The sequence below is a fragment of the Solea solea genome, chromosome 11 (genome assembly GCF_958295425.1).
Source record: "Solea solea chromosome 11, fSolSol10.1, whole genome shotgun sequence".
Taxonomy (NCBI): Eukaryota; Metazoa; Chordata; class Actinopteri; order Pleuronectiformes; family Soleidae; genus Solea; species Solea solea.
This window is the reverse complement of record NC_081144.1, coordinates 25963384-26087826: the sequence shown is the minus strand read 5'-3', so window position 1 is coordinate 26087826 and position 124443 is coordinate 25963384. Positions and strand designations below refer to the sequence as shown.

General features: G+C 42.5%; 1 protein-coding gene across 1 annotated transcript; it reads right to left on the bottom strand.

Moving 5' to 3' along the window:
• Nucleotides 1–2933: 2933 nt before the first annotated feature.
• Nucleotides 2934–91770, bottom strand: kcnd3 (potassium voltage-gated channel, Shal-related subfamily, member 3). The gene is made up of 8 exons (XM_058642661.1): nucleotides 91406–91770; nucleotides 88590–89769; nucleotides 13992–14160; nucleotides 10416–10517; nucleotides 6773–6805; nucleotides 6568–6660; nucleotides 5671–5924; nucleotides 2934–5335 (listed from the first exon to the last, which is right to left on the bottom strand). The coding sequence occupies exons 2-8, from the start codon at nucleotides 89690–89692 to the stop codon at nucleotides 5161–5163; spliced, it is 1929 nt and encodes a 642-aa protein (XP_058498644.1). The 5' UTR covers nucleotides 89693–89769; nucleotides 91406–91770; the 3' UTR covers nucleotides 2934–5160.
• Nucleotides 91771–124443: the final 32673 nt, after the last annotated feature.

Genomic DNA, 124443 nt, shown 5'->3' with positions numbered 1-124443 from the left:
ACGTTCACGTTCTGTGGAATGAGAGCAGCTCTCACGGTGGCGACGCCCACACAGACGCGTTCTTCCTCTTCTTCAACAGCGTCGTCCTGAGCTTGACTCTGGTTCTGGGTTTTCCCGGAAACCTGTGGGTGTGCTGGGTCGTCTTCAGGACCAAGAGCCTGCAGACGTCCAACAACGCGCTCCTGCTCAGTCTGGCCACCAGTGACCTCCTGAAGTGCACCGTGGATACGCCCCTGCTGCTCTTCTCCCTCCTGCACTATGGCAGGAAGCAGAGTCCGGTCCGTGATCTGATGCCGGTTCCTCTGTGCACCGTGCAGCAGTTCACTTACGCCCTGTGCAGCTGCGTCCAGCTGCTCACACTGGTCGGCATCAGCGTGGAACGTTTCCAAGCCATTGCTTTTCCTTTCCAAACCGAAAGGAGGAGAGCTCGCGTCCAGGTCTGGATCCTCTCCATCTGGGCCTGTGGTCTGGTTCTGGCTGTAACCTCTCTGACCTTATCAGAGGACGCTCTTCTCTACTTGCTCTGTCACTCACACGTCCTGCCCTACGAGAGGCCACTTCATTCGGATCCTTTTGGAGCGTTCGTGCTGGTGCCGGTGTGGCTGCTCTGCATCAGCCTCATCGTCGTCCACTACGTCCGGATTTTTAAAATCGTGAGGCAGCACCGTAAGAAAGTGATAAACCACGGAGTTCACCTGAGACCGACCGTGACGGAGCACGTGTGGGCGTGGATGAGTGTTCCGCCGCACGCCGCCGCACCACGCACACGCTTCAAATCTCTGCCGTCTGCGTGCTATAGCAGCGGCTGCGTGCTGCCGCGACACACCGTCCTCCTGGTGGCAGAGGCCGGTACTGCCATTGCTGGAGGAGGAAGAGGAGGTGGAAGAGGAGGAGGGAGAGGAGGAAGAGGAGGAGGAAGAGGAGGATGTGCCGTGCAGAGACCTTCAGAGATCGTGGGGGCCGTTTGCCTCATGACGCCCGGGGCCAGGGAGCGAGGGAAGAAGCACCTGGAGGGGAAAATGTCGCTGAGGTTCGGTTACATCATCGTGGCGTTCACACTCTTCTGGCTCCCCCTGGTGGTCGTTCTGCTGGTGAACGTCAGCGTGCGGCGCGACTCAGACAGAGTGAGTACAAACTGCACTTATGATTGATTTAAATGTTTATTTATTAATCTGAAAAAATATGATGTTAATTTCACTTCAATACTGACAAAATGTATACATACTACATACAGTATACACATATATGTATATACACATATATACACATACACACATATATATGTGTATGTACAGAAGACTGAGGGCCACATGTAAAAAAATCTTTTGAGAGAAAGAAAAATATAAAACATCATGAATTCTGTGTGCGTATGTGTGTGTGTGCGTGTGCATGTGCATGTGTGTATGTGTGTGTGTGTGCGTGTGTGTGTGCATGTGTGTATGTGTGTATGTGTGTGTGTGTGTGTGTGTTCCCCTCAGTTACTGCTGCAGCTGGAGACCTCAGGCCTGGTTCTGACTTGCATGCAGGCGGCGGTGGATCCTCTCATCTACACTCTGGTCACCAGACAGTTTCGCTCTGAGCTCAGTAAAATCCTCTCGTCTTTCTCAGGATGTCCACGGAACCAAACAACCTGAGTCAAAACCACACACTCATATGTACGTTTCCTGTCCTCGTGTCCTTGTGCCCTTGTGCCCTTGTGTCCTTGTGTCCTCATGCTCCCCCTTATCTCATAATTTCAACTTTTTATACCTTCTTCTTCTTTTCTGTTCTGGTGGAAAAGGGCTTCCATCAGATGTTTATTACCTGCCCCACTGTAATATTTGACTTTTGTGACACAGTAGATTCTATACTATGTGATGTATGTAATATTTTCAACGCCTTGGTTTAATAAAGGTCAAAAAATTTCTTTGTGTTATTTGTCTTTGTGTTGTATGTTTCAAGACCACTTTAACATGGTCTTGGTCTTGTGTTGGTCTCTGTTTAGGCAGTCTAGACTACAAGACATGTTTGTCCTCTCGTGTGTTTAAATAAATTGTTAGTATTATTATTAATTCAAAATGTGACAAAAAAGTCATACTTTAGTACGTCGTCCAAAATGAGAAAAAAAAGTCACAGTTTAGTGTCGTCCAAAATGAGACAAAAAAGTCATACTTTAGTATGTCGTCCAAAATGAGACAAGAAAGTCACAGTTTAGTGTCGTCCAAAATGAGACAAAAAAGTCATACTTTAGTATGTTGTCCAAAATGAGAAAAAAAAGTCATACTTTAGTATGTCGTCCAAAATGAGACAAGAAAGTCACAGTTTAGTGTCGTCCAAAATGTGACAAAAAAGTCATACTTTAGTATGTCGTCCAAAATTAGACAAAAAAGTCACAGTTTAGTGTCGTCCAAAATGTGACAAAAAAGTCATACTTTAGTATGTCGTCCAAAATTAGACAAAAAAGTCACAGTTTAGTGTCGTCCAAAATGAGACAAAAAAGTCATACTTTAGTATCGTCCAAAATGTGACAAAAAAGTCATACTGGCTGTGAGAGAGTTTGTCGTCCAAAATGAGAAACATTTGTGCTGACTCAGCAGATCAGAATCAGAATCATTGATTAAAGGTATAATGTCGTGTTTTCAGTGTCTGTGAAGTGATTCAGACTCAGGTAAAGAAGAGAACACAGACTTCAGTGTTTGTGGCAGATATACTGTAGATGTTTTATCAGGTGTTTCACAGTCGGGACACAAGACAAGGTCATACAGAATATCCAGCACCTGACAAGATACACACAGCAGTAGTCTGAACAACGACAGGTGGCATAGGAGGGCAAAGCAAAGAGACAGAGAGAAGGAAAGAAAGGGGGAATAAAGAAGTGAGAGCCCAGAAAAAGAGAAGTAAAGTTAACACAAGAGACAAACACAATCAAAGACAAAGAGCTCTGTGTTCACTTGGTGCAGAAACATCAAACCACCTATATGTATATATACATACATATATACGTACATATATATGTATATATATATATGTATGTATATATACATATATATATATGTATGTTGTCAAGTCATGATAAGAACCCGAACTCCTGTTGTGACGCCTTCAGAGTTTTGACGTCCAGCCAGGCTCCTACTGGACGACACCAGCTGTCACTTACACTGGCGTCCGCTCATATTTGTGACATATTATGGTCTATTTACTCGACATGGGAACATCATTTTCAGAATAGCATTCACACCTCACATTAAGTGAGAAGTAGAAGCTTATTCGCCCCCTAGTGGCTATACAGTATATTTCGACTGACTCCTTGACCTTGTCCATTTTATCCTCGATAGTCCATGATCTCGTCTACTGAAAACCTGGACTGGACTCTGTGGAGCTGCTGGACTGGAGGAATCGACATCAAAGGTCAACGTCCACACTTACAAAGGTCAACTTTGATACTAAATACTAACAGGCCGATGCCCCGCCCCCCAGCGCCTTGTGTCTCTATGGTCACCATGACAACAGCCATCCCTCCATAAAAGTTCTCAAGAAGACAAAGTGAAGAGAATCTCTTTTTTTTAAGGGAAAAAACATCAAGAAAGACAAAAAGTACAAACATCAAGTTTCCTATTACCACAAAGAGTACACACACACACACACACGCACACACACACACACACGCACACACGCTATCAGGGGCATTTAATGCCAACACACTATACTAAAAACGCGTGTACAGTGTCTTTGTGATGACATCAAACCTCTAATGTGTGCGTGTACATTCATTCACTTTCAATGGACAGACGGGCGTCACGTAGGCGTCACGCAGGCGTCACGTAGGCGTCACGTAGGCGTCACGCAGACGCTGCAAAGGTGTGCACGTGTGACTGAAATAGCCTCAACTGTCACAACTGTCTCTCTTGGTAACACATGGACTGCTTGAATTGTGAAGTGAAATTCGTCATCATAAAGTAAATCATTATTTGTACACTGAGACGAGCGTGCGCACAGGCGTCCGCTGCGTTCTCACGTGACCTGACCCTTATCACCCGTCACCCTTCATTATTTGGTGTACTCACAATACACATGCCTGTACGCACGTGTATCGCACGCCTGTTTTTCAGTCTTTATACAGCGTAGGCGACGTTTTAGTATAGTGTGCTGGCATAAAAGGCCCCTGATACACACACACACACACACGCACACACACACGCACACACACTTACCCAACAGTTTGGAAAAAGGCGCTGAGTGTGAGGAAGAAAAAACACTGACGACTATAAAGACTGAAAGCAGAGTGTTGTTCACACAGGAGGGCGAGAGACAACAGGACAACACTGAGAGAGAGAGAGAGAGAGAGAGAGAGAGAGACAGTGGGAGAGAGAGACAGCTTCACTGGTTCTGCCAAACAATGTCAAATATTACAAAATATTCTATGAACAATATTCACAAATAGTTCACGGGAAACGTTTGTGTCAGAAACTCTCGGCGAACGCCGTGTGCTTTCAGCTGCGGTGATTATGGGATGTTTTCTTCTTGTTGAGAATTGAAGTTACGTAACGCGAGGTCCGTCTGAAAACTACGAAAACAAATGAATCTTTAAACTCAGGCACATGTCGTGTAAAAGGCTCCGAGCCGAGGGTTTCTGACAGGAAACACTTTCACACACGGAGACTTCCCCAACATTTAAAATCCACTGAGACACACTCACACACTCACACACACGCACACACACACACACACACACACACACACACACACACACACACACACATAGCACACACATTTATCACCGACAAACACATGGAAAACTGAGAGGAGGAAAGATTTGGTTCCTTCTGCTGAAAAAACACCAGACAGGGGAGAGTCCAAAACCCGGGGGGGGGGAGGGGGGGCACGGTGACACACTCGTCTCAGACACACACACGCACACACACGCACACACACACACACTCGCGCTCACATGCAGGCCGACCACTAACATGAAGACACTGTTTCTGAAAGCCGTCCTCTGTCTGCACAGAGAGTCCATGCCATCGCAGCGCTCGACCAGCAGAGGGCAGGCTCCACCACAGCTAAGACTAGGAACCATCATCATCATCATCGTCCTCAGTCCTCCTCAGTCCTCCTCTGTCCCTCAGTCTGTCCCTCAGTCTGTCTCCGGGAGTCTTTTCTCTCCTTAAATTCTTCATGTCTTCACAGCGCAGACACCTTCACAACGTTCTGGTGGGCGGGGCCCACGGGCAGGTGGGCGTCGCCCTCGGGGGTGGTTACTGGCGGCGTGGGAATGCTGATGATCGCCGTGGTGATCTTGCTGCTCTGGCAGTTCAGCTGCGCCGCGTCGTCCACGCGCATGTTCAGACTGGAGCGACTGCAGGGGTCAAAGGTCAAAGGTCAGAGCTTCATCTGAAGCTGCAGTCTGTATTTACATGAAACATCACGAACCTCCCGCGTAATCTGGAACAAATGTAATTTAATCTGTTTAATTTACGCAGCTAATGAAAAACTCATCTTAAATACACAACTACAAAGAAATTACAACCAAATGACTTTAGATTTATTAATCTCACTCCCTCTTTGTAATCTCCTACCTAATCCCCCCCGCACCCTGTGTGACATTAAATCACAAATGTGTTTTTATAAACTAAACTAAACCTAAAAACTAATGCTAAATGCAGACAGACAGACACACACACACACACACACCTGGTGCTGAGTGGTTGGATGTGTATGGTGCTGAGCTCCTGCAGACCACGTGGGTGGGCGTGTCTCAGCGGTGGCATGTGGGCGGGGCCGCTGGCGTTTGGTAAGGGGGTGTGGTGCTTCTTGCTTCGGCGGGTGCAGCACGTGCCCGTCACGCCATCCTGGCTGGAGAGGGAGGGGCTTTGCGAGGAGTAGTTCTGGAGCCCCGCCTCCAGGTAGCTCTGCTGGTAATACTGCTCGTCCACAAACTCGTGGTTCTGACGAGAAGACGGCGAGACATTAAAGAGCTGGACACGTGTGTCCAAGCACACAGAGAACATGTTACAGCAGAGATTCTTTTTTTGATCTCTTATCAAATGTTAAAGTCTATAATGACGTAAAGATCTCTGCCTTTTTCTATGGTGTTTCCAGTCACATGTAAAGATATAGATCAATATAAAGGTCAAACAATGTTGATTATCAATTCCATCAGTTTAAGTCCTTTTTTTTTTATGTTTTTTGTTTTTTTTTAAACAAAATAACTGTGACAAGATTTCTGTGTTTTCAGCTTCTAAAATGTGAAAATTCTCTGGTTTCTTTGCTCCATATAACATTTGAAAACATCATCAGTACAAAGTTTATATTTTCCAACATTTTGTTGAGTAAACAAGAACCAGATTCATCTACAATGTATATACATTTTTCCCCCCGGCCCCCCCAACCTCCTCCTGACCAGACTAGAAGTTCACTGAATCCTCAGGTCATTTTGACTTTGAGGCCCCGCACATAAAAATATTGTCTCGTGGACTGAATATAATAGTATGGCGGGCTGGATATGGGCCGAGAGCCTTGAGTTTGACACATGAACATGGTTTTAAACTACTTAAATATATGTGTGGGTGTGTGTGTGTGTTCACTCACAGTGGTTTTCTCCAGACAGTGCAGCAGGTGGTGATGTTGGCTCTCTAACAGAGACGTCGACTTACTCAACTGCTGCTCCTCCTCAGTGGAACTCTGTGACACACACACACACACACACACACACAGGAGAAAGTGAGAGGTCTGCTGTCAGGGTGACAGTAATCAGGGGTGGGAGGTGGGCGGCGGCCTGCGGTCGTGTCACTACCTGATCTGAGAGGTTCATCTTGTACGGAAGGTGCTTGAGTTGGAAAAGGAAGACAAAAGCAGAAGAGACAGGTTCAGGTTTTAATGGTGTTTGAGAACATGAGTGGATCTGGACTTTAACACAACTCACACTCACTGTATTTCACAGATATTTCAGTTCAGATACATGTGTGTATCTATATATATGTATGTATATTATATACTTATATATCTAGATATATATATATGTACAGATTTTGCTTTAAAACACTGTAACACTTATTATTATTATTATTATTATTAATAATAATAATAATAATAATAATAATAATGATAATAATAATAATAATAACAATAATAATAGTATTATAATATATATATTATTATAATATAATATAATAATAATAACATAAGAGTCATACATTCAGGATTAACGTGGGGTTAGGGTTCTGTGACTAGTGGAACGATATTGTAATATAACATTTAAAAAATGTCTTTGTTGTAACAATAAGAATAATAATAGCAATAATGCTAATAATAATAATAATAATAATAAAAATAATAATAATTAGTTAAGGGCACAATGTTCAGGATTACATGGATTTATAAAGTTACCTGACCAGTAACCAATGATGTTAGAATCTTAACTTGTATAAGACAAGTTGATTCTGTCATCTACAGTTTTTTTTTGTGTTTCTCAGCACAAAACATCGCACACACACACACACACACACACACAGATATGAACTGATCCTGGTCTAATCTGCACTCAAACATTGAAAATTGGTTAGAAAGTTTGTTGTTTTTTTGAATCCTGGCTGTTTTCACAGAATCTTGTGAATATTTAGGCGATGACTGTTAAATATTGTGGCATGAATCACATGGTCCACAGTTGACTTGACTGCAGAATGTCACAGTGTTTTCACAAACACATTTCAGCGTGTTGCATCAGTCTCCCTCAGCAGAATCAGCTGTTTATGAAAGAAAAACAACAAGAGAAACAGCGTCCTGATCGTGTATGCACCACAGCAACGTCCAAAGGCAGCTGAAATGCCCTGTTTGGAGGATTTGTAGAGGCAATTTTGTGTTTGTTAAGCGTGCGGCTGGTGTTTAAAGGAAAACACTGTGAGTGCGTGTCCTCGTCAGGGTCGATCTCCTGAGCTCACACGGTTTATCTGCTCAAAAACAAAGATCACAGTGTTTTCTTCACAGCTGTCCTGATGATGTCCTGACGTGTGGTCTGTGGACATTTCACTCTGCAGAAAAACACAGATGTTTTTGTCTCAAAGTGGTTTTTAAACTGTGGTGTGTGGACGTCCCACTGGTGTCTCTCCCTCTCTGTCTCTGCAAAAACACTGTCAGACAGTCTGAGCTTTGGTCTGTGAACGTTTCATGGTCGTGTTTCTCTCTAGAACAGAACTTTGAACTGTGGCCTGTGGACATCTCCTGTGGACACCTCCTGTGGACATCTCCTGTGGACATCTCCTGTGGACACCTCCTGTGGACATCTAGAGGACGTCTTTCTCGCTGACCCCCCCCACACAACTCATCTTCCACAATAAGAATCAGACGTTTGTGTGTTTTGGAACTTGAGTGAACATTTCATGGTCGTTTTGCGCTTCAATAAAACACCAAACATCTGACATGTGACCTTTGACCTGAGTTCAATGATATTTTGTGGATGATTTTCTCTCTGGTTGAACTTGGACAATAGTGCATGTTTTTTCTAATTAACATTTTAAACTCTTTTCGAGTGTCTTTTCTTCTGCAGATGTGTTTTTTTTGGTTTGACTCAAACTCTTATTTTACTTGAGTTATTTTTGAGTCATTTCTGTGCAAATAAAATGAAAATAAAAGTGGTGAACAAATCAACACATGAACTAAAGCGACTCGTCGTTCAGTATCAGTCTTTGTGGAGGCGATGGCGATAACTCAGCACCCGGGCGGCTGCCATACTGTGAGAGTGGAAACAGCTTGACACAGTGTCGCCCTGCGTGATGCCGTGGACGCTGCTAGTAAATAACAGCCTTGATATTTACTAGACCACACTTTACCTTCCTGTCTGACACTTCCTGTGACACTGTTTGTGTTCTCAGTGAAACAAAAAACCTTTTCAAACCAGTTAAATCACAACTTTGTCTGGTCGCTTTTTCACACTTTTTCTCTACAGAGCTCCCCCTACAGTTTTACAGGAGTACACCACCATAAATTGTTCTCAACGTGTCTGTGTCTTTGCTGGTGGGCATCAATGCATCAATGCGTCCTTTCTTTGCTTGGTCCTTTTCCTCGCTCTGTCCTTTCCTCAATCCGTCAATTTCCTCGCTCGGTCCTTTCCTCGCTCGGTCATTTCCTTGCTCGGTCCTTTCCTTGCTCGGTCCTTTCCTCGCTCTGTCCTTTCCTCGCTCGGTCCTTTCCTCAATCGGTCATTTCCTTGCTCGGTCATTTCCTCGCTCTGTCCTTCCCTCGCTCTGTCGCTCTGTCCTTTCCTCGCTCGGTCCTTTCCTCGCTCTGTCCTTTCCTCAATTGGTCATTTCCTCGCTCTCTCCTTTCTTTGCTCTGTCCTTTCCTCGCTCTGTTCTTTCCTCACTCGGTCCTTTCCTCAATCGGTCATTTCCTCGCTCTGTCCTTTCTTCGCTCTGTCATTTCCTCGCTCGGTCATTTCCTTGCTCTGTTCTTTCCTCGCTCAGTCCTTTTTTGGCTCTGTCATTTCCTCGCTCTGTCCTTTCCTCCTTGGTCATTTCCTCGCTCTGTCATTTCCTCGCTCAGTCCGTTTTTTGCTCGGTCATTTCCTCGCTCTGTCATTTCCTCGGTCGGTCTTTTCCTCGCTCTGTCCTTTCCTTGCTCGGTCCTTTCCTCGCTCGGTCCTTTCCTCACTCGGTCATTTCCTCGCTCTGTCCTTTCTTTGCTTGGTCCTTTTCCTCGCTCTGTCCTTTCCTCAATCCGTCAATTTCCTCGCTCGTCCCTTTCCTCGCTCGGTCATTTCCTCGCTCGGTCCTTTCCTTGCTCGGTCCTTTCCTCGCTCTGTCCTTTCCTCGCTCGGTCCTTTCCTCAATCGGTCATTTCCTCGCTCTGTCCTTCCCTCGCTCTGTCGCTCTGTCCTTTCCTCGCTCAGTTCTTTCCTCGCTCTGTCCTTTCCTCAATTGGTCATTTCCTCGCTCTCTCCTTTCTTTGCTCTGTCCTTTCCTCGCTCTGTTCTTTCCTCACTCGGTCATTTCCTCGCTCTGTCCTTTCCTCACTCGGTCATTTCCTCGCTCTGTCATTTCCTCGCTCAGTCCGTTTTTTGCTCGGTCATTTCCTCGCTCTGTCATTTCCTCGGTCGGTCTTTTCCTCGCTCTGTCCTTTCTTTGCTCGGTCCTTTCCTCACTCTGTCCTTTCCTCGCAATGTCATTTCCTCTTCCTCGGTTCCTCCCACAACAGTTTTCTCTGCTCCTTTTTTTCCGGCTCAGTCTCGATTATCGTCCAAACTAAAGCTATCACTGCCTTGATCTTATAGCCGGTATCTGTCAATGAGGTTTAGGAAGCAGTCGTCAGCCACCAGGGGGCGACTCAGTTTGAATGACGCAGGTAAAAACTGACTTCAGTCAAATCAGCAGACAACTTTATACATTCTATTATTATTGAAATACAAAAAGCTTGTGTGGTTTGAAGCAGGATGTTTTTCTTACCGTCAGCTCCAGAACTTCGTTGAAGAGTCCGTTGCGTTTGCTGTGCAGGAAGGCGGTGGAGCTTCCCTTCTTTGATAATCGTATCCTGGCCAGACGAGCTTTCTGCAGAGAGAGAGAGCAGGAGACACATGTTAGTCATCGCACACACACACACACACAAGTCCAGTTTAAAACACCGGTTAATGATGAGATGAAGTGATGACCAGTTACAGTAATGTCAAGTAACTCTCACGTTATAAACTCTGTGTGTAAAGTCAGGCTGAACTTTCTCTGTACCCTGTGTCTCCGCGTCCTCACACTCTTTATCACTTTATGGACATTTGTGCTGACACAGCGCTCCCGCGGGCCTCTGGGATCAAAGCCTGACTTTGTGCTCAGCCAATAGCGCCGTCTCTCCGGGGTCGCCGTACAAACAGGAGTGTGTGGCCGTGGCGACGTTGCCGGGCAACGCCCATGCTTAATGGAGGGGACGCTAAGAACATGTCCTTCTAGACTGAATCATGTTGTATGATTCTATGCGATGACATCAAACTTGTAACGTGCGCGTGTAAATTCATTCACTTTCAAATACGTGACATGAAGACCACGCGTGACTGTTAATGAGTGTACGGACACACACTGTGTAGTGTTTGTGGAAATCAAACAGCGAGGGGTCATTCGTGCCGTGCCACGTGCAAACGCAGCGGACTCTTGTGCGCACGCTCGTCTCAATGTACAAATAATTATTTACTTTATGATGAGGCATTTTGAATTTAACAGCTGCTTCACAATTCAAGCAGTCCATGTATTACCAAGAGAGAGCGATGTCACAGTTTAGGCTATTTCAGTCACACATGCACACGTTAAGGTGCCTGAAGCGTTGGCTGCAGTACAATAGTGACACACGCGTTAACGCCTATTTACGCATGAGGTACACTGGATCATCAGGACCGGACAGTCAGACCCGTCGCCAGACCTCAGTCTTAAGGGGGGCATATGAAATGCATGGGGGGGGCACAATTATTAACCTACAATACGTATATTTTTTATTATCATATACTCTTTTCATGCAGCATGTAATCATCATGTTAAACATAATCAACAACAATATGACCAGGTATAGCCTACAACCAGCACGTCATTTGTAAATCATAAGGTGCCAGAACACAAAGTTTACATATGACAGCGCAGGGATGACGAGACGGACACAGGTCACAGGTCACAGGTCCAGGAACGCATACAGAACACGGTGCTGAACAACAACACACACATGCCCACTTACAACAAACCTCTGTTTAAAATAATTTCCATGGTATAAATGTTATGACCATAATTTACAATTATTAAATGCCCACGTCACCACATGTGGGACCATAGGCGTCAGATACGTCCTCAGCACTATTTATGATCAACAATTTTCACCCCATCAATTTTTTTAGAAATTGCCGTTCCTGTCGCGGTTCACACTCCATGACGCTCATGTGGACTGAACGCAGTAAACACTGGTCATCTGCATGTGTTTGTCCTGGTAGACAGTGAGTGATGTGTTGTCACTTTTCAGCACCTGTGTGATGAACAGCGGCATTCGCGTCTTTATACACGGGGGAAGCTCTCTTCTGACAGCCAGGCCCATATTTTTTATGTTTTAATGACAAAGAATGCAACATTAGTATTTATCAAGTATTTTATTAAGCTAATATGATAATATAAAATACAAATTAAAGTCATTTTTTTGAGAGCTCTGTGCCTCAAGTGGGGGGGCACAAGCACTCTTGGGGATGGGCCTAGCGACAGGTGTGCTGACAGTTATTCATTTTCTATCGACACAGATCAGCTGTTACACACAGTCTCAGGTTCATACGGGATTGTTTAGAAGAAAGCAGAACTTATAGAAGAATGCCCCATCAGAGCTTATTTTAATTTTGAAGTCGCTGAAATTATTCCGTAAATAAATAAATAATTAAAATAATTAAAAAATAAAAAATAATAATTAATTAAATATTTATTTAAAATAAAAACATTTATTTTAATAAAAATAAATAATTAATAATATTAAATTAAACTAAATACTAAATAATTCCATGTACATTGAGACGAGCGTAGGCGACGCGGTTAAGGCGTTTTAGTATAGCACGCGCACACACACACACACACACACTCTCTCCTTCTATGCTATCAGCATACCCAGAACGCCTTGTTAGAAGTTAGACTTTTATTTATTTATTTTCTTTAAAGTTGAAAGTAAAAGTTTAAAAATCCACAGACTCCTCTGCAGAATGTGGCTCAGTGAAAAAAACGAGCTATGAGACCAGATGAGGTTCTGCCTTTGAACCACACACACACACACACACACACACACACACACACACACACACACACACACACACACACACACACACACCTGCAGCTCATCTTAAAGGTTGCCTTTATACACGCTGACGTTTCTGCCACAAGGAAATGAAGTCAGTAACTTCCTCTGAGGCATGTTGCTCTGCGATAACACACACACACACACACACACACACGAACCATGACACAAACCAGTGAAGAGCCTCGGAGGAAAAAGAGAAGAAAGCACAAGAGAAATTGGTGAGAATTTGACTCTGAAATAAAATCCAGAGGCAGGAAACTGAACCAAGGCGAGAATTGATTGTGAGGAAATCACGTCGTCCTCCCGACACCTCGGGCCGCAGATATCTGCTTCTGCAGCTTAACCTCAGACTAACACCACTCACACACTAAAGACTTTTGTTAGAACTGGATTACAGAGGCAGGTGCAACAGCTGCTGTGATATTGAGTTTACTGGATCGCCGCCGCCGGGGACGACAGAGAAAAACTGATTTTAGCCTCTTAACCAAAGGCTCACCTCATAAAATCTGAGCCAGTTTAGGTCTACGATATGTTTAGAATACGTTCAGCACGTAATCTCACAGTGAGACGAGAACATCACAGAAAACCTCACAGAAAACCAGGGATTTTAACATCACACACACACACACACACACACAGACTAAACTAAAAAAAAACTTTATTGATCGTCTTGCACGAGACAAACACTCCAGAAGTCATCACCACCTTTAGACTTTAACCTTCTGAGGAAGAGGAGGAGGAGGAGGAGCATGTGGATTTTGCTTTTCAAGGATCATTTAGCTTGAATTAGACCATGGAAACTTTCAATAGAAAAAACATGTATAGAAAATTTTAAATAACTGGCTGATGTTTTTGTTAAAAGAAGAAACAAATAAATAAATTAAAGAAGATTTATTTAAGTGTCTGGTTTTGCAAATATTGTAAAAATGTCTTTGCTGTGACTTTATTTTAATGTAATTTAATGTAATTAATCTTAACATAACCCTAACATTAACACTTTTCTTTACTATTGTAAAGTTGTACATAAATAAGTGTTTAATTTGTGTGTGTGTGTGTGTGTTCATTTATATTAACCACAGGTCATTTACAGACCATAATAAGTGGTGTGGATGTCAGGTGATATGAATATGGATGTTCATCATCATCATCATCGTCGTTGTTGTCTGAGGGACACACAGCTCAGCGCTGCCCTCTGGTGTCCAGGTGAAGGTAAAGAACACGCTCACCTGTACTTTCTGTGCCCGCCTCTTGTCTGCTCTCTGGTTCTGGTGATAAATGCGGCTGAAGTTGGACACGATGACGGGGACGGGCAGAGCGATGACCAGCACTCCACTCAGAGAGCAGATCGAGCCGAAGATCTTTCCCGCGATCGTCTTAGGAACCATGTCTCCATACCTGAGCCACAGAGAGAGAGACAGAGAGAGAGACAGAGAGAGAGACATGTTAATTCAATCTGACTGTAACACACATAACGGTGCCGTGAGCGCCCCCTCTGCCTAAAACCAGCATCAAACCGTCAACAACACTCTCACTTAAACCACGGCTGCAGGTAGGACTCAAGAAAAAAACCCCTCAAAAAGACTCACTCTTTCACACACACACACGTTCGACATTCATGACTTCATGGCGTGTGTCAGGTCAGCTGACGAAATGACGAGAGACAAACCAACGTAGCTAAAATCATAACGACACACTTTGAAGGATGTTCTTAACTGCATTATGAAGTAGTTAGTTAGTACGTGGTGGACAAACACCGATCACAAACATGTTCTCGTGGGTCTTCTTCACTGCAGCTGTTTCTCATGCTACAGTAACTTCAGAGCCAGAAGCTCCTCCCAAACCTTCACGGCGGCTGAATAAGACAATAAAAGCCAGCGCCTCGTTCTCCGAGAGGAGATAATATTAACCTTTCCAGAGGAGGACACGGTAAATGCCAGAGACATTTCCCAAAAGTCATTTAGTCCAATTCAATCTGAAACATTTGCAAGTCAAAAACAATCCCGTCTGCAGCTCAAAGACAGACAACGCAATTACAGTAACTGTGTTACCGTAACACGAGCAGGAGACAGAGGAGCTGAAGGAGCAAAAGCAACTTTTCTATGGAACAGAGCTGGTTTCTAATTCATAAACACAAAGAAGAGAAGCTCCTCAAACTAAATCCTCCAAAATAAAATGTGTTCAATCATTTCCAGGAGATGTTCAGTCCTTTAAATAAAACTTTGGGAACATTCTGCAATGACCCATCTGTGGGTTATAATCTGATTAAACACTAAAGTCACAGTCTGATGAAAAGAGTAAAACCCAAAAGCTTACAGAGCACCACCCACACATGGCGAGGTACCGCCCACACATGGCAAGGCACCACCCACACAGGGTGAGGTACCGCCCACACACGGCGAGGCACGACCGACACATGGTGAGGTACCACACACACATGACAAGGGACCGCCCACACGGCGAGGCACCGCCCACACAGCGCTCCGTGACCACAACATCCGCAGTCTTTAATGGCTCTTCTGCCCTAATGAGGCAATAAGAATGGTATCAGTGGCGCAGAGAAGATTTCATCTCCTCCTCTCTTCACATGAGCGTTTCCATTAGCACGAATGAAAAGCTAATCCTATTCATCTGCAGACTTCCTTTAATAGGAGTCGCTCAGACTGCCAGATAGAAACTCCTTCTCCTCTAATTTAGTCTGCGCTGATACAATCTGTACCTGGCACAGAGCTGAAGCTCCGCCCCCTCACACACAGTTAAAGCTCAGTCTCAGTGAAAACAAAGATAAACAACTAAAAACTGTGTGTGATATTTGTTGTGTTCTCTCAGCGTTGTTCTTTTGTGACTGGAAAGTTAAAGTTTGTGTTGTTTTGTCAACAAACCAAACCAGTGATTTTAAAATCACACACACACAGGAGTTGTTGATCCACTGCTGCCTCCATCACTAAGTTCAACTATTTCAGGTGATTTTTTTAACTTTCAAGGATTTCAAGGACCCCTTCCTTTTAAACACGCCACTGTTCATCACACAGCTGCACTGCTACACCACTCAGCTCTCAGCCCACTTCTTGGCATTTTCATCAGTCAGTGGGCGGATGAAAATGACTCCGCCCACTGACTAACAGCAGCAGCAATGTTCAGGATCATTTCACTTGCACATAAATGGGAGAATAAAGAAAGTCATCGTTGATGAAGCCGAGCTCTTTAGGACCCAGCGGCGCGAAAGACGGTCTCTCTCTGGTCCTCTGACGGTGTCTCTCTGGTCCTCTGAGCCTCCGCCGCTCATCCATCTGCTCTCTCACCTGACATTTCATGGCCACTCACTCAGACGGAAGAAACTCTGGTGACACGTCGCTCTTCAGGGACGAGGACAAACATCACCTCAAATGTCAACGCAGGAAAGCAAGGAGATGAGGGGGGAGGGACGACGGGGACGACAGACGAGCAGAGGACACGAGAAAAATCTGCCTCGAAATATGGATCGCATTAGATAATCCCCCAAACTCAGACATGAATCCTGATTTGCTGAGCTTGATCCAGAACCGGCGTCTCAAACTGGAATGACCTTGAGGGTCACTGATCATCTAATCTGACCAGCAGGGGGCAGTCAAGTGAAAATCATTTATATCAGCTGAAAACAAAATCAATCATGATGTCACAGCGATAGATGTTTCACAGAATTTCAAAATAAAAGTGTCTGTGTTGACATGGAACGATAAACATTAATTAAAATGAATCATGATGCAAAAGTGAAGGCCCACCTGCAGTACCTCTACAGTCCACCAGAGGCTGGCTGTGGCCCAAACTGTGCAAGTGGAGGAACATGAAAATATAAACAGGAAACAATTCTAGAAGGTAATCATTAAAATGGATTATATTTTTACTCGAAATAATTAGAAATAACCATTAAAATTAAAATCAAAATTTTCAAAAAGCTAAGAAGAGGAAAAAGAAGAAGAAGAAGTCCAATCAGGACTAATCACATCTGTGCAGAAAATCCATTTCAGCACAGATGAAATGTTAATACACCAGAATGACGTTATAATAAAAATCTCTCCTTTCATCCAACACACAAACATGTTATTGCCTAAATGATGAAATCCACGTCCAGAACGAGAGACAAGAAGGTTTAATCCTCATTTACATTTGTGGACGGGGAAAAAGAAACACAGAGAGAAGTTGATGAAGTGAAGGTCGTTCCGCTCACACAGAGGAAAGGTCATCATCATCACTCTCCTCCCTGAACCAATCACGCCGCGAATCACGCTGACGAATTGCTGCCATTTGACCAGAACGCACATTATGACCTGAAATGGACCCGCTGATGTACCGCGCTCCACTCTTCAGTCCTGACACGGACACAGACGGCCGGGAATCACAGCCCAGCGCTCCTCAGATAAACTGTAACCCTGTAACTGCAGAAGCTGATGAAGAAAAGCCTGGACCTGAGCGATCCTGGTCCTGAGCAATCCTGGTCCTGCACCAAATCAAATGGGCTGAAATATGTGCCACCAGAAACTGAATCTGAATCATTAATATTTCAATTCTGAATCATTAATGCTTTCAGTTCTCAAAATTAGCAAGACCAATCGAGCGCAGATACACAGGTCTCCTCTTCATGTTTTTGAGTAACATAGCGGTCGTGGCTCGATTGCTCTTCCTTTGCTAGAACCCAGAAGTCTGTCACAGTCAATGCAATGATTCAAATGAAACAATACAAATTCAAATATCTGCCACCAACGCCTACAACACACAATCCTAACCCAACAACATGATTGTGAATACCTTATTCAAACTACATTGATTGGGTTAAATAGAATTACATGACTAAAAATAGAGTAAAATACAATTTTCATAAAACTAAAATCAAAACAGGCAGCCAAAAACAACACTAGTGCCAGGACCTGAACCAGCAGTGGTTCTCCTCTGAGTCCCTCCCTCAGATCTCTATCACAGATGTTGGTTCACTCAGGGCTCGGTGGTTCTCTACAGCAGTGGTCCCCAACTACCGGGCCGCGGACCGGTGGTTGGGGACCACTGCTCTACAGTACAGTTTGTCAGCTGACTTTACTGAAGAGAAGCCGCACCAGTGTGACCTGAGGAGGAGACGCTTCCACAGGCGTCTCATTAGCTGCCGTGATGACACTTAGTTGCCCGGTGTCATTAAATAATAGTCAGGGACGGTTATACGAGCAATTATGTGTGTGTGTGTGTGTGTGCGTGTGTGTGTGTCTGTGTATGTGTAATGTGCCTGTCTTTGTAATTAGCGATTAGCAGACTGCTATCAACAGAGCGCCTCAGTGACTCCACTTCTAAGAGTCGACAGGAAGTGCAAACACAATTATGACGCACACATTTATGAACATACACACACACACACATATAAACATACACACATGCACAGATTTAAAAACATACACACACACACACATATAAACATACACACACGCACAGATTTATAAACATACACACACACACACATATAAACATACACACATGCACACATTTATAAACATACACACACACACATAAACATACACAGATTTAAAAACATACACACACACACACACATATAAACATACACACACGCACAGATTTAAAAACATACACACACACACATTTATAAACATACACACACATACATATAAATATAAACATACGCACACACACATTTGTAAACATACACACATTTATAAAAATACACACACACATATAAACATACACACACGCACACATTTGTAAACATACACACACATTTATAAACATATACACACATTTATAAACATACACACACATTCATAAACATACACAGACATTTATAAACATACACACACACATATATACATACACACACGCACACATTTGTAAACATACACACACATTTGTAAACATACACACACATTTATAAACATACACACACATTCATAAACATACACACACATTTATAAACACACACACACACACACATGCACACATTTATAAACATACACACACACACATAAATATAAACATACACACACACATTTGTAAACATACACACACGCACATACATATAAATATAAACACACACACACACACATAAATATAAACATACACACACACATTTGTAAACATACACACATTTATAAACATATACACACACACATAAACATACACACACGCACACATTTGTAAACATACACACATTTATAAACATACACACACATACACACACACATTCATAAACATACACACACATGCATATAAATATAAACATACACACACACACACATAAACATACACACGCACATACATATAAATATAAACACACACACACACACACATATAAATATAAACATACACACACATATAAATATAAACATACACATACATATAAATATAAACACACACACACACACACACGTGTACAGACTGATTCACAGGAAAAAGCAGCAGCATTTACACAATTTTGTGCCTCTGTGCCCACACACACACATGCACACACACACACACACACTGTGCGTCTTTAAAGGCCCTCAGGGTTGATGTATGGATAAAAAAGCAGTAATGGCTGTTGGTAATTGAAATTGGAACTCATCTATCTCTGTGAGCTGAGGGGGAGGGGGAGGTTAAAGGAGGCGGGGCACAGTTGCCTTTATGTGCGTTTTAATTAAATCACTAAAGAGAACGAGAGCATTTAAATTCAGACTATTTTCGTTCAGTGAAACGAGAGAAGCAGCGACAGTCGAGCGACGCGTGACACTTCAGTCTGAGAACAGAGACGAACCTTCAGTGTAAACGTTAAATGTTTATCAACTCACATCCATGATTTACAGCTTCAAGGTCGATATTACTACGACTCCGACGACTGGATCCTCACAAGAACCTCTGCCATGGTTATTGAAACGTTTGTAAAACTTTTCTTAAAGCTGAGGAACCACATGTCCCACATCACAGTCTGTCCTTAAACCAAGAACAGAATCACAATTTCTTTTAGCTCCGAAGTCGACAAGAAATACTGGATACATAAAAGTTCATAGTCTCCACAAGATGGAATCAACTGTCCACTCTGAATGTTTGGAAAACAAGAACAAAACTTTCACTATGATGACGCACATTTTAAATTCAATTTTTATTAAAGCTGCAGAACCTCTAGAGGAGAACAAAGAAGAAGAAGAAGAAGAAGAAGAGAACAAAGGAACGATCAGGCTTTAATGACAGATCATGACGCTGCATTAATGTTGGCAGCAGAGCTAAATCACATGATTTACAGCTCACATTTTTACCATCAAGGTCGACAAGAACGACCGAATACTTTGCCATAAAAGTTCATGATCTCCACGAGTCGGAATCCACTGTCGAATTTTTGTTACAGTTACTTGAAATATTTGGAAAAACCATTTCCTACGAAAGTTGAATTGAATTTGTGGAGGTTTTCTTAACCTGTTTTTTGACTGTTTTGAGTGGATCTACACAGTACGGGTCAAAATGACCCACAACATAATCAATGTAATTTTTTTTCAACATAATACAAGGGTTAAAGCAGCAAGAGCAGTTTCATGAAGACGACGAAGAAGAAGAAGAATGATAGTTAATTGTGGAGTTCCACAAGGCTCAGTGCTGGGGTCTATACTTTTTTACCTTATATATGCTTCCTTTAGGGAACATTATTAGAAAGCACAACATACACTTTCATTGTTATGCAGATGACACACAGCTATATTTATTATTGTTATTTTTATTATTATCAGTATTATTATTATTATTGTTATTATCATTATTATTGTTGTTGTTGTTGTTGTAATTATCATCATTATCATTATTACTATTATTGTTATTATCATTATCATTATTACTATTATTGTTATTATTATTATCATTATTACTATTATTGTTATTATTATTATTATTATTATGATGAAATAAATCAGGTTGTTTCAGAGACATTAAGTCCTGGGTGAACTGTAACTTTCTACTTTTAAACTTTTATACTCGTCTCTCGTTCCAGGAGGACATGTCTCAGGTTACAGGAGGACATGTCTCAGATTACAGGAGGACGTGTCTCTCGTTACAGGAAGACATGTCTCAGGTTACAGGAGGACATGTCTCAGGTGACATCAGGACATGTCTCACCATCAAAGATCAGGATCGATGGTTTGATGAAGAAGAAAAATCAATCGACAGAAGAAGAAAAATCAATAATGAACTAATAATAGACATGTTTTTTTTATTGCGTCTCATAAACAGAAGACAAATGTCTCGCTGCAGCTTCCAGGTCAATCCTGAAGAGACCAGATCTAACACGTCTGTTTGTCCCAGTTCATGCATGTCCTCGCCCTGTCCTCTACTGCCTTCCACAGATGACAGACACAGACACGGACAGAGACACAGATGTCTCTGTGCAGGTTTCACAGACGGATCAAAGAGGAGAAGACGCTAAAGAAGTGAGGGAACGAGTGAGATGAGACATTTTAGTGAGAGAACAAGAACAGTGATCTTAAGCCCCGCCCACACGAGAGGATAATTGGCAGGTTTTTGGTCCAGATCTTGAGTGTCTCTCCTGAGCATCATGATGACGATGGAATTGTCAGTAAATGTTCAGTGAGTCAGTTCGCAGATTAAAAAGGGCGTGGCCACGGCAGTTTTAGCGAATTTCAGTGATTCGCCATTAACAGGAAGTGTGCTATAACTTCGCCATGCATTGGCCAATCAGCACAAAACTTCATACGTGACACGAGAGACCGCCCCTGAACACGTCTACGAGTGCGAACTTGACACAAATGCGATGTCGACCATATTTAATTCGCCGCCATTTCGCCCGCCAAACAGGAAGTGCCCTGTAATGTATCCGTACATTGACCGATCGGCTCGAAACTTGATATGTGAGCCCAATAGGCAGCGGCTGCGAGGGCAGCTTTCATTTTGTTTATGTTTGTGTCAAATAAAGTGAATATTTTATGAAATGATTGTAGATTTTTCGTTTTTGTCCAAACTTTTAATAAAAGTGTGGCTGTGAAAACTATACTTACAACTAAATTAAAATATACAACAAATTAAAGTGTTATATTGAAGTTGAAATAAAAAATTATATATTGGCAGAACAGTTGAGTCCCCGTTAATAACAACATTTTTCTGAACCTGCATGTTTATATTTTCCATTTCTGTGCTGTATATGAATCTAACACAATAACAGGAAACTCAATTATGTTTCTCTCCTGGTTCAGCTCTGCACTGACTGGCTGCTGCAGCAGCTCCACAGTCACTGACTCCACCACAATAACCAACCATTCAACTTTCTCCCACATGGAGATGAAAATGAATGAAGCTGCGGTCCAGCGCCGCGTGAATCCTCAGGTGAAGCCACGTTAGAACATCCTGCAGCGTAAGAGTCTGCTGATTCAAGAGAGAACAGAACTGCAGTGTGAGAGCAAAGTGTTTCTCCCACATGTCCCAATAAAATGACACGTTAGACACTTAATAATAACATTTTACAATCCAAATGGCCTGGATTCATATTATTGCAGCAGCTAATGCTGATTTTAATTGTCAGTTATTTTCTTGATGACTCATTTGGTTCATGAAACCAAAAAGAAAATCTCATAAAAAATGAAGACGTGCTTTGTTTTGACCAAAAAACCAATCGATTTAGTTTGAAGTCACAGACGAGGCTAATTATCACAAATGTGCCGCGTCAGCAAAGACTCAGCTGATAAAAGTCCACGTTGTCTTCAGAACATGGTCTTCCCCTCTAACTGGAAACCACTCACTCTCCCACAACAAAGTCCTCGTGTGGTCACTTCAATGTGAACGTTGGATTTCAAACAGTGACGAGACAAAGTCAGACATTTGGACTTATTGATGGAGACAACACCAGTTTGTCTTTCAGTGTCTTGCTCAAAGACACTTCAGCACACAGACCAAAACAAACCCCCGGAGAGCGCCCACTGTCACTTGGGTGTGTGTGAGTGCAGAGCGAGCGCCGTGTCACTGCGGTTAAAAGGGTTACATTAGAGTGGCTTACATTAGCCATTAGCAGCAGGGATCAGAGCGGCTAGCATTGAGTGCTCAGTGGTTGGAGTGTAATGCACTTTTCCTCTGGCTGTTGTTAGCTAAAGTTAAAGCTGTCGTATGAAACTTTCAAACATAAACAAAGGACATGGGCAAAAAAATGGCTTTTTAGAACTTGAAAAGTTGGTTCGTAGCAGGAAAAATAAGCACTGTCACGCCTCCTCCTGTCTCCTCCCACCACGGCTCTACTGCTGTATACACAAAAAAGCTCCCAAGCACGGAGACTGAACAACAACTGCAGTGCCTACAATGACCATGGTGTGGCTCTCCACCGACAATGAGAACGCAAATGTTGAGCACGCCATGAACGCTTCATGTCAATAAAACCACGTGGGTCACTGAAGTCGCACTTCCTGTTGGCAGTAGGTGGCGCCGGTGAGTGTCTGGCTTTACAGGTTATCACTGTGGAACGATGGGAACTAAAGAAGATGATGAAAACCTCTACCATGGTTGCTGCGGTAACCCGCATACAGATCAAAGTAAGGTGAGGGCGGAGTCTGTGTGGGCGGAGTTTGTGTGGGGGAAAGCCGGATCTGTGGCTAGTGGGAACACAAAAATGTGAAAACGTGCTTTTAACAACAATTTGTGCAAAATACATCAAAAAGACGGCGATTTAAATAATCAGAGCTGCAACTTATTTCTTAAGTCATAAATAATTAAAACAAGTTTCTCAAGATTTTTCAGCTGAATATTTTCACAGAAATCATTCAATCATTTCCAGGTTTGATAAACATTTTTCAGCATTTTCTTTGACGTTTTATGAACCAACAAGTTTTCGATTTGATGAGAAAAGAATCGGCGCCGTGACCTGAAGTTACATACTACAGCTTTAAAATGAAGTGAAACATGTTTCTCATGTTTAGGGTGAATTTCACTGTGGATTCACCCTCTCATTCACCGCTCCTGTCAGGTTGTTAATGACAATATTGGCTGGAGCGTATCACACTCTGTTTTTCCGCTGCATGACTTATCGAACAGTCAGTCATAGATCCTGAGCTGATCTATGACTGAGTCTGATGGAGCTCAACGTTCTGTGTTCTGTCCGCTCACTGTCCTGTGTTCTGTTCACTCACTGTTCTCTGTTCTGTCCGCTCACTGTTCTCTGTTCTGTTCACTCACTGTTCTGTGTTCTGTCCACTTACGCTCACTGTTCTGTGTTCTGTCCGCTCACTGTTCTCTGTTCTGTCCACTCACTGTTCTCTGTTCTGTCCGCTAACTGTTCTGTGTTCTGTCCGCTCACTGTTCTCTGTTCTGTCCGCTCACTGTTCTGTGTTCTGTCCGCTCACTGTTCTGTGTTCTGTCCACTCACTGTTCTCTGTTCTGTCCGCTCGCTGTTCTGTGTTCTGTCCGCTCGCTGTTCTGTGTTCTGTCCGCTCGCTGTTCTGTGTTCTGTCCGCTCACTGTTCTGTGTTCTGTCCGCTCGCTGTTCTGTGTTCTGTCCGCTCACTGTTCTGTGTTCTGTCCGCTAACTGTTCTGTGTTCTGTCCGCTCACTGTTCTGTGTTCTGTCCACTCGCTGTTCTCTGTTCTGTCCGCTCGCTGTTCTGTGTTCTGTCCGCTAACTGTTCTGTGTTCTGTCCGCTCACTGTTCTGTGTTCTGTCCGCTAACTGTTCTGTGTTCTGTCCGCTCACTGTTCTGTGTTCTGTCCACTCACTGTTCTCTGTTCTGTCCGCTAACTGTTCTGTGTTCTGTCCGCTCACTGTTCTGTGTTCTGTCCGCTCGCTGTTCTCTGTTCTGTCCACTCACTGTTCTCTGTTCTGTCCGCTCGCTGTTCTGTGTTCTGTCCGCTCACTGTTCTGTGTTCTGTCCGCTCACTGTTCTGTGTTCTGTCCACTCACTGTTCTGTGTTCTGTCCACTCGCTGTTCTGTGTTCTGTCCGCTAACTGTTCTGTGTTCTGTCCGCTCACTGTTCTGTGTTCTGTCCGCTAACTGTTCTGTGTTCTGTCCGCTCACTGTTCTGTGTTCTGTCCGCTAACTGTTCTGTGTTCTGTCCGCTCACTGTTCTGTGTTCTGTCCGCTAACTGTTCTGTGTTCTGTCCGCTCACTGTTCTGTGTTCTGTCCACTCACTGTTCTCTGTTCTGTCCGCTCGCTGTTCTGTGTTCTGTCCGCTAACTGTTCTGTGTTCTGTCCGCTCACTGTTCTGTGTTCTGTCCGCTAACTGTTCTGTGTTCTGTCCGCTCACTGTTCTGTGTTCTGTCCGCTCACTGTTCTGTGTTCTGTCCACTCACTGTTCTCTGTTCTGTCCGCTCGCTGTTCTGTGTTCTGTCCGCTAACTGTTCTGTGTTCTGTCCGCTCACTGTTCTGTGTTCTGTCCGCTAACTGTTCTCTGTTCTGTCCGCTCACTGTTCTGTGTTCTGTCCGCTAACTGTTCTCTGTTCTGTCCGCTCACTGTTCTCTGTTCTCTGTTCTGTCCGCTCACTGTTCTGTGTTCTGTCCGCTCACTGTTCTGTGTTCTGTCCGCTAACTGTTCTCTGTTCTGTCCGCTCACTGTTCTCTGTTCTGTCCGCTCACTGTTCTCTGTTCTGTCCGCTCACTGTTCTGTGTTCTGTCCACTCACTGTTCTCTGTTCTGTCCGCTCACTGTTCTGTGTTCTGTCCGCTCACTGTTCTCTGTTCTGTCCGCTCACTGTTCTGTGTTCTGTCCGCTCACTGTTCTCTGTTCTGTCCGCTCACTGTTCTGTGTTCTGTCCACTCACTGTTCTCTGTTCTGTCCGCTAACTGTTCTGTGTTCTGTCCGCTCACTGTTCTGTGTTCTGTCCGCTAACTGTTCTGTGTTCTGTCCGCTCACTGTTCTGTGTTCTGTCCGCTCACTGTTCTGTGTTCTGTCCGCTCACTGTTCTCTGTTCTGTCCGCTCACTGTTCTCTGTTCTGTCCGCTCACAGCAACGAGACATAACAACAACACTGACAGGTCTGTCTGTGACCAGAGAAAAAACAGCAGGAAAATCACTATGATAAATCCACAATGTGTGTGTGTGTGTGTAGGTGTGTGTGTGCGTGCGTGTGTAGGTGTGTGCGTGCGTGTGTGTGTGTGTAGGTGTGTGCGTGCATGTGTGTGTGTGTGAAATAAAGTAGGCTGCAGAAGAAACTGGGCCATCACTGAGACTCAGGAGAGAGGGAGAGAGAGAGAGAGAGAGAGAGAGGTGTCTCCAGCTCAGCCTCTGTCCTATTTCACTGCCTGCAGATGAGAGTGGCATGTGTTAGGTGTGTGTGTGTGTGTGTGTGCGCGCATATATGAGTGAGTGAATCAACAGAGGCTACATCCACCATCATGGTGGAGATACTCCAGGCTGAGGAGACAGAGACAACAGGTGTGAGCACCTGTGAGGGGAGGACAGACACTCAGACACAGACAGAGACTAACCATTAATCCTAAAACAAGGTCTTAACCCTGAAAAAGCTGGACACTCAAACACAAAATGTCCCCACAAAGACAGGTTTTTACTTTTGTTTTGGACCCCACAGAGATATAAATGCAAACACACACACAGACACACACACACATTCTTGCAAATCAGTCTTAGTGATCACTTAGAGCGACCTTTGAACCCTCATGTCGGCCCTTTACCTGCTGTAAACTTAAACCCACCCTGGAACCCGACCCTGACAATGACTCCGCCCCTTGTTATCAAACATATGGACATGTAGGTCAGTGTGTGAACTTGTGTGTGATCGTCCACTAGGAGGAGTGTGTGTGTGTGTGTGTGTGTGTGTGTGGGCGTGGTGTCGGGTTGCCAGGTTGGGTTTTAACGTGAGAATGGTCATGTATCCTGACGTGTAATGAGGTCTGGGTTTGAGTTACAGTGTCTGTGCAGCGGCAACATTTCAAACACACACAAAGTTGTTTTTATATCTTAGTGAGGACACATAATGCATTCCCTTATCCTTACCCTTACCTTAACCATCACAACTAAGTGTCTAAGTGTCTTTATCCACACCACAGAGAATTTATGTCACTGTGTAAACCACTCACTCTTCCACACCAAACCTCATAGAGAAAATCAGTGACTTTAACATCACACACACACACACACACACTGCTGCCTCCATCATGAAGTTCAAATGTCTTATTTTGTCACTTCACTGTTTGAAATCCAACGTTCAGATTGACCTCAGTGACACAAAGTGACCACACGAGGCAGCAGAGCACCAGCAGCTAAAATCACTGATTTTCTCTCCGAGGTTTGGTGTGAGAGAAATTAAAAAGCAGTGAAATAAAGTGTCTTTTTTTAGATGATATCAGGTGAGCCTTGACAGGTCTACTGATGTACAACAACTCAGTTTTAATTTATTTATTGTGATTTTTGTAACTTTGGACATTTGATGAACATTAATATGGAATAGTTTATTAGACAATTGTAAGGGTGAGGTTTTGTGACGTGCAGAGAGAGAAGCTGTTTGTGCTGAACTACTCTCACATGTCATCTATCGATTCTGTCTGATAGAGTGTGTGTGTGTGTGTGTGTGTGTGTGTGAGAGAGAGAGAACAGTGGGAGGGTGGAGGTGAAGAAAAGAGGGCAGGCTACAGCGAGGCAACATGAAATTTTAATTTGAAAGAGGTCACTTTTTCCCTCAAGGTCAAACATGAAAAAAACCCCACAACCTTCAAAGGGAAAATGACTGCAGGGGATTAGAATATTCCAGATTGGGAGCACAGGCCAACGCAGACAGGACAGTGTGTGTGTGTGTGAGCACCGGCCAATTAGTAACCATGGCAACGAGAGGAAGGGGAGGAAGGAAACATGTCGTCTTTAACACAAATAAGCTTTCAGAGAGTTACACCCACTCATTCATTAGCCTCACAGCCTGAGGATGAAGGAAGGAAGGAAGGAAGGAAGGAAGGAAGGAAGGAAGGAAGGAAGGAAGGATGGATGGAAGGAGGGAAGGAAAGAAGGAAGGAAGGAAGGAAGGAAGGAAGGAAGGAAGGAAGGAAGGAAGGAAGGAAGGAAGGAAGGAAGGAAGGAAGAAAGGAAGGAAGGATCCAGGCCTCACTCATCACAGTTCAACCCACAAATTCTAATCCATCAAACAGATAATCTGTCACTCATGTTAGCTCTTAGAGGAGGGGCCACATGTGGGCTGAGCAACAGTGAACGATCATTTAATGATATATAAGTTTGTTTTAGTTATTTTCACATTTAAAATGTGTTTTTGACAAACTTGTACTTTGAAATGTTCTTTAATAAAATCCTGAATATTTGTAAAGAAAACATCGTGATGGATTATCATCCTGTTCTTTTGTCCACTTCACTCCTGAGGCACGGGTACCCAACAAAACCCGGACCGGATGGATTAGGATGGATGAAAAATGCAGTTATGGTGTAAACTGGATATTATCGGTATCAACAGACATTGGCTTTGAAATGACAGGAGCTGCTGGTCCTCTGCTGCCTCGTGTGGTCACTTTGTGTCACTGAGGTCAATCGGAACGATGGATTTCAAACACTGAAGTGACAAAATAAGACATTTGTGTGTGTGGGGGGGTTTTCTCTCTGGACCTTGGTGTGGGAGAGTGAGCGACACAAAATGATTTGTTGTTTATTGTTTTGTCCTAAACCTTATGTCTGCTGACATGTGTCTTTTCAAGGTTAAACTCAGAACACACACACACACACACACACACTCGTCTGTTTAGTTCCACACAATTACACTCACAATAACCCAAAGCCCCTCAGGTCCCGCGCAGCCAAACAAAAAAAACCACACAAGCCCACTTTCCAAAAACACCCATAATTGGCTAAAATGTAATTAAGTCAGTGACACAGTTTAAATGTGTTTTAAATGAGCAGCTCCATCAGCGAGTGGTGCAAAGTGAAGCAGTCTCAGAGCAGCGGTGGTGAGAAGAAAGAGAGTGAGAGAGAGGAAGAAAGTGGGGAGTAAAGATGGAGACGACATGTCCTATGTCCTCCGCCTGGAGAAGAGACCTTGGACTTTTCACACCCTGACAAACACAATTAATTGGGGCAGAACGCGTGGCCCTCAGGGCTGGATCCTCTCAGCGTCACTTTAGGCACTGACTGACTCGAGTGACCCGAGGCCACAGCGGCCAAACCTGAGAGGACACAATAACGAGAGAACGTTACGTCACGCTCACACACACGATTTCTGAGTTTGGTCTCCATGAATTTACAATCAAGACGGAAACAGGGAAACTACAGAGAGGAGACGACACAACAGGAGGTCATCAATAAGATTTAAATAAAAACAAACAAACAAACAAACAACACGAGGCTCGAGTCATCAATAAGATTTAAATAAAAACAAACAAGCAAACAACACCAGGCTCGAGTCATCAATAAGATTTAAATAAAAACAAACAAACAAACAACACGAGGCTCGAGTCATCAATAAGATTTAAATAAAAACAATCAAACAAACAACACCAGGCTCGAGTCATCAATAAGATTTAAATAAAAACAATCAAACAAACAACACCAGGCTCGAGTCATCAATAAGATTTAAATAAAAACAAACAAACAAACAACACGAGGCTGGAGTCATCAATAAGATTTAAATAAAAACAAACAAACAAACAACGACACAAAAGGAGGTTGACACAGCAAGAAAAAAAGCACAACACAACAAAGTAAAGGAGCAGGAACACAAGAGAACTTGAGTGAGCTTTAGACCACATGAAACCACACAAGACCACATGAAACCACATAAGACCACAAAAGACCATATGAAACCACATGAGACCACATGAGACCACATGGAACCACATGAGACCACATGAAACCGTTATCTGGGATCAATTATCTTCCCTGATTTCTATAAAATCATCCTCATAGTTCGTCCGCCTGACTGCAGTGGTGTGTGGGTCGTCTGCACGGAGGCACACACACACACACACACACAGAAATGAAGTGGGCGGGGACACAGAAAGATCAAAGAGGCTCAGCTGCAGCACACAGATACAAACACAGTGACAAATGAAAACAAAGAAGCCTGTTACATAACAACGTGTTCACACGGAGACCGCGAGCTAACAAGCTAACGACGCTCAGTTTGAACAGAAAGTCAGGAATAAAAAATTAGTGTGTGTGTGTGTGTGTGTGTGTCAGTGTGTGTCTGTGCGTGCGTGTGTGTGTGTCAGTACGTCTGTGTGTGTGTCTGTGCGTGCGTGTGTGTGTGTTCTCTATACAGTCGCAGAAGAACAAACTAAGGAAGCCCTGGATCCTGGATGTCACATGACTCAGTTTGTTTACGCCGCCATGTTGGCAGGAAAAGCTTCAGCTCGTTTCACTGAGAGTTAGACGACACATGAAGAAACAATGTTTTATAATATAGACGTTTACAATCAAAGTATGGACAATACCAAAGAAATACAAATAGTAAATGCTAAAACAAACAAAACTCATACACTCTCTATAATTATAATATTAATTATTATTGTGTTATGAATGTTTGAATGTGCGTCGTCTTCACATCTTCAGTTAAATGATTATTGATGAAATCTACATGATGGTAAAATGGAATCTTAATCTGATCTTTGCCTTCTTTCTCAAAGTCAGAGGTCATTTCAGCACCACTGACATTAAACAGCTCCTGACCGAGCGCTGTCCATGGTTCTATAAACAGCTGCAGTCAAATCTGCACGGTTGGTTTCATGAAAACTGTAAAACTGTGTCACTTTAAGTTTTGACACTTTTCTATATAAAGACAAAAATGTCATAATTCACAGGCTACAATAAATACATTTGTAGAAATCCTTTAGATATCGTTCTCACAAGAATCAAACCTCCAACCACCAGGTGTCGCCACCTGTGGCAGCGGAGACACCATGAACACAGTCCAGTCACATTTGAACCTTTACATGAGATAAGTGAACACATGAATCTGTGTTTCAATCTGCTGCCAGATAAAGTAAATATGTTGCTTTTCCTGTTCCTTGTTTGGGCCAAATGCAGCAGGAGAAGTGCCTGCTCTGCACTGTTCTGTTCTCACACAAAATTACATGTTGTAGTATTGATAAGTATCGGTACCGATAAAGAGTATCGGTATTGATAAAATCCTCGTGTACAGGGTGATGTTGGTTCGGTTTGTTCATTTAAAGCAGAGGTCACTAACAGGTGGACCACGGTCAGACACTGTCCTATATAGACCTGGACCTACAGTCAATAAATTATTTAAGCATTTAAAATTTTGACGGGGCGCTTCTATTTTGACTGGCGCAGCTTCTCTAGACTTTACGGTACTGGTTTAGCGAATTAGGAAATCAACTGACCAACTGCTTTCGAGTTAAGTCATCCCACGTGATGCCACTAAAAGCTAATCAAATCTGTGCATCCCACTAAATATTGCAACCCTGAATACGGACAGATGAAGGAAGTGCGAATCGTGTGACAGACAAAGGGAGAGACAAGTGAGCGACACAGGGAGAGAAGAGTGAGCGACACAGGGAGAGACGAGTGAGCGACACAGCGAGAGACGAGTGAGCGACACAGCGAGAGACGAGTGAGCGACAGAGGGAGAGAAGAGTGAGCGACACAGGGAGAGACGAGTGAGCGACACAGGGAGAGAAGTGTGAGCGACACAGGGAGAGAAGTGTGAGTGACACAGGGAGAGACGAGTGAGCGACACAGGGAGAGAAGAGTGAGCGACACAGGGAGAGAAGTGTGAGCGACACGGAGAGACGAGTGAGCGACACAGGGACAGAAGAGTGAGCGACACAGCGAGAGACGAGTGAGCGACACAGCGAGAGACGAGTGAGCGACACAGGGAGAGACGAGTGAGCGACACAGGGAGAGACGAGTGAGCGACACAGCGAGAGACGAGTGAGCGACACAGGGAGAGAAGTGTGAGCGACACGGAGAGACGAGTGAGCGACACAGGGACAGAAGAGTGAGCGACACAGCGAGAGACGAGTGAGCGACACAGCGAGAGACGAGTGAGCGACACAGGGAGAGACGAGTGAGCGACACAGGGAGAGACGAGTGAGCGACACAGCGAGAGACGAGTGAGCGACACAGGGAGAGACGAGTGAGCGACACAGGGAGAGACGAGTGAGCGACACAGGGACAGAAGAGTGAGCGACACAGCGAGAGACGAGTGAGCGACACAGGGACAGAAGAGCGAGCGACACAGGGACAGAAGAGTGAGCGACACAGCGAGAGACGAGTGAGCGACACAGGGAGAGACGAGTGAGCGACACAGGGACAGTAGAGTGAGCGACACAGCGAGAGACGAGTGAGCGACACAGGGAGAGAAGAGTGAGCGACACAGCGAGAGAGACCGTGACACTCTGAGACAAAGCACAAAGTTTTTGACTAAACCCACTCAAGTCGGAATGTTTGATTAGATGTTAAAAAAAGCATCAAAATAAGGCTTTCATGAAAACACAGATTCAAAAACTGCTGACAACACAAAGCATTCAGAAATGTATAGAAGAGATGAGTAAAGAGAAGAGCCGAGCAAAGAGATCGGAATCTTTGAAAAGAGCCAAACTCCCCATCATTACTGGGGGACCTCAGGGCTCCATGCTGGGACCCATCTTATTTTTCCTGTGTATTCTCCCTCAACAAGTTCAACAAGGTATCGTAACATCTCTATGCTGAAGAAATTAGATATGGTAAGGTAAGGTAAGGTAAGGTAAGGTAAGGTAGTCGCGCTTTTCACACAAAGATCCTTGATTGTTTGATGGATTCGATCGTTCCTCCTCCTTCATCGACTGCTGGATGAGCATCAAACTGTGGTGATGAAGCTTTTCTGATGTTTTTTTCTTTCCGTTCACATCGTCACTCGATGCTGAAGCGGCGCTTGTTGCACACGACGACGCTCAGGCCGGGAAAGGTGCAAACACACTGACCTGTTTTCAGAAGCTCTTTGAGCTCCCAGCTATTTTTGTCCTCTCTGTCCTCAGACAGTTAACTCATAATGAATGTCCTTACATCTAACAAAGTGTGCGTCTCCTGTGGGACCTTTTAAGTGATTCATCTCAGGTTACACACACACACACACACTGGTGTTTTGCTCTGCAGGGTTAGCGGTCCAGCGAGGACAAAAACACATCTCTTAACTCTTCGGTCATCATGTGATCATCTCATTACCGTAACTCTTAGACCGTTTGTGATATCTGTCCAGGGTGTGACTCCGCCTCTCACCCTATGTCAGCCAACACTTCATGTGAAGTATAAAAAGTAGAAAATGGATGGAAATAGAGCTTTGCCTCTATTCCATTCAGTCGTTGCTTCCATTTTAAGTCGTTATCACCAAAATCATTGCTCTCATTGGTTTATGAGTCAGTCACGCCTCTTGGAAGTCTGAGGTGACTCCACCCTCCACATGTTAGACAATAACATACTTGTCTATTGTCTTAGTTACTGTTGTCCAAATATAAACGTTAGAATAAAAGTTATTGTGATATGATGATGATGACTTGTATCATTTTAAGCTCATATTGCTAACCCCATTCTGAGTTGTTCTTCTCTAGACTCCGCCCCCTCTTAATACCAAATGCCAGCTTCTCCACAAACAGATGATTTCAGAATCTCCATAAATAAACTGAAAGATTCCACCATCCGTTCTATTATAGTGTTTTTTTCAGGTGTAAATCAGTGAATATTTGCATCTAGTTCAAGTTATTTGTTGCGATGAAAATCTGCTGCCCTCTCTGGTCAAACAGCAGCTACTGCAGTCACATGTTGCCACTGATGTTCTCGTTCTGTGACTTCAGTACAAGTTCTAACGCAGAGATCAGGGATTAAAGCAAGAAAAAAAAGGCCAAATCCCTTTCCCCGCTCATCTACCAACTGCCTAACTGATCAGTTTTTCAGTGGGCGTGGCCTTGTGTTGACAGTCAGTCACCGGCTACAAGGTCGAGATAAACCAGCGTTTACCAGCGCGGGACCAGGTTTTACTAAGCCCAGAGACACGGGTCAGACCGCAGACCCGCCCTGCTTTAATTCTGATAGGTACCAGGTCTCTGCCTTTAAATCTTCACTCAGGCAGAAGAAGAGATCTATGAATACTCTTGTTCATGTGTCTGTGGTTCATATTTGGACGCCAGGAGAAGCTGTGGAGTAAAAATAGAACAGTGTGTGTGTGTGTGTGAGATCTTCCTCTGGCCAATTAAAGCCTTGTTGCAGAAGCGGCGCTACATCACAGCGGAGGATTGTAAATCACACACTCGTGAGTTTCCACGCCGTCGCCTTGGCTCTGACACAGAGGCCTTTTCTCCACTTACCACTCACCACTTCTACTTCTTCTTCTGTTTGCCTTTTTTGCCTTTTTCTGCGAGCACATTATGAAACGTTGTGAAATGAAATGTTCTTTAATAGAACTGCTGACAAATACTTCAATTGGCCCAGTCCAGAGGGAGCAGCAGCAGCAGTAACAGCAGCAGTTGCAGCAGCAGTAACAACAGTAGCAGTTACAGCAGCAGCAGTTGCAACAGCAGTTACAGCAGCAGCAGCAGTTACAGCAGCAACAGTTGCAGCAGCAGTTACAGCAGCAGCAGTTACAGCAGCAGCAGCAGTTACAGCAGCAGCAGCAGCAGCAGTTACAGCAGTTACAGCAGCAGCAGCAGCAGTTACAGCAGCAGCAGCAGCAGCAGTTACAGCAGCAGCAGCAGCAGCAGTTACAGCAGTTACAGCAGCAGCAGCAGCAGTTACAGCAGCAGCAGCAGCAGCAGTTACAGCAGCAGCAGCAGTTACAGCAGTAACAGCAGCAGCAGCAGTAACAGCAGCAGCATTTACAGCAGTTACAGCAGCAGCAGCAGCAGTAACAGCAGCAGCAGCAGCAGTTACAGCAGCAGCAGCAGCAGTTACAGCAGTAACAGCAGCAGCATTTACAGCAGTTACAGCAGCAGCAGCAGCAGTAACAGCAGTAGCAGTTACAGCAGCAGCAGCAGCAGTTACAGCAGCAGCAGCAGCAGTTACAGCAGCAGCAGCAGTAACAGCAGCAGCATTTACAGCAGTTATAGCAGCAGCAGCAGCAGTAACAGCAGTAGCAGTTACAGCAGCAGCAGCAGCAGTTACAGCAGCAGCAGCAGCAGTTACAGCAGTAACAGCAGCAGCATTTACAGCAGTTACAGCAGCAGCAGCAGCAGTTACAGCAGCAGCAGCAGCAGCAGTTACAGCAGTAACAGCAGCAGCATTTACAGCAGTTACAGCAGCAGCAGCAGCAGTTACAGCAGCAGCAGTTACAGCAGCAGCAGCAGCAGCAGCAAACAGCGTGCTAATGCTTCTGTTCTCTGTGCAGAGTCAGCTCAGAGTCATTTCCACATTAGCGGCGGCGTCATCAGTGTTGATGTCTGCTGTGTTTCATATGCAGAGTCAGAGTCGATCAAAGCGTCTCTTGATCAGTAATTATAAATGAATCTGCACGCTGTCTGCCCATGAGAGCGCCGCCGCCGCCGCCGCCGCCGCTGCTGCTACCTTAATGGTCACTATTTGGCAATGCCACGCACTGCCAGCTGTGCTTTTCAGACAGAGAAAATACTCCAGATGGAAATGACAAGAGGAACCAGATGAGTTTTTCTGCCGAGAGGGAAACACGGTCTGAACTAATCCTGAATCCTGTCCTGGAACAGCAGCAACACGAGAAACGTTCTAGCCTCAGAGCTTTCTGTGGAAAGATGTACACATACATATATATACATACATACATACTGTATACATATATATGGCTTAGGGTTATGTGTGTGTGTATATCTATCTATCTATATATATATATATATATATATATATATACATACACATATATAAGTATATATATGTGTATATATATATATACACATATATAAGTATATATATGTTTATATATATATATATATACACATATATACATATATAAACATATACACATATATAAACATATATATATGTTTATATATGTATATATATATATATACATATACATATATATGGGTTAGGGTTATGTGTGTTTATATATATACACATATATGTATATAAAGATAGATATGTATACATATAACTTTTTGTGGATTAGCAAAAAAAACTGAAAAAGAGATGATCCTGATATCGTGAATATTATATCGTATTGTGACTTAAATATCGCAATCTCGTGATTCTACTTAGGTTCTAATCCTCGAGTCCCAACGTTCGTGTGTGCAGACAGACAGGCAGAGACAGACAGAGAGACAGGCAGAGCAACAAAACAACGATGCTACATCTGGAGGCGTCATGGCAACCATTTGACTCACATCCTGGGTTGTTAGGGTAATGATTTGCTGCTCAACTTTTTTTGTGTTTAAAGGCTCACTCTCCCCCACACACATACACACTCTCTCTCACTCTGGCCCCTCCCTCCTGTTGCACCAACACACGTTCCCATAGCAACTTTCCTAAAAGAGATGTAGAGCAGCTTTTAAGGAACATCAAGGACAGGCAGGATTATGTAAGAGAATTATAATCTGTGACACAGAGAGTGTGTGTGTGTGTGTGTGTAACAGACAGTGTATTACAGACCTGTCGCTGTGTGTGTGCGTGTGTGCGTGTGTGTGTGTATTACAGACCTGTTGCCAAATCTCTCGCTCGACTTTGTGTCGCGGTGTCAACTGAAAGTGACAGATGTGTTTTTCAGTGTGGGTGATTGGTGCTGGTGTCACAGTGAGCTATAAGTGGCTGAGGGTTGACATCATACGTGTGTGTACCTGTGTGTGTGTGTGTGTGTGTGTGTGTTCATTCCTCTTCCTCCTGACAGCTCATGAAAAACCTCATTTTGTGATGTGTCACTTTGACTCTTCACTTTCAGCTGCTTCCATCACTAAGTCCTGTGTCCTGTGTCACAAGGAGCTTAAATCCCTGATTTTCTCTGTGGACTTTGATGTGGGAGAGTGAGTGGTTTTTACAAACTTCACTTCCCTGAAGCATATTCTTAGGATGTTGTAGACTGAGTGTTGTGTCCTTCTGTCCTTCTGTCCTTCTTACAGGGAGCACGGAGGAATGAGTCTCTGTCAAAAACACAAAGGAGGAGGAAGTGTGGGTTGAATGGACAGGAGGAACACTCAGGTTCTCAGGAGAACCCGCCTGATTTGCCGGCAATCAGAGCGGTCATTAGTCACTGAAGCCCCGCGGTAACACTGACCCCGTCTCTCTGCACTCATCCATCACCTCCTCCTCCTCCTCCTGCTCCCCCTCCTACGCGAGCACAGGGTGCTAACACCAGACAAAGGTGAGGCAGTGAAGTCGGCATCAGACATGTATGGACAGAAATACAACAGAGCGCAGGACAGTTGATCAATAGAGGAGGAGGAGGAGGAGAAGGAGGAGGAGGAGCGGTGGACATGAGATCACAGTTAGAGACAGGGGGAGAGAGGGGAGTAAAGGCTTCATCGGCTGCAGGTGTCACTGGCCTTTAAAGGGATAGTTCAGGGTTTTGAAGAGCGTCTGTATGAGGTGCTGACAGAGATATGAAAACACGGCTAACAGCAGGGAAACCTTTTACATCTACACCAGCTTCAGAACATCTGCAGCTTCAGAACATCTGCAGCTTCAGAACATCTGCAGCTTCAGAACATCTGCAGCTTCAGCTCACTGAGACACTGGCATCAGTCAACTCCTCTCTCTCCTGCACCGAAGCCCATACAGAAAACCAGAGACTGCAGTCGATCCAAGGACGGACTTCAAACACCAAAGTCAAAAGATGACACATTTGAACATAGTGATGGAGGCAGCAGTAGATCCGCAGCTCCTGTGCGTGTGTGTGTGTAAAAATCTCTGATTGTCTCTGTGGGGTTTGGTGCAGGAGAGTGAGCAGTTTGAAAGTGCAAACATGTTCTTCAGAGGTTTTAGACTGACGCTGTTGTTGAAGTGACTCAAATAATTTTTGTCCTCAGAGAGAAAGAAAAGTGAGATTGTTGCAGTTTCTCTGGTTAATGAAGCAGAAACTGCCTCTAAACCGAGACCTTTTGTTGCACACTGGAACAAGTGTGCCCATGTTGTTGTGACTGTGTGTGTGTGTGTGTGTGTTTGTGTGTTTTCTCCCTCATTCAATAGACTGCTAATAAGGTTTGAGGCGGCCAATATGGTGCAGCCGATAAGCACAAAGACCAATAATCCATACAAATATTAGCCGAGGTTCTGGATGCGGTGGAGCTGAATCTGCGGCTGCTGTTTGTGCTCCGTGTGTCTTTGTTTACTCTCTTATTGAAGCGTTTGCAAACAAGGTTTAAAAAAAAGGTTTTATTTTATTCTATGGACACACACACACACATTATAGTATTATATAATAAATAGGATAATAGTGCTATTTGATTTTTTTGATTTGCTTCAAATGATGGAGAATTACAAACTAACAAAAAAGATGAATTGTTTCAAACTGTGATCTAATTTTCTTCTATTGTAATGAATCAAAGGCACTGACATTATTTGTATTCATTATATAATTGCACTGCAGCGTAGACGTAAAATATAAGATGAAATATTTCACTGGTTAGTGAAATTAAGCATCTTCTTGTATTTATCATTAAACCACGACACTGCTTTTTCAGGCCTGATATTAACACTGATTTCTACTCGTTAACGAGGCTGAGATTTAAAAACTCATGCATTTATAGTAAAAATGGACCCTGAACATGCTGACTCAGCTTTAGACGGGAGGACAACTTGTAAGAGCGTCTCGGTCCATGATGGCGTCCTCTTTTATTGACGTGCAGCAGCTCTGCATCTGGACAAGTGATTGTCCTCAAAGTCCGTCTTTGTCCTTTGTCTTTGGTGAGACAGAGATTTCCCAGACATCACGTCGTCATTTTCTCTCTCTTTCTTAACTTTACTCGCTCATTGTTCTGCACGGAATCTCACGTCAACGGCGGAGAGAGAGACAGTGGACAGTCATGATGTCTCCACGACTGTCCTGCGCAGGGCATCAAACAGTAGGTGGCGTCGTCACAAAGGTGATTTTACGAACACACGAGTTCCTGACGTCTCGTCTCATAATTCTGTTTCTAGTCACGACAAAATGAAATATTTGCATATATCCTGTGTTGTTGTGTCTTTTCCTCTGGTTACCATGACTACCTGGGACGGATTCTCACGCCCGTTATCCCTGCAGAGCTGGTCTCTGTGGTCAGCTGTGTCTGGAACGGCGTCTCTGTAGCTGCTGCTGTCTGGTTTGTGGTGCGCGGACACTTCAAACTCACTTATTTTGTTATGGATCCGCTGAAGAAAATCAATACTTTTCCAGGCTGAGGGCAATATTTTTGCACCAAACAGGCAACCTCCACTTCCCCAAAGAGCAATGTGATGAATGAGGCGGAGTGTGACAGCAGTGTTGATATCTGTGCCTGCTTGTATTCACTGAGACTTGTTTACAGGAGGACGAAGCCTCGACAGCTTCGACAGCCTCGACAGCGTGAGCGGCAGAGGAGCAGGCATCTGTGTGTTTGTCCTAACTCACAGGCGGGGAGTGAGTTTGACTTGACGCGTGGAACTCTCACAGACATGAAGTCACAAATATTTCATTATGTTCCGTTCCAACCTCTCAAAATGGACTCACTGCGACGGCAACAACGACATTAAGTGTAGACGACTGCTGTGAACTGCAGGAGAACCCATGTCAGTGCTGCTTTGATTTGAATTGAATATCAATTTGACTTATTGACACTTTTTACTTATTTGTCAGTGTTTTGTTTGTTGTGGCACTTTTCTGTGTTTCACATGTTCAACATTAAGACACCGTGTCACCACTGTCCTGTGCAACAGTAACACTGCAGGGACATGCTCAGCTGCTACGATGCTATGCTGCTCTGCTGCTACGATGCTATGCTGCTATGCTGCTATGCTATGATGCTAAACTGCTATGATCCTATGCTACTATGATGCTCTGCTGCTATGATGCTCTGCTGCTATGATGCTAAGCTATGGTGCTAAACTGCTATGATCCTATGCTGCTATGATGCTATGCTGCTATGCACCTATCATGCTATGCTGCTATGCTGCTATGCACCTATGATGCTATGATGCTACGCTGCTATGATGCTCTGCTGCTATGATGCTATGCTGCTATGCTCCTATGATGCTATACTGCTCTGCTGCTATTATGCTATGATGCTCTGCTGCTATAATGCTATGCTGTTGTGCTGCTATGATGCTATACTGCTATGCACCTATGATGCTATGATGCTACGCTGCTATGATGCTATGATGCTATGCTGCTATGCTCCTATGATGCTATGCTGGTATGCTGGTATGCTGCTATGATGCTCTGCTGCTATAATGCTATGATGTTATGCTACTATGCTGCTCCAGATACACTTTCAACACTGAGCATTCAAACGCAACTGAAAATAATAAGATTACGGTGGCATTACTAAAGCGTGTGTAGTGATGAAGCGTGTAGTGATGAAGCGTGTAGTGATGAAGTGCGTGTAGTGATGAAGCGTGTAGTGATGAAGCGTGTAGTGATGAAGCGCGTGTAGTGTTGAAGCGTGTGTAGTGATGAAGCGCGTGTAGTGATGAAGCGCGTGTAGTGATGAAGCGTGTAGTGATGAAGCGCGTGTAGTGATGAAGCGCGTGTAGTGTTGAAGCGTGTGTAGTGATGAAGCGTGTGTAGTGATGAAGCGTGTAGTGATGAAGCGCGTGTAGTGATGAAGCGTGTAGTGATGAAGCGCGTGTAGTGATGAAGCGTGTAGTGATGAAGCGTGTGTAGTGATGAAGCGTGTAGTGATGAAGCGTGTGTAGTGATGAAGCGCGTGTAGTGATGAAGCGTGTAGTGATGAAGCGTGTAGTGATGAAGCGCGTGTAGTGATGAAGCGTGTAGTGATGAAGCGTGTAGTGATGAAGCGTGTGTAGTGATGAAGCGTGTGTAGTGATGAAGCGTGTGTAGTGATGAAGCGTGTGTAGTGATGAAGCATGTGTAGTGATGAAGCGTGTAGTGATGAAGCGTGTGTAGTGATGAAGCGTGTAGTGATGAAGCGTGTAGTGATGAAGCACGTGTAGTGATGAAGCGTGTAGTGATGAAGCGTGTAGTGATGAAGCGCGTGTAGTGTTGAAGCGTGTGTAGTGATGAAGCGCGTGTAGTGATGAAGCGTGTAGTGATGAAGCGCGTGTAGTGATGAAGCGCGTGTAGTGATGAAGCGTGTAGTGATGAAGCGCGTGTAGTGATGAAGCGCGTGTAGTGTTGAAGCGTGTGTAGTGATGAAGCGTGTGTAGTGATGAAGCGTGTAGTGATGAAGCGCGTGTAGTGATGAAGCGTGTAGTGATGAAGCGCGTGTAGTGATGAAGCGTGTAGTGATGAAGCGTGTGTAGTGATGAAGCGTGTAGTGATGAAGCGTGTGTAGTGATGAAGCGCGTGTAGTGATGAAGCGTGTAGTGATGAAGCGTGTAGTGATGAAGCGCGTGTAGTGATGAAGCGTGTAGTGATGAAGCGTGTAGTGATGAAGCGTGTGTAGTGATGAAGCGTGTGTAGTGATGAAGCGTGTAGTGATGAAGCGTGTGTAGTGATGAAGCGCGTGTAGTGATGAAGCGTGTAGTGATGAAGCGTGTAGTGATGAAGCGCGTGTAGTGATGAAGCGTGTAGTGATGAAGCGTGTAGTGATGAAGCGTGTGTAGTGATGAAGCGTGTGTAGTGATGAAGCGTGTGTAGTGATGAAGCGTGTAGTGATGAAGCGCGTGTAGTGATGAAGCGTGTGTAGTGATGAAGCGTGTAGTGATGAAGCGTGTAGTGATGAAGCACGTGTAGTGATGAAGCGTGTATTGATGAAGCGTGTGTCGTTTAATGCTCTGCTGCCTCCTATAGGTTCCTCCTATTGTTGTTCCTTTCTATGCAGACGATACACTTAACTTCACAATCACTCTGGAACAATAAAACTATTCCAGTCATCAGCTGTATATGATGATGTTTTCTGATATACTACAACTTTTCACTGTCTCATTTCTTTATTTCCTCTACATTTGATAATAATGTTGGATATTATTTTCATCTCAAACATATTAAAAATCACACAATGTCATTTAAAGTGCAAAACAAATTACAAATCACATCATGATCGTAATATCCAACACAAATAATAATCCAAATAGGACTATTTGACCATATCATGTAGCGTTAAAACCATTAAGTCCTCAAGAAAACATGAACTAACACAATACATCAAGTGAGGAGTAGACTCTGTTTCCTTTAGACCTCCAAACAAACCAGTGGAGTCGCCCCCTGGTGGCCCTTTAGGACAGCAAAGGTTTTAAGCACTTAAATAAACCATATCTACTGTAACCAGTGAGTGTCGGGACATTTGACTTGTCCAACATATTTACCACCAGACTGCCCCTCAACTCTCACACATAAACACATCTCAGGCAGACCATAATAAGGCAGACCCTGCGAGCCGAACAACAGGAAGCAGAGCTGTTGTTCTTGTCTGTGGCCTCCAGGACACGGCTGCATAATCCACAGTCTGTGTTCCTGCTAATCCAGGCACATTAGACTGGACCAGACTCTAAAGTGAGTCACTGGAGCATGGAGGCCACACACACACACACACACACACACACACACACACACACGTACGACATTCATGACTTGAGGGGACATTGCATTGACTTACATTCATTTCCTGGAGACTTACTCTAATCTTAACCACAATTACTACTGGCCTAATCCTAATCCTAACCCTGAAAAACCCTTAAAACATATCTTCACCTTAAAATGGAGTCATTTACATTATGGGGACTTGATTTTTGTCCCCACAAGGAAGACAAGTCCCCATAATGTGACTGTGTGAACAGGTTTAGGTCCCCACAACATTAGTAATACATGGGCACGCACACACACACACACACACACACTCCTGGTATGATTTCTGTGCCACATGGGCTCTCGCCGACGTTAATGCACTCACATCTCAAAGCCTAATGTCCTACACTTTAGTACTCAGAGTGAATGCTTCTGTGTCTCGATGCTGCTGCAACGAGACATTTGAGCCGCTGATTTGTTTGGTCATAGAAATCTTCTAAGAGCTAATATTGATCTGCGTATGACCGCCGCAGACTCAACAGCACCAGGCTGTTATCATCTGGCTAAATGTACAAGGGTGTGGCTGCATGAGCTCATTTAGACTCATTTCTGATCCTCGTGTTCACACACACTCACACACACGCCCCTTATGAGAGGCTGAATCTTCGCCCCATAAAATGAACAACATATCAAGTCCGTTCACATGAAACCAAGCAGATTGAACACTGCCTCGTCACCGGTGCTGGCTTCACGAGGGTGATAATAATGTTAGTTGTGGTTAATGTACGGGAATATGAAACATCCTGTTTACTTTTCAGAATAAAAGACCCCGTGTTGACACCACATCCTATTACACTGAACTGCATCGAGCTCATTTACAGTTTATTTCTGCGTCAGAAAAGTCTTGTGACTCCAGCCGTGTGGAAGCGAGCGGGCGTGGGACGTCAGCAGTGGATTTACCCGGCAACAAGAAATACTATTTTCTGATTGGCTGATAGGTTGCTGTTTCACAACAGAGCTATGAATGAACTACACAGCAATCTGCGTTCACATCATCCATTCATAGATGACTCAGTTATGTGAGCGTGTGAATTTATTGAAACAATGCTAAACCCTTTATGACACAACATGCTAATCAATAAAGCAGCATGGTGGTAACATCAGCTTTTGTTGTGGTGAGTATAGCTAACCAATGTTCAGTTAACTTAGTAACATTAGTTACTTTAGATTTCTCTACATGAACAATAATAGAGACACGCTGTAAACAGACGAGTAAAGGGAGGAAATCAAAGTTCACTTAAATGGACATTTGGGTCTGAAATCCTCTTGAAGAGAAAACGGCACGAGGGCAACAAGTGAACCAAAGAACAGGATTTATCTTTGTAAAGTGGGGATTTCAAAATCATCAGCTGCTCCTGACTGACCTTTAAAGCTGGGGTCAGCAAGTGAGGGACACCAACACATTCTCGTCAAAGCTCCGCCCCCAAAACTAAAGTTACTAACATTCATTAAAACAGCAACAACATCAGTTCTCACCGATTATGACGTTGTGGTTTGCATCTTTTATTTTGTCGACTCTTTCAATCGATTTGATTGAGGACATAATAAATTATATATATGTTTTTATATATACATATTAGGGATTGCTACAAACATTAAGGCTAATAGCTAGGCTAACATTGATTCTATCGGATGGAAGACGAGGCGTGTCGTACATTTGTGTCTGAAATGGGGCTCCTGTGTGTGTGTGTGTGTGTGTGTGTGTGTGTGTGTGAGAATACAGACGTGATGAGGAATAAAACATATTTCAGAGCCAGAAATCTCTTGCAGTGTATGTGACTGTGTGTCTGAAGGAATTATCTGACATCAGTGTGTCAGCATGTTTTGGCTGCTCCCCGCTCCTCCCCCCTCCTCCCCCCTCCTCCCCCCTCGCTGGTCTCAGCTGGCTGTTTATGGAAATCCCCGCAGGGACCAGTGTGTAATTTGTTGCACTTGCATGGAGACCTGGACGTACACATGCCACTGCAGCACAGGCGTCTCCTGGGAGACATTAGACAGCGATGTGACGGCAGTAAACATTTCAGCTGAATGAAACACACTCCAGAGACGGAGCGTGACGAGACGCAGTCACACAAACGCTCACGTGCCAGTTTTTCCATGTAGCAACAGGTACGGTGAGTTCCTCACTCCTCACCTCCACGCGATGTGTTCAGCGAGGTTTGGGCCTCGCTGCCACAGCAACATGCCGTCTTTGTCATGGTCGTTTCCCTGGTAATTGAGGTGAGGGGTTCAGTGGTCGCTCTGTACTCGTGACAGAAAGCAGAGACACGCGAGGCCAGAGCCTGACGAGCAGAACGCCCAGCGCTCGGGTTAATGCAGGTTACATTATCAACAGCACAAAGACTAATCGTCCGCCTCACGACCATTTCTCATTCTCTTGGAAGAGAATAGAGGTCAAGCTGCGGCAGGTCGGTCCAGTCCAACACACACACGCACACGCACACGCACACACTCACGCACGCACGCACGCACACGCACACACACACACACACACACACACTTAAAGACTCGGGCTAACTTCACAAACATGGGCTTCTAAGATGGTCACCACCATAAAAATGAAATGCAGAGACTAAGGATTCCTTATTTTACCAGTTAATCGAGACTCATGTGATCATTCACAATGTCATCACTATATAGCTCAGTGGACTGATGGACAGTCTGATGGACTGATGGACAGTCTGTTGGACAGTCTGATGGACAGTCTGATGGACAGTCTGATGGACTGATGGACAGTCTGATGGACTGATGGACTGTTTGTGGGGCAGTCTGAAGGACTGATGGACAGTCTGATGGACAGTCTGTTGGACAGTCTGAAGGACTGATGGACAGTCTGATGGACTGATGGACAGTCTGTTGGACAGTCTGAAGGACTGATGGACTGTCTGGTGGACAGTCTGAAGGACAGTCTGAAGGACAGTCTGATGGACTGTCTGATGGACAGTCTGATGGACAGTCTGTTGGACAGTCTGTTGGACAGTCTGATGGACAGTCTGTTGGACAGTCTGATGGACAGTCTGTTGGACAGTCTGATGGACTGATGGACAGTCTGTTGGACAATCTGAAGGACCGATGGACAGTCTGATGGACAGTCTGATGGACAGTCTGATGGACTGATGGACAGTCTGATGGACAGTCTGATGGACTGATGGACAGTCTGTTGGATAGTCTGAAGGACTGATGGACAGTCTGTTGGACTGATGGACAGTCTGAAGGACTGATGGACAGTCTGATGGACTGATGGACAGTCTGTTGGACAGTCTGAAGGACTGATGGACAGTCTGATGGACTGATGGACAGTCTGTTGGATAGTCTGAAGGACTGATGGACAGTCTGTTGGACGGATGGACAGTCTGATGGACTGATGGACAGTCTGATGGTAATTTTTTTCAGGATCTTTTTATCCTTTTTATTTTGTTATTTGGCAGAAGTGACAAACTGTTACATTGTAGCAGGAAAATGAGTTGAAATGTTGTTTACATGAGTGCAAACTAAACATTAAAACAACCATTCACTCAAACAATGAATGAATGAACTGCACATGAGCGCAACAGAGACATGACATCACATCATCGCACAGAGCGAGTGTTCAATTACAGCTGAATTATGTTTACAGAGGAAAAACGGAGCCAAACAGCCTCGAGGGCTCAAGCTGTTTTTAATCAAATATATTGATCAAGCAGAAAATAAAAGTGCTCCAGCTCCTGTTTAACCACGCCCACATTACAGACACGCTGACAAATCACCTGGGGGAGACGGAGACGGCGGTTCCTGATTCCTGGACCACCACCTTCCTGCCCCCCCCCCCGCCACACCCGGCACATGACACACTTACACCGGTGCTAAAAACAGCATTAAACAAAGTGCTGAGCTGTGACTTCTGCTGAATCACAATTAACGACACAGTCTGTTGTGAGCTCATAAAAACATGAGTCATTTATCATGTTCTGCACATGCACAATAAACACTTTTAAACCGTTTAAAAATAAAATGTGAGATTGACCAGCAGAGGGCTTACTGTAAAATGCTAACCCCAAAAACACAATTACATCTAATTTACTTTGCACTTTTCCCCCTCTTTTTATAGACCCACTCTCCCACACCAAAGTCCAGAGAGAAAAGCAGTGATTTAAGAGCACAGTGACGCAGGAGCTGCTGCCCCTCTGCTGCCCCGTGTGGTCACTTTGTGTCACTGAGGTCAATCTGAACAGAGAATTTAAATGTGAACTCAGTGATGGAGGCAACAGTGGATCAACAACCTGTGACGTCAGATTTTCTCTCTGGACTTTGGTGTGAGAGAGTGAGTGATTTATTAAGTGACACAAAGTTCAGTTTCCAGGCAGAAAAGTGTGTAACTGTGAGAGAAACACATGTGTGATCTTTGCAGGTCAGAAACTCGGCTGAAGCAAAAATGTGAAATGATAAATAAATTGCTTGAATTCACCTGAAAGTGATGAATAATAAAATAAATCTTTTTCCTTTTTTTAATACTTATTTGCTTCCTCTTTACTAAGTGCATGTGTTGCAGTTTAACAAAACTAATTTCCCTGCAGGGACCAATAAAGTGATTCTGATTTAAGGGAAAACTAAGACGACAAAACCGAGAGTAAGACTCAAAGTTACAACCTCATAACACGCGCAGTTCATTTCAAAGACGCACTGTGAGGAAAATACGGTGAATTACAAAGATAATCATTCATGAAATATCACCATTTTCTTTCCTTTACCTCAGTAATGGACTACAGGTGAGCTACAGGAGAGCTACTGCTGAGCAAGAATGAACGGATGAATGGCCACAGCTGTTATTAATGAAATGAAGCCATTAAAGGGACAATCCCAAACGTCTGTGTGTGTGTGTGTGTGTGTGTGTGTGCTGCACCCCCTCAACCATGGCATCATTTGTTCATTATTCATTATTCACCAGAAAGACAGAGAAGGTGCAGCCAGGCACCACAACGAGTCCTATTTACCCTGATCACACAATCTGCTGCCACTGACAGATGAATCCACATCACTGCACCCAGCATTAGTCTGTCTGTCTCTCTGTGTGTGTGTCTCTCTCTATAAACAGTATATATATGTGAGTGTGTGTTTATGAGTCATAAAGTGTTTGTGTTGTCATGTTAACACATCTGAGGTTCAGCATAAATGATCTAATATACTTATTTAAAGTTCTGGATTTCTGTCCGTTCATTAATTTACTCATTAACTGTTTAACAAACTTCAAAACTTGTATTTTAAATGAACCATTTTTAAATGAACAAACTGTTTAGTCATGTTTCATTAGCGGCAGTAATAACAGTGTAACCTGGGGACGATATTCAAATATTAAAAATGTGGAAAACAAACTCTTTTTACACGAATGCTTTCCATGTTCTGATCTCACGCTGAAACCACGTTTAATTCCCACTTTAACTTTCCATCACTGTCGTCCAACCTCCTCCCTCTTTCCTCACCTTTCCATTTCCCCCCCGCCTGTCGCCCTTCCTCACCCCTCCTGCTCCGTGAGACCTGAGGAACAGTCGTCTCCACCTGCTTCATCATGTGTCTTAGTGTGAGAGCAGCTTCTGCTGTTCCTCCTGGGTCGATCCGATCCTCCCCTCTCCTGAACCCCACAGCTGAATGTCAGTGAGTCAGGTCTCAGGATGAGATCAGCTGTGCTGTCCATCTGTCACGGAGCATCCTGCCAGAACCACACACACACACACACACACACACACAGAGTATGGACGGAGCTGGAATGAGTCCTGAATCGCTCCTGATCCACAGTGGACGTCTGAACGATCATCTGATCCCACAGAAACGCTGTAGGGATGTTGGATGTGTTCAGTACTGATACTCAGTATCAGTACGCTCCCTCAGTCAGGTGTGATAGTCAGATGATCGTGAAGAACAAACAGAGGCAGAGGAAACAACAGTAGCATGGACGTAGCTTTGGCCAATTCAGGTAAATGCTTGTTGCAGCGTCTCAAAATAGTCAGATGCTACGCGTCCGTCTGTCCGTCTCTGTCCTCTTGTCTTCAGATGGACGAATGCTTGTGTAACCCAGGTTACTTGGCCCTTATTAGAAGTCCAGTTACCAGTTAATTGGTCAGATCAATAAACTAATAAATTCATATTATTTTATGTGACAGACAAATAGAGTTTGATTTAAAATAATCTTACACAAAATGAATAAATAGGATTTATGATTTAAATCTAAAATATGTCAGTAAATAGATTAAAAAAAAGATTTATATACATAAGTTTGTTTATATCTGCTTAAAAAGAATGTTTTGTTCATTTTAAGTGTGTTGAATTCTCAAAGTGTACGATATACGGGTGACATGAGGAGTTCACGTCACGTGACGCAGCGTAACCAATCACACGCTGTCAGGGTGTGAACGTGCACTTGTGTTTTCATTCTCTCGCTCTCTCTCTGCCGAACTGTCGTCAGGGTGGCTACATGCTAGTCTGCTAGCTGCAGATGTTACTGTTTGTGTGAGAGAGTCAGATATTCAAGCGTCTGAGTTTCATCCTCAGCGCAGAGAGCGAAGCCTTAAGCGACTGTGTGTTTTGTGACGGAAGTTGTGTTTATTAGCATCCGTGGCGCTAGCTCATGCCATTAGCCATGTATATTTGGCTAAATGTTATTGTGAGCTTACACATTACTGAACTGTCTCTTCTAAAGCAAAACGTGGACTGATGAGAGTCGTGTATTCTGCCTGTGTGTGTGTGTGTCCGGAGTGTGTGCGTGTGTGTGTGTGTGTGTGTGTGTGTGTGTGTGATGCTTGAGCCTCTGCTGAGTCAACTTATTTGAATGTTAGTCTGATAAATGAAGTTGAAATGTGCGTCTGCTAATATTAATATGGATTAACGAGGCATTCATTTCATGTATGTTGTGTTTAAAAAGTAAAAAAATAATTTATATTACGATGTTTTATTTACATTACCCCCGCGCTGTGTGTTTTCTCTGAGAGTGAGCGGCGATAAAAGAAAATGTTTCATGTTAATATTGAGAAATGTGTTCAGTTCATTTAGAGTAGTTAAAACAATTATTAGGAAACAATGTTACAATGTACATGTATAAATCGTGTTTATATGCATTTATTTACATTTAAAAGTATATTTTATTTATATGAATATTACAGTAACCCTCTTTAGCCTTTATAGGCCGGGTCTTTTTCCTTTGTATGGATTCCTGGGTTGAGATCTGCATGAAGACTTCTTCTTCTTCTTCTGCTGGGACTCCTCCCATTTTGTAAAGGTAGACCTCAGTAGTCGTGGCGAGCTACCCAAAACAGAGACTGGATTTGTTGCGAACTGTTGTTGACATCTCATGTGTCGCTGACAATTTAAATGACTTTTGTCTATTTTTTTTTATTTTTGTTTTGTTCTTTAAATCAACACAATATAATAACCTTAAAATGTACCTGTTGGTTGTGTGAATTCTTTATTCTGTCACTCAATGCATATTGCTAATACCCCTTTCTCCTATAGAGATCTAGACTTCTGGTTTCCTGGCCCATGAGGTCATTAGTGCACTGATAGAATAAACATATCTGTATCTCACAGTCTTTATCATCAGCAGTTATAGCTGAGGTGAGATACACTTGGCTTTACGTTGAGAATAATAACTACGTCATCAGCTGAGTCCTGTAATGATACGACTGAGTTTAGCCCCAGGAGCTCACGAGCTACGGTCTCGCTAACCACACACACACACACACACACACACACACACACACACTTGTGTGATGGATGCCTTATCTGCAGGTCGTGAATTCTCTGGGGAAGTTTCATCAGATTCACCCTCTTTGTTCCTCGTGGATTAGCATGCTACGCTACATGGTTGTAACATCGTCACGCCGACATGAGACGAATGAGATGTTTAATCTCCAGAGACTTTAATCCAAACCAACTAGTGTATGAAGAACTCGTCTCAGGAAATGTAAAGTGGTGCAGAGATGCGGTGAGGGTGGGGGTGAGTGAGTGAGTGAATGAGTGATGGGGTGATGGTTGAATTGTGAGTTCAGTCCAGTCTTCTCTTCAGTTCCCAGTGGAAACCAGTTAAAAGCCTTCAAGGCTGCTGGATGTGAGATGAGATGAGTGTGTGTGTGTGTGTGTGTGTGAGTGGGGGGGCATCGCAGCATCACTACCCTCAATACAAATGAAGATTCATTCATTCATTGTCCACCTCCTTCATCCTCCACATGAGGGAGCCAATCCGAGCTGACAGGGTGAAAGGGTGAATCTATGTTTAATTTAGATTGTTCCATAAACCCACGCAGCACATGCACACGGGCAACAGCGCTAACCTCGTCCAGAACTGTGCGACAGTGACGAGCATGAAAACACTGCAGCAACATGTTCAGAGACACGAGAACACTTCAGTGTGTTCGACCTCATCAGGAAGTTTCTCTCTGCTGCTGTATACACACAAACGCTCCCTCAGTCAGGTCTGAGAGTTTTGCTCGACACAGCCTGTTTTCACATGAGGGATGCAGCAAACATATAATTAATGACTCAATCTGAAGGCTGGACAAGCGTTACAATGTCATTCTATAAAGGTTTGGTTTTAATCTGCAGGGGAACAGTGAGTTTACAGGGACGACAGTGTATGATGATGATATTGAACAAATATTCTAAATAAAAATAGCCAAAAACACTGTACTTCAGCAATGATGTTAAACTGAAATTCTAAAAATGATGTATAATCTACACGAGACCAGTGAATAGTGGTTTTAAAGGTTCTACACTGTATTATCAAACATTATTAAACCAGATATCAAAGATTGTCTGTGTTGTAATTTGCAGACGCTCCCTGCTCGCTCGTCATATAACGAGGTTACAGCTGATGAACGCGTGGTCAGGTGATGTTGTTTTCTGACAGATGTCACCTGCAGAGCTCCGTGAGCCACTTTATCAGCCAAAAACCATTTCATTAAGTCTTCTCATTTCTCTCCACAGTCTCCTCATTCATCCGTTCTCATTCCTTCTGGGAAATCACTGCTGATCCCTTTCTTCATTACATCCCCACACCTCCCCCGTGTGTCCGTGCAGCTTATCCTTCAGAGGCAAACTCTACAATCCACAATCAATCACACAGTTATCCATCAACAGATCAATCCCACACACCTGATCCTAACCCCCCCACCCCCCCACACACATGATCAAAGTATTCATGTGTTCATTCTCTCCGTCTCTCACATCACTTCACGTCTGCTGTTCAACGTGAGAGGAAAATCAAACAGGAGCAGATTTTTTAGACCGCGGTGATTCTGGGTTTCCTTCACTCTGCGTGTGTGTGTGTGTGTGTGTGTGTGTGTGTGTGTGTGGCTCTCCACCAATGACAGCAGCATATTCACATCAGCTGATGTAGAATCTGCCAGGACTTAAAGCTGCAGTGTGTGACTTTTAAATCCAAACAAATGTGCGTTACATGAAACCGTCGTCACAGGTGTTTGGATCTCGTGTCACCCGGTGACATTACCGCGCTGATGAACCCTCTCATGATCATCACGAGGATTTATTTAGGTTTCACGGCTGTAGAATCACAGTCCTGAGACGCTGACGTCACAGACGTGTGGCGGTGAATCTCGTTCCACTGAAGTCCTGAGCTTCTACTGTTTATCCTCCACATGAGGGCCACAGGGGGCGCTGTGTCAAGTTTCTGCTGGAGGAAAACGTTGTTACTCAAACACTGTGTCGAGTGAAATAATTTAGGCCAGGTTTCTTCATGTGGACGTAGAAAAACAGCCAGAACATCAGTTGAAAACATCAAAACAATCCAAACACAGCTCAAAATCTAAAAAGTCTGTTCAAACTTTCCAGGCAGAAAGTGTTCAAGTGAAAAACGGAGTGTGACGACTGCAGATGTTTGATTTAAAATGAGATGGAGGACGATGGAGGACATCTGCGCGCGTGTCAGACATCTCGTCCGTATGTCCGTCACATGGACCCTGAGGGCTGCAGCGCTGTCAATCGTCCCGTCCAACTCACAGGACGAGAGAAGCTCAGTGATTCATCACTCTGTGGTTTCACGTCTCTGCTTCACTCCGTTCGTCTTCTCGTCGCCGTCAAAGTTCATCCACGAGTTTACGGGAGCGTTGGTGCTCAAATATTTTTAAGATAACAAATCCACAAAAGTCTAATGAGGTCTGAACATGATGATGTCATCGTGACCTTTCACTGAGAGGTCAACTGAGCGTTTGTACCAATTATGACAGAATTCCCTGGAATTGTTCTTAAAGATTTTGTGATGACAAAAACGTGTTTGTTTTATTGAGATCATCATATTTTGAGGAGGAGGAGTTATGCAAATGAGGCTTCAGCGCATTTTTTTAGATATATAATGTGAGAAGAGGAAAATGTCAGGTTTTGCATTAAAGGGACTTAAAAGAAAATCCCTCAAGAGCGTCAAACTGTATACATTTAAGTGCTTATTGGATTTAAGCATACCAGGTGATGTGTATTTGTGTTATGAGGGAGGGTGTGGCCTAAGGAGATCAACACTCTATATCAAGGTGTGCATAATTATTAGGCAGCTTCTCTTCACCAGGCAAAATGGGCCAAAAAACTCTGAAAAGTCAAAAATTGTAAAAAGTCTTTCAGCCTTGGTAAGATATTGGGGGCGTGACCACAGAACCATATTGGGGGCGTGACCACAGAACCATCAAACGTTTGGTTGCAAATAGCCGACAGGGTCGCAAGAAACGTATTGAGAGTACCAGGAACCTGTTGTCCTCCAGTGCTGTCATATTCCACAACTGCAGGTGTTCAGTGCTTAGAGACTCGGCCAAGGTAAGGAAGGCTGAACTAAACACGCACGTTCAAACGTCCAGACTGGGCCAAGAAATATCTGAAGGTCTTATGGACTGATTAGATGAAAGGGACTCTTGACGGACCACATGGACAGGCCCGTGGCTGGATCATTAACAGACACAGAGCTCCACGTCGACTCAGACGCCAGCAAGGTGCCAGTTTTGGCCCTCCAGCCACTAGTTGATGATCACTTTTCTAAATGACATTTTTTTTTTAGATTTGTCACAGCTGTTTTTTCTAATCTTATCCTTCAATCCCACGACTACACTTGTTTCTCATTCACTTGTCTTCTCACTTATTCTGTCTTTTCAACCCTGATACTGAAAATAGCTCCTTCCTCCTCCTCCTCCTCCTCCTCCCGCTGCATCGAGACAAGGAGGTCAAGGAGGTCAAAGTCAGCCCCTCATCAATCTGGAGGATTCTGTCAGCCTGTTGCCAGCAGCCACTCCTCTGCTCCCCCACCTCACACACACACACACCATCATAGCTCTGCTCAGTAGCTCTGCTCCTGTGACCCTCAGATACCTGGAGACAGACGGAGTGATTTCACAGCCTCGTCCTGCGCTTCATCTTTTCTTACCATTGAAAAGATAAGTGAGTGAATGAATGAATGAATGAATGAATGAATGACGGGTGGGCTGAATATTTGAAAACCTTAAAAACTCCATGTTGTCCATCACATTCATTTCCTCATTTTTGACCATGAGCACCAAACATGGGTTTGAAGAACGGGAAAAAATTTGATTGAAGAAAAACAAAATCTTAAAGAAAAATCTGGAGGAAAATCAATTGTAAGAAGTCAAAGTCAAAGATGATCTTTTTTTCACATTAAGGAACAAACGCAGCAAACTCGCACGTGCGAAATAATAAGTTGCGCCTGTGCTTTACCAAGTCGCACTTTAGTAAGTCGCGCTTTAGTAAGTCATGTTTTAGTAAGTCGCGCTTTAGTAAGTCACGCTTTAGTAAGTCACGTTTTAGTAAGTCGCGCTTTAGTAAGTCACGCTTTTGTAAGTCCCATTTTAGTAAATCGCACTTTAGTAACTTGTGTTTTAGTAAGTCGCGCTTTAGTAAGTCACGCTTTAGTAGGCCGCACTTCAGTAACTCACGCTTTAGTAAGTCGCGTTTTAGTAAGTGGCGCTTAAGTAAGTCTCGCTTTAGTTAGTTGCGCTTCAGTAAGTCGCACTTTAATAGGCTGCGCTTTAGTAGGCCGTGCTTTAGTAAGTCAAGCTTTAGTAGGCCGCACTTTAGTAAGTCATGCTTTAGTAAGTTGGGCTTTAGTAGGTCACGTTTTAGTGAATCACGTTTTAGTAGGTCATGCTTTAGTAAGTCGCACTTTAGTAAGTCACGCTTTAGTAAGTCACACTTTAGTAAGTTGCGTTTTAGTAAGTCACGCTTTAGTAGTTCGTACGTTAGTAAGTCGCGCTTTAGTAAGTCGTGCTTTAGTAAGTTGTGTTTTAGTAAGTCGCACTTGAGTAGGTCACACTTTAGTAAGTCACATTTTAGTACGTCACGCTTTAGTATGTCGCGCTTTAGTAACGCGTTTTAGTAAGTCACGCTTTACTAAGTCGCATTTTAGTAAGTCACGCTTTAGTAAGTTGCATTTTAGTAAGTCACGCTTTAGTAAGTCGCACTTTAGTAGGTCGTGCTTAAGTATGTGACTGATCGTAATTGTTCACATGTTCGGCCATTGTTGTCTGTTTTGATTCAATGAAGCGTTTGGACCTGGAAATTATGGATGAACAAGCCTCTGGTTACAATCCAAGTTCTCCAAATATATATATACACAGTATATGATAATGGACTTCAATGCTATAATGAAATTATAGAACAAAGCTTCTTTTGATACCTCTATGGCTACTGTGTACATGAGTGTATTATTTAACGCGAGTGGTTGCCTTCTCCTCCTCCTCCTTCTCCTTCTTCTACTCCTGCCTGCTCTCCATCCTCTGGGCTGATGAATAATAGATGACGGCCAGTACAGTAAGAATCAGACACAGTGCAATGATAGATGAATGTTTCATGCTGCTGTCGCTCATTTATATGAATGTTGAGGGTAAAGAAACGATGGCGCTCCATCGTTCCTCTGCATCTTTCATGTGCATCAACTCTTCCTCCACCACATCGTTCTTTTGCCTTATGTCCTTCAATCTCATTTCCCTGCAGCAGCAGCCACGTCTTCATATTAACAACCAGGAGAGATGAACGTGTGCAGGTGTGGAAATATTGGAAAAATGCTGCTGTAACGAGTTAAGCAGCTACAGACTCACACAAACTTCAAGTTCACTTACACAAACTTCAAGTTCACTCACACAAACTTTAGCTACAGACTCACATAAACTTCAGGTTCACTCACACAAACTTTAGCTACAGACTCACACAAACTTGAGGTTCACTCACACAAACTTCAAGTTCACTCACACAAACTTTAGCTACAGACTCACATAAACTTCAGGTTCACTCACACCAACTTTAGCTACAGACTCACACAAACTTCAAGTTCACTCACACAAACTTTAGCTACAGACTCACACCAACTTCAGGTTCACTCACACAAACTTTAGCTACAGACTCACACAAACTTCAGGTTCACTCACACAAACTTCAGCTATAGACTCACACAAACTTCAGCTACAGACTCACACAAACTTCAGCTACAGACACGCACAAACTTCAGCTACAGACTCACACAAACTTCAGTTTCACTCACACAAACTTCAGCTACAGACTCACACAAACTTCAGGTTCACTCACACAAACTTCAGCTACAGACTCACACAAACTTCAGCTACAGACACACACAAACTTCAGCTACAGACTCACACAAACTTCAGGTTCACTCACACAAACTTCAGCTACAGACTCACACAAACTTCAGGTTCACTCACACAAATTTTAGCTACAGACTCACACAAACTTCAGGTTCACTCACACAAACTTCAGGTTCACTCACACAAACTTCAAGTTCACTCACACAAACTTTAGCTACAGACTCACATAAACTTCAGGTTCACTCACACAAACTTCAGCTACAGACTCACACAAACTTCAGGTTCACTCACACAAACTTCAGCTACAGACTCACACAAACTTCAGGTTCACTCACACAAACTTTAGCTACAGACTCACACAAACTTCAGCTACAGACTCACACAAACTTCAGCTACAGACACGCACAAACTTCAGCTACAGACTCACACAAACTTCAGGTTCACTCACACAAACTTCAGCTACAGACTCACACAAACTTAAGCTACAGACTCACACAAACTTCAGCTACAGACACGCACAAACTTCAGCTACAGACTCACACAAACTTCAGGTTCACTCACACAAACTTCAGCTACAGACTCACACAAACTTCAGGTTCACTCACACAAACTTCAGCTACAGACTCACATAAACTTCAGGTTCACTCACACAAACTTTAGCTACAGACTCACACAAACTTCAAGTTCACTCACACAAACTTTAGCTACAGACTCACATAAACTTCAGGTTCACTCACACAAACTTCAGCTACAGACACGCACAAACTTCAGCTACAGACTCACACAAACTTCAGGTTCACTCACACAAACTTCAGCTACAGACTCACACAAACTTCAGGTTCACTCACACAAACTTCAGCTACAGACTCACACAAACTTCAGCTACAGACACGCACAAACTTCAGCTACAGACTCACACAAACTTCAGGTTCACTCACACAAACTTCAGCTACAAACTCACACAAACTTCAGGTTCACTCACACAAACTTCAGCTACAGACTCACATAAACTTCAGGTTCACTCACACAAACTTTAGCTACAGACTCACACAAACTTCAAGTTCACTCACACAAACTTTAGCTACAGACTCACATAAACTTCAGGTTCACTCACACAAACTTCAGCTACAGACTCACACAAACTTCAGGTTCACTCACACAAACTTCAGCTACAGACTCACACAAACTTTAGCTACAGACTCACACAAACTTCAGGTTCACTCACACAAACTTCAGCTATAGACTCACACAAACTTCAGCTACAGACTCACACAAACTTCAGCTACAGACACGCACAAACTTCAGCTACAGACTCACACAAACTTCAGGTTCACTCACACAAACTTCAGCTACAGACTCACACAAACTTCAGGTTCACTCACACAAACTTCAGCTACAGACTCACACAAACTTCAAGTTCACTCACACAAACTTTAGCTACAGACTCACATAAACTTCAGGTTCACTCACACAAACTTCAGCTACAGACACGCACAAACTTCAGCTACAGACTCACACAAACTTCAGGTTCACTCACACAAACTTCAGCTACAGACTCACACAAACTTCAGGTTCACTCACACAAACTTCAGCTACAGACTCACACAAACTTCAGCTACAGACACGCACAAACTTCAGCTACAGACTCACACAAACTTCAGGTTCACTCACACAAACTTAAGCTACAGACTCACACAAACTTCAGGTTCACTCACACAAACTTCAGCTACAGACTCACATAAACTTCAGGTTCACTCACACAAACTTTAGCTACAGACTCACACAAACTTCAAGTTCACTCACACAAACTTTAGCTACAGACTCACATAAACTTCAGGTTCACTCACACAAACTTCAGCTACAGACTCACACAAACTTCAGGTTCACTCACACAAACTTCAGCTACAGACTCACACAAACTTCAGGTTCACTCACACAAACTTTAGCTACAGACTCACACAAACTTCAAGTTCACTCACACAAACTTTAGCTACAGACTCACATAAACTTCAGGTTCACTCACACAAACTTCAGCTACAGACACGCACAAACTTCAGCTACAGACTCACACAAACTTCAGGTTCACTCACACAAACTTCAGCTACAGACTCACACAAACTTCAGGTTCACTCACACAAACTTCAGCAACAGACTCACACAAACTTCAGCTACAGACACGCACAAACTTCAGCTACAGACTCACACAAACTTCAGGTTCACTCACACAAACTTCAGCTACAGACTCACACAAACTTCAGGTTCACTCACACAAACTTCAGCTACAGACTCACATAAACTTCAGGTTCACTCACACAAACTTTAGCTACAGACTCACACAAACTTCAAGTTCACTCACACAAACTTTAGCTACAGACTCACATAAACTTCAGGTTCACTCACACAAACTTCAGCTACAGACTCACACAAACTTCAGGTTCACTCACACAAACTTCAGCTACAGACTCACACAAACTTCAGGTTCACTCACACAAACTTTAGCTACAGACTCACACAAACTTCAGGTTCACTCACACAAACTTCAGCTATAGACTCACACAAACTTCAGCTACAGACTCACACAAACTTCAGCTACAGACACGCACAAACTTCAGCTACAGACTCACACAAACTTCAGGTTCACTCACACAAACTTCAGCTACAGACTCACACAAACTTCAGGTTCACTCACACAAACTTCAGCTACAGACTCACACAAACTTCAAGTTCACTCACACAAACTTTAGCTACAGACTCACATAAACTTCAGGTTCACTCACACAAACTTCAGCTACAGACACGCACAAACTTCAGCTACAGACTCACACAAACTTCAGGTTCACTCACACAAACTTCAGCTACAGACTCACACAAACTTCAGGTTCACTCACACAAACTTCAGCTACAGACTCACACAAACTTCAGCTACAGACACGCACAAACTTCAGCTACAGACTCACACAAACTTCAGGTTCACTCACACAAACTTCAGCTACAGACTCACACAAACTTCAGGTTCACTCACACAAACTTCAGCTACAGACTCACATAAACTTCAGGTTCACTCACACAAACTTTAGCTACAGACTCACACAAACTTCAAGTTCACTCACACAAACTTTAGCTACAGACTCACATAAACTTCAGGTTCACTCACACAAACTTCAGCTACAGACTCACACAAACTTCAGGTTCACTCACACAAACTTCAGCTACAGACTCACACAAACTTCAGGTTCACTCACACAAACTTTAGCTACAGACTCACACAAACTTCAGGTTCACTCACACAAACTTCAGGTTCACTCACACAAACTTCAGCTATAGACTCACACAAACTTCAGCTACAGACTCACACAAACTTCAGCTACAGACACGCACAAACTTCAGCTACAGACTCACACAAACTTCAGGTTCACTCACACAAACTTCAGCTACGGACTCACACAAACTTCAGGTTCACTCACACAAACTTCAGCTACAGACTCACACAAACTTCAAGTTCACTCACACAAACTTTAGCTACAGACTCACATAAACTTCAGGTTCACTCACACAAACTTCAGCTACAGACTCACACAAACTTCAGCAGCAACAGAATCATCAGCAGCACCAGCTTCGTCCTCTGGATGCAGAGAAAAACTGAGCAGTTTATTGATTTAGTGGAAAAGAGAAGGATGATATGGAGAGAGAGACAGAGAGGGAGAGAGAGAGAAAGAGAGAGGGAGCATCTTTAATAATAAATGAATGAACCTGAATTTAAAACATGAATTAACTGACAGTCATTTCATTATTTTATTTTATTTATGAACAATGAGACATTTATAACTCATTTATGAGTCTTTTCAAAAACATCATTCTCTATATGATTTTTGATTAAATCAGATTTTACATTTTATGTGTTTGATATCCGATCACGTGATTTTGAGTGATTTTCATCGCTGCTAGTAAACGTCCTTAATGTGTAATAATGGATTAATAATGATTAATAATTGATAATTAATGGATAAATAATGGATAATAAATGGATAAATAATGGATAAATAATGGATAATAAATGTATTAATAACGCATTAATAAAGTAATAATGTACAAGTGGATCAGCACTGGTCGTCAAAACCTGGTCCTAATGAGGCATAAGCTTAAATTGTGACAAAGGTTAGAGATAAGGGTGTGTGTGTGTGTGTGCTATAATTATGTTCTCCGTACATAATTCTCATTTACAGCCTTAGGTTACCACGGAAACACAAACATCCCCATGGCAGACGACACGTTTAAAAATACGACAGTTTAAAAAAAACTATCACACTTCTGTCATATGTGTGTATGTGTGTGTGTGTGTGTGTGTGTGTGTGTGTGTGGAGGAGACAGAGGAGAGATTTGTTGAGAGAGGTGAGATAAGAGGAGGAGGAGTGGGAGGGGTCTGTGATGGGAGTGTGAATGGTTTCTATTTTTAGCTCACATGTGTGATTTATGCCAATAGGTGTACAGAACCACATACACACAGAACCACAGACAGATAGAACCACATACACACAGAACTACTGACACAGAACCACAGACACACAGAACCACAGACACACAGAACCACAGACATATAGAACTACTGACACAGAACCACAGACACACAGAACCACACAGACACACATACACATATACCCACAGAACCACAGACACATAGAACCACAGACACACAGAACCACAGATAAACACAAACACACAGAACCACAGACACATAGAAACACAGACACACAGATAACCACAACCACAGACACACATAACCAGACACAGAACAGACACACAGAACCACAGACACACAGAACCACACAGACACACATACCCACAGAACCACAGACACACGGAACCACAGATAAACACAAACACACAACAGACACATAGAAACACAGACACACAGATAACCACAACCACAGACACACATAACCAGACACAGAACAGACACACAGAACCACAGACACAGAACAACAGACACACAGAACCACAGACACAGAACAACAGACACATAGAACCACAGACACAGAACAACAGACACACAGAACCACAGACACACAGAACAACAGACACACAGAACCACAGAAACACAGACCCACAGACACACAGTGGAGTTCATGGGAGGAAATCACGGAGGTAAACACGGAGTAAAACACTTGCTGCACGTTAGAAGTCTACAAAAAAACACCTGGATGTTCTCCAGCGCGACAAAATATTCTGTGGACAGATGAAACCAAATTTGAATTTTAAGGAAGGAACACACACACGATGCTATGTGTGGAGAAAAAAAGGCACAGCACACTAACATCACAACCTCATCCCCACTGTGAAGTGTGGTGGAGAGGCATCATGGCCTCAGGGCCGGGACACATCGTCATCGTCAGAAACATTCATTCCCAAGTTTATGGAGACATTTTGTCCATCAACTGAAGCTCCACAGAGGACAGGTGATGCAACAGGACAACGACCCAAAGCACAGAAGAAGAAGAAAATCCACCTTCTGGAGTGATCCAGTCAGAGTCCTGACCTCAAGAGAGCCTATTATCTTATCTTATCTTATCTTATCTTATCTTAACCCAAAAACCAGGTTTTAATCCTGAAAAGGCACTTGGGGCCCAGACAAAATGTGAGGTTTCTATGTTTATTTGTCTGATCTCAAAGACAGGCATCAAAGACGGATGAAGAAACATCTTCATCTTCAGTGAAAGCTCCAAAACATCCCAACATGAACAGATGATCTGAGTAAACAAAGAAAAGTTGAAAAGCTCTTAGTCTGTGATGATGCAGAGACGACGTCTCTTATTGGATTATATGCTTATCACATTCATCAGACCGTTCTGTGACTGACCTCCACTTACTGAAGCATTTATCTGATCAGCCTCTCAGAAATGTCCTGATGAATTGCTCTGTCCTCTGACTATGGCCCAATCGTGATTGCATCCGTCTCCACTGGAGAAGACAGTCTCCTCGTCCCCACTCTGTCTCCACTTCTCTGAATAATTCCCGGACCAAACACAGCAGCAGCAGCAGCAGCAGGAGCAGGAGCAGGTGCAGGAGCAGCAGCAGCAGCAGCAGCAGCAGCAGCAGCAGCAGCAGCTTCAGTAGCAGGAGCAGCTATGGGCCCTGACCCAGTGTTTGGGAACCACTACGACATCACTCTTCACGACACATTTTAGTTTTAAATATTCAAAATTCACATGAAAACAGGCTTAAAGCCACAAAAATGACTGTGACCAGCAGAACCTTCACAGAATCACTGCAGTCATGTTTGCTTCATTTATTCAGGCGGAGGCTGTGTGAACATTAGCAGACAATCGAGACCAAAGAAAAACTAAAAATAGCCCACAACAACAACAAAAACCACAAGAAGAGAACGACGAGAGAGAGAGCAGGTGAGGAACACAGAGACATTACAAACCTGTTTTATACAAGAGAAAATGATTGAACTCAAACAACACAAACACAAACCACACAAACAGACTCTTTGATTGTCTGATGTGAACAAAAAGGCCGACACTCGTCTGGACCCTGAAGACACTTTTGTTCTTCGTCTCAATAACATCCTACGTTTGTGCTAAGGTCATGATGTGGTCATGATGAGGTCATGATGTGGTCATGATTAGGTTATGATGTGGTCATGATGAGGTCATGATTAGGTTATGATGTGGTCATGATGAGGTCATGATGAGGTCGTAATGTGGTCATGATTAGGTTATGATGAGGTCATGATGTGGTCATCATGACGAGGTCATGATGTGGTCATGATGAGGTCATGATGAGGTCATAATGTGGTCATGATTAGGTTATGATGAGGTCATGATGTGGTCATGATGAGGTCATGATGTGGTCATGATGTGGTCATGATGTGGTCATGATTAGGTTATGATGTGGTCATGATGAGGTCATAATGTGGTCATGATTAGGTTATGATGAGGTCATGATGTGGTCATGATGTGGTCATGATTAGGTTATGATGAGGTCATGATGTGGTCATGATGTGGTCATGATGAGGTCATGATGTGGTCATGATTAGGTTATGATGTGGTCATGATGAGGTCATGATGTGGTCATGAGTAGGTTATGATGAGGTCATGATGTGGTCATGATTAGGTTATGATGTGGTCATGATGAGGTCATGATGAGGTCATAATGTGGTCATGATTAGGTTATGATGAGGTCATGATGTGGTCATAATGAGGTCATGATGTGGTCATGATGAGGTCATGATGTGGTCATGATGAGGTCATAATGTGGTCATGATTAGGTTATGATGAGGTCATGATGTGGTCATGATGAGGTCATGATGTGGTCATGATGTGGTCATGATTAGGTTATGATGTGGTCATGATGAGGTCATAATGTGGTCATGATTAGGTTATGATGAGGTCATGATGTGGTCATGATGTGGTCATGATTAGGTTATGATGAGGTCATGATGTGGTCATGATGTGGTCATGATGAAGTCATGATGTGGTCATGATTAGGTTATGATGTGGTCATGATGAGGTCATGATGTGGTCATGAGTAGGTTATGATGAGGTCATGATGTGGTCATGATGTGGTCATGATTAGGTTATGATGAGGTCATGATGAGGTCATGATGTGGTCATGATTAGGTTATGATAAAGGTCCCCCCCTCCACCTCACCACCCACCTCAGTGTTGACTCTTTCCATCCACGAGAGGGACGTCAACAAACTCTTCAGGAAACAGAATCCCAGGAAAGCAGCTGGTCCGGATTCTGTCTCCCCATCCAGCTTGAAGCACTGCGCTGATCAGCTGTCTCCAGTGTTCACAGACATTTTCAACACCTCATTGGAGACATGTCACGTGCCAGCCTGCTTCAAGACCTCGACAATAATCCCTGTTCCCAAAAAGCCAAGGACCACAGGACTTAATGACTACAGACCCGTCGCCCTGACCTCTGTGGTTATGAAGTCCTTTGAGCGTCTTGTGCTTTCACACCTGAAAGCCATCACCAACCCCCTCCTGGACCCACTGCAGTTTGCCTAGAGAGCCAACAGGTCTGTAGACGATGCAATTAATCTGGCCCTCCACCACATCCTCCAGCACCTGGACTCTGCAGGAACCTACGCCAGGATCCTGTTTGTGGATTTCAGCTCTGCCTTCAACACCATCATCCCGGCTCTGCTTCAGGAGAAGCTCTCCCAGCTGAGCGTGCCTGACTCCATCTGCAGGTGGATCACTGACTTCCTGTCTGACAGGAAGCAGCATGTGAAGCTGGGAAAACATGTCTCCGACTCACAGGTCATCAGCACCGGATCCCCCCAGGGCTGCGTTCTTTCTCCTCTGCTCTTCTCCCTGTACACAAACAGCTGCACCTCCAGTCACCAGTCCGTCAAGCTCCTGAAGTTCGCGGACGACACCACTCTCATCGGACTCATCTCTGATGGTGACGAGTCCGCCTACAGGTGGGAGGTTGAACAGCTGGTCACTTGGTGCAACCGTAACAACCTAGAACTCAACGCTCTAAAGACAGTGGAGATGGTTGTGGACTTCAGGAAGAACTCAGCCTCACCTGCACCCATCAACCTCTGTGACTCCACAGTTGACACTGTGGATTCCTTTCGCTTCCTGGGAACTATCATCTCCCAGGACCTCAAGTGGGAGCTGAACATCAGCTCTCTCATCAAAAAAGCCCAGCAGAGGATGTACTTCCTGCGGCAGCTGAAGAAATTCAACCTGCCAAAGACAATGATGGTGCACTTCTACTCCTCCATCATTGAGTCCATCCTCACCTCCTCCATCACCATCTGGTACGCTGCTGCCACGGCCAAGGACAAGGGCAGACTGCAGCGTGTCATTCGGTCTGCAGAGAAGGTGATTGGCTGCAATCTTCCATCTCTCCAGGACCTGTTCGCCTCCAGAACTCTGAGGCGTGCAGGAAAGATTATGGCTGATCCCTCCCACCCCGGTCAGAAACTTTTTGAGTCACTCCCCTCTGGCAGGAGGCTGCGGTCCATCAGGACCAGAACCTCACGCCACAAGAACAGTTCTTTCCCGTCTGCTACTAGCCTTATCAACAAGGCCCGGAGCCCCCCCCTGACACTCTGACTCCTCACACTCCTCCTCTGCCTCTACATGTCACATTATCATTACATCTTTTTTATGCGTTACATTAACGTCATTACTGTGAACTTTTGCACCTGGTGAATATTTCACTGTTACTCACTTCTGCCCAGCTGTAATGCTCTTTTCATCTTTTAAAAAAAAAAAAAAAAAAAACATTTATATACTGTGTATATTAAAATTTTGTATGCTTGTTATGCACCAATGACACCAGAACAAATTCCTTGTATGTGCAAATCGTACTTGGCAATAAAGCTCCTCTGATTCTGATTCTGATTCTGATGAGGTCATGATGTGGTCATGATATGGTCATGATGAGGTCATGATGTGGTCATGATTAGGTCATGATGTGGTCATGATGAGGTCATGATGTGGTCATGATTAGGTTATGATGAGGTCATGATGTGGTCATAATGTGGTCATGATGTGGTCATGTTGAGGTCATGATGTGGTCATGACGTGGTCATGACGTGGTCATGTTGTGGTCATGATGTGGTCATGATGAGGTCATGATGTGGTCATGATGAGGTTATGATATAATCGGTCTGTGATCTACAGAAGCGGCATTGACGAGGACCAGCACCTTAATATCTGAGGCCATGGTTCTCAGTGGGAAACTGATGGATCGTCTACTCCTGGTGGGGAATGAGACTTTAGTCTGGAGTCTTGGTCTGAGTCTGAGTCTGGAGGTGCAGTTCACGAGTGTGGGAACAATAGAGCCTTAGATTGGCTGAAGAACCGCAGCAATGGGAGCAGTAATGTATCCGTTCTACACTGATACACTGATGTCAGGAAAAAGGAGCTGAACCAAAAGGGAAAGCTCTGGTTCTACTGGTCCATTTTTGCTCCTACTCTCACGTATGTTCATGAGCGACGGGTCATGACCGAAAAAACAGGATTGCAGGAACGAGCGGCTGAAATGGATTTTCTCAGAAGGTTGGCTAGGGTCTCGGAGCAGAGCCGCTTTTGTGTGGAAAGGAGCCAGTTGAGGTGGTTTAGGCACCTGGTAAGGAAGACACCAGGGAGATGTTCCTGGCACATCCGACTCAGAGGAGGATATCGCCTCATGACCTGGGAGAACCTGAGGGTCCCCCAGTCAGAGTTAGACGATGTGTCGATGGACAGGGAAGTCTGTGGTCTGTCTGCTGGAGCTGCTGCACCAACCACCTGATCTCTGATAAGCAGTTGACGAATAGCTGGGCCTGAAATGAGCTTCACCTGTTTGTGAAGTCCTTCTTCAAGAAAATAAAATAAGCTCCACTCTTCGCTCTTTGTAAATTCAGAGGTGAAGAAAAATGTGTGATTCACAATCTTCCTGCTGCTAATTATAGCAGCAGTGGCATCAACGGCATCTGTTTAAAACCCACAGCTCCTCCGCGGCTCGGAAATAACGTCCTCTCTCTCTGTCTCTCTCTCTGTCTGTCCCCACCTCTCTCTCAGAGCTTGTGGATCCAGAGGTTAAAGCAGCCGAGGGGAACGATCGTCTCGCTCCACCTGGACTCAGAACATTCATTATGGTCCAAAGCACTCGACCACAGCATTCATCACTGCAGTCTGATCTATATCTGACAATTAGGCTGCTGCTGCTATCATCACCGCCCAACCATGATTAGCCACACTGGAAACATGAGGTGAATTTAAATCCCTGAGGAAGGATCTGGTGTTTTAGTCACGTAAGACGACTCACTCACTCACTCACTCACTCACTCACTCTGACAGAGCGGAGATTTAGGCCTCGTACGTAACTCATGACGTCATGTGATCCGCGGCCCATGATTAGATGTAAAGAGATTATTTTATTAAATGTAAATATGAAAATATAGATATTATATTAATGTTGTAAATGACACTGTATGGATAGTAAAAACTTTCCAGAAAGTAATAAAACAATCTTTGGCCTAAAAAGAACAATAATCATGTATTTCTACCAAGACAGAAATATATTTTTTTTCTTATTTAAAGAGTAAAAAGTGCTCGTTTATAGAGAGATAAAAACAGTGTTTTTGTAATTGTGTTTAAAAAGAGGCTGAAACTTTAAAACTCTGTCCACAGTTTGTTTTAAGAACATTTTGTTAAATTTGTCTAGTTTTTAGTCCATTTTCCTGCTTTTCCGTCTGAAAGTGGCTGTAGATTAAAAAGCTAGTTTCACGTTTTCTAGCCGAGCTAAATTTCCGAAAATGTCATGAAATGAAAGAATATTACAAGTTTACAAGAGTAAAGTCTTTTATTGACAGAGGTTAAACAAGTTGTTCTTATGTATGAGCTGATGTGATTTACCAAACATCAATGATTTGTATCATAAATTTAACACATAACAAGTTATATTTGATTTGGCTCACGTTAGTTTTTAAAAGTGTGGAAAAGTTAGATTTTCCAAATGAATTCAGTGAAGTCAAGGTTCCTGTCAGGACCAGTCCTCATGGAGACCAAAACCTGGTCCTAAAGAGGCAGAATCTTATTTCTCAGGAACTGAAGTTTGTGGTTAAAGTTAGTAATTATCTGGTTATGGATCAGGTTAGTATTAAGTGGTTATGGGTAAGGTTAGTAATTAACTGGTTATGGTTAAGGTTAGTAATGAACTAGTTATGGATCTCGTTGGTAATTAACTGGTTATGGTTAAGGTTAGTAATTAACTAGTTATGGTAAGGTTAGTAATTAACTGGTTATGGTTAAGGTTAGTAATTAACTAGTTATGGGTAAGGTTAGTAATTAACTGGTTACGGATAAGGTCAGTAATTATCTGGTTATGGGTAAGGTTAATAATTAACTGGTTATGGGTTAGGTAAGTAATTAACTGGTTACGGATAAGATTAATAATTATCTGGTTATGGGTAAGGCTAGTAATTAACTGGTTATGGATATAGTTAGTAATTATCTGGTTAGGGGTAAGGTTAGAAATCAACTGGTAGGGTTTGTTTTTTTTAGTCTGAACAAATGAATGGGAGTCAATGCAGAGTCCTCAAAAGGAATCTGTGTGTGTGTGTGTGTGCATGCATGCGTGTGTGTGTAATCAGGATGAAGAAGAATGGGAGCATAAACTTCATATTTATTACTCATCTTATCATTCACAGGCTAATGTAGTTAGTTTTATTATTATATAAAGGATAATATTGCCTAATTGTATTATTTTGTCCCTCAGGGAGAGACGAGAGAGACGAGAGAGACGAGAGAGACATTTCAGACGTATTAGACCGGAGTGGGAAGAAAAGACTCTTCCTCCATCTTTGCTTTCTGTGTTTGCAGTGACAGCAGCAGCCTTTCTTTAATGTAACTTTGTTATCTTTTAAACATATGTTAACATCTTAATATCTATCTATCTATATACATATATATATATATATATATATATATATATATATATATATAGAGAGAGAGAGAGAGGGTTTCAGGAGGGTTAATGTATACACATATATACATACACATACATGTATATATATACATATACAGTATATGTATATGTACATATACTGTGTGTATATATATATATACATATATGTATATGTATATATGTATATATATATATATACACAGTATATATGTATCCCTCGGCCTGCTGTGAAATGTAAATCTGCAGGAGGTTTAATGTCCCCAAACATCAGAAAGTGCTTTTCTTCACAAACAAAGACATTCAGTGGATTCTGGTTCCATCAGAGCAGCAGACGCTCATTTCTTTATCAACTTCACTCAAATATCAGCGACAACTCAAACAACTTAAACTGCACATCAGATGCTCCTGTGATGAGGCTCTTCTTTATAAATCTAAGTCATTATTATTATTATTATTATTATTATTATTGTTGTTGTTAATATTATAAAGAAAGTGAAATAAGCCTAGTTTATTTTTAGGAAAATGTTTTTTTTGACTAAACAGAAAAATAATCTTGGCATTCAAGTTCTGCACTCGAGATAAATGATCTGATTTTAAGAGAAATCATTAAACCGCGTCTGAATAAAGTATTACATCTTACTTTAAGCTTTAATTACCAGTAACAAGCTCAAACATCTGCTCCTGCTGTGAGTTACATACACACACACACACTGGTGCGTGTGTGTGTGTGTATGTGTGTGTAAGACATTTGAAAGGATACATTCTTACAATCAGAACAATCAAGTAAAGGAAGTAAATGTTTCTTTGTTTTAAAGAGCTTTAACTAAAGCTCGAGGCAGGTGTTGATCAGTGAACATGAAGATTTGCACAAATAGATCAACAAATAACATGAACTATACAACCACACTTTAGATCATCTACTGCCCCCTCTGGTCAAACACCAGCTACTGCATTCAAATGTTGCCACTTGTCCAATGACTGCGAGGCGAGACTGTTTACTTCATTTATTAATTCAAATATGATATAATTTGTCCTGGCGTAACGATTATCGTATTCCTCATGTGACCTCTCCATGTGTCAGATTTCACTACCAAGACAAGTCAGTTCATTATATTTATTGTTGAATGTTTATCTGTAAAATCATTTAAAAATGGATTCTCTCAAACATCAGTGTTTGGCTGCATTGATTTTACCACTTTTTTTGGCCTGTTTCTTGTTATTTGAAGTAAAATCACAGTCTGAAAGTGGCTCAGTTTACGAGCTAGTTTTTAGCAGATTATTTCTAAAATATAAGTCAATATTTGGCTCAATTGTAAATGAGGGTTTGAGCGTCTTTGATTGATCGTCAGTGAATAATGACTTGACTTCACATTTACAAACCCTGTGAGAAAAACTGACCTTTGCGATAAAACTGAAAGTCACAAACTGCCAATCATCACACGTTCACCCCTGTTTCCCACCATCGACCGTTTCCTCCACCAGAAACAAAAATCTATTTTCTGCCGATGAGTTCGATTGTGACAAAGACATGGAAGCGTTTTGTTCTGCACCGCGTCTCCTCTGAGCAGCTAATGTGGCAGCAGCCTGACGGTGCCTGACGGTGCGTTCAGGGTGATCTGTTACTCGCACTCGACAGTGTCCTGTTTCTGCATAATCTGCTGAAAAAGTGAAGGGGACGTTGGAGCTCTCTGTTTCTCGCAGGGTCACTGATGTGATATTAATTCAATGCTAATAAGATTAAAACATCATGCAGATTGTCTTCTGTGAAATTAAGCCAGTTTAAAAAGCAGCAGCAGCAGCAGCAGCAGCAGCGTCGGACCGTGGCCCCGTAGAAGACAAGTTTCTCACGACGGGGAAATTGAATTATCATCGCCACCAGACGATTTCTGAAGGAGGGAGAAAAGGCTTAGTGAAATCTATTGATGCTGTTAGTCCATGACTTGACTTTTATGCTCCTCTCAGTGGCGTCAGATGACACATGGCAGGATTAATCCCTCAGCATGAGCAATCCCCCAAAGACATCTGGGTATTAAAAAGAAAAAGTTCATGCTTGGCTTTGTGAAGGACATAACCGATGACAGTGGACTGAAAGACTGCAACCATGTCAGTAAATGTCAAACTATATACATATATACTGCAGTGACTTTACATGAAAAACATGGAAAAGATTCATATTTTAGCAACTTAACCAAATGCTCAATTAATACAAATCTATGTCTGTGACATCTTCACTGCTTATCCCATGACACAAGTCGCAGTGTAATTCACTAACTCTCCCACACCAACGTCCACTCAGCTGTGGAGCGAACTGGAAGAAAAAAGCTCAAACAAAGTTTGACGTCTTGTGTAATCTACATTTCAGACACATTTATGGACAAATGAGCGCTACATAATTGTCAGACACTTGACAATAAAACAGACTCATTGTTGTTGCACCTGTTTTTAAAGCCAAATTATTGTGAGTGAAACGGTTCATCATTTTTGTGTTTCCATTTGGGAAAGTATCAAAATAAGCTCCATAAGTTTCCTATTTCTTGGCAGGGTATCACTAGATGAATGTGTGTCGTAGAGTGGTGAATGAATGGTGCATCACACACACACACACACACACACACAGAGCAGGAGAAAGAAATGAGCAGCTTTTACATTCCTGATAAAATCCACGTGAACTGCAGAGTCATTCTCACTCAACATGTCACTTAATGCCTTAACCATTACCATAACCAGTTACTGACTAACTCTAACCTGCACCATAACCAGTTACTGACTAACTCTAACCTGCACCATAACCAGTTACTTACTAACTCTAACCTGCATCATAACCAGTTACTGACTATCTCTCACTTGCAACATAACCAGTTACTGACTAACTCTAAACCAGCACCATAACCAGTTACTTACTAACTCTAAACCAGCACCATAACCAGTTACTGACTAACTCTAAACCAGCGCCATAACCAGTTAGTGACTAACTCTAACCTGCACCATAACCAGTTACTGACTAACTCTAACCTGCACCATAACCAGTTACTGACTAACTCTAACCTGCACCATCACCAGTTACTGACTAACTCTAACCTGCACCATAACCAGTTACTTACTTACTCTAACCTGCACCATAACCAGTTGCTTACTAACTCTAACCTGCACCATAACCAGTTACTGACTAACCTGCATCATAACCAATTACTGACTAACTCTAACCTGCACCATAACCAGTTACTGACTAACTCTAACCTGCACCATAATCAGTTACTTACTAACTCTAACCTGCATCATAACCAGTTACTGACTAACTCTCACTTGCGTCATAACCAGTTACTGATTAACTCTAACCTGCGTCATGACCAATTACTGACTAAGTCTAACCTCCACTATAACCAGTTACTGACTAACCCTAACCTGCATCATAACCAATTACTGACTAACTCTAACCTGCACCATAACCAGTTACTGACTAACTCTAACCTGCACCATAATCAGTTACTTACTAACTCTAACCTGCATCATAACCAGTTACTGACTAACTCTCACTTGCGTCATAACCAGTTACTGATTAACTCTAACCTGCGTCATGACCAATTACTGACTAAGTCTAACCTCCACTATAACCAGTTACTGACTAACCCTAACCTGCATCATAACCAGTTACTGACTAACTCTAACCTGCACCATAACCAGTTACTGACTAACTCTAACCTGCATCATAACCAGTTACTGACTAACTCTAACCTGCACCATAACCAGTTACTGACTAACTCTAACCTGCATTATAACCAGTTACTGACTAACTCTAACCTGCACCATAACCAGTTACTGACTAACTCTAACCTGCATCATAACCAGTTACTGACTAACTCTAACCTGCATCATAACCAGTTACTGACTAACTCTAACCTGCACCATAACCAGTTACTGACTAACTCTAACATGCATTATAACCACAATTCAAATCTTAGTCCTAAACTTAACCAGTTCCTCAGAAATGAGGTTCTGCCTCATTAGGACCAAGTTTTGGTCTCCATGAGAACGACTGGTCCTGACAAGCTCAGTGTTCATGACAGACAACACACACACACACACACACACACACACACACAGCAGAGGGAACAGTTCCAGAGACGAACATTAATCCCCACAGATTAATTGTAGCAGAACAATTGCTTTAGTCACCGTGGATCATCAGCACAGAACAGTGTTTATGAATTACAGTACACACACACACACACACACACAGAGAGTGTAAAGACAACTAAAAATAAAAAAATATAAAATGAAACAATCACGTCTACCTGCTGCGTGTGGGAGGATTAATCAGTCATTCATACGACGTTTATCACAATCAGCCTTTACTTAATGATCAAACGTTTATTAGTATTATGTTAAGAAGTGTAATAAGTTTACAGCACAAAATTGGGTAATGTGAAATTTGTTGTTAATTAATTTTGTTTTTATTAATATTCTCCCTCTCAGCAGTCTATTGCTGAGTACTGAGATATTTCGCATAACGTGAGTGGATCCTACAGACGACTCTTTTATTAAATTATTAAATTATACCCGCGTAAATACTTCAGATTAAAGATTTTATACATGAAGATTGATCCTCAACACTGGACTGACGGCGTGGTTCTGTGATCTGGATAAATGTTCAGATTAGTGGATTAAGAATGATGTTCGCCTCAGATCATGTGACGTTGTATCATGAACACCTTGTGTTCTGTTTGCTTTGTTCACTAAACCTCGTCCCATGTGATCGCAGCGTCAGTCGTCCTGACTTCCATCCTCCTGTTTCCTTTTCTGTGATTGTATACTTTGTCATGTCAAATAAAGTTTTATTTAAGAAAAGAATGTTTGTAGCATCTTCTTATATTATGTTGCTGAGTAACCTGGAGAGGATCTGTGTCGGAACCCTGTCCTCTAGCTACTGGGGTCCCTCAGGGTTCTGTCTTGGGCCCTCTCCTCTTCTCTCTATACACCAACCCTCTTGGTTCTGTTATTCTCTCTCATGGTTTTTCCTATCACAGCTACGCCGATGACACCCAACTCATTCTCTCTTTCCCCAGCTCTGACACACATGTAGCAGAACGAATCTCCGCTTGTCTGACCGACATCTCTCAGTGGATGTCTGACCATCACCTAAAGCTCAATCTCGACAAGACTGAGTTTCTTTTTCTCCCAGGAAAGGGCTCTCCCACCACAGATCTAACCATCACCCTCGACAACTCTGTGGTAGCTCCTTCTCATGCCGCAAGGAACCTGGGTGTGACACTTGATGACCATCTCTCCCTCACTGCCAACATTGCTGTAACAGCTCCATCTTGCAGATACATGTTGCACAACATCAGAAAGATACGACCTCTTCTAACCCAGAAGGCGCAGCGGCACAGGTTCTGGTCCAGGCTCTTGTCATCTCACACTTGGACTACTGCAACTCCCTCCTGGCTGGCTGGTCTCCCTGCGTGTGCCATACGACCTCTGCAACTCATCCAGAATGCAGCAGCTCGACTGGTCCAAAATTCTCCCACACTACACCGCTCCTCCGCTCCCTTCACTGGCTTCCTGTAGCTGCTCGCATCCGCTTCAAGACTCTAGTGCTTGCATTCCATGCTACAAACGGATCCGGTCCAGCCTACATCCAGGACATGATCAAAACCTACACCCCAGCCCGCCCACTCCGCTCTGCATCGGCAAACCGGCCTGCTGCCCCCTCACTGAGAGGATCGCAGAGGCATTCACAGAACTCGAGACTGTTCACTGTCCTAGCTCCCAAATGGTGGAACGAGCTCCCCATCAACATCCGGACAGCGGAAAGCCTCCACATCTTCCGACACTGACTAAAAACACATTTCTTCCGACGCTACCTCAACTAAGACGACGACGACGACAAAAAAACAAAACAAAACAAAAACTTGCTTATACATCGCACTTATGACTAGCACTTCATAGTTTGGCTTACTTGAAGCTCTTACTTACTTCTAGCTCTTATTTGTACCCAAATGTTTAAATGCACTTATTGTAAGTCACTTTGGATAAAAGCGTCATTACATTACATGCTAAAGCATGACAGCGCCACCTACAGGTCGGGCATATGTACTACAGTGTTTACAGAGGTTTCCTGAAAACCAGACAAAAAGACGGTTTTCAAAGCCGGGTTTTCATCAGGGTTTGGAGTCACTGTGTGCCCTTAGACCCCACCGTGCTTTCAGGGTTCTCACACCTTGGTTGACAACAAATTAATGGACTTTTCAAGGACTTTCCAGGACCGATTTGCTCAAAAGAGATGTTGTAATTTTCATTTCCCAGACATCACGTCGTCATATTCTCTCTCTTAACTTTACTCACTCATTGTTCTGCACGGAATCTCACGTCAACGGCAGAGAGAGAGACAGTGGACAGTGAGTCATGATGTCTCCACGTCTGTCCTGCGTCATCTCATCTACGTACATCAAGCAACGCAGGGCATCAAACAGTAGGTGGCGTCATCACAAACAAGGGAGACATTTACCTAAATATCAACTTCTTTACCGCACAACATTCAAGCACTTTCAAGGACCCATGATTGTTTAAGGCCTTCCAATTCACAAACTTTCTAGGACCCAAGGTGCTTGATATAAAATAATAAAACCTACAATGAAATCAATAAAATGAGAATATATACTGGTCTTGATGATCATTCTACATAAATATGTTTAAAGTTTAGTGACAGAAGACAAATCAGAGGCTAAATGATGAAAAATGACACGACAAAAACTCCCCGTCACTCTCCTCCCACCACAGAAGGTAAAGTCCATTTCTGCTGAAGCTTCAAAGACTCTGCGCTCGATATCTGTGGAAAAACGTCCAGAGCTTCGCATGAAAACACTAAGAAGAAAAACCAGAGAAGCAGCAGAGAAAATGTTAGTCAGAGCTGTGAGGAAACGTTTGAACAGAGGATTTATTTAAAGAAAGCAGAGCGGTGCGTGGTATCCACTCATGTGATCCCAATCACAAACAGGTACCAACTCCAGCTGCTGCTCAATGTTTCCTCTGATACCATGAGGTTACTGAGTGGTTACAGAAATCAAATAAATAAAAACAGATGCTGCTTTTAAACTGTAGACCAGATATGACACGAGACAGACCTGTAGACCAGATATAAGAGACGAGACAGACCTGCAGACCAGATATAAGAGACAAGACAGACCTATAGACCAGATATAAGAGACGAGACAGACCTGTAGACCAGATATAAGAGACAAGAGAGACCTGTAGACCAGATATAAGAGACGAGACAGACCTGCAGACCAGATATAAGAGACAAGACAGACCTATAGACCAGATATAAGAGACAAGACAGACCTATAGACCAGATATAAGAGACGAGACAGACCTGTAGACCAGATATAAGAGACAAGACAGACCTGTAGACCAGATATAAGAGACGAGACAAGACCTGTAGACCACATATAAGAGACAAGACAGACCTGTAAACCAGATATAAGAGACAAGACAAGACCTGTAAACCACATATAAGAGACAAGACAGACCTGTAGACCAGATGACACGAGACAGACCTGTAGACCAGATATAAGAGACACGACAGACCTGTAGACCACATATAAGAGACAAGACAGACCTGTAGACCAGATGACACGAGACAGACCTGTAGACCAGATATAAGAGACACGACAGACCTGTAGACCAGATATAAGAGTAAAGACAGACCTGTAGACCAGATATAAGAGACGAGACAGACCTGTAGACCAGATATAAGAGACAAAACAGACCTGTAGACCAGATATAAGAGACGAGACAGACCTTTAGACCAGATATAAGAGACGAGACAGACCTTTAGACCAGATATAAGAGACGAGACAGACCTGTAGACCAGATATAAGAGACAAAACAGACCTGTAGACCAGAACATGTCATTACTGACTCTTCTGTCCTGTATAAACTTATTACTTGATGTAATTGTTGTTTATCTGCTCCTGGTCTCTCTCTTGCTCCTCTACTCTGTCCCCCATTTTTCCTTTCACCCCAACCTGTCGAGGCAGATGCTGCACATGTCTGAGTCTGGTTCTGGTTCTGTCAGAGATTTCTTCTTCTGTTAAAAGGGAGTTTTTTTTTATTGTATTGAATTTAATGGTTTGGGAAACACTAACATTGTAATCAGTTATGAAAATAAGAATTATTAGCAGCTGTGGGTGTGTTCGTGTCCTCATCGGCAGCAGTTATTATTAACGCGTGATCTTTTTTCGTAACACGCACAGTTAATCTGCCGTTATTGACTCATGTTTCCTCTCCAACAGTAAATCCTGATTCCGACTGCATGTTAATGCCACATGTAATTGAGTTCTTGTGGTAATTATCTGCTTCATGCTTTGGTTTACACACTGGGATAAGTGCCAGTTAATGTAAAGTAGAAAGCGCTTAACAACCGTCACAACGTGATGCCCTTTGTTGTTCCACAGAGAGAGAATTACATCCCAGTGAAGATGAGAAAAAAAGCAGAGTGGGATTCAGCCATTACAGTTAAAATTATGGAGTTTATCAAATAAACAGAATAATACAAATCGCTGTCACAAATTAACTTCCGACAAACTAAAGTTTACGACTTACGTCAACACAATTTTTAATTTGTGTGTTTTGTGTTCAACTCCATGAATACATAAATAATCACACTTTCTATTTTAATGATAATGATATATTTAATTATAATTAATCTTGATTTAATGAAGAGATTAACAGATATTGACAGAAAAAACGAGAAAAAATTTAAGAAAATAACACTTTAATGAAACACAAAGAAAAAGACAGAAGCTCTGATTCTGTATTTCAAACAAGCTGCACATTAGTGATGAGATTTGAAGACGAGACTTAATTAGACTCTTAATAAGACTCCTTCTAATTAGAGATCGACAGCAACTGTTGGCCAAAGATTTTTCAGCCTTTATATTTACACATTTATATTATTTTTCCTTTCATACAATAAAATATAACTGTTTAAATACTACAAAAAACATCAGTAAGCAGTGATTTACACTTAATGTCTGCACTGTAATCACAGTATTTACAGTATTTTGAATAAAAAATCCTCAAAAAACAACATTAAAATTGTTGCTAAGTCACATTTCTGACTGATCCCAATGCTAACTCTACTTCTAATGCAGCTAACGGATTTGTCCACATGTCCCCGTCCAATCAAAGTTCCGTCCCTCACCTTACGTATCCCAAAATGTAGTGCTTCCCATAGATGAATGTAAGAATTTGAAATGGCAAAAATGGCTTTTAAGTGTGATGAAGGGTGGTGTCATTATCTGTAACCTAGCAACAGAAGCATGACATGTGGATCTATTTCTTCTTCTAATAAGAATAACTCTTTGATTTTAACATGAAAAAACAACCACGTTAGTTACAATTATCGCGTGTTAAAACATTTGGTCACCAGTCGTTGAATGAATCGTGGGACAGAAGGTCCTTCAAATGTGTCCTCTGAAGGACACAGCTCCTGAATTAAGACACAGCTGTTAAGTCTTTACGCTAAATCCAATGAAGTGGTAATTGACAGAGTGGGTCAGCTCACTTTCTCAACATGACCTCAGAAAAAGAAAAGGTTACAAACAGACGTGGATCTAAATCACCGCCGAAAAACTACTTCATTAACTGCACTCATAAATCCAAGCTAAGGAGTCTCATCACATTTATGTGCCATCTTTTAGTCATACACTTGTCAGCCTGCTCTAATTAGTCACGCTAACTAGGTGTGCCACACTGCTCACGACTACCCAGATCAATATCCACTCATCTGAACATCATGATCATTTCTCACGAGCTGTTGGCTCCCAAATAAAAGCCACCATAAATCTGAGCTTGTGACTGCGATGAAGACGGTGGAGAGACGAACACACAAACTGTAAATACACTTATTTATGAGCACAAGTTTGTCCTCGTCCAACCGTGTCCACCGCTGCCAGCACCAGTGTGTGTGTGAGCGGTCCTGTGTGATCGTCTGGGAGACGGAGCAGTGCATTGATCCAGGAGGAGACGTCATTAAAAAAAAGAGGATATTAATCACACTCTGACATGACTATGCTAATGACTACAAGACGACCAAACACTCATCAATACTTCATCTTATTGAAAGAAGCCTAATGAGTCCACACAGACGACCAGTCGTACAGAGAACAGCTGACATGTTCAGTGGAATAGGTTTTCTTCTCTTATAGTCAGCAGTGGAACCAGTGACTTTTATTGCGCTAATTAATGAACTCCTTTAACCAGATCACGCACTTTATAACCCTGCAAACTGACAACCAGACAACAAGAGCACATTATGTTCAACAATAGAATAAAAGCTTCAGGCAAATTAGTGGGAGAAGTCTGAAAATAGGGGAAAAACCACAGTGATTTAGTCAGGGATGCAACGATGACTCCACTTTTAATTGATTACTAACTTAATCTTCAGCTATTTTGACAACAGATTCTATCAGAATGAATGTCTTTTATAATTAAACCAAACTTTCTGATGTTTCAGCTTCATAAACCTGAATATATAACAAAATAAAAAAATCATTCAAACTAATGAATTCTGGTTAGTGGACAAAACAAGTTTAATCGATTAATCAAGAACATCGTCAACAGATGAATCCCTGATGAAAACAGTCATTAATTAACAGTCCTACATTTATCTCAGTATTTAGTTTGTGTGAGTTTGAGTGAGTACGGCATCCAATCAAAACACGTCAAATATTACACAGTCCGTTCTCCCTCTTCCTGATGTTTTTGGTCTGTGGACGGTGCTCCAGGTCTCCCTTGTTTGTGACGACGCCACCTACTGTTTGATGTATGTAGACGAGGCCGACGCAGGACAGGCGTGGAGACATCATGACTCACTGTCCACTGTCTCTCTCGCCACCGCTGACGTGAGATTCCGTGCAGAACAATGAGCGAGTAAAGTTAAGAAAGAGAGAGAAAATGATGAAAATCTCTGTCTCACCAAAGACAAAAGACAAAGACGGACTTAGAGGACAATCACTTGTTCAGATGCAGAGCTGCTGCACATCAATAAGAGAGGACGCCATCATGGACCGAGACGCTCTTACAAGTCTTAAGCTGAGTCAGCACGTTCTGTCCTTGAATTTGAGGGAGTTGGTCCTGGAAAGTCCTTGGTGATCATCTCACCATCACTTTAGAAACATTAGCAACTCTTGCTACTTTATCAGCCATGACAGAAACTTCTCTGCTAACCTCAAACTGCACCACGTCAGACGAAGACACAGCACGTACACGTGAGTCCAATGTCCAATGTGTCCATCGATGCACAAGCAGCAATGTTCTTACTCAAACAGATGATGTCACGTCAGTTTTGAACACATAAATACAATGGATGGATCTGGATGTTCTTGTTGACACTATGGTATGTAATTCAGAACTGAGTACCGTTTGTATAGAAGATAAAGTTACTTGGCTCAGGACGCAGGACATGACTGTGTCGACTCCACCGAACAGTTTCTGGTTGGGTTTGGTTAGATTCTCTGATGCTGAGAACATGTTTCTGTTCAGTCAAAGACGTTCTGTCACTGTGACTGAAATAGCATTTTAATGAGCTTTATGTTATGATAAAACACGTTAGTAATGCTAGAGGCAATATACACACAATGGGAAATATACAGTGAATATTTTTAATAGGCTTTGTCAGTTTTTTTTGTTGTACTGCGTTTAAACTACAAGCAATTAAAGCTTTTGGTCTCAACACTAAATATTATCCAATAAGAGAGAAATGAAACCCAGAAGACAAAAACAAGCTTACTGAGACAAACTTCAGTGCTGTAATGGGATCACAAAAACACACAATTGTTTACTTTTCCTCATTTTCTCTCTTGCGTCTCACAAACGGCACAAAAAAAAAAAACATTCAACCCATTTTCACATAAGACTGAAATTATTATTACTTTATTTAGAAAGTTCAAAATCAATTTGTTTAACAACCCGGTTATAAAATCACTCAGTGGAGCGATCGTCTCAGTGTGTCGTATTCAGCTGAACCCTGATGAGTGTCTGACTCTCATCGCCAGGATTTTAGCTAAGCTTTTCGAGCCGTGCTATCGAGAGAGAGCCGGTGGATCTGAGGACAGTGTAAATCATTCAGGTGATTAAACCTCTTTATTTTATTAACCTCCTGTCTCTGTTTGTTTCATTTTCATTAGGATTAAAAAAAAGGATGAAGCAGGGGCCAGTCAAGAACTGTGTGTACTTTTACTGTGGCGTACCTCAGGGTTCTATTTTAGGTCCCATTTGATTGTCTACTTGTATGATTCCTCTCGACTAAGTCATTATGTGGCACAATATCTTCTACCTGAGGCAAAACTTTCAGAAACAAAACCTTGTCCCTCTGTCCATCCATGTCCACCCTCATCTTGTTGGACACTTCGATTTGAATTTGACCTCACCATAAAGAAAGTCGTCCAGTCCCGTCTCTCCAAAATAAAACCACTCCATTATGACGCAGATCTGAAACACATGCATTCATATTCTCCAGACTGGACGACTGTAATCGACTCATAAATCACTCTCCCGTCTCCAGCAGCAGCTAGACTTCATACTGGTTCTAACATCGTCAAACATTGGACACTGTCCCCTCACCACAGTCCTTTACGCCCTTTAGTCGCTCTCTGTACTGATCACTTTTACAGCCTTAGATCCTCGGACAAGGCCCTCCTCATCGTTGAGGCTCAAATCCAGAAGAGACCGGGCCTTCCCCATCAGAGACCCTTGACTTTGGGGCATCCTGCCTGAGGAGATGAGGCTCAAGGAATCAGTGACTTCTTTTAAATAACTTCAAATAAGCCTTTGTTTTCTTGTGACCATGTCTTTCTATCTTACCCTGATCCCTTCAATTGTTTGGTTTATTGTCATCTAGCCCCTTACTAACTTATTTAACATTTCATTTTAATGGTCAGGACACTCGAAGCATGTACAGTGAGGTTTACACAGACTTTGACCTTTGACGACCTCCCAAACCTAAACTGTTAATCCTGAGTGAACTGAGTGAGTCTTTATCTGCTGAGACAGACGTTCAGACGTTCACAAAAGTCACTGCAGACGTTCTCCAGAACGTCTCACGTCTGCTCTCCTCCCTCATAAAATGCGCAATGTACCGATTACACTCGTGGAAATATTTAGGCCTGATATTGTGATTTATACATTCCAGTTGCATGTGGCATTTACATCTATTTTAAGATAAACAACCTAATAAGACTGTGTGATGCAAATTAAAGACTTTATTTATGTAAAATGACCAATAACTTAAATGTGTTTTAAGTTCAGCCACATTTACATTTATACCTAAAACTGATGTAAAACTATCTCATACAGTAAATAAATGATGATTGTGTCACAGCTTCAGCCTAATTTAAAATGTTCTAACTGATTCATTTGGATTGTTTTTTGCAATTAACAGATTTATGCTGATTCTAAAGACTTTGACATTTGAAAATTAGAATACATGAATTTTTAATAATAAACTATGCCATGGTTCATTTTCCCCAGTGAGTTTCAAACTATTTTCTGCAATAGTCATACAGCCATATTTCAGCCAATATGATCAGCATCGAAATCAGTAAACAGAAAAAATCTGATATAATCCAAAAACTGTAAATATCACTTAAATGCTTGACTAAGTGCAGGCTGTGAAGAGAGCTGTGCACATCCGCCATGCTGCAGTGATTCTATGATAAGAGACATTTAAATAGAGAGCAAACCAATTGTAGTTTGGAAAAAATAAATGGTTGACAGCTTCAGTCAAGTTTAAATCAGCAGGTTAAGCTGACTTACCAACCTGCCGACAATTTTCTTCCCTCAGTGTTTCAGGGTGTGAATCAGGGGTTAGGGTTACCTACCCACGAGACAACAACTCTATGACAGAGCTCCACACTAACTTTTTGCATTGGTTGCACTGGTGCGCCTAACTTTTTTTTTTTTAGGTGCACCAGCATTTTTGGGTACACTCGGCCTCTGCGCCGAGCATTCGTGCCCCCGAGTGCAGACTTGTTGTTGAGAGCTGTGTGACGGTCTCGTCTCGCCCCCTCCACACACCCCTGACCGCTAACCCAAACCGTCGGGCCCAGCATGAGCCGGACACGGCTACCGGTGGATCTAGGGTCAAAATCTGTTGGTTGCATTGTATTTTCTATTGTAATAGAAAGAAAGAGGTGCAGAAGAGTTTGGCCGTGGAGGAGTTATCCGCTCTACTGAGTGCATAAAGAGCAGCACAGCCCTCGGGTCCACTTTATAGTCTCCCGTCTTGTTTGAACCAAATCTGCTTTTATAACTCCCCCGCAACTCTGTCCTGCTGTAATCAGCTTTTAAACCTGCTATAAATTCAGATGAGTGTTTCCCCTAACAGTTGTCTGGTGGATGGGAAGGACCACAGTAGGACCACAGAAGGATCACAGAAGGATCACAGAAAGACCACAGTAGGACCACAGAAGGATCACAGAAGGATCACAGAAAGACCACAGTAGGACCACAGAAGGACCACAGAAGGACCAAAGAAGGATCAGAGTAGGACCACATAAGGGCAACAGTATGACCACAGAAGGACCACAGGAGGATCACAGAAGGACCACAGAAGGATCACAGAAGGACCACAGAAGGACCACAGTATGACCACAGAAGGACCACAGAAGGATCACAGAAGGATCACAGAAGGATCACAGAAGGACCACAGTAGGACCACAGAAGGATCAGAGTAGGATCAGAGTAGGACCACATAAGGACCACAGAAGGACCACATAAGGACCACAGTATGACCACAGAAGGATCACAGAAGGACCACAGAAGGACCACAGAAGGATCACAGAAGGACCACAGTAGGACCACAGAAGGATCAGAGTAGGACCACATAAGGACCACAGTATGACCACAGTATGACCACAGAAGGACCACAGTAGTGTGCACATGTTTTAAGTTGTTCTCTCAAACATATGGTTCTTGTTCTTCTTCCTGCTCATTTTGTCGTGGCGTTGTTTGGTTTTGTAAAACTTGTTAAAAGGACATGAGCAAAAAAGAAATAAAGGAAATGAAATGTGTCTTTATTGTTTTGTCAGTGTGAACATAATTCATAAACTTTCTAAACTGCTGACTCTGAAAGCATGAACAAAAGTTCCAAGGACTTCAAGCTGCTGGAACTGAGCGTGGCAAATACTAAATGATTGGATATTGGATCTTAAACCAGCAGTAACCATGGTAACAGGTGCATCTCTTGGACAGGGTCAGAGTCAGCTGCAGTTTTTACATCAAAGGTTCAAACTGAAAAAATAACAACCCTGTCGAGTTTGAGTTGAGTTTTAGATTTTCAGGTTGATTTTGGACAGACTTGAAAATGGTGCAGTGAAAAAAAACAAATGCACAGATGTTGGCCACAGATTCAGGAGGAACAGTAATTTAGTGTAAGTGTCTGTCGAGCATCACCTGCCTTGATTTCCTCAAATGTCACGTACACACTCCCAGTATCTGCCGGACACAAACACAGAGCTGCACTGCAGCCTCACAGCAGCTCTCTGCTCTTCTTTCTCTTCTTCTTCTAAATAAAGTGTCAGAGCTGTTTTCTGTGTGCTTTAACATCGAGGTAATAAGCAGCGTTGCAGGAGCACAAGTAAACTGCTGATCTGAGGCTTTTTATATTGTTACAGTCGGTGCGTTTACAATAGTCGGGCTAATTCAGTTTTGTTAGTCTCATCATTAGTCCGACTTAAATTGAGCTAGTCTTAGTCGGACTAACATACTTGAATAATGTGATTTATCGTCTAATTACACCTGAATGTATAAATTTAGTTGGACTGGAGTCGGACTTGTTGTTCTGCACCAAAATGTCCTCCCACGTCTGTGACCTGGAGGTAGAAGGAGACGACGTATAAACTGCAGGACTGTTGCCAAAAAAGAACATCGGCGAGATCGAAAGCTACAGAGAAGAAGATCCTTCTCACTTGTTTTTCTGTGACTTAAAGGTCAACAGGAAACTGACAGAGGTCATAGAGAGACACACTCTTTAAGTCGTCCGATTGTCCGTCTTAGTTGGACGACGACCTTAGCTCGATTCAACTGTGCATGTAAACGCACCGAGTGATCCTGAACAGAAGACGTTTCCCCTCTTTACTCCACGGTCGTCATTTTGTCCACGTTTTAAGACACTCGCATATATAATGTGTGAAGAGGAGGATCTCGTGTTTCTGCTTTTCAGGGAACCAAGGAGAGACAGTGAAGAGACTGTGACCCTGACTCTTCCTCTCCTCGTCTCCTCTGACATACTGCTATCAATAAAGCAACTGTCCATTTACAAGAAGAAAGATGACAGCCATGCTTCAAGTAAACTGTTCACCTGGCGCTTCATTGCCCACTATTGGAGGGGGAGGGATTATGGATTCCTATTGAGATTACTGTCAGATAAACAAAACAATCACAAAGCAGCAGCAGCAGCAGGCTGGCCAGCTTGTCCGTGGACAAGATAGGACACACAACTAATGATGTGCATGTTAACACATAATCTGACACACACACACACACACAGAAACAATCAAATCATTCTGAGTGCAGCGCTGGGGCTGAAGCTCAGACGTTAGCAGTAAATTTAGCAGGTGCAACAAGCCTGCAGAGTATCCGTGATTCTCTGAGAGCCCCGAGGCACCGAAAGCAGAAGGACGAGAAATCAAAGAAAGCACCTTCTGTGGGAAGTTCTTTAATCTCGGTTCGTCAGACGAGTATAAAATGCCGTTCAGCAGAGTCGGGACACTTTTCCTTACACTATAGACCACAAGAAATCTGGAAAGAACCATTTAGAAATCAGTGATATCATGTATGAAGTGGAGGATTAGCACTCGTGTGAACATACCCAGCGACATTTGTCTCTGTTTGCACCAGCTCAAGTACACAAGGGTTAGGGTCTGGGTTTGTGTGGTTAGTCTGGATCTGTGTGCGCGTGTTTATGACGTAAAGTGGGAACAGAGCGACCAGAATGTCAGGCAGGTTTACATTAGTCAGCAGATGCAGAGGGCCACATCATTAGTCACTCTGACACCCACTTCTGGCCTCTGCTTTATTGATGAGGCAAAGCTCGACGACTAACCCCCCCCCCTTAAAACACACACACACACACACACACTGTGCTCTTCCGCAATCCTACTGTAAAAGCAACAGGAGACAGGTCCAGCGTCTCAGGTCTTACTCCGGATGACGTGTCCTGAGTGAGACACGCTGCTGCATGTTTATTGAAATCCTCGTCACGGTCCTCACAATACTGTGATCATTCATCAGCTGATCTGCTGAAGCTAACAAGACGTTAGCAAGCAACAGAAGCTGTTGAAGTCAGAAAAGTGTAAACTTAGCATTATAGCTAGGTTTGCTAACCAGCGAGCCCATCTCCATTTGATAAACACACCAACAGCATTTCCTACATAAACTGGACCAATACTGAACAGTTTCAACAGTAACTTCACAATTTGGACGACATGCTAGCATTACAGCTAGGTTTGCTAATTAGCGAGCCAATCCTGTCCATGTGATGAAAAAATTGAATTTGTTGTGGATAAAAGTTTCTCAAAGACTATTTTTTATTCCTTCGATCAGAAGTCTCCAAACCGAGAGCTGCTCATGTTTTTTAACATTTATTTCCACCAAAACCAAAAGTGAAGGAGATTTTTGTTTTTGCTACAACGTTAACAAAATGTCCACAACACACATTTTGTACTAAACACAACTAAAGTAGTATTTCAGGGTTGTTTTTGGGCAGCTTGTTACTGTCGCTGTCATTGTTACTGGCAGTCTCACATCACCACTCACTCATGAAGCTGACAGCAGCACAACTGTTAACTGTTAACTGACAATTAACAAAAAACAATCATTCAGGGATGGAAGGAGGGGAGGCACCTCTGAGTTTGATTGGATAAAAATATACGCAGGTTTCATTTTGACCATTGAAACCATGGGGGGCTACTTGGAAAGACTGAGACTGCATCTGGGACTGGGACTGAGACTGAGACTGGGACTGCGAGCTACGCGGTGGATAATATTACGTTTTCTGCTTTCCATGTTTTCACATCAGAGATTCTTTGTCCAGTTGAACAACAAACATATTGAGTGCAGAACTTCGCGTGATGTTGACGCGAGCCCAAGCACTAACAGACCACAACAGAGCAGACAATGCCATGTTTATAGGGGCGGGGGCCATTCATGTTTCCACAGAGCAAACAATCAATCCAGAATCAAGCATGTGCCGGGCAGGTTGTGAATGGCAGGGCTGGATGACAGGGAGCCAAGTGTGTCACTGCAATGAGCTCAGAGCCTTTTATGGCCTCCATGACTCTGACATTTAGCAGGATGCTGCAATTTGTCAGCCTCTCGGTCTGAGGGGGGGGGGGGGCTCTCGTAAAACACATTACCATTAGGCCTAATAGTGTCGCATCACAGAGCTCAGTGTGTGTGTGTAAAATTAATGATGTGAGTGTGTGTGGTTCCCCTCACAACAATAAACCGACTGTCAGAAATATATGATGTACATAAAACTGAGGAGAAACAGGTCAGCGCACGAGTAAACGAGTGTAAAACTCAGTCAAAGCCAACACATGAAACAAGGAAAACAACAAAAACAGCAGCAGCAGGTTTCACAGAAACATGTACGATATTCATGAGACAATGACATTTACCTCAAATAACCAGAATACTTGTTTACCATTTACAATTAAGAGCATCTCACTACTCTGCATCAGAGCTTTAGAAACCGAGAGGCACTTGATTCTCAATGCCGGCAACTAGCGTAACTCACAGAGAGAGAGTGGAGGAGGAAAGAAGAGAGCTTTTAAACTGCAAAGTCACTGCTCCACTTTGCTTTGAACTGAAAGAGGATGGCTGCTAAATATAGGGCAAGTACGTAATAGCACAATCTCTTTGGTTTGTTTCACTACACACGGATCATTTCCTTCATTTCTGCCCCTCTTTATGTATTATGGGTAGTGATGTGTATCAAACTGTGACTGTTTTATGTCGAGAGAAACATTCCCACTATCATGGTTTGAATTACGGGGGAGTGAAGGGGGCTCGGCTCACCTGAATCGGACACAAGGTCCCCTGAAAGCTATTTTCATCTATGTACTGGCCTGGGGGCCACTGAGAGTCTAGTCTGGTCAGGAGGGGACCATTTAAGTGAAAAAATAGGGAAAAAGCAACTTCTTAGAAAAGGTGGTGAATTTTACATCACGACATTTCACCATAATATCACAATAACAATATTTGTGACGATATTTCACACAAATTTAAAGTAAAAATGTTTATTGACAGCATAATATTTGAATTGGCAGAGAATCTTTGCACTGGATGCCCTTCCTGATGTAACGCTCCCACTGAGGCCATCCTGGGACCAGTACTTGCACTACACTGGATGTGGTGCCCCGTGGCTGGGGTCATTTTAAAGTATCCAGTCAACCCAGTCAATGGTGAGCAATGGGGATTGGGTGCCTTGCCCAGAGGTACTCGAGCACTGGACCTGTTGGGATTCAAACCAGGCAACCCTCCAGTTACAAGCCAAGCTCCCCATTCACAAGGCCACTGGCTGTACACAAACAAACATACACTTGATATTTTGTGGCAGCAAACATGAAATCAATTTGGGGCCGCAGGTGGCCCACCAGCCGGGAGTTTGACACCTCTGTCTTAGACTGAAAGTAGCACTTGTTACCGTTAAATGTGTAGCAACCAACTCAAGACACTGTTAGCACCATTTTTAAGAACTTCTCATTCACAAGCTAAATAATCCCATCGTCAAGAAACAAGCACAACTTCAACAGTGGACAACGAGAGTCAGTCCAACTGATTCAGCATCAAAAAAACAAGGAAACATGATTTACAGTCCTTCATTATTCCACTGGGAATACAGGCATTCAAACAGAAAAGCCTGCCCTTCCTCAGCATCCAGACATCCACAGGATCAACAAGCAGGAGCAGTTTCAGTATTTGTATCAGTTAAGTCGTGATGGAATCATCCCTGATAAAGGGCAAGCATTACGGAGAGAGAACATCTTAATTCCCCGTCCTTCTGCCAGAGGAACAACATCAGCTGTGGAAACACATGTAAACTCAAAGCAGCAGTTTCTCTGTCGTCTCTTATCTCATGCAGCGTGTTCTGGAAACAGTGTCAGTGACTCCTGAAGCAGTTGTAGGTTTTTGGGACACAGCGTCAGACACACATTTCAAGTCAAACATTTACTCACACACGCGCGCGCACAGACACACAGACGCAGCTCTCAAAACAAAGAGATAAAAGAGGTGTATGCTCTGCACTTACCCCAGTGTTGTCATAGTAACAATGGTGTACCAGAAGGAGGCTGGGATGCTGGTGAATTTGCTGGAGGTTGAACCCTTCTCTGCGTAGAACATCACCGTAGCAAAGATAATTATGGCCATAGTGAGGGAGAAGAGCAGGAAGCCCAGCTCCGAGGCGCAGCTCTTCAGTGTGTAGCCCAGGATTCGCAGGCCCTGCGAGTGACGGGAGAACTTAAAGATACGGAAGACGCGGAAAACCCGGAGCGTCACAAAGGCACCGCTCACATCCTCGTTGTCGGTCATCACCAGGCCGATGTAATAGGGCAGAATGGCCACCACGTCAATGATGCTCATGACAGACCTCATGAAGCGGTAGCGGCTGGGCGCAGCAAACAAGCGCATCAGGTACTCCACGGTGAAGATCATGACACAGGCAGTGTCCATGCAGAAAAAGGCCACGGTGTAACGCTCACCACATGGTACTTCCTTTTGGTTGGGCACAGAGCCGCAGGGCACCGTCTCCACCACGTTGGTGAGGACAGAGACAGCAATGAAGAAGCCGGTGACGTAGTAGAAGACAAGAGCCATAGTGGAGGTGTGGGGGTTCTCAAAGGCCCGCCACATGGTCTCCCTGAAGGTCATGTTGGGCAGCTTAGCATCCTTGTTGTCCTCCTGGTCATCCATGAGGCGCTCTGCGTTCTCCCGCTTCCTGTCCTTGTACTCTTCGTAGCAACAGTCACCGATGATCTCTGGTACGATGCCAAAGAAGGACAGCTCCTCGTCGTAAGAGGAGATGCACTCGTACCGCGGGTAGTGGAGCTTCCCAGTGCGGTAGAAGTTGAGCACGCTGCGGAACACGTCAGGGTCCCGGTCGAAGAAGTACTCTTTGGTCTCCTCGTTAAAGAAGAACTCCTTCTCCGAGCTGCCCAACAGTGTGTCCGGGTACCGGTCCAGCGTGTTCCTCCAGGTCTGGAAGCGTCGTCCACTCACATTGAGGATGATTAGCTCGTCCTGCCGCTTGCTCTTCTCAGCCGGTGCCACTGGCATGGGCAGATTGGCTACGGGCATCCAGCCGATAGCTGCCGCCCTGGCGAAAGGAAGCCATGCCGCTACTCCCGCCGCCATGTTGTGTCCGGCTTGGGGTGTAGGGGAGAACAAGTCCAGTGCCTTCACTACCAGCTTGACTTCAGCTCATTCACCATCTAAAGAGAGGAAAGAGAGGGAGGGAGTCTGTGAGGACAGGACGAGCGCTGTTATGATGAATGAAAGGAGCAGGGTGAGAGCAGTGAAGGAGAAAACAGGAGAAAAGGAGTTTGGGATATTTGAAAGATGAAGACGTAGAGAGACAGAAGAAGACAACAGTTTTCGTAGGAACTTCCTGGTGTTTTCAGTCAGAATATTAGTTTCCCTTCACTCGTGCTAAGTAGCAGCTGCCCTTCCATCCTTCAGTCGTGACAGTATACTAATGACTTCCTGTGTGCAGCACAGGAACAAGATTCAAAACACCACTACACTGAGAAACAAAGAGCTAAAAATGCTTAATTAGCATTGTGTGAAGTCATCTAGCGAGATTTGTTTCTTTATAAAAGATATTCACGACAGCTTTGACAGACCGAGAAACCTGTGGCTCCGACACACGAGGACGAGTTCAGGAGAATCTGGATCGTATCGGCTTTTTATCCACACAGGAACAACGTGTTTGAGTTTCCAGGGAAACGATGATGTCATGACATTCACTGTCACTAACTTCATCTTCTAAAACATTTTATACCAAATATTCTCTCTCTCACAGTAACGTTCATATACAGTGGTGTAAAAGTGGTGACCGAGCAAAGTCACAGGAGGCAGATTTATTCTCTCCTCTTCCTCCTCTTCCCCACACACTGATTTACCTCCAGAGGAAACTCGCGTACCACACTTTTAGCCCTTTCACACCGGCACGACTCTGTGCCGGTTCCGGTTCCCAAACCTAATTTTGAACCGGCCAGCGGTTCTTCCCCGCAAACTTTGACATCATCAGTGGGTGTGTCTTATCCATGGTTCTGAGGCTTTAGAACAGAGCCAGAACCAGAGCCAGAGCCAGAACCTCGTCTGTCTGAAAGCAGCGTTTGAGAACCATGGTTCTAGTATTTGTGGACAGTTTGGTCTTTTAAGCTTTCTTCTTCTGTTTGTATACACAGCTTTCTGCTCATGGTTCACGTTTTATCTCTGGTTTTGGTGTGGTCCTGTGGTTACAGCGCCACATACAGGTTTACCAGCGCATTAATGAAAAGAGGCTTAAAAAAGTAAAGTTTTAGAGACAAAAACATCGTACAGGGAAAGTTCTGTTCCCACGTGGATAAGGCTTTGGACTCTACAGGGTCCCCCAAACCCTTGTTTGAGAACCACTACTATAGTCTCAGATATTATAGCACATAGGGAATGCACCGTCAACACCTCCAGCTAAAGTGATCCAGAACCGGGCCTGGAACTGACAGACAAAAACCCGACAGAGAAACGTTTACTTTCCAACATAAAGCGTGTTTAGATTAGACAGAGTGATTTCATGTCATCACAGCAGCGTGTAAAAAAAACGCTCTTCTTTCTCAGCTGCAGCTTCACTGCATTTGTCTTTTTTAATGGTTTAAAAAAGCAGAGGAGAATAAAAATAAACACACAATAAAACTCGTTGTTTGTAAGCTTTTCAAAATAAAACGAGCACAAGGTTATTGACGGATGTTCATATGAACCTGTTGAGTTTCTATGAAGTGAACGTGCAGATTCATGACAGTGACAGACAAACATGAACAGGTGGATTCAGACATTATTTTACATTTGTCTCTTTGTTTACACACTCACCGATTCGAAACGATCCATCCAAACAATACATCAAACATAAAAGAGCTCGCGCAGCAGCAGTTTGCTCACACGGCGCAGGTTTGCGTCTTTGTAACAGCAGCACAAGAAGATGAAAGAGGAGGGAAAACAGGACACATTCACCCGAGCACAGAAGTTCTTTTCACCGGCAGCAGCAGCGGCAGCAGCGGCAGCAGCGGCGGCTCAGGACGACAAACGGAAAAGTACCGGAGAGACGCAGAGAAACGGAAAAGTACCGGAGAGACGCAGAGAAACGGAACACAGTTTCCATGATGAGGAGGAACAGAGGGCGCGCGCGTGTGTGTGTGTCTTCTGTCCTCAGCGTGTTAGAAATGACTGGAGACGAGAGGAAGGAGGAGGAAGAGGAGGAGGAGGAGCTGCCCCCCCCCCCCCCCTCTCTCTCTCCCTCCCTCTCTCTCTCTCCCCCACACACTCTCTCACTCTCTCTCTCTCTCTCAGTTCATTTCAAAAGAGCTTTATTGTCATGGGAAACATACGTTTACATTTTCAAAGCAAGTGTCAAAATAAAACATAATTACATACATAAATATAGATATATGTAAATATATAGCTATATATATGTATGTGTGTGTAACCTCACGATAAGATACCAATAACATCACAACACAACAACTCTGTCATAATCAATATATTGCCGGATAATCATATATCTATACATCACGATATCTAACAGATATCTAACTGACATCTGACTGATATCAGTCTGATATCTGACTGATATCTGACTGATATCTAACTGATATCTGACTGATATCTGACATCTAACTGATATCTGACTGATATCTGACTGACATCTAACTGACATCTGACTGATATCTGACTGATATCTAACTGATATCAGACTTATATCTAACTGATATCTGATGTCTAACCGATATCTAACTGACATCTAACTGACATCTGACTGATATCTGACTGATATCTAACTGATATCTGATGTCTAACCGATATCTAACTGACATCTAACTGACATCTGACTGATATCTGACTGATATCTAACTGATATCTGATGTCTAACCGATATCTAACTGACATCTAACTGACATCTGACTGATATCTGACTGACATCTAACTGACATCTGACTGATATCTGACTGATATCTAACTGATATCAGACTTATATCTAACTGATATCTGATGTCTAACCGATATCTAACTGACATCTAACTGACATCTGACTGATATCTGACTGATATCTAACTGATATCTGATGTCTAACCGATATCTAACTGACATCTAACTGACATCTGACTGATATCTGACTGATATCTAACTGATATCAGTCAGATATCTAACTGATATCTGACTGACATCTAACTGACATCTGACTGATATCTGACTGATATCTGACTGATATCTAACTGATATCAGTCAGATATCTAACTGATATCTAAGTGAAGAAAACAGAAAGTATTAAACGTTGGATTATCTCTAACTTTCCCACTGAAACGTACTCAGTCTTCTTTGTTTTGGCTTTTTTGGGTAAAGTTTAATAATCTTTCACATTATATTTATTCATTCATGAGTTTGAAAAACATTCTGTTATTTTGTTTAAAAAGGATTCTATAGTGTCAATGTTTTTTTATTATACGTTCATTTCTGGTTCTTTTTCAGTTTTATCATCACAACGTTTTTAGTAATTTTATTTGATATTCTTATGTTATAGCTCCTCCTATTCTAGTTTTTATATTCTGACATTTTATACTATTTTTTGCTCATTTTTATATTGCTGTATTTTATCTTACTTTATTGCTTGATTTTTTTTTACTTGTTGCTCGTCGACTCCTGACCTTTTTGAGGTTTTCTTTCTGCAGTTATAAGGGAATGTGCTCGGTGTGGGATCAATGAATAATGTATAATGTAATCCAAACAGGATTAGTGAGTCACTCATGGAAAATAATCACACTAACAATAACAAATAAATACAATTTCAGATTCATTTAAGCTCCTTTAGACGAGAAATAAATACATTTGTTTGTTTGTTTCTGCTGCTAACGTCATATCTTATCATCATTATTATCTTTATTATTGTTATTATTATTATTGTTATTGTTGTTCAGGTAGATCTCACTGACGTTATGCTCAGGTTATATATATATATATATGTATATATTCCTGCAGGGGTGTAGCTAAAAAAAACCCAGGGGCACCGTCTTTCTTAATTGTGTGCACATTTTACATTTCAAATCTTTGTCGAGAAAGTGTTTCAAATGTTCTGTAGCAAGGCTCCTGTGTGGAGTCAGGAAATCCCATTAAAGGTTTATTTTGATCGTAACTTAAACACAGTCTGTCCCCGCTGATGCTTTCAGAGTCTGAGCCTTTAAAGTTGGAGGAAAACAAAAGACACGATCACGATCTGTAATTAACACAACACTCTTAAATTATACAACATTTCCACACTCATGACTATTTAAAGTCCACTCTCAGGTCACTGAATTACCACATGAAATATTCAAAGATAAATGATCGAGCGTAGCAACAAAACATCCCATAATATCACGAACAACACTCGCTCATGTAGACAGTTTATATGAAAACATGGATGTCGTGGCTGAGTCCAGAAAATGAAGTGTGTGAAAAGGGAATTCTCTTGAATGGCCACCAGTGGGCGACACACAGATGTGGTCAATTGATCAAAAATCAGTGCAAGTCAGTGTAAATGACTCTGTGTTGGTTCTACTGTGGTTCACAGTTGGTTCTTGGTTCTCCAGAGAAGTTCTTTGTGATTCCACTCGAACAGAAACACACCACAGTACAATAAAGATATCACACTTAAATAATGGAAAACATCAGCTCAGGCGATCTCCATTCACCCGCACAGAAATCAATAAATAAACAGGTTTAAAATCATATTGTGCTGAGCTGCAGTATAACGCTCCTCAGACTCTGGCCGTCGTCTCTACATCGACTGCATAGCAGAACAAAAAAAAGCTGCAGTGGAAAAGCTCTCAGAGCAAATCTCTGTGTGAGATGATGAGAAGCAGGAGCAGCAAACCGCTGTGAAGTCTCTGTGGCCTCAGAGTTTGTTTACACGGCCATGTTGGCAGGAAAAGATCCTGAAAAATGAACGACACCGGTGCCGCCGAGGTCACTGTGCAATTATTATCCTCACAGATTGAACAAAACGTCATCCCTTTACTGCCCCCTGCTGCTTTTCATGAGCACGGAAACAGACTTTTGTTTCTTCTTTTTCTTGAAATGACGACAACGAACCGCGACGACAACGAACAATGACATCTGGTTCTGTTCTGAATGCAAACGCCAAAGAATTCTTACGAAAGCCGAACTGTTCCACTGGGCGGAAACATGTCACATGATGAGTCTTTTCAGTGCTCATTGGTTGTTGACATTAGAAATTTGAATATGTGATAAACTTCATTTATATCCAAAAAATGCTGCTCTCCCTCTGCAGCTGCTGTCCCTGACTGTCCCTGACTGTCCCACACACACACACACACAGAGTGACACTGCACAGAGGCTTCTTTTTTTTCCAGTCAGTGATGAATAACGTTTCATGGTCACCTGCTCGCTGTAATCATGTGAAGACGCTGATATTAAAATTCTGTGGAGCTCAGACTTTCACCTAGCTTAGTGCTAATGCTTAGCATGTGTCTACTGTCGATCTGAAGAAATGTAAAAGTCTTTGACGACGTGGCAACGACACCTGTCAAAGCCTCTGAGAGGGAAATGATTAACATGTCAACTTCATCTCAACATTTCTTATTTATCAATAGAAAGTGACTTGACATGGCTTCAGAACACACTGTAATAATGTCAGAATACTAGAATGTTGCTCATATTTGTTCTGATTTTGCGGTAAAGAAAGAATAAGAAGCGTCACAAAAGTCATTTTCCAACCATGTTGTGTTAAAGCAGCTCTTTACTTCCTCTGTGAGTTCCAACACACACACACACACATTCAAATGAAAAACTTTACTTCTCCAGACATCTGCATGTGTTTGTTTGCTAAGTGATCAGAATTATGAGTTTGTCTGATCCCCGTCAGGATCCTGAACTCTTCCTGTGGGGATTCTGGCTCCGGCTCTGCTGGAGTTTAGCCTCGGTGACTTGGCAGCCTGTTTGTCTACTGTTCAGCGAGAGTGTCGGTGTAGACGGCCGGTGGAGGCTGGGCTGCATCCCAGCACACAAACAGATGAAGACAGCAGATCCTGCACCCGTTCCAAACCCAGAGAATGTCACGCTTTTTGTCGGCTGATGCCAAACTGAGCGGGTTCTCATCAGGAAACCAGGGGAGCAGCATATGTTTGGAAAGCAGCGTCGTAGCTGATTCACTAAAACCGCCAAAGAAGTCTAGAGTTTAGTCAAAGTTGAGCCACTTAACCTCAAACTCGTCAGGTCCATTAAAGTCATGTTTTGATCTCCAGAGTCTCCAAAGAAAGTCGTTTGTTTCACAGTTGAGTTACGACTACACAACTTCGAATCTTCACAGTTAAGATTAAAGTGAGTCATACACCCTCAAAGTCTCCAAAGACGAATGTGAGATTCAAAGTCAAAGTTAGGGAAGTGAACCTCAAACCTCAAGACAACTTGGCTCAGTTCAAATTTCAGTCAAATCACAAAACGAGTTTGAGACAAAACTGAGTCACTTAACTCCAAGTGTGGACAAGTGAGGACAAGTGAGGTCCACTCAAAGTTCACTGACTCAAGGGAAAGTTTGGTCACTTCAACGAGAGGTCAACGAGTCTAGAAGACACAAGTCTAGACAATGTTACTGAAAACATCCGATATGATTCTTTTAATTCAAGACAAAGTCAGATCAGTCGAACCCAAACTTAATTCTACATTAAACTAATAACAGTCAGGTCACAGTTGAGACAATCAATGAGTCTTTAATCAGAGTTGCTGAAAACAAATATGAGTCAAGACAAAATGAAGTCATTAAACTCCAAATCTTAGTTAGCAAAGACAAATACGAGGATGAGCTGGTCTTCAGAGAACTACAGCAGGGACCAGTCCTGGACTGAAGACGTCTTACAACCATGAAGCTCTGCTCAACATGAGCACGAGCTCAAACACACATTCAATGAACATGCAGAAGAAATTCATGATATCAGGACAGATTTACCTCCACTGGGTTCATGTCTATATTACATAAGAGCTGATGCTGAGTCCTTCATCACTCTGCTCCTCAGGCCACAGCAGTCAGGGGTTTGTTATTCTACAGGTGACTGACTTTCCCCGCACACACACACACACACATTGGACATTCATGACTTGAGGGGACATTGCATTGACTTACATTCATTTCCTGGAGACTTACTCTAACCTTAACCACAATTACTACTGGCCTAATCCTAATCCTAACCCTAACCTCAACCTAACCTTAAAACAAATCTTCACCTTAAAATGTAATCATTTACGTTGGGCTTGATTTTTGTCCCCACAAGGAAGACAAGTCCCCATAATGTGACTGTGTAAACAGTTTTAGGTCCCCACAACATTAGTAATATCTGCACACGTACGCATGCACACACACATACACACACACACACTCTTGCCCTCACAGCAGAGCAAACAGCAGCGTGTTGTCTGTACAGCTGTAGTAAATGTGTGTGTGTGTCTGTGTGTGTGTGTGAGGAAGTGAAACATTAATTTGCTTCATAAAAAAAGCGTCTCCTTTCCTAAGAATGACGTCTTTATCTCACGTTTAAAAGACTTTTCCTCCAGGAAACTGACGTTTGTGTCTCTTTGTAAAGCACTCACTCTCCCACACCTCAGGGATTTTCCTCTGCTGCCTCGTGTGGCGAGTCTGTGTCACTGAGATACAAAAACAACACATTTAATCTGAGTGATGGAGGCGGCAGTGGATCAACAACTCCTGTGTGTGTGTGTGTGTGATGTAAAGTCGCTGATTTTCTCCATGGACTTTGGTGTGAGAGAGTGAGCGGATCACAAAGCAACACAAACTTCATGACACACACATCTGCAACTTCACAGTTTGCAGATGTGCGAGCAGCTTCAAAAATCCCAGAACTATCACTTTGAATACACATTAAAAAGCAATTTTTCCACGTGTTTTTAAAATCCCTCTTCTGTCAGTTCTGTTGCTTTTTAGTGAAGGTCACTCATTTGAAACCAGTTTAATCAGGTTTGTGAATGTCTTGTTGATGAACACAGCAGGAGAATCAACTCTGTCCCTGCTTCAGAAACATGATGTGATTTAAACTGTGGAGTCAATAAATGCTGACGTGGTGAACAAGAGCGTTTTAATTGATTCTGGAGCTCACCGAGCATCATGTGCCTCCTATGAGAGGATGATGAGTGTATTATAATGGAAATGGATGTTATTTTAAAACATGAGTGTTTTGTCTCCACAATCAAACGTCTCTGTTTGTGAAAAACCACCGATTTGTATGAGCTCATGTCTTTGAATCAAATGTAAACCCCGCCCTCACCTTTTGATCCAGTAGTTTTCAGACAGTGAGCGACTTTTCTTTTAACCTTTTTCAAGTAACCTTTAGAATATTACTTGTGTAAAAGTACCTGACATTTACTGTACTTAAGTATCAAAAGTCATTTTCTGACATAACATGTACTAAAGTATTAGCAGTAAAAGTGTTAATCAGAATCAGAATCAGAATCACCTTTATTGTCGTTATACAATGTACAACGAGATTAAAGGACAGCTCTAGTAGTGCAAGTAAAGCGATAAGAGTAGAAGAAAAAAACAACAGTGCACCAACACCTTCGACAAAATTAGAAGGATATGTAAAATGAAAGTATTCAAAGTATTTACAGTGGGAGCCAGTAAGGGAAATATGCAGTATATGATACAGTACATTGTACATTGTACAGCAGAATGGATGTATGTGGGGTGTGTATATTGCACGGGTACGAAGTGTAAGAATATTGCACTAACAGATTGGAAGAGTTACTTAGTGTTAAGCACTCTTATTGCACTTGGATAAAAGGTGTTTGCAAACCTAGAGGTACGGGCCTGGATGGACCTGTACCTCTTTCCTGAGGGCAACAGTGAGAACAGGCTGTGCCCAGGGTGTGAGCTGTCACAGGTGATGCTGGTGGCTCTGCGCAGACACCTGGTGTCGTAGATGTCTGACAGAGAGGACAGCTGCACTCCTATGGTGCCCTGTGCCGACTTTCTGACTCTTTCCAGAGCCTTCTTGTCAGCTTCTTAACAATAAAATCATAATAATAGGTACAGGTGAACAACTTCTAACAACCGGTATATCACTGGTTCGCCGCTCAGCTGACAGCTGAAACTCGGCGTCCGGCATGTGCAACAGAAACCCGGAGACCAGAGCCTCGGTGTCTGACACAGTAAACAACGTACCGCTGCTGTGTTTTAAGTCCACAGCTTAGCGGCTAACAACTGAGGAGCTAACAGCTGAGCGGCTAACAACTGAGGAGCTAACAGCTGAGTGGCTAACAACTGAGGAGCTAACAGCTGAGCGGCTAACAACTGAGGAGCTGAGTGGCTAACAACTGAGCGGCTAACAGCTGAGCGACTAACAACTGAGCGGCTAACAGCTCAGTGGCTAACAACTGAGCGGCTAACGGCTGAGTGGCTAACAACTGAGCGGCTAACAGAGCTGAGTGGCTAACAGCTGGTGCCGCTAAAAACAACTAGCGACAACAAACAGGCATTATGTTTGTACTCAACTTTTATTTTGTAGCAACTAAGATGGTTAAAAGTAAATGTTATCAGAAATATAAATAAGGAAGTACAGATACGTGAAAATGATTTGTACTTTGTTACATTACAACACTGGTGATAAAAGTACAACAACAACAACACAACAGATAACAATAATAACACAAGTAAAATATTCAAAACCTCGCTCTGCTGCAGTGTCACTGAGCTACAGCACGTTTACACTGAGCAGACGCACTTTTCCACTCACACACACACACACACTTTACTTTACAAGGCCTCAACTGAACTACAGTTTTTTTCCCATTAACTCTTTAAAAGCTTTGTGGATCTTAAATGGGAAAGATTTTGACCTTTGACCTTTGACCTGGTTTGGGATCCACATGAACGACATGAACAACGACATGAACAACGACATGAACAACGACATGAACGACGACATGAACTACGGCATAAACGACGGCATGAACGACGACATGAACTACGAAATAAACGACGACATGAACAACGACATGAACGACGACATGAACTACGGCATAAACGACGGCATGAACGACGACATGAACTACGGCATAAACGATGACCTGAACGACGACATGAACTACGACATGAACGACGGCATGAACGACGACATGAACTACGAAATAAACGACGACATGAACGACGACATGAGCGACGACATGAACTACGACATGGACAACGACATGAACAACAACGACATGAACAACAACGACATAAACGACAACATGAACAACGACATGAACAACAACGACATAAACGACAACATGAACAACGACATGAACAACGACATGAACAACGACATGAGGCAGCTCACAGATCATTGGTGTGAGAAACTCTCAGATTTGTTATTATTTTAATCTCCTTTTCGAGGGCGTTTGTCTTCTTTTCCATTTGAATCTTGTCGGCTGATTACGATGAGAAGCAATCACTGCAGGTTAATAAAGGAGCAGCGCTCTCATCAGGGCGGGCCTGTCTGCTGCCTCGTCTCAGGGGAAAGAAACATACTAAACAGAAACATTCAACAGGAAGCTACGAATGTTTCCTGTCAAATTAAACGTCTCCTGTGTATAAATATCGAGTAAATCTATCATTTGTGGTTTTGATCCAAATCTAATCCTCATTTATTAAAATTTCTTCACAATAAAAGCCTGTCCACAACAAAGTTTAGTTAGAATTATGGTTAGAATTGTTATAATATAGATGTGTCTGTGTTACCAGGGAAACTAAATTGAAAGTAAAATACAATACATTTTTATTATTAGAATGAAGTTTAGTGAAGTATAATTCATTCAATAACAATTCATTTGTTTTACACGTTTAATCAATGTTTATTTGTGTTTTGTGTAATTATTGTTAATTATTTCATTAGATGGAGGAAAAGTAGAAAACCACCGCGTGACACTACGTCACTTTACAAATAATAATTCATTCAGGAGTGAAAACATCATTTAGTTTGCCGTTATATGACGTTTGCACACCTCGTCAGTACGGACAGGACATCAGGAAACTATGTCCCCCTAACTCTGAAAAAACAGGGAGAAGAAAAGTTCAAGTGAACGATGAAGGACAGATAAGAAACTTCTGCTTCACTCGCTGCACCTCGCTGAGACTCTCGTCCAACATGCTGATGTCGTCAGGACAACCGTCACACGCGTGTCAAACCAAAGAGCACGTTTGCACTTTTACACTTTTACACGTCTGGAAACTCGATAAAATATCCCAGCACAGGTCAAACACTGGGAATAGATATAATCTAGATAAGTAGGATGAAAACAAGGCAGGAACACAGGAGTTGATCCAAGTTCAAATGGAACCTTTGGAACTTGTCAAATGGATTTGATCATTTTTAAGCAGAGACCATTATTATGGTTTGTCACCTGTTAGTCAGGCCTTTGACTTTTTAAAGTCTGTGCAGTCTCGTCTGCAAAACCAAAAACTGGTTTTAAAACGCATGATAATGCGAACTGGAACCAGTAAACAGGTTTGTAAGTAAATGAACTTAATACACTGTTACATAAATGTATGGTCTGTCACCTTTGGAAAAGAGATTTACCTGGTTCAATAAAGATTCCATCAAAAATAAATACATATCTTTTATTAGTAGGAAGTAGCTTCTGTGTCTTTGTGACAATCCCTTTCAAATTAAAATGCCGCGCTGGGACAAAAGTAGAAAATCACATTCAGCTCCTGCTGCCGCTGATGAAGCCGCTGATGAAGCCGCTTGAGGAGTGACTTTGAGAAGCTGGAGTGAACGTCGCCGTCTCTGATGATGATGATGATGATGATGTCAGAGAAAACAGCAGCAGACATGGCAACGCTCACTCTCATCACACCCATCACTTTTAGGCCAATGCTGGAGCAGTATCCATGGCAACACTGGACTAAATGACATCTGTTTCCTGTGTGTGTGTGTTTGTGTGTGTGTGTGTGTATAACATATGAGCGCTGTAATGATGGCATGAATATATTTGTGTTTGTGTGTGTGGGCACTTCTACACTTGTATGTTATATACAGCAGAGTACACATGAATTATTCATGTGTGTGTGTGTGTTTGTCCTAACGTGGGATTTTGTATTCACAACAGTTTCATTTAAATTCTCAGATTGTGTGACACTGTCTTTATGCATGACTGAGTGAACCATAGACTGATGAATACATAACTGAGTGAACCATGGACTGATGAATACATGACTGAGTGAACCATGGACTGATGAATACATGACTGAGTGAACCATGGACTGATGAATACATGACTGAGTGAACCATGGACTGATGAATACATGACTGAGTGAACCATGGACTGATGAATACATGACTGAGTTAACCATGGACTGATAAATATATGACTGAGTGAACCATGGACTGATGAATACATGACAGTGAACCATGGACTGATGAATACATGACAGTGAACCATGGACTGATGAATACATGACAGTGAACCATGGACTGATGAATACATGACAGTTAACCATGAACTGATGAATACATGACAGTGAACCATGGACTGATGAATACATGACAGTGGACCATGAACTGATGAATACATGACTGAGTGAACCATAGACTGATGAATACATGACTGAGTGAACCATAGACTGATGAATACATAACTGAGTGAACCATGGACTGATGAATACATGACTGAGTGAACCATGGACTGATGAATACATGACAGTGAACCATGGACTGATGAATACATGACAGTGAACCATGAACTGATGAATACATGACAGTGAAAGATGGACTGATGAATACATGGCAGTGAACCATGGACTGATGAATACATGACAGTGAACCATGAACTGATGAATACATGACAGTGGACCATGAACTGATGAATACATGACAGTGGAGCTGGATTGATGAATACATGACAGTGGAGCTGGACTGATGAATACATGACAGTGGACCATGAACTGATGAATATATGACTGAGTGAACCATGGACTGATAAATATATGACTGAGTGAACCATGAACTGATGAATACATGACAGTGAACCATGGACTGATGAATACATGACAGTGAACCATGAACTGATGAATACATGACAGTGGACCATGAACTGAGGAATACATGACAGTGAACCATGGACTGATGAATACATAACAGTGAACCATGAACTGATGAATACATGACAGTGAACCATGGACTGATGAATACATGACAGTGAACCATGAACTGATGAATACATGACTGAGTGAACCATGGACTGATGAATACATGACAGTGAACCATGGACTGATGAATACATGACAGTGAACCATGAACTGATGAATACATGACTGAGTGAACCATGGACTGATGAATACATGACAGTGAACCATGGACTGATGAATACATGACAGTGAACCATGAACTGATGAATACATGACAGTGGACCATGAACTGATGAATACATGACTGAGTGAACCATGGACTGATGAATACATGACAGTGGACCATGAACTGATGAATACATGACAGTGGAGCTGGACTGATGAATACATGACAGTGAACCATGAACTGATGAATACATGACTGAGTGAACCATGAACAGATGAATACATGATTCTATTTCTGAGTCATCTTCACGTCTAAATGAAGACGACAGTGTCAGAGTCCATCGGTCAAAAACTACGTGAACTCACTGGACTTCACTGCAGTGACAACAGTTGAGCACATGCAAGTTTCACTTAGTCATATTTTTCATTTAGGCAGGAAGCTACTGTAGCTAAGCTAAACTAAGCTAAGCTAAGAAGGTTGGTATGTTGCTGGGAATGTAGAGAAGTAGGAAGAAAGCAAGGTAGGTAGGAAAGGAGATGTGTGTCATTAGAAAGGTTTTTGTCTTCTTCACACTGATGAATGGATTATTGTGGGACACAGAACATCTAAAGAGTTTCACTCATGCCTTCACACTTTCACCCTCATGTAATCATAATGTCTTCATTGCCAGTCTTTGTTTGTGTGTGACCTGGCTTCCTGAGCCTGCTGTGTGACACTTTAAAATACAAGTGAAGGATTTCAGATTGCTGTTTGAAGGCCGATGGAAAACGCCTTGTTTATCTGTGTGTTGTGTTCTGTTGTGTGCTGATCTGAAGTGGATCTAATAAAAGACGTCGATTTCTGTCACTGAGCAGAATAAATGCAGGTTCTATCCGTTCCCACTGAGGACAAACGCAGTGGAAGTGGGACTTTGTTGCATGTGACCTATTTCTTCTGGTGTCTGGCCATCTGTGTGACATGTGTCCTGTCTGCTGATTGGCTGAGGCTTTTCTCAGGTGTGTCCAGGTCAGCGTGGTTCAGTGGGGAATGATTCTATTTGTAGCACCTTACATCGCTCTGTCAGAGGAGAGGATGTATGAATGGATGAATGGATGTAAGTACATAACCCTTTCACTGCTGCAGTCTCTAAACCCTCAGACGTGAGAATGCCGTCGATCAGAGGTTTGATTTAACATTCGAGCACACAGGATGCTGAAGGACGGCCAGCTGTGGTGTATTTCCACTAATGTGTTATTCAGGAGTTCTGTTTGTGAATTCAGAGTTCAAGGCAATCACAACAGTCCGGCAATCTCACCGGGGAAACCGGGTTCAATATTCCATCGATGCTGCATCACTCAACTACCCGCGCACACTTCATTCTCTCCAGCAACTTCCTCCTACATTTCCTGCCGTTCCCACTGCACCGTGTCCCCCGGGTTGAGATGTGTGCGTGGAGAACATCCTAATCTGCTTATCCTACAGCAAATACACACTATCACATCTGTGCAGGATCGCAATTAGAGCAGGTCGTGTCAAACTCTGCCGACGGGAGCGTCGGGGATTTGGAGGAGGTCTAATTAAGAGAACAGAGTAAACCAGTGCAGCAGCTCGTCCCCTCTGCTCTCATCTCATTCATTTTCATTATCCACAATAAAGACGTGCTTGATGAAGAAAATGCACCAATCGCAGCGAAGATAATGACCAGGGAAACATGCACAGGAGCTGCCCCAGGTAGACGGGAACGCACGGACATGTCATCAGAGTTTACAGCAGCAGAGTGAATAAACATGTTTCAGGCTCGTGAGTTAATGATGTGAACGGTAAATTATAGTTTCTTAGAAACTCTTCTGTCTCCGCTCGACGACGACAAACGTGATTTATGTTTCATTTTTATTTTTAAAGCTGATTTGCTGATGTATCATTCATGCCTGTGATTATCAGGTCATCGTATGCTGAGTAAATGATTATTACCGTTGAAATGACCGCTGTGCCATAATACTCCACCGTGTTTGTGTATAATGGTGCCGCTGCATTCTTCTCCCTGTACTTACCCTAACACTTACATAGAATCCACTTATTTTAACCGGATGTTGGCATTTAATTTGACTAATTTCATGTATACTGTGAAAAAGATGTTAATAATATTATATTTCTTGTCTTTTAAACTGAACTTATTGTTGTGTTTAGGTTGTGATTCTCTGTTATTTCTCTGTTCTCAGCTGTAGTGATTTATGTAAATATGTCATCTTTACAGAGGTGACGTAAATGTCATCATTCGTCCATTTGTGGCAGCAGAAAACACATGTTGTTGTTAAGATGAAGAGATAGTTTCGTTACAAACTTATAAAGTAGACAAATGTTTACATGGATATGTGCAAAAAAATGCAGCGTCAGAAAAAAGTGAGGAAATAAATGAATACTATCTATAGAACTGATGTCACACAACAGCTGCTCTAATCTGCAGCTGTTACAGGAAGTGAAGACGCAAGACTCTCAGGGACAAACAGTCAAGGGCAGTCAAGGACAAACAGTCAGGGACAAACAGTCAAGGACAAACAGTCAAGGACAAACAGTCAGGGACAAACAGTCAAGGACAGTCAAGGACAGTCAAGGACAAACAGTCAGGGACAAACAGTCAAGGACAAATAGTCAAGGACAAACAGTCAGGGACAAACAGTCAAGGACAGTCAAGGACAGTCAAGGACAAACAGTCAGGGACAAATAGTCAAGGACACACTTGACAACAGACAGGGGTCCTTGAAAGTGCTTGAATGTTGTCCAGTAAAGAAGTTGATATTTAGGTAAATGTCTCCCGCCACCTACTGTTTGATGCCCTGCGTTGCTTGATGAACGTAGACGAGGCCGCCGCAGGACAGACGTGGAGACATCATGACTCACTGTCCACTGTCTCTCTCTTCGCCGTTGACGTGAGATTCCGTGCAGAACAATGAGCGAGTAAAGTTAAGAAAGAGAGAGAAAATGACGACATGATGTCTGGGAAATCTCTGTCTCACCAAAGACAAAAGACAAAGACGGACTTTGAGGACAATCACTTGTCCAGATGCAGAGCTGCTGCACGTCAATAAAAGAGGACGCCATCATGGACCGAGACGCTCTTACAAGTTGTCCTCCGTCTTTGGTGAGTCAGGAAAAGTGCTTTGATGTCTGTTGTGTGGGCTTAGCATAATGCTACATTAGGGTTAGCAGCACCGTGCTTAGATGAAAGCCGAATATCTGTGCTCTTGTTATCAGAAGGACGTCGGGACACTTCCTTGGATTAAACGGTTCAGTTATAATCTGTCAGAAACTTTTCCTGCCAACATGGCAGAGTAAACAAATGTGTCATGTGATGCCTGTAGGGCGATGTGATTGGTGACGTCTATAATCTGAAAGAAATAATGCTAAGATAAGATAATTGCTGCTTCGTTGTGACTTCAAACATTGAAGAGAGAAAATAAGTGAACTGCCTGATGATCAACAACTCCCACATTTAAATCCTGACCTCGACCTTTTCCTCGTACTGTATGTTTCCACATGGTGAAAGGAGGCGTCGTCCCTCCATCACACAGCTAACGTGGCAAAGCGCTGACTCAGCAAACAGCAGAGGTCTGAGAATGCTCTGAAGCAAAGTTGAGTATCTTTGTTGCTTGTCTTATTTATGGTAATGAGGCTTTAGTCGAGGCTCCTGAATGCATCACGCTCCTTTATTTAGAGACAGGAATGCGCCTATTCAGCAGAATGACGACGACAGCTCAGCAAAGCAAACCTCGTCGTGTATAAATATATCACAAAATAAATGAGATTACGTCTCATTACCGACGCACTCGTCTTCTCTGGACCTCCCTTTGTTTTTCTCACAGTGTTTTTAGTGAAGAAAGACTTTTCAACTTCTCAGAATAAAGACAATTATTTTTCAAGTGTGGTTGTTTGAGGGCACTGACTGCACTGAGCTGAAGGGACAAAAGGACCAAAGGACAAAAGGACAGGCAACCTGTGACAAGGAGAGACTCAAAGAAAGACAGATTTCATCCACTGCCATATTAAGAACATGTTCACGTCTTTATCTCACTGTGAGACAGACGTCTTTAAAGCGGCAGCAGAGGACCAGCAGCTCCTGTGTGTGTGATGTTAAAATCACTGATTTTCACTGTGGACTTTGGTGTGGGAGAGTGAGTGATTTACAGAGTATCACAGTCTTCCATGTCTATTCAGAAAAGGCTGAGATTAAGTGGCAAACTTAATCTTCTCTGTGTTTTTAGTCCCTTTAACCTTAAATTTAGCCAAACTCCAGACCAACAGGCCACTGAGAATCTAAACTCCATTTCAAAGCCTCCAGAATGGTGATTTTTATAATGTGTCGTGCTTTATTGTGTATTTTCCTCTAAATGGGAACATAATGAATAAAAGTGACTCGATGCAGAGCTGAAACTAGTGATTGAAATTATTCACTTATTAGGAAAATGTTGTTTTGGGAGTCGCCCCCTGGTGGCTATTAAATAAATGTTTACTCCTGATTTAACAGTCTTTTTTTTTCTATGCTCCAGACGTTAGATTTTTGATGTAACCAGCACGTTTGTGTCCTGAGGGTCTTTCACTTTCATATTTCCATGTTGCCTTTCCATTCATTTCATCATTCACGACACGAAACGTGATTAAAGTCATTTCTAGCCCTCTGTCAAGAGTTATAATATCATTTTTGCAATTTAAATTCATCGTGTAAAAAGTTTATAGAAAGTTTTGAATTATACAACGCGTGTAATCAATTATGGAGCATATGTTGGATTAGCTCAGGCCGCCCGTCAGTCAGAGAGGAACAAATGAATGAACTGAATCTCTAATAAGGTCATAGCTAATTGCTCACGCGCTGATAAATAATGAAAGCGGTCATTTCTGTAGCAGCAGAAACACCATGTGTAGAGGACACACACTTCAAAAGTCCATTGTTATGTTTGTTATGTTTACAGATGATTTTAGAGCTCGACTTTCCTCTTCTCCTCCGTCTATCCAAGCAAATCAAGGGCGTCAGAATGACTCCATCTCCTCAGTGGGACCTCCAAACCACCTCACTAGACCTCGCTACACATCACCAAACCAGGTTTCCCTCGGTGTGAAACGCTCAGCTTCCTGTCAGTGCAGTTGTGGGTGAAGCCGGACAAAGAAGAGAAGAAATCGCCGCTTTAAAATTGGAAGAGGAGCGACACATCAGAAGAGGACGAGTTCAGAAGCGAGACGACACAAGACAGTGATGAGGACGAGGAGGAGGAGACGGTAGCAGTGGAAGAAGAAGTGTTTTTGTCAATGGAGTCAAAAACTTCAGTTTCCTGTTGGAAAAGTCAGTGAGTAAAAATGTTCTTAGAGGAGAACTCTGCAGGATTTTACCCTCTAACAGCTTCAGAGTCATGGTAATGGTTAAAGGTCTCGTTGTGTCTCCATCGCCCCCTACTGTCTGTGAGCAGAAAACCAGGCTCACCGAGCCGGATTCCTTAGAATCAGGAGATCTGGAAAGAAAGAATTGCTTCACCATCTTTAAGATCAGCGCAGTGAAAGCATTATTTCAGACGTTCATCACAACGAGCCGGAAAAATTAAGCAGAAAAAACTGTCGTTGGAGGAAGAAGAGGAAACTGTTTGACCGAGCGAGGGGTCAACATAGAGAAACACTCCGACACGGACTCGGACTCGGACTTGGACACACGGACACACAGACACAGACACGGACTCGGACACTCGGACACATGGACACATGGACACACGGACACACGGACATGGACTCGGACACTCGGACACTCGGACACACAGACACATAGACACACAGGAATGGACTCGGACACACGGACATGGACTCAGACACGAACTCGGACTCGGACTCGGACACGGACACACAGACACACAGACATGGACCCGGACACGGACACTCGGACACACAGACATGGACTCAGACTCAGACTCAGACTCGGACACGGACACACAAACTCGGACACACGGACACAGACTTGGATTCGGACACACAGACTGGGACTTGGACTCGGACACGGACGCGGTCCACTTTTATTGCATCTGGACAAGTGATTCAAAAAACTGTGTCTATTCAAAACAATGCAGTCAGCCATTTTGCCAAATGTTCCCAGCCTTAGACAAAACGAGAGAATGTTGTGGGAGGGGAATGCTAACAACAGGAAGTTAGCTAAACGACAGCAGCTCTTAGCAGTAACAGCATGAGCAGCAGTCTTCTGTCAGCGCTCCTTCAGTTAACAACACTCTCATTCATCACAGCGTCTTACTTCTTTCTCTTTTGTTCCCTCATAAGTGAGATAAGAGTTTTTCTCCGTGAAGGTTGCTGATGAGGAGGAGAATTCCGTGTGAATGATGTCGATGCCGGTAACGCTCCCTGCTTCAGATGCTGCGAGAGGACACCGTCTCTTTGGTAAGCCGAGCAGAGCCTCACAAAACGGCCTGATACGGAGTTATTGATCACCTCTGTCAGACCAAGGCTGGTAATTCACACCGGTTTACCCTCCATTCATTATACCAACCATTAGAATGTGTCTCCCAGCCGCAGATTCTCGCCACTGGGAAGGAAACCATTGATTGTAATGACGGTGCTGATGAACCTTAATCTCGCTCTCTGAAAATAGGATGATATTCTGCACAAGGGTGCAAAATTCGGTTCTATTTCTGCATGCACACGTGTGCGGTTATGTATGCGTACCTGGTCTGTGTGTGTTTGTTGATGAATTACCGCCCTGTCACACAGTAATTACAAAATGCACCTGATCCACTTCTCTGTGTGGGGAAAAACTCCGCCTCTCACGCTGATGGTGAGCGCGCTCAGGGCCAGCGATGATCAGACAAAGACAAAACAAAAGCAAAATGTCCTCCATTGCTGTCGTTGATGTTGTTGTGTCGTGTTCCCTAAACTCAAGCCTAACCAAGGCTGTACCATTCCAAACCATGATGGACACACGCCATCAGTTAGTCCTGTGATTGGCTGTTGCAGGGTTCTCACACATTGGTTCATATCAAATTCAAGGACTTTTCAAGGACCAATTCCTTCAAATTCAAGGACAGAACGTGCTGACTCAGCTTAAGACGGAGGACAACTTGTAAGAGCGTCTCGGTCCATGATGACGTCCTCTTTTATTGATGTGCAGCAGCTCTGCATCTGGAAAAGTGATTGTCCTCAAAGTCCGTCTTTGTCTTTGGTGAGACAGAGATTTCCCAGACATCATGTCGTCATTTTCTCTCTCTTTCTTAACTTTACTCGCTCATTGTTCTGCACGGAATCTCACGTCAGCGGCGGAGAGAGAGAGAGACAGTGGACAGTGTCCACAACACGGCGAGTAATGACGTGAAAGGGCATCAAACAGTAGGTGGCGTCGTCACAAACAAGGGAGACACTGACCTAAATATCAACGTCACTTTACTGCACAACATTCAAGCACTTTCAATGACCTATGTCTATTTAGGGCAATTTACAAAAACTTTCAACGACCCTGAATTCTTTTTTTCAAATTCACAAACATTCAAGGATTTCAAGGACCTATGGGAACCTTACTCTTGACCTGTCAGGTGTTCAGCCTCTCACCAAGCGTCACCAGGATCTGATGAATGGATGAGAGTGAGACAGACCTTTCATCTGGTTTTCATCAGTTCCTCTCAAACGTGACGTCGCTGAGTGACGACAGTGAAGAGAGATCAAAGTCGTGGAGGAGAGTGTTGTTCGTGTCTCGGTGCGAGTGATTCAAATGTGCTGCGCTGATTAATAATCACTGGATTCTGTTTTTACTGCAGCACAGACACGTTCACTCTCCGCAGCTTCAAAGTCAGGCTTTTTCAAACCAAGCCTCAGGTTTATCTCAACAGCTCGTCGTTACTGTCACAGCGACGCATGCATCACCTCCATGAACCATGATTTCCCCTCACTGTTCATAATTTACACCACTGCACATCCTTTCTGTTTACATGGACGCACAAAGACAGACAATCAGACAGACAGCTCTGTGTGTGTGTGTGTGTGTGTGTGTGTGTACATTATGTATGACAATGTACTGTATATTAATATTAACCATTTCAGTGCATATTTGATCTGTAACAGGAGACACTGTTTGGTGATCTGGTCCAGGTTTGTCCATCAGAGACAAAAGAAAAAGAAAACATGCCGAGGGATGGAGAAAGACATGAGGAGAGACAGAGGAAGAAGAGATAGAAGATAAGGTAGAGAGAGACAGAGGAAGAAGAGATAGAAGATAAGATAGAGAGAGAGACAGAGGAAGAAGAGATGGAAGATAAGATAGAGAGAGAGACAGAGGAAGAAGAGATAGAAGATAAGATAGAGAGAGAGACAGAGGAAGAAGAGATAGAAGATAAGATAGAGAGAGAGACAGAGGAAGAAGAGATAGAAAATAAGATAGAGAGAGAGACAGAGGAAGAAGAGATGGAAGATAAGATAGAGAGAGAGACAGAGGAAGAAGAGATAGAAGATAAGATAGAGAGAGAGACAGAGGAAGAAGAGATAGAAGATAAGATAGAGAGAGAGACAGAGGAAGAAGAGATAGAAAATAAGATAGAGAGAGAGACAGAGGAAGAAGAGATGGAAGATAAGATAGAGAGAGAGACAGAGGAAGAAGAGATAGAAGATAAGATAGAGAGAGAGACAGAGGAAGAAGAGATAGAAGATAAGATAGAGAGAGAGACGGAGGAAGAAGAGATAGAAGATAAGATAGAGAGAGAGACAGGAGGATAGACAGAGGAAGAAGAGATAGAAAATAAGATAGAGAGAGAGACAGAGGAAGAAGAGATAGAAGATAAGATAGAGAGAGAGACAGGAGGATAGACAGAGGAAGAAGAGATAGAAAATAAGATAGAGAGAGAGACAGAGGAAGAAGAGATAGAAGATAAGATAGAGAGAGAGACAGGAGGATAGACAGAGGAAGAAGAGATACAAGATAAAATAGAGAGAGAGACAGGAGGAGAGACAGAGGAAGAAGAGATAGAAGATAGAGAGACAGAGGAAGAAGAGATAGAAGATAGAGAGACAGAGGAAGAAGAGATAGAAGATAAGATAGAGAGAGAGACAGGAGGAGAGACGGAGGAAGAAGAGATAGAAGATATATAGAGAGAGAGACAGGAGGAGAGACAGAGGAAGAAGAGATAGAAGATATAGAGAGAGAGAGACAGGAGGAGAGACAGAGGAAGAAGAGATAGAAGATAAGATAGAGAGAGAGACAGAGGAAGAAGAGATAGAATATAAGATAGAGGGAGAGACAGGAGGAGAGACAGAGGAAGAAGAGATAGAAGATAAGATAGAGAGAGAGACAGGAGGAGAGACAGAGGAAGAAGAGATACAAGATAAAATAGAGAGAGAGACAGAGGAAGAAGAGATAGAAGATAGAAAGAGAGACAGAGGAAGAAGAGATAGAAGATAAGATAGAGAGAGAGACAGAGGAAGAAGAGATAGAAGATAAGATAGAGAGAGACAGAGGAAGAAGAGATAGAAGATAGAAAGAGAGACAGAGGAAGAAGAGATAGAAGATAAGATAGAGAGAGAGACAGGAGGAGAGACGGAGGAAGAAGAGATAGAAGATATATAGAGAGAGAGACAGGAGGAGAGACGGAGGAAGAAGAGATAGAAGATATATAGAGAGAGAGACAGGAGGAGAGACAGAGGAAGAAGAGATAGAAGATAAGATAGAGAGAGAGACAGAGGAAGAAGAGATAGAATATAAGATAGAGAGAGAGACAGGAGGAGAGACAGAGGAAGAAGAGATAGAAGATAAGATAGAGAGAGAGACAGGAGGAGAGACAGAGGAAGAAGAGATAGAAGATAAGATAGAGAGAGAGACAGAGGAAGAAGAGATAGAAGATAGAGAGAGAGAGAGACTCTGTGAAGACTCTGCTGACAGTTCACTGTTTCCTCAGTGAAGCAGAGACAGACATGAATGAATGAATGTCCACAGCCTCATTCATTCAGTCATTCACGCTGAGAGTCTAAAAATACACCAGTGAGTGATTTGACCGTTCATCTCGTCTCGTGACTCGTGTTCTGAGAGCAAAGCTAAACAGTGCGTGATGTTTGAATGAGAGCAGAGAAGTGTATCATCATGAGCTCATAAATGTGAGGAACCGTTCACACTGACCCGCGCGTCAACTGCTTCATGTTCTTATGGATTCCATCCTTGTAATGGCAGTAATTACAGGACATATGCAAATCCCACTTAAACCAATCACCATCTGCAAATGCATCTGCAAAAAATCAGTGTGGAGACAAGAGGAGTTCATCCCCTTCCTCTACTCTCATATTCTCCAGCACATTCTACAAGGTTTGTTTTGACCTTTTATTCCACAAAAACTTACATGATATGGACAAAAGTGCAGGACGGTGGTAAGTAAAGAGTTTATTTTAAGCACAAAAACAGGTGACAGGTATGAAGAGCCTCAAATATGTGACGAAAGACAAGGGACGGAAAGGACTTCAAAATAAGAGGGGATTTCACAATAAAATGACATTGACAATGGAACATGACTGTAATGTAATGACATATTTAAATACATGTAGTTGACAGAATGGTTCAGTCCTTCAGTCACTGAACTGAAATACCAGTGAACGTGGTGACGATGGTGCTGTCTCTCTGTCTTTCTCTTTGATCTACAGTTGGACATTGTTACTGTGATTCTTCAGGTTCTATCACTGATGTAAAGTCGAGCAGTGATGAGGTCACACACCGACGGTGGACGAGAAGGTCTGGCTCACAGTCTCTGGTCCAGACCTGCTCAGTCAAGTTCTACCACAACAAACTGTCTTTATAGTCCTGTCTTTGTTCACTGGGACACAAAGACACTGGGTCATGTTGGAATAGAAAAGGAACTTCCTCCTCATTTAAGTTCAGCAAAAACACGATTGAGAAACAGTTATTTTATTGTGTGAACATCATTTTCTTGGGAGGAAAAAGAAGAAGAGATCTCGTCCCAGGAGTCCCCTCCTCTCACGTCCTCCTTCACCTCTCACCCTCTTCCCCTCCTGCTGTCATTTCTCTCCCTTTGCTCACCTTCTTGCCCTCTTTTAATCCCCGATTCTCACACTCTTACCCAAGAAAAAGCCTGAACATCGTCGTCCTCTGGCTCTGTCTGTCCTCGTCCCCTCTGACTGTCTCACCTTCCCTTCGTCTCTCTGCTCGTCTTCATGAGATGACGTTCCCTCGGGCTCAGACCTGGATAGCTCTCTGTTTTCTTGTTGAAAAGTAGATAAAAACATTAGAGGATTAAAGCCATTAAAGTTTCAGTTTTGCAAAAACATTTTGTATTTTACGTATACAGGAGTCGCCTCATTTGAAGGTCAGTTCTCTGCGTTAAAGTGTCCGTCTGAAGGATTATCGGGATTATGATAAAAGTCATTTTTAGATGTCAGATTTGGTTTGTTTCTGTTTTTTTTATCTTTGGATTTAACAGAGCTCACAGCGTTGATGTCAATATTCGGACTTCTGGTGAATATGTCGCCTTCAATTTCACCATCATTCCCTGGAAAATGACAGCAGCTCAGTCAGTGCAGGAGCCAGTGTTAATCTAAGCAGCAGGAGTGTGTGTGTGAGTGTGTGTGTGAGTGTGTGTGAGCGTGTGTGTGAGTGTGTGTCGCTGGTTTGAGTGCAAATAGGAGGATTCAGTGTAAATCCTGCTGCTCTCAGGGACACAGTGTCCTTCTTTCAGAGAAGCAGCCAACAAGTCTAATCTGCAGCATGAAAATGAGAAGAGCAAATGTGTGAGAGGGAACATGACGAGCTTCTCTGAGACCGAGTCCCTGCAGTTTTGATCCAGATTGTGTCGCTTTCACCTGAGAAAAGTACAAAAGTAGCTCTGATTTTGGCATAAAAATCGTTTTCAGTACAAAAACACAAGTAAAGTCTGTAAATGTGAGTTAACGGGACAGTTTCATAAAGGTTTTATGAATCCGCCCTCATTTTCCTTAATAAAGTAGATAATTAAGGCAAAATTAAGATTTAGATAAAACTAAAAATTCTAGTTTAAGAAGAATCTAATATCTCGTAAAAAAAAGTAAAATTCTTCAAATATCATCAGTAAGAACTGACACTGATGATTATTGTTCATGAAAATCAAATTCTACTGTAAAATCTTATTTTTGACAAATAAAATCACTTGTTTTTTCAACATTGAAAGCAACAGACAAGGCTTCTTCTTATTATTATTATTATTATTATTATTATTATTATCATGATAATTATATTAGTTGTTATTATTGTTATTATTATTATTATTATTATTATTAATAATAATAATAATAATAATAATAATATTCTTATTATTATTATTGTTGTTATTGTTATCATTATTATAATCATTGTTATTTTTGGTATATTGGTATTTTTATTCGACAAAAATGAAGCAATATTTCAGGGACAAAAACAAATCATTTTTTCAGTTTTTTTTATGTATGAATTGTGTAATTATTTATTTATAAATAAACAAGATGGGTTTTCACTCAATAATTAAAATGTGCTGTCTTTTAAATGACAAAAATAATGTTTCTCCTGGAGCATAATTCCAGAATATTTGGCCTCTTTGTTCACAAACCGTGACTAATGCTCAATATTCATGTGAGAACGAGAGCAGAGCGATCAATGTGGCTCACACATCTGAGGGGAGGATAAAACACTGACCTCATTCTCCTCCTCTTTTCCTCTAATGCCCAATAACCCGTGTTGTTCAGTTAAAAATGAAAAAGAAAACACTTATTTGTCTTTTCTTCACTTTTATCAAAATGCATTGTCCCAAATAATTCATGTAATGTACTGTTTGTACTGTTCTGCAATGTTTTGTTTGTCGCTGTGTTTAAAGTGTCTCAAAACCATGTAAAGTGTAAATACTTGTGAACTGAGTTTGCTTCGACCTCTGTCTCTGCCTTTAAGCTCTGGTCTCGTTAGCGTTAGCTATCTTCACCAGGCAGTTGCCGTATCACTTACTTTAAGCCATATTCAAAGCCGAGCGCATGCATAATCAATGCGTGTTATCGTAAAGAATCACAGTGCAGGTTAGTTTCTCCCGCAGAGATCTGACGGCTGCTTCTCGCTGGTAGGCAGCTCGAGTATCTGAGACAGACGAGAGGCAAAAAAAGGAAAATATCTCGCATGGTTCGCTCGCCGCTAACCTGAGCAGCTGATCATTCCTGGATGTTTTATTTATCTGGACAGTCACATGAATGTTTGATGGAGGCGTCTGGCTGCATCGCTGCCCCTCACACCGACACTCTCTCTTACATGGACTCCGACAACAATGGATGTTGATCACAAGCTGTCTCAGTTTCGGATTATCACCTCACTGCCTTTAAGTATCAAATTAATTGCAGATTCATTGTGCGTGATCCCCCTGGGATGAGAGGGAAATTTAATTAGATATCCAATCTAAGAGGCTAGCTAAAATTAAATATTCAAGACTTGATGTAGAAATCCCTTGGCGATGTTCTGTTTCATGTCAAACTAAAATTTAAAAAAACTCCAACCATTGATAAAGTAAATATCACACGTTTACTTTTGCCTGTGCTGCAAGGAAACTTCCCAAACGTCCATCACGACCATTAAAGGAAGTTAAATAAATAAATATTCATACATTCAGACTGAACCCTTTGTGAGTGTAATGACTTAAAAGGTTGCTGAAAGGAAAGAGTTAACCTTTCTCCAGTCTTTCCTTGAACCCGTTTAATGTGACAGGCAGATTTTAACTGTGTGGATGTCTTGCCTATTTTGCGGACGTGTTCATAGGAATGTTTTCCATTTATTGGACGAGCAGAATATCTCACCCATTCATTTTCCAAGGCTGGACATCAAAGACATGAGACTTCTACAGTTTGAGCACGACTCCACTCCGCTCGTTTCTTTTCTCTTCTCCGTCAGTGATAGAACCTTTTTCAGTTCCTGCTCTGACGAGGTTCGGCTGATACTAACATGCGACGTCATCAGACTGCCGGTCTCTGATTGGTCAGAGAGTGTCGTCACGTCAAAGCAACAATGTCCAACTGTAGATCAAAGTTAAAACGACGATCAGCGAGATCCGTAGTGTGACGTCGCACAAACAACGGCATGGAACGCGACAACGATGGAGGACCCTTCCAGCGACGTTTTTCTGGTACTCTGGTAACCCAAGGGACGGCTACCAAAAAATGGAAGAGTTGGGGCCAGTATATACCTACAGACCATTTTTTCCATTCATGAAAAATCAAGCACAGGCAAGAACACGCAAACTCACCAGTGTTAAACACCTGAGCATAAATTCCAAATACAGAACACTCGCCTCTACACTCAAGAGCAGTTTCTGAACTTTTGCTGCAGAGAACTCAGCGTAAGAGAATATTTCATTATGTCTGAACTTTCCACCTGCTGCTGCTGCTGCTGCTCCATAATAAATCTGTGAATATGTTTGTTCATTAAAGCTTCTTTAAACTTCTGTGAAATATCTCCACTGTGCCAAGTAGGGTGGAGTTTAAACAGCAGCAGCATTAATGGAAGAGAAGGTTCTGTCATCTTTCAGACCTGTTTTGGATTGGACCTGCACCTCACGGGTCGGTGTGGATTTCACAGGCCGGCTGAAGAGAGAGAGAGAGAGAGAGATTACACTCGTCCCCTGGAGATTGAACTGTTATCATGGCTTCACACACTGAGGGTGTCTTTCACCCAGGCCTCCTGGGTCCTTCTTCATGACTCAGCTCAGTGTGCTGGGACTTAATACTGTCTGAGACTCTCCTGAGACTAAAGCAGAACCAACGCCCCAACCTGAAAAGGTCCTGCTTGGAAAAATGAAAAGAATCAGGTTTTTTTTAGTGTGGTTATAACACAGTTGTAACACGTAGATACATTTAAAAATGAGTAAAAATAACATAAGAATGCATAAAAATATCAACATAAGGGATAAAAAATAAGTCATATTTCATATTTCAACAGGAAAAAAAGAGACATAGCATTAGCATTAGCAGACAAATAGTGGACAAGAGAATAAATAAGTATGAATGGACCAAGTTCAGGGAATAGAGAAGTATGGTGGACATGTTTTGTTTGCAGTTGTTGGGGGTCCCTGGCCACGTGAAAAAGGGCATCAGCTGAAAAACAAGTCCCTTTTCACACAAAGAAAGCCTCTCAGTGGCAACTGAGATTTTTACACCTGTATGTGGCCTACATACAGAATACTCTCCCACACCAAGGTCCACAGGGAAAATCAGTGATTTTAACATCACACACACACAGGAGTTGTTGATCCACTGCTGCCTCCAGAGCTGGCCCAAGGCATAAGCGAACTAGCGGCTGCTTAGGGCCCCCTAAAGGCTCGGGCCGGCCCTGGCTGCCTCCATCACTAAGTTCAAATGTCTTATTTTGTCACTTCAGTGTTTGAAATCCAACGTTCAGATTGACCTCAGTGACACAAAGTGACCACACGAGGCAGCAGAGGACCAGCAGCTCCTGTGTCCCTGTGAGGTAAAACCACTGATTTTCTCTATGGACTTTGGTGTGGGAGAGTGAGAGGTATTGATTATCCATCAGTTTTCTGTCCCAAACCAGCATGTCCATTTGGGCCTCTTAAGGGTTAATATCAGACTGACAACATGGGTCCCTAGTGGGTTTGTCCATGCCCACTTAGTACCCTTTCCAGGCTACCTGGGTACTAAATGGGCATGGGCTTAAAGTGGGCCAATTATGTAGGACCCATATGTTTTCAACACAGGTGGGGCCACCATGAAAACAAAAGACACACCCACTTGGGACCCATATTGTCAGCCATGTTAACCCACATGGACACACTCATTGGGTCTTGATTAAATCATTAGTCTTTTGGTTTTAAGCTGCAGAAAATTGTGGAAATTACAATTGTGACATTTAAGAAGCTAGAACCTATAGAAGCTCTAATAGTGAGATAAAGCAGCACGTGCGTCCTGAAGATATCGCTGACACAAGATAGTGTCAATATTTTTTGCCTGGCGTCACAAACCAGTGAAGACAGTGAAACACATTTACATTTAAAGACACTGTGATTCTGCGCTTCATCGTCTGAGATAAAACACTGCAAACTGGACAAAGATGCAACAATGAAATGAAAGGGATTTAGAAAAGATTAAAGGCTTAAAACTTCTGAAGTTCCCAGAAGTGTGTCCATTCAAATTAGGTCAATCATATTTTGAGGATTATGAGATGATGACACTTAGGTTTAGACGGGAGAATATAAGTGAGTTTATTCCCTCTCAGGGTTTCTGTGCGCTGACTTCACCAATGTCGCTCCTCACCAGGTTCCCCAGGTGAATTACTGAGTCTCTGGTTTTATGGGTATGTCAGTGACCGCAGGAGTCACACGAGGACGAGGGAACATGAGAAGGAATCGCGGCAAAGGAAAGAGGAACTCTAACACAAATTCACCGCCCTGATCGGAGGCCAGAACGTGTCTGGTGTCACTGAACAAGCCCAAGTGAATGAAACAGAAATGCTTTTAAATGATGCACAAAAAGAATGATGATCAAAAGAGTTCTTCTCCCGCAAGGACATCCTCTCTATAATGTCTTCAACAGCCAAAAGAGCTCTAAGGCAGCACCGCTCCCTCAGTGCAACACTGAACCGGTGTTTTTCTCCCAGCAGCAGTCAGAGCTTTAAACCAGCACTTTTACTTTTTTCTTTTTTGTTTGTGTTTTTTCACCCACTGTCATTTTTCTAATGTATTATATTTATCTATTAATTCGATTTTGTTGTCTCTCTTGTACATATTTTTTGTTTGGTGGCAAATAAGTTTCCCCTCTTGGCGTTCAATAAAGTTTACCTTAAAATAATGGAATTACAAACAAACTATAGGTGTTATTCACAGCAGCAGGTGTTAACACACTGTACCGTATGAAACGCATCATGGTATTATTTTTGTGTAATTTAACATTTCTGTGTATTTCTGCTGGAAGATTTCTTTGCTCCATAGAACAAAGAAATCATTAAAACTGAACTCTGACTCATTGATCATTTTCTGACATTTTATGGACCAAACAACTAATTGAAAATAATCAACAGGTACAGTAGATTGATTGTGAAAGCTATTTTGTAGCCCTACAAATAGTATTACAGTGCTTCTATTCCCCAAACAGTGTGATGTGATTGACTTTAAGTTTAATTTGTGATTCCATTCAGTTTAAATAAGTCAGGACAGTAACTGTGTTTCCCTCCATTTTGAATATTTAAAGGCAAAGAAAATCCTATTTTAACTGAATAAAAATTGATGTGCTAATACATAGAAACCCAAAAATCTGGGAAAACTTCTGAAATATTTAACATTTGCCAAAAGATTATTTTTTTTAAATCCAAAAGACATTTCCAAACATTGTCACCACAACACTAGATATTACATATTGACATACATGCTACACTGGTGTTAAGGATTAATTAAATGACTTAACACTTCTCTGTGTGTGTTTTTTTAGTATAGCAGTGTTTAGATCTCGTGTCGCTCATCTTGTGACTTTTTTATATTAAAACAAATGAAGGCAACAGCCGTTCGAGTTTGACTGAAAACACGCAAAAAAAACGGCCCGAATGTGTGATTTGGGCTGACAGTATGGACTGCAATACAGGTTTGTTCGTGGGTTTCCATGGTGGTCCCACCCACGTTTGCCCAATTAAGTAGACAAATTATGCAGGTCCCATGGGTTGGGTCCCAAATGGCTGGGAAGTTTCTGAAGTGGATACTGTTCTTTAGAAGAAAACAGATCGTTCAGCAGATGGGATACTCGCTTCTTTTCTCCACCCTCATCCGCTCTGCTGCTGTATACACGCAAACATCCCCTCAGGACTGACAGCTTCACCTGACAGAGCCTGTTTTCAGATGACAGTGTTACATTGGTTCTGTTCACAAAGACCAAACAGAGGCAGAATAACAACGTCAACAGAAGTTACGCACTGCAGGTGGTTTTAAACACAAAAACACTGAGCTAAAGTTCTGATGAACTCTCTCAGAAGAAAACAAATGAAGCAAGACATACGTTGCTGCAGCAGAGAAGAAGCTGCGGCAGCTCCAAGGCAAGAACACTGTTATAGAGAGAGAGAGAAATATTTACATTCACCATCAGGGGGTTTGAGGAACATCACGATCCTGCGGCACTGGAGGCGGCAGCACTTTAAAGACTGCTGTCTCAGGACTGCACTAATACAAGCACACATTTTTGTTTTCATGTCTGTGCCACCTAGTGAACTGACTGACCTCCAAACTGCCCCAACAGTGTATTTGTTATTACACTCAAATACTACTGCTTTACAAGCAAGGATGGACATAAAGGAAAAGGTATTGTTGGCACAAACATGCCTTCAGTGCATTGTTAAAATACACTGCAGTAAATCTGGATGTAAGTTTACCCTCGTACGAGTTCTATAACTATAATAGCCACTGCAACTATGAGAAAATGAAGACACACACACACACACACACACACCATTTTTAAGAACATAGTGAATTTACAGCACACTATACCACGGATGTGTCTCGTCTGTTGTCTCCCACCAGAGGAAAACACACCCACATGTCCTGAAAACCACTGCAGACTGTGTTTGTATACTATAATTAATCTCTAAAGCAGGAGCCTTAAACTCAAATGACCAAGGAGCCAATGAGTGTCCGGTCTGGTCATGAGGGGGTCGGTCATGAGAAAAAAGTACAAGGGTTTGTGACAGAATGTGTGTGATATGAGCTTAAATCTAATTAAATATTTCATCATGATAAAGCAGTCACAATGACATGATCTTTTTGATGCAATGAAATGGATTAAAAAAAACAAGGGAATAATAACATATGGCAACTGTAATAAAAACACAAAACAAGCTCATATTCTGTATATATATATATATATATGAAATGTTATGTTAAATGTAATACTTTCAAAAGTTTTATACATATAGCCTAATGTATTATTATTATTATTATTATTATTGTTATAAAAATATTGCTCACTGTTTGACAATAGTAATAACACATTCTTATTGCTCTACATTTTCTGTGATACTTTATGTGGGTGATTGTTTTTGTCATATGTGTGTGTAATGTGGGATGTGTGCTCTTTGAATAACTTGACTTTGCTTGGAGGGTAAGTAAAGTATCTATCTAAGTTGAAATGATGTCAAAATGTGGTTGCAGTACCGAAAATGGCCACTACAAAAGTGTTGGTGGTGAACAATGGTACTGCAGTCGTTTATTTAAACAATGAAACCCAAACCCAAACCGTATACCCCTAATAAACCCTTCCCATCAACATTTTTTTAAAGTCATAATGACCCGCTAACATGTCCTCGCAATGTCAAATGTCCTCATTACGTTGGTGTTTTTACCATTATTTGGTCTCACCTGCACACACACACACACAGACAATTCATGATTTGGTCGGAAACACAACAATAAGCACTAAAATCATTTAAGTCTCCTGAGTTGTTTTCAGAAGAGCTGAAGATGGAATGAGTCTCCACTGAGGACTCATGAGATCACATTTAAGAGCAGGACAGATTATGAGGAACAATGAGATGCAGAAACAACACACTTCAAAGCATCTGTGTGAGTGTGTGATTAGACATTCAGGCTGCTCCTCAGCTGGAACTGGACCAGATCCAGTCACTTGTCTGGTTCAATAAACACCAACATAAAGAGATGATTGAAATTACGCAGCATAATTACACCAATAAATGTGTTTGTGCGTGAGTCTGTGCTCGTACGCGTCGGATAATCCACAGGAAATGACAGGATCACACTCAAATGTCAACTTCAATCATCTTCACAGCCTCAGCAGTAAACAGGTTTCATAACATGTCCACGCGTAACGTGAAGACACAACAACAGCTGAAGAATTCAACATTAACTAATTCAACTTGATTCCACTCAGTTATTTACTTATTAGCCTGTAACTTAGTTCACACTGAATTCAACGCAATTTATAATATAACCATCAATAATAAACTTTATTATCTATTCATCAAAAAATAACACCGCTTACAAGACATTAATGCATAAAACTGAAATAAATAGTTACATAGAAATTAAATAATAAGAACAATCAACCTTAACAAATAATAAAAAGTAAAGTAAGGTGAAATAGGTTTATTTGTGTTCCTCATGTTGGGGATTTTAGTGAGAATGTAGCATTATATTATATTATAGTATATTATATTATATCACATTATATTATATTAATTAGCTTTTATTATAAGTAAAGCATGAAAGTTTTAAAGTTTTAAATAAAGTCCCGTGTTAATACAGAAGAGAAATTCACTGGTGTGTGCAAATACAACAAAATCTAAAGTATGAATAAAATAAAGGTATACAGAATTTAACCCTTAAAGTCAATTTAATAAAAATAGGGAGGTTTTTTAAACCATGGCAGTTTTGTGTAGTTTTTTTAATCAGTAAATCAGAATATTTGGCTGATGAATATTGATGCACTGAGACAGTTTAAAGACACCGGTGCTAACTTTTTTCCTCGAGGCCTTTTCCCTGTTAACTTGTGTTTTCGTTTGTCTCCTCCTCACTTTTATAAAACTATATCGTCAGAATTAAAACACAAAAACACAATCCAGGAGCACGAGTCGTCTCCACAGAAATCGCAGCACCTGATTCACTCTGATGATCAAGAAATCTCATCACTGAGCACGCCGTGTTAATGTGTGTGCTGCGTGTGTGTGTGCTGCGTGTGTGTGTGTGCGTGTGTGTGCTGCTTAGATTGAAGAGTGGTTTGAATGAAGTTCTCCTTGTTGCTCTGTTTAAAAGAGCAGCACGTATATGAGGAGCTGCTAGAAACGAACCATTTTAACATTTACATGACGACGTTTCTGACAATGACAAAGGTGTGCAAACATCTCTGACTTAATTACCCTGAGCAAATATCAAATTTGGGAAAATGAAACATGATTTCAAAGGTAGTACCACCCAAATATTTTTTTAATAAATGAAAATCAACAATATAACAACTAATTAACACCAATTTCCACCCATTATTATTTTTGACAGATACAGATAACCATCATCGGCTGCCCAAAATGAACAGTACTGATAATTATTAAAATCATTTTTTATGCTAAAATACAATTATTATTATTATCCATAAAAAACTGAAATAAATAATAATGCACATCATTATTTCTTGATGAAGATGTCATATTATTGTTTTAGTGATGATTCTTTTCTGTCTTCTCCCAGTGAGTTGAATGAAATGTGTGCATAAAAAGGTGAACTCAGTTTATTTGTTATTAAACGTTGTCATTATCAGGGAACTGATCAAATGTTCAGCTGTTTTGATCCTTGATTCACTTTTTAAATAAATAAATGTGAATATTTTCTGGTTTCTTTGCTCCATAAAAACAAATAAATCATTATATATGATATTTAAGAACATCATCATTTCCAGGTTTTACAAACACTGATCAAAATCACTCATTGATTAATTGAGGGGAAAAAAAATCAACATATTAAAAACCATATGAAGCTTTTCCATGATCATAAAATGAAAGCATGACTCGACTCCTCCATCAGTGATAGAACCTGGTTCCTGCTGTTTCTTTACTTCCTGCTCTGACGAGGTTCAGCTGATCATGTGACGTCATCA

Excerpts from the sequence above, each read along its gene's own strand:
- kcnd3 (XM_058642661.1), bottom strand. The coding sequence starts at position 89,692 with ATGGCGGCGGGAGTAGCGGCATGGCTTCCTTTCGCCAGGGCGGCAGCT. Across the intron at positions 10,518-13,991 it reads GGCGGGCACAGAAAGTACAG|AAAGCTCGTCTGGCCAGGAT; the intron begins GTGAGCGTGTTC and ends CTCTCTCTGCAG. Across the intron at positions 6,806-10,415 it reads ACGAAGTTCTGGAGCTGACG|CACCTTCCGTACAAGATGAA; the intron begins GTAAGAAAAACA and ends TTCCAACTCAAG.